The following is a 142,925-nucleotide window of genomic DNA, read 5'->3' as shown; positions in this document are numbered from 1 at the left end:
GTTTACCACTGTGTGGCATCACCTCTTCTTTTTATAACAGTCTGCAAACGTCTGGTGACTGAGGAGACAAGTTGCTCAAGTTTAGGAATAGGAATGTTGTCCCATTCTTGTCTAATACAGGCTTCTAGTTGCTCAACTGTCTTAGGTCTTCTTTGTTGCATCTTCCTCTTTATGATGCGCCAAATGTTTTCTATGGGTGAAAGATGTGGACTGCAGGCTGGCCATTTCAGTACCCGGATCCTTCTTCTACGCAGCCATGATGTTGTAATATGTGGTCTGGCATTGTCATGTTGGAAAATGCAAGGTCTTCCCTAAAAGAGACGACATCTGGATGGGAGCATATGTTGTTCTAGAACTTGAATATACCTTTCAGCATTGATGGTGCCTTTCCAGATGTGTAAGCTGCCCATGCCACACGCACTCATGCAACCCCATACCATCAGAGATGCAGGCTTCTGAACTGAGCACTGATAACAACTTGGGTTGTCCTTGTCCTCTTTAGTCCGGATGACATGGCGTCCCAGTTTTCCAAAAAGAACTTCAAATTTTGATTTGTCTGACCACAGAACAGTTTTCCACTTTGCCACAATCCATTTTAAATGAGCCTTGGCCCAGAGAAAACGCCTGTGCTTCTGAATCATGTTTAGATATGGCTTCTTTTTTGACCTATAGAGTTTTAGCCAGCAACAGCGAATGGCACGGTGGATTGTGTTCACCGACAATGTTTTCTGGAAGTATTCCTGAGCCCAGGTTGTGATTTCCATTACAGTAGCATTCCTGTATGTGATGCAGTGCCATCTAAGGGCCCGAAGATCACGGGCATCTAGTATGGTTTTCCGACCTTGACCCTTACGCACAGAGATTATTCCAGATTCTCTGAATCATTGGATGATATTATGCACTATAGATGATGATAACTTCAAACTCTTTGCAATTTTTCTCTGAGAAAACTCCTTTCTGATATTGCTGCACTATTTTTCGCCACAGCATTGGGGGAATTGGTGATCATCTGCCCATCTTGACTTCTGAGAGACACTGCCACTCTGAGAGGCTCTTTTTATACCCAATCATGTTTATACCCAACTAACCTAATAAGTTGTAAATTGGTCCTCCAGCTGTTCCTTATATGTACATTTAACTTTTCCGGCCTCTTATTGCTACCTGTCCCAACTTTTTTTGGAATGTGTAGCTCTTCAAAATGTCTCACTTTCAATATTTTATATGTTATCTATATTCTATTGTGAATAAAATATAAGTTTATGATATTTGTAAATTATTGCATTCCTTTTTTATTCACAATTTGTACAGTGTCCCAACTTTTTTGGAATCGGGTTTGTAGTTCATACAGGGAGTGCAGAATTATTAGGCAAGTTGATTTTCTGATCATATTTTTTTTTCCAAGCACATTTTACCAATTCCAATCCACATCAATCTTAATAACTACTATTAATATTGTTTTTAATCATTTATAAGTGATATTTAATTGTTCATGAAGGCTGGAAATGAAGAATGCCCTATATTCAGGTGTGCAGAATTATTAGGCAGGTTTTCTTTTACAGATAAAATGAGCCAAAAAAGAGATTTAACTCAGACTGAAAAGTCAAAAATTATTAAATACTCATGAGAAGGACGCAATACTAATGTAATACTAGAAATTGCAAAGTTAAAGCATGACCATTGGACAGTGAAATGCTCATTGGGTCAGCGGGGTCATACAAAAACAGCTGGAGAAGAAAAGACACGTTAACTGCAAAATAATTAAGAATTAAGGTAAAGAATTAAGTGTGAAACCATCAGGAACCCTTTAGTCTCCAGCGCCACCATTTCCCAGTACTGAAACCTACCTGGAGTCTTCAGAAGTGTGAGGTGTCAGGATCTCAGAGACTTAGGTTAGGTGAAGAATCCTAAAAAGCGACCTGCTCTTAATAAGAATCACAAGCTGAAGTGTTATAAAGTACATGAAGACTGGGTTTTTATAGGCCTTATAGACAGACAGCTTGAGAGTGACTCTTGAAGGACCAGCACCACATCCTCTTGTACCACTGTTTGAAGAATTTATCTTCCAGAATCTGGCAGTAAGGTGTGGGAGTTCACTTTTAGTCCATCTCTTATCCTGAAATGTCCATCTTGCAGAGATGGACTAAATGATCTTCCAAAACTCACTGCTAGATTCTGGAAGATAAATTCTTCAAACAGTGGTACAAGAGGATGTGGTGCTGGTCCTTCAGGAGTCACTCTCAAGCTGTCTGTCTATAAGGCCTATAAAAACCCAGTCTTCATGTATTTTATAACACTTCAGCTTGTGATTCTTATTAAGAGCGGTTCATTTTTTAGGATTCTTCACCTAACCTAAGTCTCTGAGATCCTGACACCTCACACTTCTGAAGACTCCAGGTAGGTTTCAGTACTGGGAAATGGTGGCGCTGGAGACTAAAGGGTTCCTGATGGTTTCACACTTAATTCTTCACCTTAATTCTTAATTATTTTGCAGTTAACGTGTCTTTTCTTCTCCAGCTGTTTTTGTATGACCCAGCTGACCCAATGAGCATTTCACTGTCCAATGGTCATGCTTTAACTTTGCAATTTCTAGTATTACATTAGTATTGCGTCCTTCTCATGAGTATTTAATAATTTTTTACTTTTATGTCTGAGTTAAATCTCTTTTTTGGCTCATTTTATCTGTAAAAGAAAACCTGCCTAATAATTCTGCACACCTGAATATAGGGCATTCTTCATTTCCAGCCTTCATGAACAATTATATATCACTTATAAATGATTAAAAACAATATTAATAGTAGTTATTAAGATTGATGTGGATTGGAATTGGTAAAATGTGCTTGGAAAAAAAATATGATCAGAAAATCAACTTGCCTAATAATTCTGCACTCCCTGTATATATATACCTATTATTGATTGATATCAGGATGAGAAGAGAGTACTAATATAACAAAAAGTGTTTATGAAAAACATTGCCTACCATACCATTAATTTCATTTAGATAAAAAATAAATAAATAAAATAAATAATATTCCAAGCTTGTTTTCAATTCAATTCAATTAAATTCACATTTATTTGTATAGCACTTTTCACGATACATATCGTTTCACAGCAGCTTTACAGAGAATGCATGTCAACATTACAATTTAAAGAATGCAGTTAGCAAATAATGTAATAATTTAGGCAATTAATTTACAATCACTGTTAGCAGTTTAACTGAAGGTAGAAGCAATGAGCTCCTGGAAAAATGAATGACATATTAACAATAATTAGGATACATTGAAATTTGGGAATGTGCATGTTGATGATTGCGTCTTCTTAAGTCCTCGCAGGAGTTGGCTCCGTCTCTTCATAGGTGTTGGTCATTTGAGGTCTTCTTAAGAGGCTGGATCCAAACTGAAGCTGATGTCCTCTCTAGTCACCTCGGGATGGGTGTCCCGAGGTAAAACAGAAAAGCAAATGGAGAATAATTAGCGTAGCTGCTGTTTATAACATTAAGCAAAGATAGTCATGTGCAATTGATCTGATATGAGATGCATTATGTGAATGCATGGCTAAAGAGATGTGTCTTTAATCTAGATTAAAACTGGGTGAGCGAGTCTGAGCCCCGAACATTATCAGGAAGGCTATTCCAGAGTTTCGGAGCCAAATGTGAAAACGCTCTCCCTCCTTTAGTAGACTTAGCTATCCTAGGTACAACCAGGAGTCCAGAGTTCCCTTTCGATACTTCACTCGTACTGCGTATGGGGAAAAGTCTCCCTTTTTCCCCGTCACTGAAGCCTTTTTTAATAACGCAGTAAAGGGCTATAGAAGTAGGCGTTTCGCCATAGGATTCAGTTCTTTCTCCTTCAGCGACAACTTCTACTTCTCCTCGCTGATCTCCGCCTGAAGCCGAAGAAGCTTGCCGCCTTGAAGCTCTCGCCGCCGTCTGAACAGGCTCCTGCAGCGGACTCAGCTGGACTCACCGGTCTGAGACAGCGCCGACACCCTCGCTGACTGCACGCCATCTTCGAGTCGCCGCCTCCCGCGTCCCGCTCCGGCCGTTTCACAGCGTGTCTCCTGCCGCCATCCGGCGCACTTTCTGAAGGGCTTCTCCGCGGCTTATTGCCACTCTAAAAGAGCACAACAGCCGTTTTCACCGCTCCTGGAGCTTCCGCGGCCCTCACCGCTCTTAAAGAGCCCCCCAATCACCGTTATCACTGCGGCGGCGTTTGTACAAATGCCGCGCCACTCACGTCCTCTGCACGACGACGACGGACACAGCGAGTGCAGATTTGCCCCGAGGACTGGTTCTGCTCGCTGAACCTGAAGGATGCGTATTTTCACATCCGGATAGCCTCCCATCACAGACGATTCTTGAGATTCGCATTCGAGGGGGTGGTGTACCAATATACGGTCCTGCACTTCGGGCTGTCTCTAGCTCCTTGCACTTTCACCAAGTGCATGAACGCGGCGTTTTCCTCTCTGAGACAAATGGGAATCCGGGTTCTAAATTATCTCGACGACTGGCTCATTCTAGCCCGTTCGCGAGCCGAGCTGGAACACCACAGATCCGTGCTCCTCAGCCATTTACAATGTCTGGGTCTCAGGGTCAACTTAGCCAAGAGCTTGCTGTGCCCCAGCCAAAAAATCTAGTTTCTGGGAGCAGTGTTCGACTCAGTCCGTATGACGGCAGTAGTCTCGCCGGAACGCGCTCTGGCGATTCAGCAGCTTGCGGCCTCAGTCAAGAACAAAGCCTATCTCCCTCTGAAGCTTTTCCAGAGGTTATTAGGGTTGATGGCTTCTGCCTCCCCGGTGCTGCAGCTCGGCCTTCTTCGAATGCGGCCTCTTCAGTACTGGTTGAAGTTCCGGGTTCCTCCAGGCGCCTGGCGGCACTGCCGCTTTTGTCTCAAGGTCAATCAGGCCTGTCTTCTGGCCCTGAAAACTTGGTTGAACCCTGCTTGGTTCGGTCTTGGAGTACCCCTGCAGGCAGTCTCACGATGGACGGTGCTCTCAACGGATGCCTCCAACTCGGGTTGGGGCGCTGTGTGCGAAGGCAGACCGGCCTTCGGCTCGTGGACTCACGAGGAGAGCCGTCTACACATCAACTGCCTCGAGATGCTAGCAGTGATGAAAGCCCTTCTATCCTTTCAGGCCCACTTGACAGGACGCCATGTCTTAGTCCAATCAGACAGCATGACAGTGGTGTCATACATTAACCACCAGGGCAGTCTTTCGTCCAGCCGCTTATGCGCTCTGGCAAAACACCTTCTGGAATGGGCTCTGCCGAGACTTCAGTCGCTCAGAGCGACTCATATTCCTGGCAAGACCAATCTGGGTGCAGACATGTTGTCGCGGAGCAACATCCCCTCAGACGAGTGGATGCTCCACCCCCAGACAGTTCTCATGATTTGGGAGCTCTTCGGGAGGGCATACCATATCTCAAGCGAGAGCCCCGTCCACGAGACGCCTCTATGCCCAGAAATGGTCAGTCTTTGTTGATTGGTGCTCTTCGCGCAACATAGACCCTGTGGAGAGTGACGTATCTTCCATACTGTCTTTCCTCCAAGAGCGTTTAGATATGGGACGTACCCCTTCTACGCTTAAAGTGTATGTAGCAGCCATCGCAGCGTTTCATGCTCCTGTTGCTGGCCAATCAGTGGGTCGAAACGGCCTTGTGGTCCATTTCTTGAGGGGTTCTAGGCGATTAAATCCACCTTGTCCCCTCATTGTTCCCACCTGGGACCTTTCTCTGGTCCTTAGGGCCCTAAAGGGTAACCCCTTTGAGCCGCTGCGTTCAGCCGACCTCGGGCCCCTAACGCTGAAGACCACTCTGCTTCTTGCTTTAGCATCGGTCAAGCGTGTTGGCAATTTGCACGCTCTCTCTGTGAGCCCTGCATGCCTCGAATTCGGGCCTTATGATTCTAAGGTCATTCTGAAACCCAGGCATGGCTACGTTCCCAAAGTGCTCCCCACCCCCCCCCTTAAAGCACAGGTCATCTCGCTTTCTGCTCTTCCTCCTTCTACGGATGATCGAGAGCTGGAGTTAATCTGCCCTGTAAGGGCATTGAGGACCTATGTGGAGCGATCACAGCCTTTCAGGCAGTCAGATCAGCTCTTTGTTTGTTTTGGCGGCCGCACCAAAGGGTCTCCAGTCTCAAAACAGCGTCTCTCACGTTGGATAGTCGACGCCATTAACCTATGTTACTCCTCTCTGGGCGTTGAATGCCCCATAGGAGTCAGAGCCCATTCCACTAGAGGAATGGCTTCCTCATGGGCTTGGTCCAACGGAGTTTCCATTAAGGACACCTGTAAGGCGGCCGGCTGGTCTTCGCCGTCCACTTTTGTTAGGTTTTATCATCTTGATGTCCCGACCTTGCAAGCTCGGGTTCTTTCAGTGTGATGGGCGGCCTCTCACGAATTCCGCCTCACGCTATTACAGGAATTAATTCCGTTGTAGTGTAACAGGGGATACGGCGGCTTTGCCTTCTTACTTGTTTCCTTGGTCCCCTTCCGGTGTCCAGAACAAGCCATGTCGTTCCCTGCCGTGGCACGGCGTGGTTGAATTCGTTCCCCATACGCAGTACGAGTGAAGTATCGAAAGGGAACGTACTCGGTTACTAACGTAACCTCGGTTCCCTGAGATACGGAACGTTTTTGTGATCGTAAAGAGCATGAAGGATTGTAAGGCGATAGAAGATCGGTTAAGTACACAGGAGCTAAACCATTTAGAGTCTTATAGGTCATTAGCAATACTTTATAATCGATACGGAACTTAATGGGTAACCAGTGTAGATATAATAAAATTGGTGTTATATGATCATATTTTCTTGACCTGGTAAGAATTCTAGCAGCTGCATTTTTTAGGCTACTAATTGTAGCTTATTTATTGAGGAAGCAGGACAACCAGCTAATAATGCATTACAGTAATCTAGTCAAGACGTCATGAAAGCATGAACTAACTTTTCTGCATCAGAAATAGATAACATATTCTGTATCTTAACAATGTTTCTGAGGTGGTAGAAAGCTGTTTTTGTGACATATGAAATTTGATTTTCAAAGGACAAATTGCCATCTAATAAAACACCCAGGTCTTTAACTGTTGAGGATGGAATAACAGTACATCCTTCTAAATGTAGATTGTAGTCTGAAAGATTTTGTGTACAGGTTTTTGGCCCAATAAGTAATACTTCAGTCTTATCTGAATTTAATAGAAGAAAATTACTAGTCATCCAATGTTTTACTTCTTTAACACACTCTGTCAGATTGGACCATTTAGAGATTTCATCTGGTTGTGTTGAAATATATAACTGAGTATCATCGGCATAGCAGTGGAAACTAATTCCATGTTTTCTTATAATATTGCCAAGTGGCAGCATGTATACTAAAAATAGCAGAGGGCCTAACACAGATCCTTGCAGCACTCCATAGTTTACTATCGTTATCTTAGATTTTTCCCCGTTTAAATAAACAAAATTGTGACCGTCTGATAGGTACGACCTAAACCATCGTAATGCCTGGCCCTGAATACCAGTGTAATTCTGTAGTCGATCTAGGAGTATTTGATCTATAGTGTCGAACGCAGCACTGAGATCAAGTAACACTAGTATTGAGGTACAGCTTTGGTCAGAAGCTAGAAGTAAGTCTAATGAGCGCAGTTTCTGTGCTATGATGAAATCTGAATCCTGACTGAAATTTTTCATAGATAGCGTTTTTTTGCAAAAAGGAGCGCAATTGGACCGACACCACTTTTTCTAGTATTTTAGACATAAATGGAAGATTTGAAATGGGTCTGTAATTTGCTAATACATTTGGATCTAATTGTGGTTTCTTAATGAGAGGCTTAATAACTGCTATAGCTTGAACGGTCTTGGGACATGACCTAGAGATAAAGACGAGTTGATAATATTGAGAAGAGGCTCTTCTGCTACAGGTAACAATTCTTTCAGTAGTTTAGTGGGAATTGGATCTAATAAACATGTTGTTGGTTTAGACACAGTGATAAGTTTATTTAACTCTTCCTGTCGTAAAGCAATGCAACTATACTTGAGGGGTGATAACTGAAGCTGAATCATAAAACTGTTGAAGGTTGTAGGCCTACATTTACAATTGTATTTCTGATACTATCGACTTTCTCAGTAAAAAATTTCATAAAGTCATCACTACTAAACTGTAATGAAATGTTTTGTTCTGGTGATGTCTGTTTATTTGTTAATCTAGCCACTGTACTAAACAAGAACCTTGGATTGTTTTGGTTATTTTCTATGAGTTTGCGGAGATGATCGGCCCTGGCTGCTTTTAGAGTCTTTCTATAACGGGACAGTCTTATAGCTGTCTTTCCACAATATTCTGAAGACCTCTAAACGAGTTTGTCTCCATTTGCATTCTAGATTACGAGTTTCTCTTTTGATAGCGCAAGTAATACTGTTGTACCAAGGTACAGTATTTGCGTATATGCAGTACGCAAGTTACAAGGTAGAAATCAGTGACAACATCACTTTGCGGTAGAATTTCTATATTAGTAAATCTGTAAAAGCAGCCCCTAACGCATCATTTGTATTGTCTACATGAATGTTAAAATCTCCAACAATCAGCGCTTTATCAACGTTGACCAATAGGTCTGAGAGAAAGTCTGCAAACCCTGCTGGAAAATCCAGCTAAAACCAGCCTAAGCTGGTTGACTGGTCTTAGCTGGTTTAAGATGGAAGTAACTGGTTTTAGCTTGTCTCCCAGCCTGGTTTAGCTGGTCAATCTGGTCTCCCAGCCTGGGTTAGCAGGTGTTCAGCTGGCTTAAGCTGGTCAAAAGTCAAAACCCCTCTAAAACCAGCTATGACCAAGCTGGGAGACCAACTAAAACCAGCTTAGGCTGGTTTTAGCTGGATTTTTCAGGAGGGAACTTTTTTAGAAAATCAGCATAAGGCCCTGGAGGTCTATAAACGGTACCTAAAGCAAGAGATAGTAGCGACTTTTTACTTATATCTGAGAGTGTAACATTTAGCATAAGAATTTCAAATGAATTAAACCTGTAGTTTGTTTTCTGAGTAATGTTAAGAATATCTGTATAGATTGTTGCTACACCACCACCACGGCCAATCGGACAACATTTATTTTTATAACAGTAGCCAGGTGGACAAGAATCATTAAGACCGCAATAATAATTTGGTTTAAGCCATGTTTCAGTAAGGCAAATTACATCAAGACTATTGTCTGTGATCATTTCATTTATAATAACCGCCTTAAGTGTCAGCGATGTAATGTTTAGTAGCCCTAGCTTTAGATATAGTTTTTGTTCAGTAATTTTGCGAATTTCTGGTTTGGTCACGATCAGATTTTCTCTAGATTCTATATTTTTATTGTTAAACCTCACTAATCAGGGAATAGACAGTTTCTATAGGATGTACTACACTCACATTTCTATCAATTAAGTGGGCAGAACACAGACTGTGATTTGAGGTTTGACTTACTAGTCACTTTTCACAATGGAAAAAAAAAAATGAAAAGGGTAATTGCGACTTTTTCCTCAGAATTACGAGTTTATATCTCGCAATTCTGATTTTATCACAATTGCTAGAAAAAAAGTTTATAGGCTATCTCACAAACGCAGAGAGCATATTGTATGGTTTGATTGACTGCTCCTCGTCAAACATTTCAAAAACATTCTTGCTCCTCTGAAAGATTTGAACACGTCTCTGTCCCCTCGGTGCCATCACAAGTCTCTACTGGCAATTCCTAACCACCTCTTGAGCTGTCTTAAAGGGTTAGTTAACCCAAAAATTAAAATTATGTCATTAATGACTCACCCTCATGTCGTTCCAAACCCGTAAGACCTCCGTTCATCTTTGGAACACTGTTTAAAGGGTCATGAAACCCTAAACCAAAATTTCTGAGATTTTAACAGAGGTATGTGTGTTGAACACCATTGAAGACAATGTTAGCATCTGTTAGATTTAATAGTGGGGGGGAAATGGTTAAATTTTAGTTTTTATACGCTATTTTCGTCTTCCGGGTTTAAAATCTTCATCCTGTCCACGTCACAGGCTGTGACGTGGCAGAGCACGATAGTGCTTTGATGACTCATCGGTGTTTCATAATTATTAACGAGACTGAGTTTTTTATCCAATGAGAAGACACTCTCTTAATTATTCATGACACCACGTGGATCTTTCCAATGACGAGGACGGTTAACGGCACTAAACAGTGAGAGAGACTGACTGACTGACGGTGCGTGTCCGTTGGCGCGGAGCGAGCGGGTAAGCGCGAGTGTTTTCGGTTCATTCCTATGGAAGTTGAGCCGCGCGTAAGTTAAATGTGACTGGTCGCTTGCTCTGCTCCAGTCGACACGCAGCCTGACTGACTGAGCGTGTTGCAGGTTCGGCACGTAGATCTATGCTATGTACGCAAGGTTTTTTTTAAGCGTTTTTTTTTTTTTTTTCAAATATATGCATGTATAGTGTGTATATAAACAACTATATATTTTATAATGACTGTTACACATGTACATTAATATGTTTTAAATAGAATTACGATTACTGTAGGATATATGTAGCAGGGCATTCAGTAACTCTTGAAAAGACAAAAATAAAGTGTCAGTGTATTTCATTAGATTTTAACTTTTTTTTTTTTTTTAAATGTAGTATTTCCTCATGTTTTACCACTGATTTTTAGTGACAGTCGATATGCATGGGCTACTGGCGATGAGAGTTTCCCCCCTCTCCTCTCCTCTCCCCTCCCCTCTTCTCACAGCCACCACGCCCATTTAAGTTGCATTTTTCAAAAAGATTGTGAGCTAGACTTGAGCGGAAAGAGGGGGGTTTCATGACCCTTTAAGATATTTTAGATTTAGTCCGAGAGCTTTCTGTCCCTCCATTGAAAATGTAGGTACGGTATACTGTCCATGACCAGAAAGGTAATAAAATCATCATCAAAGTAGTCCATGTGACATCAGTGGGTTAGTTAGAAGTTTTTGAAGTATTGAAAATACATTTTGGTCCAAAAATAACAAAAACTACGACAGAATTATTCAGCATTGTCTTCTCTTCCAGGTCTATTGTATATTTTTGCTTTCACAGTGATGCTGCTTCTTCTTCTTCTTTCCTGTTTTACGGCGGTTGGCATCCAGCTTATTGGTGCATTACCGCCCCCTTCTGCTCCAGACAGTGATGCTGATGACGTGTTATCCGGTGCGCCCGAGCTTCGTTTACAGTCTGAGGGAGACGCATGCTGTATTCAAGCTATTCTACATTGTTTGTATTTTGGTATTGCTATATTTTTTTTTAAATGGTGCGTAGGTGTGCATGCCGCAGATGTCCTAATCGCATCACTGTCCGGAGCAGAAGGGGGTGGTAATACACCAATAAGATGGATGCCAACCGCCGTAAAACAGGAAAGAAGAAGAAGCAGTGTCACTGTGGAGTGAAAGCATTTTTATTGAAAGCAATGTTTTTATTACCTTTCTGGACATGGACAGTATACCGTACATATATTTTCAATGGAGGAACAGAAAGCTCTCGGACAAAATCTAAAGTATCTTAAACTGTGTTCCGAAGATGAACGGAGGTCTTACGGGTTTGGAACAACACGAGGGTGAGTCATTAATGACATAATTTTCATTTTTGGGTGAACTAACCCTTTAAATAACTGGGAGAGTAAGAGTAATTCTTGGCTTTAAGAAATTTGATAACTTGCTTTTATACTAGTTTAAAAGTAGGAGTAAATTTCATGAATTCTCATCACTTAAGACTAAAATGGCACTTTGAGATACTTGATAAATATGGGCCCTGAGATATAGTACTCATAAGAATTACTAGGGGTACTATTAATAGGGTACTATTAATTTTGTACAATGTGTATTAGAGAAAAACATTTATTTCATAATGAAATTTACCCCCCATTTTAAATTCTTATACTACAATGAAAATAAAAGATCTAAAAGATTAATGATGTACATTTATTTTCACAGGCTTTTTTATTCATATTTACCAAGGGTACCAACAATTTTGTCCACGTCTGTACTTCAGTATTTAATTAGTGGAAAATGGTTTGTAGTAATTAGTAGTTATACTGGATAAAAACTCATTGTGTGAAAGCTCAAAAATTCTATGTTGAAGCAATAATTATTTGTCTCATTTGAGGAGATTGCTGTATATGAAAATAAATGTAATAAACATTACAACAGCAACAACAGAAAAAAAACAGTAAGTTGTAAAGAAGAAGTTGATGAATACGTTTTATTGAGCAATTGCACATTTTAAGAAACAAATGGGAGCTGGTGTCAGTGTATGTGAAGGTTTTCACTCTGCTGCCTCTTTGCTCTGAAAATAAAAGTACACAAATAAAAAATCTGTATGAATATAATATGGAGCAATTTATGATAAAAAACGAGCTTTAAAGTTTGAATACGTGTGAAAATTCATTTGAGAAAAATAACCTTTCCAGCATCACGACTCTTGGCTCTGAGCTTGTTGACTTGAGACTCAGCAATGTCAGCACGCTCCTCAGCTTCTTCCAGCTCATGCTGCACCTTCCTCAATTTAGACAGGTGAGTGTTTGCTTGTTCCTCCTGCAAAGTCACATACGATTATATTAGGAACTTAATATAATTGTTCACAAGGTGTTTATAGTTCTCAAATGAGGTACTCACAGCTTCTTCAGCCTGTCTCTTGTAAGCCTTGACCTTCAGCTGAAGCTTGTCAACCAGATCCTGCAGTCTGTTGAGGTTCTTCTTATCCTCCTCAGTCTGCAGATAATGAACATGGATCAGACTTGAACAAAATCTGATTAATGGGACCAGAATTTTACTAGACATTTTTTACCTGGTAGGTGAGCTCCTTGACTCTCCTCTCATATTTGCGGACACCTTTAACAGCATCAGCTCCACGTCTCTGCTCTGCCTCAACTTCAGCCTCAAGCTCACGGACCTACAGTAAGTGGGAGATATTATTAAACTAATTTTACTCCAATAAAATGTTTAAAGATGTTTAGACACTTTGTACCATCCCCATCAAGACTATGAACATCAAAATTAAGGCGAGCATCAGAATAAAGGCAGTCTTACTCTTGACTCCAACTTCTGGAGTTGTTTCTTTCCTCCCTTCATGGCCAGATTCTCAGCCTCATCCAGACGGTGCTGCAGATCCTTCACTGTCACCTCCAGATTCTTCTTCATCCTCTCAAGGTGAGCACTGGTGTCCTGCTCCTTCTTCAGCTCTTCTGCCATCATTGCAGCCTTTCGCATGAACACAGAAATTGATTGGATAACATTTTTCAAGTACTCAAGCATCTTTTGAAACATTTGTCAGCTACTGTTGCTCACATCAGTGATGGCCTTCTTGGCCTTCTCCTCTGCATTTCTGGCTTCCTGTACAGTGTCATCAACTTCACTCTGGATCTGAACAAGGTCAGCCTCAAGCTTCTTCTTGGTGTTCAGGAGACTTGTGTTCTACAAAATGGAAAGCAACATTTTGAACATTTTAAATGATTAAAATTTCCTTAATTTTATTATAAAAACAAAGTACCCTTACCTGAGAGTGCAGCAGCCCAACACGCTCACTGGCGTCCACCAGCTCTTGTTCAGCCACTTTGCGGCTTCTCTCTGTCTGCTCTAGAGCAGCTCTCAACTCCTCAATCTCAGACTGCATCAGAGCGTTTCTTCGCTCCACCATGGCCACCTGCTCCTTCATGTCTTCCTGTCCTCTCACAGCATCATCAAGGTGCAGCTGTGCATCCTGCACATAATAAATTACTTTACAATAAGCTTTTGATGTGTTTTCTGTTGGGCTTTACTTAACATAGGTTAGATTACACAAACATATTAATACATCCCAAAATTGAACAGAAGTCACATACCTTGAGTTGTCCCTGAACATTCCTGAGCTGTTTCTGGGCCTCAGCAGCCTGGCGATTGGCATGGCTTAGCTGAACCTCCATCTCATTAAGGTCTCCCTCCATCTTCTTCTTGATTCTCAGAGCATCATTCCTGCTCCTAACTTCAGAGTCCAGAGTGCCCTGCATGGATTCAATGACTCTCTGGCTGTTCCTCTTGATCTGCTCCATCTCCTCATCCTTCTCTGCAAGCTTCCTGTCAATCTCTCCCTTGACCTGGTTTAGCTCAAGCTGGACACGAAGAATCTTGGACTCCTCATGCTCCAGGGTGCCCTATGAAAAATAAAACAACTTTTAATATCATAATGGAAATATGCATTAACAACACAGTGGAATGGTTCTAGCAAGAATTCCAAACTGATCTTCAGATACTCACTTCAGCCTCCTCTAGGGCGGTCTGAATCTCTGCCTTCTCAGTTTCCACTGTCTTCTTGGCCTTTTCCAGCTCATGGATGCTCTTACCAGTCTCACCTAACTGCTCTGTCAGATCTGAAATCTCCTCTATAGAAAGAAAGAAATATAATCTGTAATCATAATCATATGAGTTTACTTTTTAATTCTCAAATAAAAAAATAAAAAAACTGTTCTAATTATAACGGTTTCTTTCTTACGCTGAAGATTCTTGTTCTCTCTCTTGAGGGTCTCCAGCTGGTCCAGACTCTCCTCATAGGAGTTCTTCATCTTGAACAGTTCAGTACTGAGTGAACGAGCCTCTTTCTGGGCACCTTCCAGCTCTGCCTGACCTTCCTCATATTTCTGCTTCCATTCTGCCAGGACCTTTGGTGGAGATATTTCAGGATCGATTTGTTTATAACATGTTTAACAAAGCCCATTCTAGCTATACTTTACAAAGAGAATGTCATATAATGTCTCAAAATTGTTTACCTTGTCAAAGTTCCTCTGCTTCTTGTCAAGGTTAGCAGCCAAACCATTGGCTCTCTCCACATCAATCATGAGGTCCTCCACCTCAGCCTGGAGTCTCTGTTTGGTCTTCTCAAGAGATGCACATTTGGAGTTCACTGCCTCAATTTGTTCCTCTGCCTCTTGCAGACGTTGAGCCAGCTTCTTCCTGTTAAGTAATACACATAATTTTGAATTCTAATCTATAAAATAGAGTTTTGGGAATATTATGCAATAATATACATACTTGGACTCTTCAAGCTCCTCAGTACGCTGGATGGCATCAGTTTCATATTTGGTTCTCCATTGAGCAACCTCGCTGTTGGCCTTTGACATTCCCCGCTGCAGCTCAGCCTTTGCCTCCTGCTCTTCCTCAAACTGCTCACGGAGCAGGTCACAGTCATGGCGGGCTGATTGTACAGCATGGGCCAGTGCGTTCTTAGCCTTGAAAACAAAGTCACATAATATTAGCTATCTCTGCATTATCGTAATGTAGAAGTATATGTATGTATTGATTATGCTGTATTACCTTAACCTCCTCTTCAATATGCCTCTTAAGCTCCTCAATTTGCTGAGTGAAAGCTTGTTTGCCTCTGGTGAGCTGAGAAACTAGAGCTTCCTTCTCCTCCAGCTGACGGCCAAATTCACCTGTTCAAATGTTCAAATGTCAGTTCAGTTCAAAATAAACCATTTAATAATATGAGAAAAGCATTTGCTACAAATTCGGCTGGAGAAATAGTTTACATCATCATACATTTTATGAATACATAATAAATGAACATTGAGAATGAGGTCAAAGGATCATGTGAATAATTTACTCATACTTATATATCTGCACTTGTTAGAGGATGAAATAAAATGCTGTTTCATTTTGTTTGATATTTTTGAGATATTTTGCCATCATTTACCATTTTCAGTTTGAAGTCTTGCTCTTTGAGCGCTGAGGTCATTCATCTGGCGAATGTTCTCATCATTCTTGGACTTAATTTCACTAAGTTGGTCCTCAAGTGTGCGGCACATCTTCTCAAGATTAGCCTGTAAACAAAAATATCATTGGATTCTGAAGAATCTTAACAACATTTGTTATATTTCCTTTTTGAACAATTTTTGAAACAATTCCCAACCTTTGCTTTGGCAACTGCTTCCATGTTGCTGGAAAGATCATCAATCTCCATTTTGTATTCACTCTTCTCCTTCTCAAGCTTCTGCTTGACACGCTGCAGGTTGTCGATTTGCTCTCCCAGCTCGGCCACACTGTCTGCCTGCTTCTTGCGTAGGGCAGCAGCTGTAGCTTCATGCTGGAGGGTGGACTCTTCAAGATCACGACGCAGCTTCTGGAATTCAGCTTCACGCTTCTTATTCATCTCGATCTGAGCAGCAGTGGCTCCTCCAGCCTCCTCAAGCCTCTCACTGATCTCCTCAAGTTCCCTGGAGAGATCAGCTCTCTGCTTCTCAACCTTGGCACGAGCAGCACGCTCAGCCTCGATCTCTTCCTCCAGTTCCTCAATGCGAGCCTGTGGTGGAAAGTAGTTCATTACATTTTTAGTGATCTGTATTTGATTATTAATGATCATAATGTTTGAAAAAAAAGTCTCAAAATACCTGAAGCTCCTTGATCTTCTTTTGGAGTTGAGCACCCAGAGATTGTTCATCTTCTATCTTGCTGAGCAGCTGGCTTGTTTCAAAGTCTTTCCTGTGGGTGTTCAACAAGAAGTAGTTTGTAAAAAAAAAAAAATAAAAAAAATAACACATCAATAAAAGTTTCCAATGTTTTCAAAGATTTCATGTTTTAATTACTTTTTTATTTTCTCCTCAGATTGCTGCTTGTCATTCTCCAGGTCCATGATGGACTCTTGGGCTAATTTCAGGTCTCCTTCAAGCTTTCTCTTGGCTCTCTCCAGGTCCATGCGGAGCTTCTTCTCTTGTTCAAGGGAACCCTCAAGCTACAAGACAATGATGTATAAAATATGTTCACAGCAAAATCATAGTTAATTTGATGAATAAACATTATTACATAATCAACTTACATCATCAACTTGCTGCTCAAGTTTTGTCTTGGATTTGGTCAGGGTGTTGACTTTGTCTTCCTCGGCCTGGAGATCATCCAGTGTCTGCTGATGTGCCTCTTGGAGGGCTTTCTTCTCCTTCGTAAGCTTGGCAATACTCTCATCCTGAGCTGCCATTTCCTCAGTCAAGTTCTTGACCTGTGTCATTTTATTGTTTCAAGTGAGCTTATCTTTAACTATTCATATCATCACTTAATATAATTACATAAGACAGAGATTAAGTTTAATATTAAACCAACTTAATCTCTAACCTTATTCTCAGTGGCATGTTTCTCCTTCTCCACTTTAGCCAAGGTAAGCTCCAGGTCATCAATGTCTTTCTTCAGCTCAGAGCACTCATCCTCCAGTTTCCTCTTCTTGGCTGTCAGTTCAGCATTGATTTCTTCCTCATCCTCCAGCCTCTCAGTTGTCTCTTTGAGTTTAGCTTCAAGCTGGATTTTGCTCTTGATCAGACCCTCACACCTCTCCTCAGCATCTGAGAGATTCTCAGATTCCTGTTAAGAAAATAGATTGCTATTTCATTGGAAACCACATTGCCCATATGCAGCCAAACTTCAGTTAATTCAAGTAAAAATACTCACAGATGCTACTTGCAGCTGCAGATCATTTTTCTCTTGCAGCAGTGCTACCATCTTCTCTTCAAGCTCCTTCTTTTTGGCTTCAGACTTGGCAAGATCTTCTTTGCATTTCGCAAAGTCCTCTTTCATGGTTGCCAGCTCCTTCTCAGTCTCAGCACTCTTCAGCAGAGGCTTAATCTTGTAATAAACCTTCATCCATGGCCAGTGTTTGACATTCATGAATGAGCGGATGTTGTATTGGATGGTGTAAATGGACTCCCTGTGAATAATTCATCATTAAATGCCATAAACATCATTATTTACCATATGCTCAGTTATTGTTGATGTCACCTTCATTCATGACAATACTCACCTCCTTTCCATCATCTTCACAAACTCCCTCCTCATCAGATATCCACGGCAGAGAGCCTGAGTCATTGTGACCAGAGCAGCCAGTTTCTCATCACGCATCTCCTCAAGAGTACCCAGAAGGCCAGCTTTGAAGAACACCTGAATTAATGTAAAAGAGTTAATAAAAAGATATAGACTAACCTGTATGGAATGATCATGCTGAATCTTTGAAAGTTGCAAAGCTGAATGTGAACCTTTGTGTGTCCAAATCTGTACTGGTCATGATCAATGTCGATGGATCCCAGGAGTTTCTCACAGGCCTTCTTGTTATCAATAAACTGTCCCTCTGGGATAACACTGGCATTCAGCACCTTGTATCTGTGGAGGATTTGAAGATTTAACAAAATGCTTCATATCTTCTAATAAAGACCATTAGTGTGGTCCCATTTACCTCTGCTTGAAGTCACCATAGAGGATTCTGCTGGGGAAGCCCTTTCTGCAGATTCTGATACCCTCCAGTACACCGTTACACCTCAGCTGGTGGATAACCAGGAAGTTCTCCATGAGACCTATAATGATTAGTTTACATCATGAGCTTGGTAAATTAATATTTTCATTATTATATACATTAAATAATGTATTAATATGAGAATATCTGTGAGCCCATTATAACATTACCTGGAGTCTTGGACTCATTGGGAATCAGACAGCGCACAAAGTGAGGGTGAGTACTCCTCAAGTTGGTCATGAGCTTGCCCAAGTTTTCCTGTTTTATCATGAAAAGGTTCACCTTTCTTAGTTACATTCTTTCAGTTGTTGATGTATTATTTTTCTGACATAGAGTCAAGCAAGCTCATGTCAGTCACTGCTTAAGTCCTTTCAATTGCAACATTATTCATATTTGGTGTATAACAAAGACATACTCTGAACTGAGAAGACACAGTCTGCATGGAGCCACCCTTCTTCTTGCCTCCCTTCTTTCCGCCACCACTCTCTATTCAGATAAAAAGATAAAAGAACACATATAATGTAATAACAAGAAAAGAGTGCAAAACTGAATCAAAGTTTGGTTAAAATGATGTAAATAATCATGTTAACACTTCTGTTTTTGTTTGTTTGTTTGTTTTTTGTTTTGTATTTTTACCCTCAACAACAGGTGGGTAGAGAGTAGCCAGCAGTTTGACAGAAGACTTCTGGTACAGCTGCAGAACAGATTCATTCAGTGGATCCTTGTTCTTGTCCAACCAGCCAGCAATGTTGTAGTCCACAGTTCCGGCATAGTGAACCAGGGAGAAGTGAGCTTCAGCCTTGCCTTTGGCAGGCTTTGGTTTCTGGAAAGCATTGCACTTGCCAAGATGTTGATCATACAGCTTGTTCTTGAAGGAAGTGTCTGTAGCCTTCGGGAACATGCACTCCTCTTCAAGGATGGAGAAGATACCCATGGGCTGTTTATAAAAGAATGTTGTTTATTACCAAAAACATAAGATTTTGAGAATAGATATTGAAAATAAATAAATTCATAAACCACTAAAAACCTTCTCAATGAGCTCAATGCAAGCAGCCAAGTCCATGCCGAAGTCAATGAACTCCCAGATAATGCCCTCCTTCTTGTACTCCTCTTGTTCCAGCACAAACATGTGGTGGTTGAAAAACTGTTGCAGTTTCTCATTGGTGAAGTTGATGCACAGCTGCTCCATGCTGTTGAACTGGAGGAAAAATAACAGAAACATTTACTGGCTTCTGAATATGATTCAGTTTGCCATAAAAATAGATAAAGAATCATTCTTACATCAAAGATCTCAAAGCCAGCAATATCCAGCACACCAATGAAGAAATTTCTTTGCTGTTTTGTGTCCAGCATCTGGTTGATACGAATGACCATCCACAAGAACATCCTCTCATAGATAGATTTGGCCAAGGCACTAACAGAGTTGTACACCTGTAGAATAGAGTGGATATTTTATTAAAAACTTCAGCTTTTTTGCTTTTGCAATAATTAGTCAGATTCACTCCTGAAGTTTTAGATTGAAGAAATACTACATACCTGTGGCACGGTCTGGCCTTTGGTCACAAACTCATTTCCGACCTTGACTCTGGGGTAGCACAAAGCTTTCAGCATATCAGCAGAGTTCAGACCCAGAAGGTAGGCAACTTTGTCAGCCTCTGCAAATAAAAAAATCCATCCATTTTCTTGGATTACTACAACCACCATCTTTGTGAAAATAGAAATAAGAGATCTCTCAGATGGCACAGCATGTTATGACACACATTAGTACTATTTAGTCTCACCCTCTGTGCCGTCAGGCTCAGCCTGCTCCTCACGCTGCTTCTGCTTGAACTTCATGTTACCATGATGAAGCACAGCTCCAGTGAACTTGTAGATGCCCATTTTCTCCTCACCACTGAAGCCCAGAATGTCAATAGCAGTCTGAAAATTACAGAAAAGAATGAGCTCTAGGATATATTCTGCTATATTTAAATATAATATGCAAATATTCAAAAAGTAATGACTCACATCAGTAGCAACCAGCTCCTCTTTATCATCAATGCTGGCCACTGTGATCTGACCCTGACTGCACATGGGGAAGTCATAGGGGTTGGTGGTGATGAGCGTCATTTCTGTAAAATTCACAGATTTTTTTTTTTTTTTTTTTTTTGAAAGAGTATCATACAATATTATCTGGTGTTTAACACTGAATGGAATATGTGCACCTACCAATCAGCTCAGGCTTATGGTTGGTCATCATCTGGTAGAAGATGTGGTAGCCTCTCTCATCTGGAAGCTGGAATGTCACTCTAGACTTCTCCAGCAGATCTGTTGAGAGAATGTACTTGAGTCACAATCATCTGAAGAGTGACAAAGACAAATGTACAGGATGGATCAATGAAATCATGTCTACCTACATGTCTCAATGTCAGCACTAGACAGTTTTCCAGATGTGCCGAAGTGAATTCTGATAAATTTACCCTGTTTAAACAAAATAGCATCATACATAAATAATCTCTTTGTAAAAACTTTGTATAGAAAAATCAAACACAACTGACCAAATTTACTGTAAATAAAAAGTGGTTAACTTACAAAACGAGAGGAGTTGTCATTTCTCACAGTCTTGGCATTACCATAAGCCTCAAGCAGAGGGTTGGCAGCAATGATCTGGTCCTCAAGAGAGCCCTGTGATGTTTGAAGGGTTTTCAGTAATTGTATATTTCATGTCTAAATACTGTTTGCAGGCATTTCACAAATTCACATATCATATCGCTTGTGAGACAAGTGTACTTCATCTTTCAAAATAATATATATGACATCCCATACAGTACCTTCATTTTGCTGGAGCTCTCTTTCTTCTTGTCACCACCACCTGATACTGCAACTGTGGCAAAGTACTGGATGACACGTTTGGTGTTCACAGTCTTTCCAGCACCAGATTCTCCACTGGTTTATGAGATATTAGAAAACATACGATTAAAAGACATGTAGACTTTTCAAAGTAAGTTTAGAAGTTCATTCTTAAACTTTATTTTGTAAACATCTCCATATAGATTCGCTATATTATACTTTCAATTTTTGTCATGGTCTGAGATTAAATGAAAATACTTACGTAATCAGGACAGACTGGTTTTCTCTATCTGTTGATTGTAATGTGTAAAATATCCAGTAAATACTTATTATATTAACAGCATCATCTAATTCACCTTCATGAATTCTATAGAATTCAATGCCATAATGTCTTACCAGTCAGCATGAACTGATAGGCGTTGTCAGAGACAGAGAAGATGTGGGGTGGGGCCTCCATACGCTTTTTGCCTCTGTAAGCAGTCACCACTTCTGCATCATACACTGGGAGCCACTTGTAGGGGTTCACAGTCGCACAGAAGAGTCCAGAGTAGGTCTGAAAGAGCAATGGTCAGATTGCAACAACAGACAATATTAAATTAAATGCATTTCTATGTTGTTTCAGAACCTACGTAGATCATCCATGCAGCATAACGCTCTTTGAGGTTATACAGCACAGAGGCTTCATTGAGATGGGTCATCATGGCCATGTCCTCAATCTTGTCAAACTTGGGAGGATTCATTGGGTGGACATCTTCCTCCTTAGCAACTCTCTCCTAGAAATTTGATAAATTAGATATAAAAGAAAACAATGTAATAATTTATTTAATGAGCATCTACATTAAATAGAAATTAAAACTCACCTCCTTAGTGTCAAGCAATTCAACTGTGACTTTGCCACCATCTTTGCTCTTGATTGTTGCCTTGAGGTACAACTCTTTGGCATCAGCCACATAGCAGGCAGTCTTGGCATCAAATGGTTTGCTCTGAGCCTCGATTCTCTCCTTCTCAGGCTTACGAAGGTAAATGGCAGCCTTGCCATAAATGGCCATCTCCGCGTCCGTACTCATGGTGGCGGCTCACTTCTGGAATTTAAAGATGAGGAGAATGATGATGAGAATAATGATTTCTGAACTTCTGAACTATTTTTGAATGTTATTCTATACAGCTATAGTCTTGTATTTACAGACATTAACATCAATCACCTTTCCAATCTCCCACAAGTACTGATGAATTCTCTGCACCCTGTAATATGAAGAAATTGAAAATAATTAATTGTGAATAAAGATTTAGTATAAACTATTAGCAACATACAGTATGTCTTAAAGATGAACATGAATTGCATTGGATATTTACATTTTAAATATGTAAATCTTGAAATCTAAATTCCACATAGTTTGTTTGTCTGAACAGTTTTCTGTGTAAAATGTCTACAGAAATATTCTGTAAAAAGTCATGCTATGGTTCGCTCTATTAAACTAATATAATCACTGCGTACTCCCTGCAAAGAAATGAATGCCCTCACCACAAGCGTTGGCTGGTCTTCTGAATGCAAAGGTCTCCCCTCCTGCCCCTGGTTTTTATACTGCATTTGCTTTGCTAGCAATGCAAAAGTTAAATATGGCAAACACCAAATATGGCTATTTGAGTCAGTGTAAGTTAAGGAATCGATCAGATAAACCATTTGGTGTTTGCCAAAATGGAAACAGCAAAGTTGTAAATAAATAATTACCTCTTTAAAGTATTGTGATAATTTGATCTTAGAATTCTTTAAAGAAAAAAACACCACTAACCTCTAGCAGAATATTTACCAACAGTTGTTGTGTACAATTGTACAAGTTTACAAGTTTTTAACTTCAAGTAAAACAATTGATGAGGCAATGCATACATATTGGATTCAGAAATTGTGCAATGAAGGCTTAAAAATCTTTTTTTCTTTCTGTTTTTTAATAGAACATGTTGACACATAAAACAGAAGTAACATGTCTAGTCTTTTTTTAGGCTTGCTGGATCATAAATTTCTTGTCATGTATTATAGTTATATGTTGCTTCATCGATACTGGTCTATGTGTAAAGTTCCTTATGTAAAATACTTTTTATTTTATTATTCAAAGATTATTAATGGCTGCACATTATTTTTCAACTATTTCTAAACAGTTAAATAAATTATTAGCATATGGAATGAAAATAAATATAAGGTTATTAAATCACTATTGTATTTCTAGCTATTAGTTTTAAATATTATTATATGAAATCATTTGCAATATTAATTTATACCAATTATGGTACATGTAATAATTTGATGTACTAAATGGTTTATTTTTTTATTTTATTTTTTTATTTATTTATTTAAACATTTGTTTCTTAGAATATTCACATACTGACTTTGAGGGGCACACTTTCTATTTTTGTATATTTTTATATGTATATTTTATTGCTTTGTTTGGATGGTTTGCATTCCATTGAAAAGAGCATTCATGGATCAGCTTTCCTGGTCTGACTCATATATAAAAAGAATCTTCAAGTTATATAGCTAGTTACACAGTCATTTGCACAGGTATAACTGTATGATTGTTTTTGACACTAATATTCCTATAGATTTAAAAATGGTTTAATAGTTTAATATTCATAACGAAAAGGTATTCAATATAAGAATGTTTGCATGCACAATATTACACCAGACATGCAAAACCCCACCCATCCCTATTGGATGACATTTTTTGGTAAGATAGATAGATAGATAGATAGATAGATAGATAGATAGATAGATAGATAGATAGATAGATAGATAGATAGATAGATAGATAGATAGATAGATAGATAGATAGATAGATAGATAGATAGATAGATAGAGACCTATTATTGATTGCTATCAGGATGAGAAGAGAGTTTAAACTAGTATAACAAAAAGTGTTTATGAAAAACATTTCCTACCCTACCTTTAATTTGATTTAGATAAAAAAATAAGCTCTTATTTTTATTTTTATTTTATTTTTTTTTCTACGTTTCAATAGTACAGCTTACTATGGAAGCTTGTTTTCGCAATGGAAAAAAGAAATGAAAAAGGTAATTGCAATTTCTCTTTCAAGGGAACTCGCGCTGCGTAAAAACGCTATGGGAACGCCTCTGCGTGATGTCGTCTGAAGCACGTATGCAATCTGTCCAATCAGGAGACGGAACGTCATAGGCGGGTGACGTCACTGACCAGGAACCATAAAGCCGGCCCGTAAACACTGTCATTCAGTTTCTGTGTCTTCAGCAAGCGCTAAGTGTGATTGTCCTATCTATTTATTGTTGTCTGTTTATGGCGAGCGAACAACATTTTCATCCCTCCCGCGTTTATCCCGGGATATGATACACATGGAATGTGTGTTGTTTGTTTGGGAGTGCAGCATGCCCAAGCAGCTCTCGAGGGGGCTGCCTATGTGCACTGCGAGCAGCGCTGTGCTCCTGCCGAGCTCTCTTTGAGGAGGGCGGCTCGGCTCGCGTTTCTCAGGGCTTGGGTCCCGTTTTTGCCGAGGCAGTTCGGTGCCTTAGGTCTTGAAATTCGCATATGGATATAGCAGAGGGGTTTAAGACGGGCCATGCCCTATCTTTGCCTTCACCTGCTGCATCTAAAAAAAATTTAAAAAAATAAAAATAAAAAAGTATCTATTTCGGAGGCAGGAAGCACGCATTGCGGTTTCTTCCTCTCCGGTGGATACAGTCACATTAATGGCGTCTAGTTCTGAGGAGCTGGATGTTGTTAGCGTGGCTATGGGAGATTCTGAAGACTCGCCACTTCAATCTCCCGCGAGAAGTTTTACAGTTTTTTCCGACCTCCACACTGAGGTGTCGGGGTTGTGGAATAAACTTTTTCTCATACTATATATTTTACATCAAAATGTGTGGTTATGAGAAAGCACGGTTATATGGCTGCTGGCGGGAAGCAGCTGTGACCAGGTTGAACCTCTCGCGCAGACAACACCAGACAGAGCGTTGCTATCCGTATTTCTCCTCCGAGGAGTTGGAAAGCGGGGCAACGCTCGCTGGCGAAATTCTTTTAAGCAAGACGGGTCTGAGGACCGTCATTGCTGTTAGAACTTCGCCAGAACCAAAGCCTGACAGTGTTCACCTCATCATACGGTGCCTGTCTGTCCTTTGGTGCCCCCGCGGGGCATTGTGCTGATTACACAAAACTCACCAGGACCCAACCTTGAGAGGCTGGTTCTTTATGTAGTTTCCCTCCAGAGCCAGACGGCGTTTACCTCTTTATACGGTACCCGTCTGCCTTTGATACCCTCAAGGGGGCGCTCTGCTGACCCGCCGCAACGCCGGGGCGCAGTAGTTCCCCGCGAGTCACCCAAGGATGACTCGCGTTCCTCTTGGTAGCCCAGTCAATTGTTCCCTGCCTGTGCGTCGATTCAGGGCATTGTGCTGGCTGCTTAAGAACATATCAGGAGCCAGTCTTGAGAGGCTGGTTCCCGAAAAAGAAAAAAGAAAAATTCTGAGGGTGGTCCCTTCCGGAGACAGACAGTGTTCACCTAATTTTACGTTGCCTGTGAGTCTTCGGTGCCCTCAGGAGGGCGCTCTGCCAACCCCGCCGCAATGCCGGGGCGCAGTAGTTCCCTGCGTGTCACCCGAGGGTGGCGCGCTTCAGTAGTTCATGCCAGTTGTTCCCTGCCGGTCCACCGCTTCAGGGCACTGTGCTGGCTGCTTATGTCACACCAGAGGCCAGTCTCGAGAGACTGGTACCCCTAGTAGATTTTTTGTCACAATGAAAATCTGTCAAAAGTATCTCAGTGGATCCTGCGAACTATAGAAAAGGGGTATGCGATTCAGTTCGAAACACGCCCGAGCAGGCTCTGGTATTGGTACAAGAAGTGCAGACACTCTTGCGAAAGGAGGCTATAGAAAGGGTCCCTCCTCCCAGCAGGGAGTCAGGCTTTTACAGCCACTACTTCATTGTGCCAAGGAAAGACAGAGGATACGTCCGATTTTAGATCTGCGACAATTATATTGAACAGTAGCAAGGCTCAAGTTCAAAATGCCATGTCGTGTCACAAATCAGATCCGAGGATTGGTTTGTGACGATAGATCTAAAAGACGAGTATTTCAATGTGTCAATCCTTCCATATCACAGAGAATTCCTGAGGTTTGCTTTCGGGGGCGAAGCACACCAATATCGGGTTCTCCCCTTCGGCCTAAGCATTGTCACCCTGAACTTTTACCAAATGTGTAGATGCGGCGCTGGCGCCCTTGCGCATGCAGGGCATCCGCATTCTCAACTACATAGACGATTGGTTGATTCTCGCTCAATCTGAGCAGATGGCGGTTCAACATTGAGGTGTTGTTCTCGCTCATATGGAAAAGTTGGGGTTGAGACTAAACGCAAAGAAAAGTGTGCTTTCTCCTGCACAGAGAACCACTTATCTGGGCGTGGTATGGGACTCGGTGATTATGAGAGCCCGTTTATCTCCGGCTCGAATAACATCAATCCTCAATACTGTCTGGGACATAAGGCAAGGCCAGTCACTCACTGTAAAACAGTTCCAGAGACTGCTGGGTCTGATGGCAGCAGCGTCCAGCGTTATACCTTGCGGCCTGCTGTACGTGAGACCGCTGCAGTGGTGGCTCAAAACCAAGGGGTTCTCACCAAGGGGGAATCCATTTCGTATGATCAGAGTCACGTGGCGATGCTTACGTGCTCTAGACATATGGAAGCAACCTTGGTTTCTATCCCAGGGACCTGTGCTGGGGGCTCTCAGTCGTCACATCACGCTAACGACAGATGCATCCCTCACGGGCTGGGGGGCGATCGTGAGTGGTCGCTCAACACGGGGTCTGTGGCAGGACCATCATCTCACATGGCATAAATTGTCTAGAAATGATGGCGGTATTTCTAGCATTGAGATACTTCCTTCCAGACCTCAGAGACAAACATGTGTTAACAGACAACACATCAGTAGTCTTGTATATAATCACCAGGGGGGTCTGAGATCACGCCCGCTTTACAAGCTGGCGAATCAGATTCTCCTGTGGTCCCAAGGGAAACTGCTATCCCTTAGAGCAGTTTACATCCCAGGGTACCTGAATATGGGAGCAGACATCCTGTCGAGGCAGGGGCCGAGGCCCGGGGAATGGAGACTTCATCCGGAGGTGGTGAAGCTCCTTTGGGAGAACTATGGCTAAGCCAGAGTGGATCTGTTTGCGTCTCGAGGGACGACTCACTGTCCACTGTGGTTCTCCATGTCAAACCCAGCACCTTTTGGGCTGGTTTCTATGGTACAGCCGTGGCCGAGGCTACCGCTGTACGCTTTTTCCCCGATCGCTCTGCTCCCGGGAGCTCTCACAAGCGGGCGGTCTGATACTGCACCCCCGCCCGGAGTTATGGAAGTTGTGGGCGTGGCCTCTGAGGGGGCACGTCTCATAGATTCCGGTCTCTCAACTGAGGTTGTTGAGACCATACTCCAATCCAGAGCTCCCTCCACAAGGAAACTATATGCTCTGAAGCGGAGATTATTCACTTCTTGGTGTGAGAATCATCAGTGGGATCCAGTTAACTGCCCGGTTAGCGCAGTGCTGGACTTCCTGCAGGAGAGATTTTCCACAGGGCTATCCCCCTCCACACTAAAGGTGTACGTGGCAGCCTTAGCTGCTTACCACGCTCCTTTCAGTGAAGTCTCTTGGGGAGACACCCGCATATAACATGTTTCCTTCGTGGCACTATGAGGATAAGACCTGCAGTTCACGAGAGTACCGACAAGGGATTTGGCCACTGTGTTACAGGGCCTACAGGGCTCCCTTCGAACCCATCGAAGAGGTTGCAGAAAAGTTTCTACACTAAAAACAGTGTTTCTCATCACTATCTCGTCTCTCAAGAGACTTGGAGACATTCAAGCCCTGTCGATTGCTCCATCGTGTCTTGAATTTGCGCCTGGTAAATGTAAGGCATTTCCACATCCCAATCCGGGATATATTCCTAAGGTTCTCACTAATACTGCGAGACCTATCATGCTGCAGGCCTTCTGTCCTCCTCCGTTTAAGTCTTCGGACCAGGAAAAGCTAATCTGCTATGTACAGTACGGGCATTGGATGCGTATGTTGATGAACACCTGTTCATATGTTTTGGTGCACCAAGAAAAGGTCTACCAGCATCTAAGCAGACAATAAGCAAGTGAGTGGTCGAGGCTATCTCACTTGCTTATGAGGCGGTCGGGTAGCCTTCACCATTGGCTGTCCGAGCGTACTCTACAAGGAGTATGGCTGCCTCCAAGGCTTTTATTTCTGACATTTGTGATGCGGCAGGCTGGTCCTCACCGTACACATTTGTGAGATTCTACGAGCTAGATCTCGGCTCCGCTCCAGGGGCACAGGTGTTACTGTGAGTTGTGCGCTTCGGCTTCACACGATCGGTCACTTGTTACTATGGCGACGTTGGTATGGCGTTCCCATAGCGTTTTTACGCAGCGCGAGTTCCCTTGAAAGGGAACGTCTCGGTTATGTATATAACCTTAGTTCCCTGATAGGGAACGAGACGCTGCGTAACTCTGCCATACTCCCTGCATGCCCGAAAGCGACTTGCTTCAGACTTTGAGAAGCTGAATGACAGTGTTTACGGGCCGGCTTTATGGTTCCTGGTCAGTGACGTCACCCGCCTATGACGTTCCGTCTCCTGATTGGACAGATTGCATACGCGCTTCAGACGACATCACGCAGAGGCGTTCCCATAGCGTTTTTACGCAGCGTCTCATTCCCTATCAGGGAACTAAGGTTATATACATAACCGAGACGTTTTTAACTTACAATTCTGACTTTTTTCCTCAGAATTACGAGTTTATATCTTGCAATTCTGATTTTATCACAATTGCTAGGAAAAAAGTTGTTATCTCACAAATGCAGAGAACAGATGCATTAGCATAATGTTTTCCTTCCATCTCATATTCTTTTCATCAAATTGTCCCTTTGGGGCTTTGTAATTTTCCCTCACTTCATTTTTTTTTCCATTAACCCCTTAAGTCCTTTATACAACATCTCAGAAGAAAATAATGTTGGGGGATACATTTTCTGGTGATAGCATAAAGTAATCAAATGTTTGAGCATTTGGAACCAAGGTAGGCGTTTTGCTTAGCCCTTGACGTCCCCTAATGGGCATTTTTAAAATCGTTCCTTCACGAGGAATATCTCGTGATTGAGCCGAAGGATCAACAACTATGGACATTACATGCAGAAAATAAACAGTAGGCTAAATCGTGCACATAATTTATTAATTTGTTCCCTCGATTTACTAAAACGTGTGCATGATTTATATTTCGTTCCCTCAATTTACTAAAGCATGCTCATGATTTACTATTTCGTTCCCTCGATTTACTAAAACGTGTGCACGATTTACTATTTCGTTCCCTCGATTTATAAATCATGCACATGATTTAGAAATTGAGGGAACTAAATATAAAATCGTGTGCACATTTTAGTACAAACCTGATTCCAAAAAAGTTGGGACACTGTACAAATTGTGAATAAAAAAGTAATGCAATAATTTACAAATCACATAAACTTATATTTTATTCACAATAGAATCTACATAACATATCAAATTTTGAAAGTGAGACATTTTGAAATGTCATGCCAAATATTGGCTCATTTTGGATTTCATGAGAGCTACACATTCCAAAAAAGTTGGGACAGGTAGCAATAAGAGGCCGGAAAAGTTAAATGTACATATAAGGAACAGCTGGAGGACCGATTTGCAACTTATTAGGTCAATTGGCAACATGATCGGGTATAAAAAGAGCCTCTCAGAGTGGCAGTGTCTCTCAGAAGTCAAGATGGGCAGCGGATCACCAATTCCCCCAATGCTGCGGCGAAAAATAGTGGAGCAATATCAGAAAGGAGTTTCTCAGAGAAAAACTGCAAAGAGTTTGAAATTATCATCATCTACAGTGCATAATATCATCCAAAGATTCAGAGAATCTGAAACAAGTGTCAAGGCCGGAAAACCAAAAAAACTGGATGCCTGTGATCTTCGGGCCCTTAGACAGCACTGCATCACATACAGGAATGCTACTGTAATGGAAATCACAACATGGGCTTAGGAATACTTCCAGAAAACATTGTCGGTGAACACAATCCACCATGCCATTTGCTGTTGCCGGCTAAAACTCTATACGTCAAAAAAAGAAGCCATATCTAAACATGATCCAGAAGTGCAGGCATTTTCTCTGGGCCAAGGCTCATTTAAAATGGACTGTGGCAAAGTGGAAAACTGTTCTGTGGTCAGACAAATCAAAATTTGAAGTTTTTTTTGGAAAACTGGAATGCCATGTCATCTGGACTAAAGAGGACAAGGACAACCCAAGTTGTTACCAGCACTCAGTTCAGAAGCCTGCATCTCTGATGGTATGGGGTTGCATGAGTACGTGTGGCATGGGCAGCTTACACATCTGGAAAGGCACCATCAATGCTGAAAGGTATATTCAAGTTCTCGAACAACATGCTCCCATCCAGACATCGTCTCTTTCAGGGAAGACCTTGCATTTTCCAACATGACAATGCCAGACCACATATTGCATCAATTACAACATCATGGCTGCGTAGAAGAAGGATCCGGGTACTGAAATGGCCAGCCTGCAGTCCACATCTTTCACCCATAGAAAACATTTGGCGCATCATAAAGAGGAAGATGCAACAAAGAAGACCTAAGACAGTTGAGCAACTAGAAGCCTGTATTAGACAAGAATGGGACAACATTCCTATTCCTAAACTTGAGCAACTTGTTTCCTCAGTCCCCAGATGTTTGCAGACTGTTATAAAAAGAAGAGGGGATGCCACACAGTGGTAAACAGGGCTTTGTCCCAACTTTTTTGAGATGTGTTGATGCCATGAAATTTAAAATCAACGTATTTTTCCCTTAAAATGATAAATTTTCTCAGTTTAAACATTTGATATGTCATCTATGTTGTATTCTGAATAAAATATTGAAATTTGAAACTTCCACATCATTGCATTCTGTTTTTATTCACAATTTGTACAATGTCCCAACTTTTTTGGAATCGGTTTGTAAGTCGTGCGCGCGATTTAGTAAATCGAGGCAACTAAATAGTAAATCGTGTGCACAATTTAATTTTTTTTTCTTGCATGTCATATGCGGGGCTCCGTAAGAAACATTCAGAAACATAAAAGCAAGCACAGTGCTGTGTGCACGATTTAGCATGGCAGAATGCATGCAACAAGTGCTTCATTTATAATCACTAAAAAGATGCCAGTTTGTCGCGATCTCAAAGCGCTTCAATGAGCGCACAATGACAATAATGTATACACTTTGTTTTAATAATGCAAGCATTCGGGGCTGAACAAAAACTCCAGTGTTTTGAGCGGATTACGTTCCAGAAATCAACAGATTTTTCTGTGATTGGCTACATTGCTCAACACTGCAAAAACTCATTATTAGAAACTCTGCCTATGCCCGTTAAGCACGTAAAGCGATTTTATTTGATCTTAGTTGTTCTTGCATTTGTCGTTGCATACCATCAGCAGCCCCACTTCCCACACCCCTACGCCTGTGGGGTTTTATGTGTCGTAATTCCGTGAGGAATATCTCAGATTTATTGGATTATGTTGTTGTGATGAGCAAAAACGTGACATAAATGCCGCATTGGTATATTATTTGCATATAGGTCTTGCAGGGCTTCATATACAAAAACTATGTTTTTTGTATATTTTTGTTGTATTCTACTCTGTGAGACATTTCAAATAACATGGCACATGATATATCTGAACTGAATGATGTTTTTGACACATTGCAGTACTACAAAACAAAAATATTTCATAAATTATGAAAATACATATTTTTTTTCAGCAAATAACTCAGCACTACTTAGGAGTAATTCAAATTGCCTAAATTCATTGTAAATTCATCGGTGATCAGCGTGAGATGCATTCCGTTTATAAACATGTCCAAGTTTGGTCCCACTTTCACTGATGCTGACTGACTTCAGCCAAATAGCTACTGTCTTGTTGTGCCAGATGGCGCAGTCAGGCGCAGTTGCTCTCCCATGACTTAAGGTCCTGACTAAATGTAGCCTATATGGGAAAGGACTTACTGACGACACAGCTTGGTTCAAGCAACCGTAATGTTTTGTTCTTTTCTAAAATGTTAGTTATTTAAGAAGTTTTCCCCTAAAAACTCTGATATCGTGTTTTCATGTGTTATTGTGTGAATATTCTTAAACACTGACAGTGCAATCTCTGTATGAGATTATTGACATCTTAAAGGATAATTAAATAAAAAAATTGATGGAAAACATGTCTTTGCAGTCGTTGTATTTACAACAGTGTGATTCACTGAAGGAACCTGTAGGGGGAGCTTCGCAAATCTTACTGAGTTCTGCTTTAAATCAGTTCCTGTAAGTACAGTGGTTCAATATTAATATTATAAAGTGACAAGAATATTTTTGGTGCACCAAAAAAAAACAAAATAACGAGCTGATTCGACACACTGATTCATTATGCTCCGAAGCTTCCTGAAGCTGATTTCAACAAAAAATTTCTTAATTTGTGTTCCAAAGATTAACAAAGGTCTTACGGTGTGGAACGACATGAGGGTGAGTAAGTAATGACAGAATTTTCATTTTTGGGTGAACTAACCCTTTAACTGCATACATTTCTTAACTGTTGCCACCTACTCGTTTGTTTTGTTTCATTCAGTTTACATCCAATGTATGGTCATTTATTGCCTGTTACAGAATCCAACATCAATGGTTATGCCATAATATTAAACTTGCCAGTTCATTAAGCTACAATATCATTTTGTGCTTGGGTTTATCTAGTCTAGCCTCCATTATATTCAGCTGAAAACACTTCTCACTCACTTGAGACTGACACATCCATATACAGTAAAAGAGCTTGTGCTGACATCAACAGATTCCTTTGGTGCTTGTTCCTAAGGAGCTATTCAAGGCACCATTGAAGTTCACTGTCTGGCTACTTTAGGGGATCTCACATGACTGCAACTAATTTTTATATGTTAAGTATTTTGATGATACCAAAAATAATGTAGCCTATTAATTTGTGTACATTTCTTACATCAATGTCTATAATCTAATTGAATGTTTTTCTCTGTTGACATATCTATTTAAAATTGAACATCACAATATATTATGATTTGACCTAGAATGTTATACTTTTTCACAGATGGGTAGAAACTATAAACCAGGAGAGCAAGAAGAGCTTCATATCAGTCCAAATTTGAGCACTTACAAAATTTAAAACTCTTACACAGCTGCTCCTTTACTGTTTCACTCACATTTATTTATTGATTTATTCAGTGTATAATTAGGCTAATCATAAATGTGAGATTTTTGGGGGTGGGGTGGGGGGTACCAGAAAAAAATGTGCTTTACATATGATTGCAGCAAAAAATATATAGACATGTTTTTATTGAACACTGATTGAAATTTTTTTTAAAAAGTTAAGATTCTGAAAGCACCGAATGAGATTCCATAATAATTTGATATAGCTTTACAGTAGTAACAATAAATATATTTTATTTTATGATATGATATGATTAATATATATTTTTTTAAATATGATGATTTCAAGTTGGACACCCAACTTAATATATGATATTTACTATCTGAATCTAACCATGTTATGTCAACAAATGATCAGCTATTTATTATCATGTTAATTATTGTGCCTTTTGCTCCAATAGCAGGGGTGCATTTTACCCCAAATACTATACTTTTACATATTTTTCCATTATTGAAAAACTGTTGCTTTAATTACCTTTAACAAAACTGTAAAACATTAACAAGACCTTTGTCTCAAAATATACTCAATAATTTTAGTGATTCTCATTTGCTATAAATCTACAACATTTACAAAAAACATTAAATATTAGATCAAATTAGCACAAGAATCAAATGCATTGCTGTCCACGATCTCGTCAAGGAACAGACACATTTCCATGTCCATCCATCGTCAATTGCGGTTGTTAAGAAAAATTTTTGTGCCATTTTGTGGTTTAAAGAGAATACAGTGATATGCGCCTTTTACCCCGCTGCGTCTTTAGCCCGTTTTACTAATTAAAATGCAAAGAAGGATGTCCATCATCTGTGGACAGCAAAATATCCATCCAAAACATAGACCTATATAAACCGAATCAATAATAAACCTTCAACCTCCAGGTACGAGGCCTCGGCGGCAAGCACTCGGGGCAATCTGGGGTTTACAATGAAAGAGCTGCCGCTGTCCCCACGCCCCTCTCATTCCTCAGCACACTCATTCCCCCCGTCAAGTTTCTGATTTTGTTTGGCGGCTTAACCACGGGCGAGTTCGCCTGCCCGTTTAGTCTTAATGAGTAATGGTAAACAAACTTAGCATGCTGTCCTCGAAGGAGGCTCGAACCCGAGGCTCGGCTCGAGCTCTTAGCTAAACCCCCCCTATAGCAGTACTGCACAGAGGGAGAATAAGAGAATTAGAGAAGGAGATGGGGAGGAGGATGCTGGAAGAATTGTCGGTGGGATGACACAGTGACTGCTGCTTATATATGCTCTAAATGATGATTGACAATACTAAATATTTAGGCTCCTCCTGAACCAACGTTTGGAGCTACATTTGGGGCTCGTGAGGAAGTTATCACTCGCAGCATTTGAGGGCAGGCATCTCAAGTGTGACAGCACAATCTGAGGCTGACGCAGAGTTGGCAGCTGTGCTTTCCTGGGTGGCCACAAGCATCAGGTTTGAGTGGTCTCCTGTGCCCTGTCCCAAATGCTTGCAGTTGGACGATTGGTTCCTGGGGTGGGAGCGCGACGCACAACCACACTCCTCCCGTGTTACATTCTTCCCGGAGATCCACAAGGAAACAAGTCATGGAAGGCACCTTTTTCTGACAGAACACACTTTGCTGGTTACTCCGTCCTCACTAACCTCAATGGTGATGCATTGCAGGGCTACTTGGACGTTCCCCAGGTGGAGCGTGCGATTGCGGTGCATTTATGCAGTTTGCACAGCAGAAGGAGGCTATGAAGCACATCTTGCAATCACGGGTCTTTTTCTAGACCCCAGAGAGCCCAAGCATTGCCTGCTCGTCACCGAGGGCTACCTGCAAGGCTGTGCTGGCCCCACAAAAGCCCAGACTGGCAGCCAGACCCTAGTGGTAGTAGTCACAGGAAGGTAGCACAGCAGACCGCTAAGAGATCTCATAAGGCTTCGAAGCAGCCCTGAGACTTGGCACATTGTTTGCCACGAGTAACAAGGGATGCAGAGCCTCCCGCCATGGTTTACCTACTCCACTGTTCCTCCTGCTCCCAACTCTACTGTTCTCCAGGTGGAGATCACTGTCCTCCTGGCAAAGGACGTGATAGAGCCTGTCCCTCTGGCTGAGATGAAGAAGGGGTTTTACAGCCCTTACTTCATCATACCGAAGAAGGGAGGTGGGTTGAGACCAATCTTAGATCTGCGAGTTCTGAATTGGGCTCTGTACTGGCTCCCATTCAAGATGCTTAAACAGAAGCACATTCATTCATGTGTTCAACACAGAGATTGGTTTGCAGCAATAGACCTGAAGGACATGCACTTTCATGTTTCAATGGCAATGGCAATTTATACAGCACAATTAAATACAACCTACATTGTTCAATGTGCTTTACAGTAACTAAAAACACAGAAAACAAAAAAAGTAAAAAACTATAAAACAATAAAACGCATACACAAAGAATTGTAGAAAAATACCATAAAATAAAATAAAATAAAATAAGTGCTTCAGCGTTATAAAATAACAATAAAATACAATCCTTCCTCAGCATAGGCCATTTATATGGTTCACCTTTGAAGGTCAAGCATATCAGTACAAGGTCCTCCCTTTCGTGCTGTGCCTGTCTCCTCACGTCTCCACGAAGGTCACAGAGGCTGCTTTTGCCCCGCTAAGGGTGGCTGGGATTTGCATGCTCAACTACCTCAATGACTGGCTAAACCTAGCCCACTTGTGAGAGTTGTTGTGTGCACACAGGGACCTGGTCCTCAAGCACCTCGATTGGGACTTCAGGTGTACTGGGAAAAGAGCAGCTGGACTCAATTGCCATGACAGCACATCTTTCCCAAGACTGTACACAATCAGTGCTGAACTGCTTGAGACTGTTCAAGCACAAAACTGCGGTACCGCTAAAGTATTTTCAGAGGCTCCTGGGGCATATGGCTTTCTTCACCACGGTGACGTCGCTGGGGTTGATGCATATGAGAGCACTTCAGCATTGGATTTAGGCTCGAGTCCCAAAATGGGCATGGTGCCACGGCACACGTTGCATTGCTGTCACGCCGATCTGTCGCCATTTATTCAGCCCTTTGTTAGACCATGCATTTCTAAGGGCAGGAGTTCCCCTATAACAGAGGTTCCCAAACTGGGGTACACGTACCCCTGGGATACGTGATGTGACAGAGGGTGTACACGAACAAAATTCTCAGTTTTTTCGTTCATTTAATTCTTCTGCATCTTAAAATAACCTTAAAACTGAGCATGTATTTCATGGCACAGTGCCGAAAATAATAGAAAGTGCATATAGAGATCCATTTAAGATTTTAACTCTTGATACAAAACATAGGCTACCTTTTGTGAGTTCTTGTTTTTAGTGAAGTTCCTAAACGTAATTTAGGGAGGAGCGAGCCCATCTAATCTTCCAATCAACAGCCAGAGTATATAAGCAGCTGCTTACCTCTCTTCAGTCTTAGCTGTTTCAGCATCCCTCCACCTCCCCAAACTCCACCTTCATTTCAGGTACCTTGCCCTATGTAATCACATCCTATATTTATTTACTGGGGGGTATATCAGAGCTCGAGTTGAAGATGCTTCATCGAGCCCCTTCTCAGTGGACAGCAAGCCAAATTAGCTAACCTCATACCTTAAAGATTATATGGGCAAACAAACTCGTTAAATGTTGATAATATTATACGAACAAGAATGCAAATCCAATCCACACGTTTGCAAATCTGATATTGATTTTATAGTTAACAGTTCAACAAACAAACTGGTAATATTAAGTGATGTTCTTCATAGTATTGTCAGTATTTCCTCTATTTTGCAATGAAATAATAGTTCCAACGAAAGCCACAGCAGAACTACAACAGACACAGCGGTGTTTCGTGAACGAATATTATTTAGCATTGGCTAAAAGGTTTGTTCCTGAGATTTACTACAATGACAATGGCGGAAGGATATAAAACTCAGACAGCACTGTTAAAAACTGCCGCATTTTGAAATATTATACTTTAGACGCGGGCTCATTTGTTTGTGAGATACAATCATATTTACAACATAAACTGCTCAGGTTGCATAATTTCTTGAAGAACAATGATGGAGAGCAGATTATTCAGAAGAAATTTGATGCAAACAATGGATAATATATCAATATTTCATGGATTTTGTGGACAAAAAGTACTGTTTTTTGTTTTTCAATGGACACTCATAGACATTTTACCCAAGTGCCACGGATTGGATTCATCTCGCGATTGCTATTTCATTATATAGGTATGAAGTCCTGTTTGAGTTTTCATGTTGTTATTTGCTCCACTCCTCTCGCTCCACGCCAGATCGGACAGTCTAATGTTGCTATAGTGACGAGCAATTTGTTGTTTGTGTTGTGGATTTTTAAGAAAAAAAGCTTGCTTTGCTTCGTATATACAGTTTAATTTCTGACGCTTAAATTGTGTTTTAAATTATGAATTGGTAAAACGCCTTTGCAAAATGGTCTGAATCCACTTGCATTTGTTTGGACGGCTCTCTCACTGAATCACCTGAAGCGATTTCTCAGTAAAACAGACAAGCAGCCGTTTTCCTCTGTGAACAGCCCTTATGGTTCTGTCATTAATTAATGAATTAATATAATTAGCCTTTTGCTTGACTACGTTATCAAACAGCTAATAATGTGTTACTAATGTTACACACACCGTTCCTGTTCTTTATCTCAGAGTCAGACTGCTGCCTTCTAACAATCAGTATCCTTACAAATGCTTTGGACCCACTTTATATTAAGTGGCCTTAATTACTGTCTACTTACATTTAAATTAATCATTTGATACAATGCACTTATTGTGTACATACATGTTTTTACATTGTACTTATATTTTAAAAACACCCGCATGTAATTACATCTGTAATTAATTTCTGTAATTACATTTATAATTACACTGTTGACCCATCCCTTAACCCTTACCCCTACCCTTAAACCTACCCATACCACCAAAGCTTTCCCTAACCTTACCCGTATCCCACCTCAATAGCGGCAATATTGTTTTGCAATTCAATATAAACCCAATAAGTACATTGTACTTGTTTTTTGATGTAAGTACATAGTAGTTAAGGCCACTTAATATAAAGTGGGACCAATGCTTTAAACAACTTAGAACGTCTGTGGAGAAAGGCTCATAGTACATCATAACATCGTAATAGACTCGCTATATTGATAAATCTACATAATTTTTCATATCAACAGAAAATTTACCAGGAAAACCTGGCTTCTCTCGAGACTTTCCTGCTTCAGAGCAGTCATAGTTTGCCGGCACGTTGTTGTGATTGGTTACAAGGTAGTCTGTTACGTCACAAACACCCACGATTTCAAACCAGGGGTTTGAGACTGTTTTTTGTTTACTGCAGTTTCAAACATAAAATACTCAGCAATGGTGCAGACTTATGAATTTGCTCATGGTTTGTCTTAAAGCATATTAAAAACACTACATAGACATATAAACAACATCAAAAACTTGATTTTCACCACAGGGGGTCTTTAATGATCATTTTAAGGCATCGTAAACATTGTAAACGGTTGTAACAACATATTTTTTAATCTTCCTCATCTGAACTTGAATGAACAGCAAAAGTAAACCACAGACATTTCAAAATAAGTGTTCTGCTGTATTTCGGCCTGTTCATTAATCAAAATCAAGTTTTATGTCAATTTCCCCCGTTTGTTATTTGGTTACACAAACCAAATTTAATATATTTATATATTTATTTACATAGTTATATTTATTTTCATTTGATTCAAAGTAGCTAATGTGTTGTAGCTTCAGGAAGGAAAGACTAAGAACATTATTTGACACATATTATTCAACATAAAGATTTTACTAGCATCGGGTTATAGTTAACAGAAACCATTAAAAAACATTTTTCATTGCTTCAAATAAATGTTAATACTGAATAAAATACAAACTAACTGATATGTTTAAAAACAAGTAAAACTAAAAAAAAAAAATATATATATATATATATATATATATATATATATATATATATATATATATATATATATATATATATTGTCACAGACACGTCAGGTTCCTACGTCACCCAACCACAACGCTCACAGTCTCCTGAGTACTAATCACCGCCACCTGCACCTCATCACCTCACTCATCAACAGCACTACAAAGCACACACGCACACAGCACTCTATGTCTGGTCTCGTTCGCATATACTCCATGTGATGCTTACCTTAAGGACTCCTCTTCGTATACTCACCTGTCTCCAGCGTCTCTCCTTCCCTTCGTGTGCCTCATCTGCTGTGTGGGTGTGTGTCAGCCAGCTCCAGATAACTCCAGCAATCTCTAAGCCCCAACGTATCTCAACCTGCAAAAGAAAGGACAGTAACTATTCCTCATATCATCTGCTTCTATCCATATATCATCAGTTCACTCACCTGTCTGTTTGTTGTAAGCTCTACTGTGGTCAATAAAACTACCAATACCTGTTACTACTGTGTTCGTCTCCTGTATCCCGTAACAGAAGACCGGACCAACACCGTGACCCAGTATGAGCCAACCGGACCCATTCCAGGAACTGGTGGATGCGTTGCGACGCACACTTACCATCAATCCACCACCGCCAGCTCCAGTTACTGTCCCCTCACCTGCACCAGCTAACTCCAACACCGATGTCAACAGTTTTCCTTCACTACCGCCGTACGCCAGTCCCATGGCCAAACCGGCGCCCTTTCAGGATCGGCGGAGGATTGCAGCGGATTCCTGCTGCAATGCACACTGGTCCTGGAGATGCAGCCGCACCTGTACCCAAGTGATACTTCCAAGATTGCTTTCATCATTTCTCAGCTCAGCGGCAAAGCATTGAAGTGGGCCGATTCCATCTGGTCCCAGCGGGGCGCTGTAACCCAATCCTACTCGGGGTTTATTTCCCACTTCCGGGAAGTGTTCGGGAAACCGATCACGGATTCTTCAGCTGGTGAGAAACTCTATCATTTGAAACAAGGATCAATGTCTATTTACGACTATGCACTTCAGAACGCTTGCAGCACTCAGCAGATGGAATGAACAAGCACTTATAACCACCTATCGTCAAGGACTAGAACCTCGGGTACGGCTGCATCTCGCTGTATGCGAGGACTCCTTCGGCCTCGAGAAATTCATCCAGCTCTCCGTTCGCTGCGCCACTCGCATGCAGGCTTTCATTCAAGAGCACCAGGACCAGGTACTTCCCAACACGCTCCTCTGTCGATCCAAACCCGTCAGCACTCCAGAACCAACCCAAGAGCCCATGGAAATAAAAAATTCACGTCTTTCCTCCGAAGAACGCTGCTGTCGACTGACCCTGCATCTCTGCCTGTATTGTGGAAACCCCAGGCATGTGATAGCAGCATGCCCCACACGACCACCGCGACCCCTGGTGAGTGTTATAATTCCTGCTACTCATAAAATGAAACCACTCACTACTGTCGTCAATCTTACTGCCGCTACTGTCTCCCTTTCAGTGGTCGCGCTTCTCGACTCAGGGTCAGCCGGCAACTTCGTCTCTGGGGCCATCTGTCGTCAGCTACGTATCAAGACCACACCGTCTCCGACCATCTACAAGATCAACTCAATAACCGGCAAACCCCTGAGTCGTAAGCGCGTCCGCACAGTGGCTGGACCTGTTACACTCCGTGTGGGTCTCTTGCATCAAGAGGAAATCCATCTGCTGGTTCTGGAGGATTCCACCGCTGACGTGGTTCTAGGGCGCCCCTGGTTGGAGCAGCACAACCCTACCATCTCCTGGAAGACGGGCGAAATCCTGAAGTGGGGCGACACTTCCTTCTCTCGCTGTCTGACTGCACTTCCGGTTCCACCGTCTCCTTCGCCTGACCTCTCTCTCAACGCCATTTCCATTGAAAGCCCAGTGGAACAACGCTCCATCGATATCCCCAAGTGTTACGCCCCCTTCAGCGACGTCTTCTGCCCGCAACAGGCTTCCAAGCTGCCTCCACACCGGCCATAGGACTGCGCCATCGACCTGCTTCCGGGTGAACCAGTGCCAAAGGGTAAGATATACCCACTTTCCATCCCGGAGGAGAAGGCCATGGAGGATTACATCAAGGAAGCCCTCGCCCAAGGTTAAATCAGGCCGTCTACTTCCCCTGCTGCTTCCAGTTTCTTCTTTGTGGCAAAAAAGGACGGAGGTTTGCTGCCATGCATTGACTATCGCTCACTTAATAAAATTACTGTCAAGTTCCGATATCCCCTTCCTCTCGTCCCAGTGGCCCTGGAACATCTCCGTGGTGCCACTGTGTTTACGAAGCTGGACCTCCGCAACGCGTACAACCTCATCCGGATACGTGAGGGGGACGAGTGGAAGACCGCCTTTATCACCCCTACTGGCCACTATGAATATCTTGTTATGCCGTATGGTCTGGTCAACGCCCCACCGTATTCCAGGATTTCATCCATGAGGTGCTCCGTGAGTTTCTCCATCGCTTCGTTCTGGTGTACATCGACGATATACTCATCGACTCCCGGAGCCAGGCCGAACATCGCCGACACGTTGCGGAGGTCCTCACCCGACTTCATCAGCACAACCTGTTCCTCAAAGCAGAGAAGTGTTCTTTCCATCAACCTTCTGTCTCGTTCCTGGGTTACAACATCGACCACAGTGGCATCCGGATGGACGAGAGGAAGGTGGAATCCATCTCCAGCTGGCCAGAACCCACCACCATCAAGGAACTACAGCGCTTTCTCAGATTCTCCAACTTCTACAGAAGGTTCATCAAGGATTACAGTTCTATTGCCCATCCACTCACCAGCCTGCTCCGTCTAAAAGAAGCTTTCACCACCGCTCCCTTACTCGTCCATCCAGACCCCGAGAAACAGTTCATCGTCGAAGTGGACGCCTCGACTACAGGAGTGGGAGCGGTGTTGTCACAGCAGCAGGGGACGCCAAGTAGACTCCATCCATGCGCCTTCTTCTCCCGCAAGCTCAACCCGGCGGAAGTCAACTACTCCATCGGTGACAGGGAACTTCTAGCAGTTAAGCTTGCCTTGGAAGAGTGGAGGCATTGGCTGGAGGGAGCCAAACATGCGTTCCTGGTGCTGACAGATCATAAAAACCTTGAATATCTTCGGTCTGCTAAAAGGTTAAACCCAAGACAAGCTCGTTGGGCCATGTTCTTCTCCCAATTTAATTACACCATCTCCTATCGCCCAGGCACAAAGAACGTCAAAGCAGACGCCCTCTCCCGTCTTCATGCTCCAGACGAAAAGACCGAAGAACCCGAACCCATCATTCCTAGCTCTCTCATCGTGAGTCCTATTACCTGGTCCCCTCCTCCAATGCCTCCAGAGTGTGGAAATCGTTCTACTCCCTCCTAGGTGTGGCCGTCAGCCTGACTTCCGGATACCACCCGCAGTCGAACGGGCAGACGGAAAGGAAGGTACAGGAAATTGGCCGCTTCCTCCGTACCTTCTGTCATGACCACCAGGACTCTTGGAACCAGTTCCTGGGTTGGGCTGAGTACGCCCAAAACTCTCTCCGTCAGTCAACTACTGGGCTCACGCCGTTCCAATGCGTACTCGGCTACCAACCCCCACTGTTCCCCTGGGATGGGGAACCCTCCAACGTACCAGCAGTGGATTACTGGTTCAGAGAGAGCGAGAGGGTCTGGGACTCAGCACACCATCAACTGCAACGAGCCCTGTGCAGACGCAGGATGACAGCCGACCTCCGACGCTCCAACACTCCCGTCTTCCAGCCTGGTCAGTTGGTTTGGCTGTCCACTCGGGATATCAGACTGCGTCTGCCCTGCAGAAAGCTGAGTCCCAGGTTCATTGGCCCATTCCCCATCACCAAGCAGGTCAACCCTGTCACCTATCAACCCCGACTTCCACAAGGGTATCGTATACACCCCACTTTCCACGTGTCACTACTGAAAGCTCACCACCCTTCTGTTCTTCCCATAGGACCTGACGTGGCTCCCGCCGAGGTGTGTGTCAGCCAGCTCCAGATAACTCCAGCGATCTTTAAGCCCCAACGTATCTCAACCTGCAAAAGAAAGGACAGTAACTATTCCTCATATCATCTGCTTCTATCCATATATCATCAGTTCACTCACCTGTCTGTTGTTGCAAGCTCTACTGTGGTCAATAAAACTACCAATACCTGTTACTACTGTGTTCGTCTCCTGTATCCCGTAACATATATATATATATATATTAAAACACAAAAATCTAATCGGATTCAAAATATTAACAAAAGCTATAATAGTACTATTAAGTGAAAATAGTGACATTCATTTGCCAGAAAAATCACAAGATGAAAATTCTGAAACTGTAAAGGGGAGATATAAACATGACAGGGTGACTAAAAGTAAGTAATTTAAAAATGTAACCCTCTACCGCACGCATTATGATAAATCTATAAAAAAAAATATTTGACTCTTTTTCTTTTCTTAGAATGGCTTAACTTAAAGTGCTGTAAAAAAATTTTTGGAAAAAAATATTATTTTAAGGTACTTTATGATATGTTGCCATATGGCAACAACGTACAATAGTGGAAAAACGTCTTGGTTACGTATGTAACCCTCGTTCCCTGAAGGAGGGAACGGAGACGTACGTCAGTAGTGACCGACGAATTGGGATATCGCTTAGAGAGCTCTATCATCTTCGTGTAAACTAAAACAAGCCAATGGAATTGGCGTGCGATATTTGCATAATGCGCACCGCCCCCGACAGGTGTATATAAATAGGAAGCAGATGCAATCGCACTCTGTTTTTCGCTGAGGAGACAACTGGTGTCCGCACTACAGCGAGGGTACAGAAACTGTGGCGACGGGACGTACGTCTCCGTTCCCTCCTTCAGGGAACGAGGGTTACATACGTAACCGAGATGTTCCCTTTCAGTCGGTCACGTTCGACGTACGTCAGTAGTGACCGACGAATTGGGATCCCAAATAAAGCGCCACAGTTACGAAACCCCTTCCAGTGCCCAGCGCAAGCTCAGCCGCCCATAGCACCGGCTGGCGGTGAAGGGGGCGAGCTTACACCGAGAGAGTCTTCTGCTGTCTAACCACTACCCACTAAGTAAACTAGACTACACTGGGGAAGCGAACCCGTAAGGGACGCTGCGGAGACCACTACCTACCCAATGGGGGAGGAGTTTACATGAGAATACACATATGGACTGGCCCGGGGGGCAGTACGCATATGGAGTCCCTGGGATGGCTCCACCTGGTAGGGGGAGACTCATCTGACAGGTGACAGCAGAGCTGGCTCTGCTAAGGGAAAGACACAGACTCGGCCCGTAGGGAGTTTTAAACCGTGGATAATTACACATATGGGACCGCTCACGTAGAGGGGTCACGACATATGGGCCCCAGCCAACAGACAGCGTCAGCGACGGATGTAGGCCTGGCATCAGACACTCCGCAATGTCCGAGCCGAAGGGGGAGGCGGAGGAACTCGACAGGGTTCGCCAGGAGTGGAGTGAAAGTATGCACGTATCCGGCCAGTGGCGGGAATGGCATTGCAAGCCGACACTTAGAGTGGGTACAACATGTCTACCGACTGGTGGATGCGAGTACACGTGAGGATACCGGCTCTACACGTAGGCTATAAAACCTAGCGAACGTGTTTGGTGTCGCCCAGCCCACAGCTCTACAGATATCTGTCAGCGAGGCGCCATGAGCCAGCGCCCAGGAAGAGGCCACCCCTCTGGTGGAGTGGGCTCTCAACCCGAGCGGGCAAGGCACGCCCTGGGATTTGTACGCCAAGGCGATGGCATCCACTATCCAGTGGGCCATCCTCTGCTTGGAGACAGCTGTAGGGACCCATTCGACAGACGTTACCAAATGGCTTTATCAGCCAGAGGCATGATTGAACAAAGCTTCATTTGGTCCAAAAGATCCATTTCCTGACAGGAAAAACCTAGCTTTTACAGAAGTGATGACGTGACTTCTTTTAACAAAGGACTCTGTCTAAAGGACTTCTTTGCTCATCAGCAATAAACTAATCAGAACCCATCACGTGGGTCTGATCACATTAAATCTATTGATTCTCTCACAAAACCCTCTTGTATTATCGGACAGAACAGGAAAACACCCATCAACGGATTTAAAGACAAATCTGTCCTATCAATACCTCCCTTGTGTGACTGTCCATCGTGACCCGGTCACCCATGACTCCGGTCAGAGTTTAAACTATGCTTAAGGACTCAATCTTGAATCTCAAAAGGGACAATTGTCGATTACTTAAAGTATTAACTATATCCAGAATAACATTTGCTATGATGTGATTGCTAATATGTTGGAGTCAATGCTTGATATGTTTGTAGTCCTGTATGCATCTTCTTTCTCTTATAATCATTGTTTTAATTAGGTCAGTCTAGTAATATGTGTGTAAGAAGTGTGTCATGTTTGAGCTCTAAATGCAGAATTTATAATTCTCTGTAATTCTGTGTGAATGAAACATTGAAATTCAGTATCAGGAAATATTAAGAAACTTTATAAAGTTGTTAATAAAACAGGAAAATGTTCTGCAGATATCACGCGATGTGATCAATAGACAATAGACGAGGCGTGTCTAATTTCCGTAGCAACGTCTCATTGGAGTATCGCATCTGAAGGAGGGAGCCAGAATTGCTCCTTTAAAACTATGCTGTCCGAACAAGCTAAAGTCAGTTGAGAAATATGAAATAAGGTCAGAGTCAGAAGCTGGAAGTCAGAAGTCGGTCAGAAATACTTTGACCACGGCTGAAAAGTTGCTTGGGTCATGCTGAACAGAAGAAGTTGAGAAGATCCTTTATCGGGGCTGATTTTCCATCTAACAGCCGCCGATTTCAACTACGAGCCACGCCGCTGATCAACAGCCGTCACATTCAGACTCCACAACCCTCGGTGAAATATCTGACCAAAGTCTCCCAAGAAGAGAGCCGCTCAAGCCAGACGCTCAGATCAGAACAGCTTCACGAGCCAGCAGCATCCTTCAAAGCTTCCGCGCAACCCACAGGGCTTTCCCGAGAAGACGTCACCTGAAAGACAGCCAATCCAGAACGGGATTCCGCTGTACACGAGTCACGGAACAACCCGACTACCTCAGCTGTCAGAGCAAACGCAGGTACAAGCAAACTTCTCTCTCTCTTGCTGGAAACTGGTGAAACTCCTTTAAACCTAAAGAATCAAGCCAAAGTATGTGTATGTGTGTATGTGTGTGTGTGTTTAGCCTTAGTTTCCTGTAATCATTAAAAGTAGTCAATAAATCTTGTTTTGATTTTCACATATTCGAGTTTCTTGTGTTGTGTCAAATTACTGCCTTAAACTTAAGATCAAGTTACCTCTTGCTTATAATGATATAATAATTATAATAACAATAATCATAATAAAAATATTGTTACTGTTGACCACAGAATAATATTTTATCCAGAATTGGTAAAATACTCTAACCTCAATTTTCGCTGGACGAATAATTGATGAAGTGTTAAATATTAATTCTGAATCCTTTACAGTGAATCATTTACAGTTCACTCATTCAATTCTTATGCCCTTTAACAATTAAATTGAGCTAATAAATGACGTAAGGCTAAGGTACATTACACAGCCTTTCCCTTCTGCTGGCCTCCGTAACAGATGAAGAGCTGATCTGAGGTCCTGAAGCTTCGCGTTCTATCCACGTAAACGCGCAGAGCGCGGACGGGACAGAGCAAAGCTAGGGCTGGGTCTGCCTCCTCCGAGGGCAGCGCTTGCAGGTTCACTACCTGATCTCTGAAGGGAGTGGTAGGAACCTTGGGCACGTATCCAGGCCGGGGTCTCAGGATGACGTGAGAATCACCGGGCCCGAATTCTAGGCACGTTTCGTCGACCGAAAATGCATGCAGATCCCCTACCCTCTTCAGGGAAGCCAATGCAACCAGAAAAACCGTCTTCAGAGACATTAGTTTCAGGTCGACTGATTGCAAAGGCTCAAAGGGATGACCCGGAGAGCTGTGAGAACCAGGGTCAGATCCCAACAGGGTACGGAGGAAGGGCGAGGAGGATTCAGTCTCCTGGCCCCCCTCAGGAATCTGACGATCAGATCGTGTTTCCCCAGGGACTTACCCTCAACTGTGTGGTGATGTGCAGCGATAGCCGCGACATACACCTTCAGGGTGGAGGGAGACAGCCTTCGCTCCAACCCTTCTTGCAGGAAGGAAAGCACGGATCCGACCGAACATGATCGGGGGTCCTCTCGGCGAGAGGCGCACCATTCGACGAACAGGTTCCACTTCAACGCGTAGAGACTCCTAGTGGAAGGAGCTCTAGCGGAAGTGATGGTGTCTACGACCGCTTGCGGGAGATCACTCAGAACCTCCGCATCCCGTCCAGGGACCACACGTGGAGGTTCCATAGACTGGGACGCGGGTGCCACAGGGTGCCCCGTCTCTGAGTCAGGAGGTCCTTCCTCAGAGGAATCGGCCAGGGAGGGGCTGACGCGAGGAGAATGAGGTCTGAGAACCAGGTCCGAGTGGGCCAGTACGGAGCCACTAACAGAACCTGCTCCCCGTCCTCCCTGACCTTGCACAGGAGTTGTGCGAGAAGGCTCACTGGGGGACCCGGGGGCCAGCTGTGTGCCAGGGCATCCGTGCCGAGCGTGCCGCCGGTCAGGGAATAAAACCACTGGCAGTGGGCAGTTTCCGGGGAGGCAAACAGGTCTACCTGGGCCTCGCCGAAATGCTGCCAAATCAGCTGGACCGCCTGGGGGTGGAGCCGCCACTCGCCCGCAAGTGGAGGCTGCCGTGACAGCTCGTCGGCTGCACGGTTGAGCACAACTGGGACATGAGTGGCCCGAAGGGACCTCAGATACCTCTGACTCCACAACAAGAGATGGCGGGCGAGTTGCGACATGGGACGGGAGCGTAGACCACCTTGACGGTTGATGTACGCAACGGCCACAGTGCTGTCTGAGCGGACTAGAACGTGCTTGCCTGACAGCAGCTTCTTGAAGCGGGCCAGCGCAAGACGTACCGCTAGCAACTCGAGGCAATTGATATGCCAATGCAGCTGAGGCCCCGTCCAAAGACCTGCCACTGCATGCCCGTTGTACGTGGCCCCCCATCCCGTGGCAGAGGCATCTGTGGAGACCACAGCGTGCCTGGACACTTGTTCGAGGGGTACTCCGGCCCACAGGAACGAAGGGTCCGACCACCGGACAAGGGTGCGACGGCAGCTCGGTATCACGGGGACACGGAGCGTGCCGCACTGCCACGCCCATCTCGGGACCCGGCCGCGGAGCCAGTGTTGAAGCGGTCTCATATGAAGCAATCCGAGCGGCGTGACCGTGGCTGCAGATGCCATATGCCCCAGGAGCCTCTGAAAATCTTTCAGTGGAGCCGCTGTCCTGCGCTTGAGTGAACTCAGGCAGTTCAACACCGTCTGGACGCGCGCCTCGGTGAGACGCGCAGTCCGTGCAACCGAGTCTAGCTCGAGACCGAGATAAGAGATCCTCTGCCCGGGGGCGAGTTTGCTCTTGTCCCAGTTGACCCGAAGACCCAACCGGCTGAGGTGAGCTAAAACCATGTCCCTGTGTTCGCACAACTGCTCTCGCGAGCTGGCCAGGATCAGCCAGTCGTCGAGATAGTTGAGAATACGAACGCCCTGTTCCTTGAGGGGAACAATGGCCGCCTCCGCAACCTTCGTAAAGACGCAGGGTGACAGGGCCAGCCCGAAGGGTAGGACTTTGTACTGATATGCCCGACCCTCGAACGCAAACCGGAGGAAGGGTCTGTGTCGAGGCAGAATCGAGACATGAAAGTACGCGTCCTTCAGGTCTATTGCTGCAAACCAATCCCAGGGACGGACGCATTCGAAAATGCGCTTCTGTGTGAGCATCTTGAACGGCATCCTGTGAAGATACCGATTCAGGACGCGCAGATCCAGGATTGGCCGTAGCCCACCGCCCTTTTTCGGTACAATGAAGTAGGGGCTGTAAAACCCCGACTTCATATCGGCTGGAGGGACCAGCTCGATTGCATCCTTCGCCAGGAGGACAGCAATCTCCGCCCGGAGAACAGGTGCACTGTCCAACGACACCTGAGTGAAGTGGACACCCCTGAAAACCGGGGGACGCCGGGCGAACTGAATCGCATAGCCGAGTCTGATAGTGCGAATGAGCCAGCGGGACGGGCTGGGAAGCGTGATCCACGCCTCCAGACTCCGAGCCAGCGGGACCAAAGGCACCACAGACGCACCGGGGGTGGGGCAGCAAGGCAGAGAGGGACCCGACTCGGGCGGCTTGGGAGCGGCCCGGAGTGGGGTCGGACTCTGCGAGGCAGCAGTGCCGCCTGCTGGCGAATGGGGAGGGAGCTGCCAGCGGCGAGGCGGGGCCTGGCACACTGGCAGACACACCTTGTTGTGACCTTGAGTTTGAGGAAACTGCTCTTTTTGTGAAAAAGTGGGTACCGCTGGACTCCGGAGAGCCAGCGGCGGTGGACAGACAAACACAAATTCCCCCCGGCCCTCCTCCGGGGGTGGGAGAGATGGTGGAAAACTCTCCCGAAGAGCAAGATTCTTCCCCTCCAGGTTGCCCGTCTCAGGGCCGTGACTTCTTTTTACGCTTGCCACCTGGCTTAGCTGAGACGGGCTGGGCACCACGCCCGCGACCGGCACCCTGCTGTCTGGCTGGTGTAGGCTGCTGCTTTGCCGTCTTAGCAGGGGCGGAGGACGATGCAGGCGGGCGCCCTCGGCGACGAGCAGGCTGAGGTTGGGCCACAGGCGGCTGGGTGGAGGCAGCAGCAGTCCGCCGTGGCATGACATGACTGATGGCCTCAGCCTGCTTCTGTGCAGCAGAGAACTGTTGGGCGAAGCTCTCCACCGCGTCGCCGAATAGGCCGACCGGGGACACGGGGGAATTTAGGAACCTTTGCTTATCGGCATCCCGCATGTCCGCCAAGGTCAGCCAGAGATGGCGTTGCTGGACTACCAAGGTAGACATCGCATGACCAACAGCGCGTGCTGTTACCTTCGTCGCCCGGAGGGCGAGGTCGGTGGCAGCGCAGCTCCCCCAGCAGCTGTTGGTCAGGACCTTCCTGGGGCATTTCTGACAGCGCTTTTGCCTGGTAGACCTGCAAAAGCGCCATGGAATGCAGGGCAGAGGCAGCCTGCCCACAGGAACTGTAAGCTTTCTCAGTCAGACCGGCTGAGAATTTACAGGCCCGGGACGGAAGACGCGGCTCACCACGCCAGCCAGTGGCCGTTGGACACAGCTGCATCGCAACAGACCGCTCGACTGGCGGGATCCTCGCGTACCCCCTGGCTGCCCCGCCGTCCAGGGAGGTGAAGGCGGACGCGGGGCCAGGCCTCGAACGAACTATACGGTGTTTGCCAAGACCTGGTCACCTCGTCATGCACTTCCGGGAAGAAAGGCATTGGGGCGGGACGCTGGGTTTGGCCAGCGCGACCCCCCCCCAAGTACCAATCATCCAACCGAGATGGGCCGGGACAGGGTGGAGGGTTCCACTCAAGCCCGACGCACAAGGCGGCCCGGGAGAGCACAGCCGTCAACTCAGGATCCGACTCGGGCCACGCTACCGTCCCGGAGGGCGGCAGCGCGTCCGGGTCTTCCCCCGAGGACTCTGGCTCACCTTCCGATGCTGTGATCGACATCCGATCCGCTGCCGGCGCACCAAAGGTAACGGCTGGACAGTCCGAAGAGGGCCCAGCGGAAACCAACGGCGGCAAGATGGGTTGCGGTGCTGCTGAGGCGGCAGGGACCCGAGGAGCGTTTCCGCTCAGCGGGGAAGCCCTGACCGTTATCCTCATACAGACCCCTTCCTATACAGCGCCGTACCGTCATTCCGGTTCCCGGGGCCGGAAAAAGCGGTCGTACGCGGCATAGGAGAGGGGACCCCCTCTTCCTGAGACTTCAGGAAGGAGAGCCTCGACCTCAGCACCGCGATGGTCATGTTCCCGCAATGGGAACATGAACCATCCACAAAAGCTGCTTCAGCGTGCTGAACGCCCAAACACGAGATGCAGCGATTGTGCCCATCAGCAGGGACCAGGGAACGACCGCACCCAGTAACGCACAGACGAAATGACATACTGTCAGGGTTCGTCTGTAAAGCTCTTTTAGAAGGGGAAGTCAACTCACTCGTGCTGAAGCACCCAGGGAGCGACGCGATGTGTCAGGTACACCACTCCCTGACACACCAAGGAACCGGCCCAAATCGCTACACACACACACTCTTTGTGTTGCTGTGAAAACAGCAGTTTTAGAGCTTATAGCTCAGCTCCTCGGACACTCGTGACCTCGCTGAACGTGCCTTCTTCACCAGCACTGATAGCTCGCTGCAAATCCTCTTCTGAGGCAATGTTTTAGAACAAAACAAAACGAAGAAAGGAGTCTTCTGAACAGGACACCAGTGAATGGCTCCGAAGCGAAAGACAGAGTGTGATTGCATCTGCTTCCTATTTATATACACCTGTCGGGGGCGGTGCGCATTATGCAAATATTGCACGCCAATTCCATTGGCTTGTTTTAGTTTACACGAAGATGATAGGGCTCTCTAAGCGATATCCCAATTCATCGGTCACTACTGACGTACGTCGAACGTGACCGACTGAAAGGGAACTTAAAATAAGTGTAAGTGTATATAGTTCATATTTTTCCTCAGAAATGTTATTTGTATTGAATCAATTAGTGCTATTATAAGTTTTAGCAGTAATTATAAACAATACCTTATACTTATTTTCCAACATCTTGTGTTTTTCCATTCTCTTTTGCTGAATAATGCTTTATATTCTTTAAATTTCACCTTTTTTCTGTATGAAACTTCAAAAAGCATTTTTTTTTTCCAAAGGTGAGACACATGTAGACATCACATTTGGTGCTCTTCACACTTATAATACACTTACAGCCACTTGCACCTGCCTTTTTGAGACACCATGGTAGGACAGTGGTTGGTCTGGGCCAGTATACATGGCTGTGATGGCAGATCTCTGATGTTGATTTAATCCATAATACAAATGCCACAGCAGTCCTTAACATACGACTAATCAACATTATATCACTAGCATTAATGTTTTTATTGTTATAGCTTAACAGACTGCAGCTGATCTTTGCTAGCTATCTAACCTATTATAATAATGTCATTCCATTATTGCGCAGTGTTGCCATATGGCAACACAGACATTTTCTCGATTTACCAAAAACTAATTTCATAAAAACATTTTTGAGTGGTGAATATGTCATCATACCTTACCTGAGATGATGTTAACCTTTTTTTTGTGAATGTGACATGGGCAGGTCCTTGTTTGTTACTGACGTTTTAATTTGCTTTCAGCAACTACCGACAAGAGATGGCAGTCTGTCAGATATCGCGTCACAGAAAAAAAATGCATGTCATGTGACTTAACCAAAGCACATCATTGGCTAAATTAAGGTCTTCTCTTACCAATAAAAAAAAACTAGAATGTTCTCTTAAAGAGACGGTGGCAAGGAAATGAACATAAAGAGTATGTTGCCATATGGTAACACTATGCGGTAGAGGGTTAAGTTCATTGTTGTGTGGCTCTTTAATAAATTATTTGGTGCCTGTTTTTTTCCCCCATAGGAGCCAATGGCTCCTTAATAAAAAATTTGGTCTGGAGCTGTGTCAGTGCAAGGTACTTTCAGTTAAAACAGCTCAAACATTTTAGTCTAGGACTAGCTTAAACCTTGTCTGTGAAACCAGGGTTCAAATCTTTAGTTTAAATGTGCTCCTTTATGTGCTCCTTTATTTCGTTCTGTTCGTTCTGAGAATAGAGGTGACTTTCTTTTCTTCATTGGAATTCCTCCACAAATTATAATATTCTAAAACAACATATGTTGAATGATAAATGTTGAATTTGTTGAAAAGGCAAGATAGCACTCTATGTGTCTATTGTGTACTTAAAGCCTGTCAACTTTAGAGCACCATCCTCAGGCTAAATAATGCAATCTCTGCCGAAGGTGTTCTGCATGTGTTCAGCGATTAGAATATAAAGCTTACAAAATGTTTATCATAAACTGGTGCTAAGACCCAGAATCTGCCCTATCTAATTTGAACTTGGTAAGAAGTAATTCAAGTTGTATTTAATTGCATGCTTATTTAATTTCTAATGTTTATCCATAATTTTCTAATTTTATTAGTGGAAGATGATTTGTAGTAATTAGTAGTTATGCTAGTTAAAAGCTCATTGTTATTTTAATATTTTTTTGTTGAAGCTATAATTATTTTTCTCATTTGATGAGATAGTATATAAAGTATATACAAAAACGTAATAAACATGAGAAAATTCATCAGGAATACTGTATATAGAAGAAAATGACAAAAAAAATAAGTTGATAAATGTTTTATTGAGCAATTGCACATTTTCAGAGACAAATGGGAGCTGGTGTCAGCGTATGTGAAGGTTTTCACTCAGCTGCCTCTTTGCTCTGAAAAAAGTATGCAAACAAAAAATTGTATGAATATACAATGAAACAATTTAAGGTAAAATAAAAGCTTTAAAATTGAAGCATGTTTAAAAAATTTCATTTGAGAAAAATTACCTTTCCAGCGTCACGGCTCTTGGCTCTGAGCTTGTTGACCTGAGACTCAGAAATGTCAGCACGCTCCTCAGCCTCTTCCAGCTCATGCTGCACCTTCCTCAACTTGGACAGGTGAGTGTTTGCTTGTTCCTCCTGCAAAGTCACATACAATTATATCAGGAACTTAATATAATTGTTCACAAGGTGTTTATAGTTCTCAAATGAGGTACTCACAGCTTCTTCAGCCTGTCTCTTGTAAGCCTTGACCTTCAGCTGAAGCTTGTCAACCAGATCCTGCAGTCTGTTGAGGTTCTTCTTATCCTCCTCAGTCTGCAGATAATGAACATGGGTCAGACTAGAACAAAATCTGATTAATGGGACCAGAATTTTACTAGACATGTTTTACCTGGTAGGTGAGCTCCTTGACTCTCCTCTCATATTTGCGGACACCTTTAACAGCATCAGCTCCACGTCTCTGCTCTGCCTCGACTTCAGTCTCAAGCTCACGGACCTACAGTAAGTGGGAGATATTATCAAACTCATTTCACTCCAATACAATGTTTAGAGATGTTTAGACACTTCTTACTGTCCACATGAAGACTATGAACATCAGAATACGGGTGAGCATCAGAATAAAGGCAGTCTTACTCTAGACTCCAGTTTCTGGAGTTGTTTCTTTCCTCCCTTCATGGCCAGATTCTCAGCCTCATCCAGACGGTGCTGCAGATCCTTCACTGTGACCTCCAGATTCTTCTTCATCCTCTCAAGGTGAGAACTGGTGTCCTGCTCCTTCTTCAGCTCTTCTGCCATCATTGCAGCCTTTTGCATGAACACAGAATTTGATTGGATCACATTTTTCAAGTACTCAAGCATCTTTTGAAACATTTGTCAGCTACTGTTTCTCACATCAGTGATGGCCTTCTTGGCCTTCTCCTCTGCATTTCTGGCTTCCTGTACAGTGTCATCAACTTCACTCTGGATCTGAACAAGGTCAGCCTCAAGCTTCTTCTTGGTGTTCAGGAGACTTGTGTTCTACAAAATGGAAAGCAACATTTTGAACATTTTAAATGATTTTCTTAATTTCCTTAATTTCATTATAAAACAAAGTACCCTTACCTGAGAGTGCAGCAGCCCAACACGCTCACTGGCGTCCACCAGCTCTTGTTCAGCCACTTTGCGGCTTCTCTCTGTCTGCTCCAGAGCAGCTCTCAGCTCCTCAACCTCAGACTGCATCAGAGCGTTTCTGCGCTCCACCATGGCCACCTGCTCCTTCATGTCTTCCTGTCCTCTCACAGCATCATCAAGGTGCAGTTGGGCATCCTGCACATTAACAATAACTTTACAATAAGCTTTCAGTCTGCTTTCCGGTGACCATAACCTAACAAAAGTTAGATTATACAAACATACTAATGCACCCCAAAGCCAAAGAGAAGTCACATACCTTGAGTTGTCCCTGAACGTTCCTGAGCTGTTTCTGGGCCTCAGCAGCCTGGCGATTGGCATGGCTCAGCTGAACCTCCATCTCATTAAGGTCTCCCTCCATCTTCTTCTTGATTCTCAGAGCATCATTCCTGCTCCTAACTTCAGAGTCCAGAGTGCCCTGCATGGATTCAATGACTCTCTGGCTGTTCCTCTTGATCTGCTCCATCTCCTCATCCTTCTCTGCAAGCTTCCTGTCAATCTCTCCCTTGACCTGGTTTAGCTCAAGCTGGACACGAAGAATCTTGGACTCCTCATGCTCCAGGGTGCCCTATGAAAAATAAAACAACTTTTAATATCATAATGGAAATATGCATTAACAACACAGTAAAATGGTTCTAGCAAGAATTCCAAACTGATCTTCAGATACTCACTTCAGCCTCCTCCAGGGCGGTCTGAATCTCTGCCTTCTCAGTCTCCACTGCCTTTTTGGCCTTTTCCAGCTCATGGATGCTCTTACCAGTCTCACCTAACTGCTCTGTCAGATCTGAAATCTCCTCTATAAAAAAAAAAATTTTGAACTATAATCACAATCACGTGTTTACTTTTTAATTATCATTTAGAATTAGGACTTTGAAGTTTTTGTCTAACATAACGGTTTCATTCTTACGCTGCAGATTCTTGTTCTCTCTCTTGAGGGTCTCCAGCTGGTCCAGACTCTCCTCATAGGAGTTCTTCATCTTGAACAGTTCAGTGCTGAGTGAACGAGCCTCTTTCAGGGCACCTTCCAGCTCTGCCTGACCTTCCTCATATTTCTGCTTCCATTCTGCCAGGACCTTTGGTGGAGATATTTCAGGATTGATTTGTTTATAACATGTTTAACAAAGCCCATTCTAGCTATACTTTACAAAGAGAATGTCATATAATGACTCAAATTGTTTACCTTGTCAAAGTTCCTCTGCTTCTTGTCAAGGTTAGCAGCCAAACCATTGGCTCTCTCCACATCAATCATGAGGTCCTCCACCTCAGCCTGGAGTCTCTGTTTGGTCTTCTCCAGAGATGCACATTTGGAGTTCACTGCCTCAATTTGTTCCTCTGCCTCTTGCAGACGCTGAGCCAGCTTCTTCCTGTTAAGTAATACACATAATTTTGAATTCTAATCTATAAAATAGCTGTGAGTTTTGGGAATATTATGCAATAATATACATACTTGGACTCTTCAAGCTCCTCAGTACGCTGGATGGCATCAGTTTCATATTTGGTTCTCCATTGAGCAACCTCGCTGTTGGCCTTTGACATTCCCCGCTGCAGCTCAGCCTTTGCCTCCTGCTCTTCCTCAAATTGCTCACGGAGCAGGTCACAGTCATGACGAGCTGACTGTACAGCATGGGCCAGTGCGTTCTTAGCCTAGGAGACAAAGTCACATAATATTAGCTAGTCTCTGCACTATAGTAATTGACAAGTATGTGTATTTTTTGATTATGCTGTATTACCTTAACCTCTTCTTCAATCTGCCTCTTAAGCTCCTCAATTTGCTGAGTGAAAGCTTGTTTGCCTCTGGTGAGCTGAGAAACTAGAGCTTCCTTCTCCTCCAGCTGACGGCCAAATTCACCTGTTCAAATTTTCACCATGTCAGTTCAGTTCAAAATAAACCATTTAATAATATGAGAAAAGCATTTGCTACAAATTTGGCTGGGGAAATAGATTACATCATCATATATTTTATGAATACATAATAAATGAGCATTGAGAATGAGGTCAAAGGATCATATGAATATGTGACATGGATGGTGATTTACTCATAATTGTATATCTGCATTTGTTAGTGGAGGAAATAAAATGCTGTATCATTTTGTTTGATATTTTTGAGATATTGTGCTATTATTTACCATTTTCAGTTTGAAGTCTTGCTCTTTGAGCGCTGAGGTCATTTATCTGGCGACTGTTCTCATCATTCTTGGACTTAATTTCACTAAGTTGGTCCTCAAGTGTGCGGCACATCTTCTCAAGATTAGCCTGTAAACACAAATATCATTGGATTCTTAAGAATCTTAACCACATTTGTTATATTTACTTTTTGAACAATTTTTGAAACAATTCCCAACCTTTGCTTTGGCAACTGCTTCCATGTTGCTGGAAAGATCATCAATCTCCATTTTGAATTCACTCTTCTCCTTCTCAAGCTTCTGCTTGACACGCTGCAGGTTGTCGATTTGCTCTCCCAGCTCGGCCACACTGTCTGCCTGCTTCTTGCGTAGGGCAGCAGCTGTAGCTTCATGCTGGAGGGTGGACTCTTCAAGGTCACGACGCAGCTTCTGGAATTCAGCTTCACGCTTCTTATTCATCTCGATCTGAGCAGCAGTGGCTCCTCCAGCCTCCTCAAGCCTCTCACTGATCTCCTCAAGTTCCCTGGAGAGATCAGCTCTCTGCTTCTCAACCTTGGCACGAGCAGCACGCTCAGCCTCGATCTCTTCCTCCAGTTCCTCAATACGAGCCTGTGGTGGAAAGTAGTTCATTACATTTTTAGTGATCTGTATTTTATGATAATGATCCTAATGTTTGAAAAAAAAGTCTCAAAATACCTGAAGCTCCTTGATCTTCTTTTGGAGTTGAGCACCCAGAGATTGTTCATCTTCTATCTTGCTGAGCAACTGGCTTGTTTCAAAGTCTTTCCTGTGGGTGTTCAACAAGAAGTAGTTTGAAAAAAAAAAACAATAACACATCAAAATTGTCCAATGTTTTCAAAGATTTCATGCTTTAATTACTTTTTTATTTTCTCCTCAGATTGCTGCTTGTCATTCTCCAGGTCCATGATGGACTCTTGGGCTAATTTCAGGTCTCCTTCAAGCTTTCTCTTGGCTCTCTCCAGGTCCATGCGGAGCTTCTTCTCTTGTTCAAGGGAACCCTCAAGCTACAGGACAATGGTAAATAAAATATGTTCACAGCAAAATCATAGTTAATTTGATGAATAAACATTATTACATAATCAACTTACATCATCAACTTGCTGCTCAAGTTTTGTCTTGGATTTGGTCAGGGTGTTGACTTTGTCCTCCTCGGCCTGGAGATCATCCAGTGTCTGCTGATGTGCCTCTTGGAGGGCTTTCTTCTCTTTTGTAAGCTTGGCAATACTCTCATCCTGAGCTGCCATTTCCTCAGTCAAGTTCTTGACCTGTAAGATTTTTTGTTTCAAATAACCTTATTTTTTACTAATCATATTTTTTTTATATCAACATATAAGACAGAGATGAAATCTAATCTTAAAGCAACTCAGTCTCCAACCTTATTCTCAGTGGCATGTTTCTCCTTCTCCACTTTAGCCAAGGTGAGCTCCAGGTCATCAATGTCTTTCTTCAGCTCAGAGCACTCATCCTCCAGTTTCCTCTTCTTGGCTGTCAGTTCAGCATTGATTTCTTCCTCATCCTCCAGCCTCTCAGTTGTCTCTTTGAGTTTAGCTTCAAGCTGGATTTTGCTCTTGATCAGACCCTCACACCTCTCCTCAGCATCTGAGAGATTCTCAGATTCCTGTTAAGAAAATAGGTTGCCATATCACTGGAAACCACATTGCTCATTTAATGGAGCCACGGATCAGTTAATTCAAGTAAAAATACTCACAGATGCTACTTGCAGCTGCAGATCATTTTTCTCTTGCAGCAGTGATACCATCTTCTCTTCAAGCTCCTTCTTTTTGGCTTCAGCCTTGGCAAGATCTTCTTTGCATTTTGCAAAGTCCTCTTTCATGGTTGCCAGCTCCTTCTCAGTCTCGGCACTCTTCAGCAGAGGCTTAATCTTGTAGTAAACTTTCATCCATGGCCAGTGTTTGACATTCATGAATGAGCGGACGTTGTATTGGATGGTGTAAATTGCATCCCTGATGAAACAATTTGGATGATTAAATGTGGAAATTACTGGTAAATGCACTTATTTTTAAACTGGTCTACAAAATATTTCCTTCACTTTATGGGTCAAACATATTTGAATACAGTTTTTTTAAACACCTTTAAAAGCCAAATTGACAAGAAGATGTGCTTGCCATTGATACAAAATATTTTTACTGATAACCCCATTAACACTGTGAATTAATGTGGGTTATGAATCACTGTTTTCAAATTTGAAATAGTTAAATCAGAGAGTTTTGTTCATTCCATGATGTTCCTCACCTCCTCTCCGTCATTTTCACAAACTCCCTCCTCATCAGGAATCCACGGCAGGCAGCCTGAGTCATTGTGACCAGAGCAGCCAGTTTCTCATCACGCATCTCCTCAAGAGTACCCAGAAGACCAGCTTTGAAGAACACCTGAATTTATGTAAAACAGTAAAAAAAAAAAAAAAAAGATATTGATTTACCTCTATAAGCTAAATGATCATGATCACTGAATCAGTGAAAGTTGTAAAGCTGAATATGAACCTTTGTGTGTCCAAATCTGTACTGGTCATGATCAATGTCGATGGATCCCAGGAGTTTCTCACAGGCCTTCTTATTATCAATAAATTGTCCCTCTGGGATAACACTGGCATTCAGCACCTTGTATCTGTGGAGAATTGGAAGATTTAACAAAATGCTTCATATCTTCTAATAAAGAGCCTCAAGAAATGGAATTTTCATGTAGTCCCATTTACCTCTGCTTGAAGTCACCATAGAGGATTCTGCTGGGGAAGCCCTTTCTGCAGATTCTGATACCCTCCAGTACACCGTTACACCTCAGCTGGTGGATAACCAGGAAGTTCTCCATGAGACCTATAATAACAGTTTACATCATGAGCTTGGTAGATTTACATTTTCCTTATTATATACATTAACATAAAATAATTAATATGTTAATATGAGAATATATGTGAGCCCTTTATTACTTTACCTGGAGTCTTGGACTCATTGGGAATCAGACAACGCACAAAGTGAGGGTGAGTGCTCCTCAAGTTGGTCATGAGCTTGCCCAAGTTTTCCTGTTCAATCATAAAAAGATTCAGCATTCTTACTCACATTCTCTCAGTTGTTGATGTTTTATTTTTTATGAATTATTATTTTTTATATTACTTTCTGACCTAGAGTCAAGCAAGCTTGTGTATAGTACAGTACTTCTTAAGTCCTTTCAGTTGCATTATTATTCACATTTTGTCTAACAAAGACATACTCTGAACTGAGAAGACACAGTCTGCATGGAGCCACCCTTCTTCTTGCCTCCCTTCTTGCCGCCGCCACCACTCTCTATTCAGATAAAAAGATAAATGAACACACATATGTATAATGTAATAACAAGAAAAGAGTGCAAAACTGAATCAGATTTGGGTTAAAATGATGTACATAATCATGTAATCACTAGTGTTTTTTTTTACCCTCAACAACAGGTGGGTAGAGAGTAGCCAGCAGTTTGACAGAAGACTTCTGGTACAGCTGCAGAACAGATTCATTCAGTGGATCCTTGTTCTTGTCCAACCAGCCAGCAATGTTGTAGTCCACAGTTCCGGCATAGTGAACCAGGGAGAAGTGAGCTTCAGCCTTGCCTTTGGCAGGCTTTGGTTTCTGGAAAGCATTGTTTTTGCCAAGATGCTGATCATACAGCTTGTTCTTGAAGGAAGTGTCTGTAGCCTTCGGGAACATGCACTCCTCTTCAAGGATGGAGAAGATACCCATGGGCTGTTTATAAAAGAATGTTGTTTATTACCAAAAATTATAAGATTTTGAGAATAGATATTGAAAATAAACAAATTCATAAACCATTAAAAACCTTCTCAATGAGCTCAATGCAAGCAGCCAAGTCCATGCCGAAGTCAATGAACTCCCAAACAATGCCCTCCTTCTTGTACTCCTCTTGTTCCAGCACAAACATGTGGTGGTTGAAAAACTGTTGCAGTTTCTCATTGGTGAAGTTGATGCACAGCTGCTCCATGCTGTTGAACTGGAGGAAGAAACAACCATTTACTACTGAATATCACTCAATGTGCCATCAAAAAGGAGATACAATTCTTACATCAAAGATCTCAAAGCCAGCAATATCCAGCACACCAATGAAGAAATTTCTTTGTTGTTTTGTGTCCAACATCTGGTTGATACGAATGACCATCCACAAGAACATCCTCTCATAGACAGATTTGGCCAAGGCGTTAACAGAGTTGTACACCTGTAAGTTGAATAGAGTTTATATTTAATTCTGCTTCTGAAATAATTAGCCAGATTTTAAGGTTGTACTATTTTACTGTACCTGTGGCACGGTCTGGCCTTTGGTCACAAACTCATTTCCGACTTTGACTCTGGGGTAGCACAAAGCCTTCAGCATATCAGCAGAGTTCAAACCCAGAAGGTAGGCAACTTTGTCAGCCTCTAAAATGAAATATTAAAAAAAAAAAAAACATCCCTTTTCTTCTTTTGAAAACTAAAACCATCCTTTCATTAGCAAAAATAGAAACAAGGATATGTCAATTCAAAGCATGTTTTGACACACATTAGTACTATTTAGTCTCACCCTCTGTGCCGTCAGGCTCAGCCTGCTCCTCACGCTGCTTCTGCTTGAACTTCATGTTACCATGATGAAGCACAGCTCCAGTGAACTTGTAGATGCTCATCTTCTCCTCATTACTAAAGCCCAGAATGTCAATAGCAGACTGAAAATTACAGAAAAGAATGAGCTCTAGGATATATTCTGCTATAGTTAAATATAATATGCAAATATTCAAACAGGAATGACTCACATCAGTAGCAACCAGCTCCTCTTTATCATCAATGCTGGCCACTGTGATCTGACCCTGACTGCACATGGGGAAGTCATAGGGGTTGGTGGTGATGAGCGTCATCTCTGTAAAATAAACAGCATTTATGAAAGAGCGTTTTACAATATTATCTGAAACACTGAATGTAAAATGTGCACCTACCAATCAGCTCAGGCTTATGGTTGGTCATCATCTGGTAGAAGATGTGGTAGCCTCTCTCATCTGGAAGCTGGAATGACACTCTAGACTTCTCCAGCAGATCTGTTAAGAGAATGTACTTGAGTCACAATCATCTGAAGAGTGACAGACAAAGACAAATGTGCAGGATTTATCAATGAAATCGTGTCCACCTACATGTCTCAATGTCAGCACTAGCCAGTTTTCCAGATGTACCGAAGTGAATTCTGATAAATTTACCCTGTTTAAAACCAAATAGAATGATACATAAATAATGTCTTTATAAACAATTCTGTATAAATGTATAAATATATATATATATATACTTACAAAACGAGAGGAGTTGTCATTTCTCACAGTCTTGGCATTACCATAAGCCTCAAGCAGAGGGTTGGCAGCAATGATCTGGTCCTCAAGAGAGCCCTGTGATGTTTGAAGGGTTTTCAGTTATTTTGTTTAATGTCTAAACACTTTTTTCAGGCATTAAACAAATTCACATATCATTTATTGTGGGAGATGATTGTTATGAATTTGAACTATATATTTCATAATAATATATTTGACGTTTTTATATCTCATATACCTGCATTTTGCCGGGAGTCTGCTCTTTCTTTTTTTCACCACCTCCCACTGCAATTGTGGCAAAGTACTGGATGACACGTTTGGTGTTCACAGTCTTTCCAGCACCAGATTCTCCACTGGTTTATGAGAGATTAGAAAACAGAAGATTTAAAAGACATGAGGAAGTTACATAAGAGAAAAATATAACTGTTCTCAACAACTCCAATAGTAAGCTTGATACATACGTAATCAGGACAGACTGGTTCTCTCTGTCTGTTAATTCAAAGATAATAATGTTTTAGCAATTGTTTTATAAAAAACTATCCTCGGTTTCATAGACAGTTTAGCTAGTCCTAGACTAAAATACATGTTTGAGCTGTTATAACTGAAAGCAACTTGTATGGGCATATCTTAAAATATTTCATTGCCATTGTTTTGTCTAAAGATACACACCAATAATGTTTTTTTTTTTTTTTTTTCTTAGATTATAAAAGCTACTTAAATGCCCTTATTGAACTACATGCCCTATATTAAATGCCTAATCCTGGCTTAGGCTAAGCCCTGTTTATGAAACCAGGCCTAAGAATGTGAATTTCAACATATATAATTCATATCTCAGAAATAATGTCTTACCAGTCAGCATGAACTGATAGGCGTTGTCAGAGACTGAAAAGATGTGGGGTGGGGCCTCCATACGCTTTTTGCCTCTGTAAGCAGACACCACTTCTGCATCATACACTGGGAGCCACTTGTAGGGGTTCACAGTCGCACAGAAGAGTCCAGAGTAGGTCTGAAAGAGCAATGGTCAGATTGCTACAACAGACAATATTAACTTAATTGCATTTTTATGTTGTTTCAGAACCTACGTAGATCATCCATGCAGCATAACGCTCTTTGAGGTTATACAGCACAGAGGCTTCATTGAGATGGGTCATCATGGCCATGTCCTCAATCTTGTCAAACTTGGGAGGATTCATTGGGTAGACATCTTGTTCCTTAGCCACTCTCTCCTAGAAATAAATTAGATATTAGATATAAAAGAAAACATTGTAATAATTAATTTAATGAGCATCTACATGAAATGGAAATTAAAACTCACCTCCTTAGTGTCAAGCAATTCAACTGTGACTTTGCCACCATCTTTGCTCTTGATTGTTCCCTTGAGGTACAACTCTTTGTCATCAGCCACATAGCAGGCAGTCTTGGCATCAAATGGTTTGTTCTGAGCCTCAATTCTCTCCTTCTCAGGCTTACGAAGGTAAATGGCAGCCTTGCCATAAACGGCCATCTCCGCGTCCGTACTCATGGTGGCGGCTTACTTCTGGAATTTAAAGATTGTCATAACCGTAGGTAAACAGGGAAAACTGACAGGCATTTGATCACTATTTTTCTACTATAAGTAAAATAAGGGACTATAAGTAAAACAAGGGATATAGTAAAGCAGGGTTTCCTCAAATCCAGCCCTGGAGGGCCATGCCCTGCAGAGTTTAGCTCCAAAACAAATCAAAGACACCTGAGCAAGGTAATCAAAGTCTTCAGAGTAGAGAATTAATGGTAGGTCTGATCAGAGTTTGAAGTAAACAGGGCAAGTTTTGAGGAGTCCTGTAGTAAAACATGTATATTAATTATATAAAATGTGTGTGTATTTCTACACATGGCTAGAACACTAATGCATTTTTCAGTATGCTTGTTTTTCTCTTAAAATGTCTTTAGTTTAATTTAGCATGTTTAACTTACCACACTGCCACAAGTTCTGATGAATGTCTGAAACACTGTAATAAACAGTAAGATATTATACATTAAAACCGTGCTTTTTCGTTTTTAAAAACTACATTATAAAAATATTAGCAACTATGTCTTTAAAAGACGAATACACAAACTGAATTACAAACCATTGATAGAGGTTATCAAATAAGATGGCAGCATTTTTTAAAACTGTGTACATCTTGAAAAAGAAATGAAAGTTTTGTCTCACCGCAAGCAATCTTGGCTGGTCTTCCGAACGCAAAGGTCTCCAGTTGTCCCCTTGCTCTTATACTGTACTTGCTTTGCAAGCAATGCAGAAGTTAAATATGGCTAAGACCAAATATGGCTAAAATTTGAGTAAAGAAACTGGACCGTTTGGTTGCATCCATAGTTGGGAATAGAATAAAATAACTGGAAATAACTAACACTTTAGGATAGCTTGTTAAAAAGAGTTTAACCTCAGTAGTTTGCTTAAATATGCAAGATACAAAATTAATGAAATTCACTTTTGAAATTGAAAGGGTGAACAGATTTAATATTACATTTAACGTGACATGTGAAACAGAGGCAACACTTGGAATAATTTGTAATGCCTCCATGTATCTCAGTGTGTATTGTTTGACAAGACTTATTGACATAAGATAAGATTCTCTATAATAAAAATAAATTCAAAATACTAGTCATATAGACCATTACTGCTAACCAACCTCAATGATTTCAGCTAATGGGTTATAGCAGGTCAGTGAATAAAAAGATTTTGGTAACCTACATATATTGGTTAGTTAAATCCCTATAAATTGAACTATTATAATGAGATTATTGGCTGGTCTTTTTATTAAACTGTTATTGGCATTAACAAATCAGTGTGACTGGATTTATATATTTATCATATATATTTTCTATTGACTTATTCAGTGTCATGCTGTAATCTGATACATATACAGTGCCATATGTATATATTTATGATATTTTATTGCTTTGCTTGATGAGTTTGCATTCCATGGACAGGCACTCTCAATTATCAGATTTATTGCAGTGCCTTATAAGTTAAAAAAAAAAAACTGTGTAGGACTGCAATATTAGGACAATGACTGTTCTGTTGGCTCCAGAATAATTGCATGGCTGTCTTATTTTGTTTTTAGTTTCAATTCAAAATAATTATATACATATAACCTTATAAGATTGTAAGATATAAAGGTTTAACAATGGACAAGATTGATCAAATCTTATATGCTCTTGTCCTGACAGTGACAGATGTCTGTAATGCTTGCAAATCTCTTCTGATTTCAAGTGACATTGCTGTGACAGAATTCTGTTCTCTTAGTCTTGCCCCCGACTTTTCTTTTCTATTTTCTTTTTAACCTTAGCTGTATATTTGAACAACACATACAGTATGTCTGCTGCTAATTGAGGTCGGTTTGACTTTTGGATGCTGATTTATTTGTTCAACCAAAACATGACTGCATTTTTACACTAACCCTGTTTTATTAAACTCATGAGTCTTCATGTCATATTCCAAAAGCTTATGCTGCATCATCAAATAAAGTGTTAGCTTATATATTTCATTGGACCAGTTTGGCATCGATTGGTGAATCCATGTGACCAACAAGGCAATTCATTTCTTTCAGACTATTAGAATAATATGTATCACTGACAGATTACATTAGGACGTAATGTTCATGTCATCATTATCACCAAATAATGACCTTCATCGTCCTTATCATCATCCCGTAATTTGAACCCCTCTCACACATACTATGAATCATGGTTCATGTTTTATTCTCACACCTAATACACATACTTTCTTAGTTTATTGCATATTCTTTCTTTCAAAAGCATTGTCATCCTTACTCAGAGGTATTTTGTATTATCTCATGCATTTGGAAATATGGACAACATCAGGTTAGGTTTAAAGTATAGTACATCAAGTATTAGGCAGATATTCATTTAATTCTTTACAATTGCAAATGCTCAGAAATGTTTTCAATACAAACACAATTTTGCCATGTGTGCTGATCTGTATTGTGGTGCAATTTAAACACACATATGTATGCAAAGATTAAAAAACAAAAAATAACACTGTACATAGAACATACCCAAGTGGATGGTCTGGTCTGGTCTGGGGTTTCATAATTAAAATTAGTTTAGATTTTATGATAGAATATATATAGGTTTTAATATATAGTTTATATATTAGATCTTTAATCTCTAGTTAACATATCCCAGTGCCTTTGAAAACCCTATATCAGACTGATATGTTAAAATTCACAGTAAGTTGATCAGGGGAATTCTGTTCACAATAGCTAACAAATTTGTAAAAGTTGAAGTTTTGATTTTGACTTCTTTGACACATTTTAATGCTAATGTAGATATAAAGAAAAATATAAGCCCAAATCAAGTTCTGACTATTGAGCCTATTTCATAATCTAGTTGTTAAGCCATATACATATCTATCAAGTGTTATAGATTATCAGGAAGCATTCTATGGTAAGAGCACAACAAACAATAGTGAGAAAAAAAATAAATCAAGAAAAATGACAACAAAAGAAAACTGCTGAATTTCAAGGTTTATTTCAGTTTCAGAGATGTATGTGGTATGTTAAGTTTTTCACTCAGCTGCCTCTTTGCCCTTGAAAAAAAAAAGAGTGAAAAAATACACAATTAGTACATACAATAAAACATTAAATTTCAAAATACATGCATCAGAAAAAGAAATTACCTTTCCAGCATCACGGCTCTTGGCTCTGAGCTTGTTGACCTGAGACTCAGAAATGTCAGCACGCTCCTCAGCCTCTTCCAGCTCATGCTGTACCTTCCTCAACTTGGACAGGTGAGTGTTTGCTTGTTCCTCCTGCAAAGTCACATACAATTATATCAGGAACTTAATATAATTGTTCACAAGGTGTTTATAGTTCTCAAATGAAGTACTCACAGCTTCTTCAGCCTGTCTCTTGTAAGCCTTGACCTTCAGCTGAAGCTTGTCAACCAGATCCTGCAGTCTGTTGAGGTTCTTCTTATCCTCCTCAGTCTGCAGATAATGAACATGGATCAGACTTGAACAAAATCTGATTAATGGGACCAGAATTTTACTAGACATTTTTTACCTGGTAGGTGAGCTCCTTGACTCTCCTCTCATATTTGCGGACACCTTTAACAGCATCAGCTCCACGTCTCTGCTCTGCCTCAACTTCAGTCTCAAGCTCACGGACCTACAGTAAGTGGGAGATATTATCAAACTCAGTTCACTCCAATACAATGTTTAGAGATGTTTAGACACTTCTTACTGTCCACATGAAGACTATGAACATCAGAATACGGGTGAGCATCAGAATAAAGGCAGTCTTACTCTAGACTCCAGTTTCTGGAGTTGTTTCTTTCCTCCCTTCATGGCCAGATTCTCAGCCTCATCCAGACGGTGCTGCAGGTCCTTCACTGTGACCTCCAGATTCTTCTTCATCCTCTCAAGGTGAGAACTGGTGTCCTGCTCTTTCTTCAGCTCTTCTGCCATCATTGCAGCCTTTTGCATGAACACAGAATTTGATTGGATCACATTTTTCAAGTATTCAAGCATCTTTTGAAACATTTGTCAGCTACTGTTGCTCACATCAGTGATGGCCTTCTTGGCCTTCTCCTCTGCATTTCTGGCTTCCTGTACAGTGTCATCAACTTCACTCTGGATCTGAACAAGGTCAGCCTCAAGCTTCTTCTTGGTGTTCAGGAGACTTGTGTTCTACAAAATGGAAAACAACATTTTGAACATTTTAAATGATTTTCTTAATTTCCTTAATTTCATTATAAAAACAAAGTGCCCTTACCTGAGAGTGCAGCAGCCCAACACGCTCACTGGCGTCCACCAGCTCTTGTTCAGCCACTTTGCGGCTTCTCTCTGTCTGCTCCAGAGCAGCTCTCAACTCCTCAATCTCAGACTGCATCAGAGCGTTTCTGCGCTCCACCATGGCCACCTGCTCCTTCATGTCTTCCTGTCCTCTCACAGCATCATCAAGGTGCAGTTGGGCATCCTGAACATAAACAATAACTTTACAATAAGCTTTCAGTGTGCTTTCCGGTGACCATAACCTAACAAAAGTTAGATTATACAAACATACTAATGCACCCCAAAGCCAAAGAGAAGTCACATACCTTGAGTTGTCCCTGAACGTTCCTGAGCTGTTTCTGGGCCTCAGCAGCCTGGCGATTGGCATGGCTCAGCTGAACCTCCATCTCATTAAGGTCTCCCTCCATCTTCTTCTTGATTCTCAGAGCATCATTCCTGCTCCTAACTTCAGAGTCCAGAGTGCCCTGCATGGATTCAATGACTCTCTGGCTGTTCCTCTTGATCTGCTCCATCTCCTCATCCTTCTCTGCAAGCTTCCTGTCAATCTCTCCCTTGACCTGGTTTAGCTCAAGCTGGACACGAAGAATCTTGGACTCCTCATGTTCCAGGGTGCCCTATGAAAAATAAAACAACTTTTAATATCATAATGGAAATATGCATTAACAACACAGTAAAATGGTTCTAGCAAGAATTCCAAACTGATCTTCAGATACTCACTTCAGCCTCCTCCAGGGCGGTCTGAATCTCTGCCTTCTCAGTCTCCACTGCCTTCTTGGACTTTTCCAGCTCATGGATGCTCTTACCAGTCTCACCTAACTGCTCTGTCAGATCTGAAATCTCCTCTATAAAAAAAAAAATTTTGAACTATAATCATAATCACGTGTTTACTTTTTAATTATCATTTAGAATTAGGACTTTGAAGTTTTTGTCTAACATAACGGTTTCATTCTTACGCTGCAGATTCTTGTTCTCTCTCTTGAGGGTCTCCAGCTGGTCCAGACTCTCCTCATAGGAGTTCTTCATCTTGAACAGCTCAGTACTGAGTGAACGAGCCTCTTTCTGGGCACCTTCCAGCTCTGCCTGACCTTCCTCATATTTCTGCTTCCATTCTGCCAGGACCTTTGGTGGAGATATTTCAGGATTGATTTGTTTATAACATGTTTAACAAAGCCCATTCTAGCTATACTTTACAAAGAGAATGTCATATAATGACTCAAATTGTTTACCTTGTCAAAGTTCCTCTGCTTCTTGTCAAGGTTAGCAGCCAAACCATTGGCTCTCTCCACATCAATCATGAGGTCCTCCACCTCAGCCTGGAGTCTCTGTTTGGTCTTCTCCAGAGATGCACATTTGGAGTTCACTGCCTCAATTTGTTCCTCTGCCTCTTGCAGACGCTGAGCCAGCTTCTTCCTGTTAAGTAATACACATAATTTTGAATTCTAATCTATAAAATAGCTGTGAGTTTTGGGAATATTATGCAATAATATACATACTTGGACTCTTCAAGCTCCTCAGTACGCTGGATGGCATCAGTTTCATATTTGGTTCTCCATTGAGCAACCTCGCTGTTGGCCTTTGACATTCCCCGCTGCAGCTCAGCCTTTGCCTCCTGCTCTTCCTCAAATTGCTCACGGAGCAGGTCACAGTCATGACGAGCTGACTGTACAGCATGGGCCAGTGCGTTCTTAGCCTAGGAGACAAAGTCACATAATATTAGCTAGTCTCTGCACTATAGTAATTGACAAGTATGTGTATTTTTTGATTATGCTGTATTACCTTAACCTCTTCTTCAATCTGCCTCTTAAGCTCCTCAATTTGCTGAGTGAAAGCTTGTTTGCCTCTGGTGAGCTGAGAAACTAGAGCTTCCTTCTCCTCCAGCTGACGGCCAAATTCACCTGTTCAAATTTTCACCATGTCAGTTCAGTTCAAAATAAACCATTTAATAATATGAGAAAAGCATTTGCTACAAATTTGGCTGGGGAAATAGATTACATCATCATATATTTTATGAATACATAATAAATGAGCATTGAGAATGAGGTCAAAGGATCATATGAATATGTGACATGGATGGTGATTTACTCATAATTGTATATCTGCATTTGTTAGTGGAGGAAATAAAATGCTGTATCATTTTGTTTGATATTTTTGAGATATTGTGCTATTATTTACCATTTTCAGTTTGAAGTCTTGCTCTTTGAGCGCTGAGGTCATTTATCTGGCGACTGTTCTCATCATTCTTGGACTTAATTTCACTAAGTTGGTCCTCAAGTGTGCGGCACATCTTCTCAAGATTAGCCTGTAAACACAAATATCATTGGATTCTTAAGAATCTTAACCACATTTGTTATATTTACTTTTTGAACAATTTTTGAAACAATTCCCAACCTTTGCTTTGGCAACTGCTTCCATGTTGCTGGAAAGATCATCAATCTCCATTTTGAATTCACTCTTCTCCTTCTCAAGCTTCTGCTTGACACGCTGCAGGTTGTCGATTTGCTCTCCCAGCTCGGCCACACTGTCTGCCTGCTTCTTGCGTAGGGCAGCAGCTGTAGCTTCATGCTGGAGGGTGGACTCTTCAAGGTCACGACGCAGCTTCTGGAATTCAGCTTCACGCTTCTTATTCATCTCGATCTGAGCAGCAGTGGCTCCTCCAGCCTCCTCAAGCCTCTCACTGATCTCCTCAAGTTCCCTGGAGAGATCAGCTCTCTGCTTCTCAACCTTGGCACGAGCAGCACGCTCAGCCTCGATCTCTTCCTCCAGTTCCTCAATACGAGCCTGTGGTGGAAAGTAGTTCATTACATTTTTAGTGATCTGTATTTTATGATAATGATCGTAATGTTTGAAAAAAAAGTCTCAAAATACCTGAAGCTCCTTGATCTTCTTTTGGAGTTGAGCACCCAGAGATTGTTCATCTTCTATCTTGCTGAGCAACTGGCTTGTTTCAAAGTCTTTCCTGTGGGTGTTCAACAAGAAGTAGTTTGAAAAAAAAAACAATAACACATCAAAAGTGTCCAATGTTTTCAAAGATTTCATGCTTTAATTACTTTTTTATTTTCTCTTCAGATTGCTGCTTGTCATTCTCCAGGTCCATGATGGACTCTTGGGCTAATTTCAGGTCTCCTTCAAGCTTTCTCTTGGCTCTCTCCAGGTCCATGCGGAGCTTCTTCTCTTGTTCAAGGGAACCCTCAAGCTACAGGACAATGGTATATAAAATATGTTCACAGCAAAATCATAGTTAATTTGATGAATAAACATTATTACATAATCAACTTACATCATCAACTTGCTGCTCAAGTTTTGTCTTGGATTTGGTCAGGGTGTTGACTTTGTCCTCCTCAGCCTGGAGATCATCCAGTGTCTGCTGATGTGCCTCTTGGAGGGCTTTCTTCTCTTTTGTAAGCTTGGCAATACTCTCATCCTGAGCTGCCATTTCCTCAGTCAAGTTCTTGACCTGTAAGATTTTTTGTTTCAAATAACCTTATTTTTTACTAATCATATTTTTTTTATATCAACATATAAGACAGAGATGAAATCTAATCTTAAAGCAACTCAGTCTCCAACCTTATTCTCAGTGGCATGTTTCTCCTTCTCCACTTTAGCCAAGGTGAGCTCCAGGTCATCAATGTCTTTCTTCAGCTCAGAGCACTCATCCTCCAGTTTCCTCTTTTTGGCTGTCAGTTCAGCATTGATTTCTTCCTCATCCTCCAGCCTCTCAGTTGTCTCTTTGAGTTTAGCTTCAAGCTGGATTTTGCTCTTGATCAGACCCTCACACCTCTCCTCAGCATCTGAGAGATTCTCAGATTCCTGTTAAGAAAATAGGTTGCCATATCACTGGAAACCACATTGCTCATTTAATGGAGCCACGGATCAGTTAATTCAAGTAAAAATACTCACAGATGCTACTTGCAACTGCAGATCATTTTTCTCTTGCAGCAGTGATACCATCTTCTCTTCAAGCTCCTTCTTTTTGGCTTCAGCCTTGGCAAGATCTTCTTTGCATTTTGCAAAGTCCTCTTTCATGGTTGCCAGCTCCTTCTCAGTCTCGGCACTCTTCAGCAGAGGCTTAATCTTGTAGTAAACTTTCATCCATGGCCAGTGTTTGACATTCATAAATGAGCGGACGTTGTATTGGATGGTGTAAATTGCATCCCTGATGAAACAATTTGGATGATTAAATGTGGAAATTACTGGTAAATGCACTTATTTTTAAACTGGTCTACAAAATATTTTCTTTACTTTATGGGTCAAACATATTTGAATACAGTTTTTTTAAACACCTTTAAAAGCCAAATTGACAAGAAGATGTGCTTGCCATTGATACAAAATATTTTTACTAATAACCCCATTAACACTGTGAATTAATGTGGGTTATGAATCACTGTTTTCAAATTTGAAATAGTTAAATCAGAGAGTTTTGTTCATTCCATGATGTCCCTCACCTCCTCTCCGTCATTTTCACAAACTCCCTCCTCATCAGGAATCCACGGCAGGCAGCCTGAGTCATTGTGACCAGAGCAGCCAGTTTCTCATCACGCATCTCCTCAAGAGTACCCAGAAGACCAGCTTTGAAGAACACCTGAATTTATGTAAAACAGTAAAAAAAAAGATATTGATTTACCTCTAAAAGTTAAATGATCATGATCACTGAATCAGTGAAAGTTGTAAAGCTGAATATGAACCTTTGTGTGTCCAAATCTGTACTGGTCATGATCAATGTCGATGGATCCCAGGAGTTTCTCACAGGCCTTCTTATTATCAATAAACTGTCCCTCTGGGATAACACTGGCATTCAGCACCTTGTATCTGTGGAGAATTGGAAGATTTAACAAAATGCTTCATATCTTCTAATAAAGAGCCTCAGGAAATGGAATTTTCATGTAGTCCCATTTACCTCTGCTTGAAGTCACCATAGAGGATTCTGCTGGGGAAGCCCTTTCTGCAGATTCTGATACCCTCCAGTACACCGTTACACCTCAGCTGGTGGATAACCAGGAAGTTCTCCATGAGACCTATAATAACAGTTTACATCATGAGCTTGATAGATTTACATTTTCCTTATTATATACATTAACATAAAATAATTAATATGTTAATATGAGAATATATGTGAGCCCTTTATTACTTTACCTGGAGTCTTGGACTCATTGGGAATCAGACAACGCACAAAGTGAGGGTGAGTGCTCCTCAAGTTGGTCATGAGCTTGCCCAAGTTTTCCTGTTCAATCATAAAAAGATTCAGCATTCTTACTCACATTCTCTCAGTTGTTGATGTTTTATTTTTTATGAATTATTATTTTTTATATTACTTTCTGACCTAGAGTCAAGCAAGCTCGTGTATAGTACAGTACTTCTTAAGTCCTTTCAGTTGCATTATTATTCACATTTTGTCTAACAAAGACATACTCTGAACTGAGAAGACACAGTCTGCATGGAGCCACCCTTCTTCTTGCCTCCCTTCTTGCCGCCGCCACCACTCTCTATTCAGATAAAAAGATAAATGAACACACATATGTATAATGTAATAACAAGAAAAGAGTGCAAAACTGAATCAGATTTGGGTTAAAATGATGTACATAATCATGTTAACACTAGTGTTTTTTTTTACCCTCAACAACAGGTGGGTAGAGAGTAGCCAGCAGTTTGACAGAAGACTTCTGGTACAGCTGCAGAACAGATTCATTCAGTGGATCCTTGTTCTTGTCCAACCAGCCAGCAATGTTGTAGTCCACAGTTCCGGCATAGTGAACCAGGGAGAAGTGAGCTTCAGCCTTGCCTTTGGCAGGCTTTGGTTTCTGGAAAGCATTGTTTTTGCCAAGATGCTGATCATACAGCTTGTTCTTGAAGGAAGTGTCTGTAGCCTTCGGGAACATGCACTCCTCTTCAAGGATGGAGAAGATACCCATGGGCTGTTTATAAAAGAATGTTGTTTATTACCAAAAATTATCAGATTTTGAGAATAGATATTGAAAATAAACAAATTCATAAACCATTAAAAACCTTCTCAATGAGCTCAATGCAAGCAGCCAAGTCCATGCCGAAGTCAATGAACTCCCAAACAATGCCCTCCTTCTTGTATTCCTCTTGTTCCAGCACAAACATGTGGTGGTTGAAAAACTGTTGCAGTTTCTCATTGGTGAAGTTGATGCACAGCTGCTCCATGCTGTTGAACTGGAGGAAGAAACAACCATTTACTACTGAATATCACTCAATGTGCCATCAAAAAGGAGATACAATTCTTACATCAAAGATCTCAAAGCCAGCAATATCCAGCACACCAATGAAGAAATTTCTTTGTTGTTTTGTGTCCAACATCTGGTTGATACGAATGACCATCCACAAGAACATCCTCTCATAGACAGATTTGGCCAAGGCGTTAACAGAGTTGTACACCTGTAAGTTGAATAGAGTTTATATTTAATTCTGCTTCTGAAATAATTAGCCAGATTTTAAGGTTGTACTATTTTACTGTACCTGTGGCACGGTCTGGCCTTTGGTCACAAACTCATTTCCGACTTTGACTCTGGGGTAGCACAAAGCCTTCAGCATATCAGCAGAGTTCAGACCCAGAAGGTAGGCAACTTTGTCAGCCTCTAAAATGAAATATTAAAAAAAAAAAAAAAAAACATCCCTTTTCTTCTTTTGAAAACTAAAACCATCCTTTCATTTGTAAAAATAGAAACAAGGATATGTCAATTCAAAGCATGTTTTGACACACATTAGTACTATTTAGTCTCACCCTCTGTGCCGTCAGGCTCAGCCTGCTCCTCACGCTGCTTCTGCTTGAACTTCATGTTACCATGATGAAGCACAGCTCCAGTGAACTTGTAGATGCTCATCTTCTCCTCATTACTAAAGCCCAGAATGTCAATAGCAGACTGAAAATTACAGAAAAGAATTAGCTCTAGGATATATTCTGCTATAGTTAAATAGAATATGCAAATATTCAAACAGGAATGACTCACATCAGTAGCAACCAGCTCCTCTTTATCATCAATGCTGGCCACTGTGATCTGACCCTGACTGCACATGGGGAAGTCATAGGGGTTGGTGGTGATGAGCGTCATTTCTGTAAAATAAACAGCATTTATGAAAGAGCGTTTTACAATATTATCTGAAACACTGAATGTAAAATGTGCACCTACCAATCAGCTCAGGCTTATGGTTGGTCATCATCTGGTAGAAGATGTGGTAGCCTCTCTCATCTGGAAGCTGGAATGACACTCTAGACTTCTCCAGCAGATCTGTTGAGAGAATGTACTTGAGTCACAATCATCTGAAGAGTGACAGACAAAGACAAATGTGCAGGATTTATCAATGAAATCGTGTCCACCTACATGTCTCAATGTCAGCACTAGCCAGTTTTCCAGATGTACCGAAGTGAATTCTGATGAATTTACCCTGTTTAAACAAAATAGAATGATACATAAATAATGTCTTTATAAACAATTCTGTATAAATGTATAAATATAAATATATATATATACTTACAAAACGAGAGGAGTTGTCATTTCTCACAGTCTTGGCATTACCATAAGCCTCAAGCAGAGGGTTGGCAGCAATGATCTGGTCCTCAAGAGAGCCCTGTGATGTTTGAAGGGTTTTCAGTTATTTTGTTTAATGTCTAAACACTGTTTTCAGGCATTTCACAAATTCACATATCATATATTGTGGGAGATGATTGTTATGAATTTGAACTATATATTTCATAATAATATATTTGACGTTTTTATATCTCATATACCTGCATTTTGCCGGGAGTCTGCTCTTTCTTCTTTTCACCACCTCCCACTGCAATTGTGGCAAAGTACTGGATGACACGTTTGGTGTTCACAGTCTTTCCAGCACCGGATTCTCCACTGGTTTATGAGAGATTAGAAAACAGAAGATTTAAAAGACATGAGGAAGTTACATAAGAGAAAAATATAACTGTTCTCAACAACTCCAATAGTAAGCTTGATACATACGTAATCAGGACAGACTGGTTCTCTCTGTCTGTTAATTCAAAGATAATAATGTTTTAGCAATTGTTTTATAAAAAACTATCCTCTGGTTTCACAGACAGCTTAAGCTAGTCCTAGACTAAAATGCATGTTTGAACTGTTATAACTGAAAGCAACTTGTACGGACATATCTTAAAATATTTCAGTACCATTGTTTTGTCTAAAGATGCACACCAATAATGTTTTTTTTTTCTTTTTCTTTTTTTTTTTCTTAGATTATAAAAGCTACTTAAATGCCCTTATTGAACTACATGCCCTATATTAAATGCCTAATCCTGGCTTAGGCTAAGCCCTGTCTGTGAAACCAGGCCTAAGAATGTGAATTTCAACATATATAATTCATATCTCAGAAATAATGTCTTACCAGTCAACATGAACTGATAGGCGTTGTCAGAGACTGAAAAGATGTGGGGTGGGGCCTCCATACGCTTTTTGCCTCTGTAAGCAGACACCACTTCTGCATCATACACTGGGAGCCACTTGTAGGGGTTCACAGTCGCACAGAAGAGTCCAGAGTAGGTCTGAAAGAGCAATGGTCAGATTGCTACAACAGACAATATTAACTTAATTGCATTTTTATGTTGTTTCAGAACCTACGTAGATCATCCATGCAGCATAACGCTCTTTGAGGTTATACAGCACAGAGGCTTCATTGAGATGGGTCATCATGGCCATGTCCTCAATCTTGTCAAACTTGGGAGGATTCATTGGGTAGACATCTTGTTCCTTAGCAACTCTCTCCTAGAAATAAATTAGATATTAGATATAAAAGAAAACATTGTAATAATTAATTTAATGAGCATCTACATGAAATGGAAATTAAAACTCACCTCCTTAGTGTCAAGCAATTCAACTGTGACTTTGCCACCATCTTTGCTCTTGATTGTTCCCTTGAGGTACAACTCTTTGTCATCAGCCACATAGCAGGCAGTCTTGGCATCAAATGGTTTGTTCTGAGCCTCAATTCTCTCCTTCTCAGGCTTACGAAGGTAAATGGCAGCCTTGCCATAAACGGCCATCTCCGCGTCCGTACTCATGGTGGCGGCTTACTTCTGGAATTTAAAGATTGTCATAACCGTAGGTAAACAGGGAAAACTGACAGGCATTTGATCACTATTTTTCTACTATAAGTAAAATAAGGGACTATAAGTAAAACAAGGGATATAGTAAAGCAGGGTTTCCTCAAATCCAGCCCTGGAGGGCCATGCCCTGCAGAGTTTAGCTCCAAAACAAATCAAAGACACCTGAGCAAGGTAATCAAAGTCTTCAGAGTAGAGAATTAATGGTAGGTCTGATCAGAGTTTGAAGTAAACAGGGCAAGTTTTGAGGAGTCCTGTAGTAAAACATGTATATTAATTATATAAAATGTGTGTGTATTTCTACACATGGCTAGAACACTAATGCATTTTTCAGTATGCTTGTTTTTCTCTTAAAATGTCTTTAGTTTAATTTAGCATGTTTAACTTACCACACTGCCACAAGTTCTGATGAATGTCTGAAACACTGTAATAAACAGTAAGATATTATACATTAAAACCGTGCTTTTTCATTTTTAAAAACTACATTATAAAAATATTAGCAACTTATGTCTTTAAAAGACGAATACACAAACTGAATTACAAACCATTGATAGAGGTTATCAAATAAGATGGCAGCATTTTTTTAAACTGTGTACATCTTGAAAAAGAAATGAAAGTTTTGTCTCACCACAAGCAATCTTGGCTGGTCTTCCGAACGCAAAGGTCTCCAGTTGTCCCCTTGCTCTTATACTGTACTTGCTTTGCAAGCAATGCAGAAGTTAAATATGGCTAAGACCAAATATGGCTAAAATTTGAGTAAAGAAACTGGACCGTTTGGTTGCATCCATAGTTGGGAATAGAATAAAATAACTGGAAATAACTAACACTTTAGGATAGCTTGTTAAAAAGAGTTTAACCTCAGTAGTTTGCTTAAATATGCAAGATACAAAATTAATGAAATTCACTTTTGAAATTGAAAGGGTGAACAGATTTAATATTACATTTAACGTGACATGTGAAACAGAGGCAACACTTGGAATAATTTGTAATGCCTCCTTGTATCTCAGTGTGTATTGTTTGACAAGACTTATTGACATAAGATAAGATTCTCTATAATAAAAATAAATTCAAAATACTAGTCATATAGACCATTACTGCTAACCAACCTCAATGATTTCAGCTAATGGGTTATAGCAGGTCAGTGAATAAAAAGATTTTGGTAACCTACATATATTGGTTAGTTAAATCCCTATAAATTGAACTATTATAATGAGATTATTGGCTGGTCTTTTTATTAAACTGTTATTGGCATTAACAAATCAGTGTGACTGGATTTATATATTTATCATATATATTTTCTATTGACTTATTCAGTGTCATGCTGTAATCTGATTTACAGTGCCATATGTATATATTTATGATATTTTATTGCTTTGCTTGATGAGTTTGCATTCCATGGACAGGCACTCTCAATTATCAGATTTATTGCAGTGCCTTATAGGTTAAAAAAAAAAACTGTGTAGGACTGCAATATTAGGACAATGACTGTTCTGTTGGCTCCAGAATAATTGCATGGCTGTCTTATTTTGTTTTTAGTTTCAATTCAAAATAATTATATACATATAACCTTATAAGATTGTAAGATATAAAGGTTTAACAATGGACAAGATTGATCAAATCTTATATGCTCTTGTCCTGACAGTGACAGATGTCTGTAATGCTTGCAAATCTCTTCTGATTTCAAGTGACATTGCTGTGACAGAATTCTGTTCTCTTAGTCTTGCCCCCGACTTTTCTTTTCTATTTTCTTTTTAACCTTAGCTGTATATTTGAACAACACATACAGTATGTCTGCTGCTAATTGAGGTCGGTTTGACTTTTGGATGCTGATTTATTTGTTCAACCAAAACATGACTGCATTTTTACACTAACCCTGTTTTATTAAACTCATGAGTCTTCATGTCATATTCCAAAAGCTTATGCTGCATCATCAAATAAAGTGTTAGCTTATATATTTCATTGGACCAGTTTGGCATCGATTGGTGAATCCATGTGACCAACAAGGCAATTCATTTCTTTCAGACTATTAGAATAATATGTATCACTGACAGATTACATTAGGACGTAATGTTCATGTCATCATTATCACCAAATAATGACCTTCATCGTCCTTATCATCATCCCGTAATTTGAACCCCTCTCACACATACTATGAATCATGGTTCATGTTTTATTCTCACACCTAATACACATACTTTCTTAGTTTATTGCATATTCTTTCTTTCAAAAGCATTGTCATCCTTACTCAGAGGTATTTTGTATTATCTCATGCATTTGGAAATATGGACAACATCAGGTTAGGTTTAAAGTATAGTACATCAAGTATTAGGCAGATATTCATTTAATTCTTTACAATTGCAAATGCTCAGAAATGTTTTCAATACAAACACAATTTTGCCATGTGTGCTGATCTGTATTGTGGTGCAATTTAAACACACATATGTATGCAAAGATTAAAAAACAAAAAATAACACTGTACATAGAACATACCCAAGTGGATGGTCTGGTCTGGTCTGGGGTTTCATAATTAAAATTAGTTTAGATTTTATGATAGAATATATATAGGTTTTAATATATAGTTTATATATTAGATCTTTAATCTCTAGTTAACATATCCCAGTGCCTTTGAAAACCCTATATCAGACTGATATGTTAAAATTCACAGTAAGTTGATCAGGGGAATTCTGTTCACAATAGCTAACAAATTTGTAAAAGTTGAAGTTTTGATTTTGACTTCTTTGACACATTTTAATGCTAATGTAGATATAAAGAAAAATATAAGCCCAAATCAAGTTCTGACTATTGAGCCTATTTCATAATCTAGTTGTTAAGCCATATACATATCTATCAAGTGTTATAGATTATCAGGAAGCATTCTATGGTAAGAGCACAACAAACAATAGTGAGAAAAAAAATAAATCAAGAAAAATGACAACAAAAGAAAACTGCTGAATTTCAAGGTTTATTTCAGTTTCAGAGATGTATGTGGTATGTTAAGTTTTTCACTCAGCTGCCTCTTTGCCCTTGAAAAAAAAAAGAGTGAAAAAATACACAATTAGTACATACAATAAAACATTAAATTTCAAAATACATGCATCAGAAAAAGAAATTACCTTTCCAGCATCACGACTCTTGGCTCTGAGCTTGTTGACCTGAGACTCAGCAATGTCAGCACGCTCCTCAGCCTCTTCCAGCTCATGCTGTACCTTCCTCAACTTGGACAGGTGAGTGTTTGCTTGTTCCTCCTGCAAAGTCACATACAATTATATCAGGAACTTAATATAATTGTTCACAAGGTGTTTATAGTTCTCAAATGAAGTACTCACAGCTTCTTCAGCCTGTCTCTTGTAAGCCTTGACCTTCAGCTGAAGCTTGTCAACCAGATCCTGCAGTCTGTTGAGGTTCTTCTTATCCTCCTCAGTCTGCAGATAATGAACATGGATCAGACTTGAACAAAATCTGATTAATGGGACCAGAATTTTACTAGACATTTTTTACCTGGTAGGTGAGCTCCTTGACTCTCCTCTCATATTTGCGGACACCTTTAACAGCATCAGCTCCACGTCTCTGCTCTGCCTCAACTTCAGTCTCAAGCTCACGGACCTACAGTAAGTGGGAGATATTATCAAACTCATTTCACTCCAATAAAATGTTTAGAGATGTTTAGACACTTCTTACTGTCCACATCAAGACTATGAACATCAGAATACGGGTGAGCATCAGAATAAAGGCAGTCTTACTCTAGACTCCAGTTTCTGGAGTTGTTTCTTTCCTCCCTTCATGGCCAGATTCTCAGCCTCATCCAGACGGTGCTGCAGGTCCTTCACTGTGACCTCCAGATTCTTCTTCATCCTCTCAAGGTGAGAACTGGTGTCCTGCTCTTTCTTCAGCTCTTCTGCCATCATTGCAGCCTTTTGCATGAACACAAACATTCATTAGATCCACATTTTTCAAGTATTCAAGCATCTTTTGAAACATTTGTCAGCTACTGTTGCTCACATCAGTGATGGCCTTCTTGGCCTTCTCCTCTGCATTTCTGGCTTCCTGTACAGTGTCATCAACTTCACTCTGGATCTGAACAAGGTCAGCCTCAAGCTTCTTCTTGGTGTTCAGGAGACTTGTGTTCTACAAAATGGAAAGCAACATTTTGAACATTTTAAATGATTGTCTTAATTTCCTTAATTTCATTATAAAAACAAAGTACCCTTACCTGAGAGTGCAGCAGCCCAACACGCTCACTGGCGTCCACCAGCTCTTGTTCAGCCACTTTGCGGCTTCTCTCTGTCTGCTCCAGAGCAGCTCTCAACTCCTCAATCTCAGATTGCATCAGAGCGTTTCTGCGCTCCACCATGGCCACCTGCTCCTTCATGTCTTCCTGTCCTCTCACAGCATCATCAAGGTGCAGTTGGGCATCCTGAACATAAACAATAACTTTAGAATAAGCTTTCAGTGTGCATTCCGGTGACCATAACCTAAAAAAAGTTAGATTATACAAACATACTAATGCACCCCAAAGCCAATGTGAAGTCACATACCTTGAGTTGTCCCTGAACGTTCCTGAGCTGTTTCTGGGCCTCAGCAGCCTGGCGATTGGCATGGCTCAGCTGAATCTCCATCTCATTAAGGTCTCCCTCCATCTTCTTCTTGATTCTCAGAGCATCATTCCTGCTCCTAACTTCAGAGTCCAGAGTGCCCTGCATGGATTCAATGACTCTCTGGCTGTTCCTCTTGATCTGCTCCATCTCCTCATCCTTCTCTGCAAGCTTCCTGTCAATCTCTCCCTTGACCTGGTTTAGCTCAAGCTGGACACGAAGAATCTTGGACTCCTCATGCTCCAGGGTGCCCTATGAAAAATAAAACAACTTTTAATATCATAATGGAAATATATATTAACAACACAGTAAAATGGTTCTAGCAAGAATTCCAAACTGATCTTCAGATACTCACTTCAGCCTCCTCCAGGGCGGTCTGAATCTCTGCCTTCTCAGTCTCCACTGCCTTCTTGGACTTTTCCAATTCATGGATGCTCTTACCAGTCTCACCTAACTGCTCTGTCAGATCTGAAATCTCCTCTGTAAGAAAAAAAATTAAACTGTAATCATAATCACGTGTTTACTTTTTAACTATCATTTAGAATTAAGAAGTTTTTGTCGAACATAACGGTTTCATTCTTACGCTGCAGATTCTTGTTCTCTCTCTTGAGGGTCTCCAGCTGGTCCAGACTCTCCTCATAGGAGTTCTTCATCTTGAACAGCTCAGTACTGAGTGAACGAGCCTCTTTCTGGGCACCTTCCAGCTCTGCCTGACCTTCCTCATATTTCTGCTTCCATTCTGCCAGGACCTTTGGTGGAGATATTTCAGGTTCGATTTGTTTATAACATGTTTAACAAAGCCCATTCTAGCTATACTTTACAAAGAGAATGTCATATAATGACTCAAATTGTTTACCTTGTCAAAGTTCCTCTGCTTCTTGTCAAGGTTAGCAGCCAAACCATTGGCTCTCTCCACATCAATCATGAGGTCCTCCACCTCAGCCTGGAGTCTCTGTTTGGTCTTCTCCAGAGATGCACATTTGGAGTTCACTGCCTCAATTTGTTCCTCTGCCTCTTGCAGACGCTGAGCCAGCTTCTTCCTGTTAAGTAATACACATAATTTTGAATTCTAATCTATAAAATAGCTGTGAGTTTTGGGAATATTATGCAATAATATACATACTTGGACTCTTCAAGCTCCTCAGTGCGTTGAATGGCATCAGTTTCATATTTGGTTCTCCATTGAGCAACCTCGCTGTTGGCCTTTGACATTCCCCGCTGCAGCTCAGCCTTTGCCTCCTGCTCTTCCTCAAATTGCTCACGGAGCAGGTCACAGTCATGGCGGGCTGATTGTACAGCATGGGCCAGTGCGTTCTTAGCCTAGGAGACAAAGTCACATAATATTAGCTATCTCTGCATTATAGTAATGTACAAGTATATGTATGTATTGATTATGCTGTATTACCTTAACCTCTTCTTCAATCTGCCTCTTAAGCTCCTCAATCTGCTGAGTGAAAGCTTGTTTGCCTCTGGTGAGCTGAGAAACTAGAGCTTCCTTCTCCTCCAGCTGACGGCCAAATTCACCTTTTGAGATTTGCATTTACAAAAACTTTTGTAAGGCATAATGATGGTGAGGAAAATGGTTTAAATTTATATTAATGCAGGAAGAAGCATAGTTTTTATGACAGTAGCATTACATCTTTACAATGGAGAGGGTTTTAGTTCACCGCTATCAGTCTAGTATCTGTTTGACTGTATCACACTTAACCACAAGGCTTAATATCCTCTCAGAAAAGCTGCATTTCCAACATATCTCTTTAAACAATTTTGCCACTATAGGTTAGTGTTTACATCAGTCATTTGTTAGTGGAGGAAATAAAAAGATATTTATGTTTTTGAGAAACTGTGTCACTTGTTACCATTTTCAGTTTGAAGTCTTGCTCTTTGAGCGCTAAGGTCATTTATCTGGCGAAGGTTCTCATCATTCTTGGACTTAATTTCACTAAGTTGGTCCTCAAGTGTGCGGCACATCTTCTCAAGATTAGCCTGTAAACACAATTATCATTGGATTCTTAAGAATCTTAACAACATTTATTATATTTCCTTTTTGAACAATTTTTGAAACAATTCCCAACCTTTGCTTTGGCAACTGCTTCCATGTTGCTGGAAAGATCATCAATCTCCATTTTGTATTCACTCTTCTCCTTCTCAAGCTTCTGCTTGACACGCTGCAGGTTGTCGATTTGCTCTCCCAGCTCGGCCACACTGTCTGCCTGCTTCTTGCGTAGGGCAGCAGCTGTAGCTTCATGCTGGAGGGTGGACTCTTCAAGATCACGACGCAGCTTCTGGAATTCAGCTTCACGCTTCTTATTCATCTCGATCTGAGCAGCAGTGGCTCCTCCAGCCTCCTCAAGCCTCTCACTGATCTCCTCAAGTTCCCTGGAGAGATCAGCTCTCTGCTTCTCAACCTTGGCACGAGCAGCACGCTCAGCCTCGATCTCTTCCTCCAGTTCCTCAATACGAGCCTGTGGTGGAAAGTAGTTCATTCGATCCGTTTTAGTGATCTGTATTTTATGATTATGATTGTAATGTTTGAAAAAAAATTCTAAATACCTGAAGCTCCTTGATCTTCTTTTGGAGTTGAGCACCCAGAGATTGTTCATCTTCTATCTTGCTGAGCAGCTGGCTTGTTTCAAAGTCTTTCCTGTGGGTGTTCAGCAACAACAGGTAGTTTGTTAAAAAAAAAAAACACACAAAAAAAAACAATAACACATCAAAAGTGTCCAATGTTTTCAAAGATTTCATGCTTTAATTACTTTTTTATTTTCTCCTCAGATTGCTGCTTGTCATTCTCCAGGTCCATGATGGACTCTTGGGCTAATTTCAGGTCTCCTTCAAGCTTTCTCTTGGCTCTCTCAAGATCCATGCGGAGCTTCTTCTCTTGTTCAAGGGAACCTTCCAGCTAAACAGTTTCATGTTGATATTAATTTTTACCCAAAAGTTAATTAGATATAATCATTATTATATGATTCAGTTAACATACTAGCAATACACCCAATGTATTTATATTTACTTCTACTGGTATGAAAAATACAACATAATATATAAAAGTATAACCTAATTATCACAACTCACATCATCAACTTGCTGCTCAAGCTTTGTCTTGGATTTGGTCAGGGTGTTGACTTTGTCCTCCTCGGCCTGGAGATCATCCAGTGTCTGCTGATGTGCCTCTTGGAGGGCTTTCTTCTCTTTTGTAAGCTTGGCAATACTCTCATCCTGAGCTGCCATTTCCTCAGTCAAGTTCTTGACCTGTAAAATTTTTTGTTCCAAATAACCTTATTTTTTATTATTCATAGTTTTTTTATATCAAAATATAAGACAGAGATTAAGTTTAATATTAAACCAACTTAATCTCTAACCTTATTCTCAGTGGCATGTTTCTCCTTCTCCACTTTAGCCAAGGTGAGCTCCAGGTCATCAATGTCTTTCTTCAGCTCAGAGCACTCATCCTCCAGTTTCCTCTTCTTGGCTGTCAGTTCAGCATTGATTTCTTCCTCATCCTCCAGCCTCTCAGTTGTCTCTTTGAGTTTAGCTTCAAGCTGGATTTTGCTCTTGATCAGACCCTCACACCTCTCCTCAGCATCTGAGAGATTTTCAGCTTCCTGTTAAGAAAACAGGTTGCCATATTACTGGAAACCACATTGCTCATTAAATGAAGCCTCTGTTCAGTTAATTCAAGTAAAAATACTCACAGATGCTACTTGCAGCTGCAGATCATTTTTCTCTTGCAGCAGTGATACCATCTTCTCTTCAAGCTCCTTCTTTTTGGCTTCAGACTTGGCAAGATCTTCTTTGCATTTTGCAAAGTCCTCTTTCATGGTTGCCAGCTCCTTCTCAGTCTCTGCGCTCTTCAGCAGAGGCTTAATCTTGTAGTAAACTTTCATCCATGGCCAGTGTTTGACATTCATGAATGAGCGGACGTTGTATTGGATGGTGTAAATTGCATCCCTGATGAAACAATTTGGATGATTAAATGTGAAAATTACTGGTAAATGCACTTATTTTTAAACTGGTCAACAAAATTGTGGCGACCAGGGCGGGCGAGAGCCGTGAGGGAACGGCGCGAGGCCGGTGGCACGAGTGTTAATGAGCTTCACCTGGGAGGCGCACCGGCCTCAAGTCTCTCACGGAGGAGCTCTGGGAGCATAAAAGGAGGAGCGACTACAGTGAAGGATGAGAGAGGACCAGGCCTGGACTTTATTTTATGGTTTATTATGTTTGTGTGGCCGGCAGACGTCCGCGAGGGTCTGCCGGCATTACTTTCGTTTTGTTCTTTGTTTATTTTGGTATTAAAGTTTTGTTGAACGTTCGCCGGTTCCCGCCTCCTTCTTCCCACATCTACTAACCGTGTTACAAAAATATACCCTTCACTTTATGGGTCAAACATATTTGAATACAATTTTTTAAAATACCTTTAAAAGCCAAATTGACAAGAAGATGGGCTTGCCATTGATAGAAAATATTTTTACTGATAACCCCATTAACACTGTGAATTAATGTGGGTTATGAATCACTGTTTTCAAATTTGAAATAGTTAAATCAGAGAGTTTTGTTCATTCCATGATGTTCCTCACCTCCTCTCCATCATTTTCACAAACTCCCTCCTCATCAGGAATCCACGGCAGGCAGCCTGAGTCATTGTGACCAGAGCAGCCAGTTTCTCATCACGCATCTCCTCAAGAGTACCCAGAAGACCAGCTTTGAAGAACACCTGAATTTATGTAAAACAGTAAATAAGAAGATATTGATTTACCTCTAAAAGTTAAATGATCATGATCACTGAATCAGTGAAAGTTGTAAAGCTGAATATGAACCTTTGTGTGTCCAAATCTGTACTGGTCATGATCAATGTCGATGGATCCCAGGAGTTTCTCACAGGCCTTCTTGTTATCAATAAACTGTCCCTCTGGGATAACACTGGCATTCAGCACCTTGTATCTGTGGAGGATTTGAAGGTTTAACAAAATGCTTCATATCTTCTAATAAAGACCATTAGTGTGGTATAATTTACCTCTGCTTGAAGTCACCATAGAGGATTCTGCTGGGGAAGCCCTTTCTGCAGATTCTGATACCCTCCAGTACACCGTTACACCTCAGCTGGTGGATAACCAGGAAGTTCTCCATGAGACCTATAACGAACAGTTTACATCATGAGCTTGGTAGATTATCATTTTCCTTATTATATACATTAACATAAAATAATTAATATGTTAATATGAGAATAACTGTGACCCCTTTATTACATTACCTGGAGTCTTGGACTCATTGGGAATCAGACAACGCACAAAGTGAGGGTGAGTGCTCCTCAAGTTGGTCATGAGCTTGCCCAAGTTCTCCTGTTCAATCATAAAAAGATTCAGCATTCTTACTCACATTCTCTCAGTTGTTGATGTATTATTTTTTATGAATTATTATTTTTTATATTACTTTCTGACCTAGAGTCAAGCAAGCTCGTGTATAGTACAGTACTTCTTAAGTCCTTTCAGTTGCATTATTATTCACATTTTGTCTAACAAAGACATACTCTGAACTGAGAAGACACAGTCTGCATGGAGCCACCCTTCTTCTTGCCTCCCTTCTTGCCGCCACCACTCTCTATTCAGATAAAAAAATAAAAGAACACATACATATTTTGTAATAACAAGAAAAGAGTGCAAAACTGAATCAGATTTTGGTTAAAATGATGTACATAATCATGTTAACACTTCAGTTTTTGTTTTACCCTCAACAACAGGTGGGTAGAGAGTAGCCAGCAGTTTGACAGAAGACTTCTGGTACAGCTGCACAACAGACTCATTCAGTGGATCCTTGTTCTTGTCCAACCAGCCAGCAATGTTGTAGTCCACAGTTCCGGCATAGTGAACCAGGGAGAAGTGAGCTTCAGCCTTGCCTTTGGCAGGCTTTGGTTTCTGGAAAGCATTGTTTTTGCCAAGATGCTGATCATACAGCTTGTTCTTGAAGGAAGTGTCTGTAGCCTTGGGGAACATGCACTCCTCTTCAAGGATGGAGAAGATACCCATGGGCTGTTTATAAAAGAATGTTGTTTATTACCAAAAATTATCAGATTTTGAGAATAGATATTGAAAATAAACAAATTCATAAACCATTAAAAACCTTCTCAATGAGCTCAATGCAAGCAGCCAAGTCCATGCCGAAGTCAATGAACTCCCAAACAATGCCCTCCTTCTTGTATTCCTCTTGTTCCAGCACAAACATGTGGTGGTTGAAAAACTGTTGCAGTTTCTCATTGGTGAAGTTGATGCACAGCTGCTCCATGCTGTTGAACTGGAGGAAAAATAACGGAAATATTTACTGACTTTTGAATATGATTCAGTTTGCCATAAAATTAGATTTAATAATCATTCTTACATCAAAGATCTCAAAGCCAGCAATATCCAGCACACCAATAAAGAAATTTCTTTGTTGTTTTGTGTCCAACATCTGGTTGATACGAACGACCATCCACAAGAACATCCTCTCATAGACAGATTTGGCCAAGGCGCTAACAGAGTTGTACACCTGTAAGTTGAATAGAGTTTATATTTAATTCTGCTTCTGCAATGATTAGCCAGATTTTAAGGTTGTACTATTTTACTGTACCTGTGGCACGGTCTGGCCTTTGGTCACAAACTCATTTCCGACTTTGACTCTGGGGTAGCACAAAGCCTTCAGCATATCAGCAGAGTTCAGACCCAGAAGGTAGGCAACTTTGTCAGCCTCTAAAATGAAATATTAAAAAAAAAAAACATCCCTTTTCTTCTTTTGAAAACTAAAACCATCCTTTCATTAGCAAAAATAGAAACAAGGATATGTCAATTCAAAGCATGTTTTGACACACATTAGTACTATTTAGTCTCACCCTCTGTGCCGTCAGGCTCAGCCTGCTCCTCACGCTGCTTCTGCTTGAACTTCATGTTACCATGATGAAGCACAGCTCCAGTGAACTTGTAGATGCTCATCTTCTCCTCATTACTAAAGCCCAGAATGTCAATGGCAGTCTGAAAATTACAAAGAAGAATTAGCTCTAGGATATATTCTGCTATAGTTAAATATAATATGCAAATATTCAAACAGGAATGACTCACATCAGTAGCAACCAGCTCCTCTTTATCATCAATGCTGGCCACTGTGATCTGACCCTGACTGCACATGGGGAAGTCATAGGGGTTGGTGGTGATGAGCGTCATCTCTGTAAAATACACAGATTTTTTGAAAGAGTACAATATTATCTGGCATTGAAACATTGAATGAAATATGTGCACCTACCAATCAGCTCAGGCTTATGGTTGGTCATCATCTGGTAGAAGATGTGGTAGCCTCTCTCATCTGGAAGCTGGAATGTCACTCTAGACTTCTCCAGCAGATCTGTTAAGAGAATGTACTTGAGTCACAATCATCTGAAGAGTGACAAAGACAAATGTGCAGGATGGATCAATGAAATCGTGTCCACCTACATGTCTCAATGTCAGCACTAGACAGTTTTCCAGTTGTACCGAAGTGAATTCTGATGAATTTACCCTGTTTAAACAAAATAGAATGATACATAAATAATGTCTTTATAAACAATTCTGTATAAATGTATAAATATAAATATATATATACTTACAAAACGAGAGGAGTTGTCATTTCTCACAGTCTTGGCATTACCATAAGCCTCAAGCAGAGGGTTGGCAGCAATGATCTGGTCCTCAAGAGAGCCCTGTGATGTTTGAAGGGTTTTCAGTTATTTTGTTTAATGTCTAAACACTGTTTTCAGGCATTTCACAAATTCACTTATCATATATTGTGGGAGATGATTGTTATGAATTTGAACTATATCTTTCATAATAATATATTTGACGTTTTTATATCTCATATACCTGCATTTTGCCGGGAGTCTGCTCTTTCTTCTTTTCACCACCTCCCACTGCAATTGTGGCAAAGTACTGGATGACACGTTTGGTGTTCACAGTCTTTCCAGCACCAGATTCTCCACTGGTTTATGAGAGATTAGAAAACAGAAGATTTAAAAGACATGAGGAAGTTACATAAGAGAAAAATATAACTGTTCTCAACAACTCCAATAGTAAGCTTGATACATACGTAATCAGGACAGACTGGTTCTCTCTGTCTGTTAATTCAAAGATAATAATGTTTTAGCAATTGTTTATAAAAAACTATCCTCTGGTTTCACAGACAGCTTAAGCTAGTCCTAGACTAAAATGCATGTTTGAGCTGTTATAACTGAAAGCAACTTTTATGGGCATATCTTAAAATATTTCATTGCAATTGTTTTGTCTAAAGATACACACCAATAATGTTTTTTGTTTTTTTCTAGTGAAAGATTATAAAAGCTACTTAAATGCCCTTATTGAACTAAATGCCCTATATTAAATGCCTAATCCTGGCTTAGGCTAAGCCCTGTCTGTGAAACCAGGCCTAAGAACGTGAATTTCAACATATATAATTCAGATCTCAGAAATAATGTCTTACCAGTCAACATGAACTGAAAGGCGTTGTCAGAGACTGAAAAGATGTGGGGTGGGGCCTCCATACGCTTTTTGCCTCTGTAGGCAGCCACCACTTCTGCATCATACACTGGGAGCCACTTGTAGGGGTTCACAGTTGCGCAGAAGAGCCCAGAGTAGGTCTAAAAAGAAGCCGAGAAGTGGTTAGATTTCAACACCACAGACAAAATGAATTTCAATGCTGTTTTAAGTTGTTTCAGAACCTACGTAGATCATCCATGCAGCATAACGCTCTTTGAGGTTATACAGCACAGAGGCTTCATTGAGATGGGTCATCATGGCCATGTCCTCAATCTTGTCAAACTTGGGAGGATTCATTGGGTGGACATCTTCCTCCTTAGCAACTCTCTCCTAGAAATTTGATAAATTAGATATAAAAGAAAACATTGTAATAAGCAATTTAATGAGCATCTACATGAAATGGAAATTAAAACTCACCTCCTTAGTGTCAAGCAATTCAACTGTGACTTTGCCACCATCTTTGCTCTTGATTGTTGCCTTGAGGTACAACTCTTTGGCATCAGCCACATAGCAGGCAGTCTTGGCATCAAATGGTTTGTTCTGAGCCTCAATTCTCTCCTTCTCAGGCTTACGAAGGTAAATGGCAGCCTTGCCATAAACGGCCATCTCCGCGTCCGTACTCATGGTGGCGGCTTACTGTAGTAAACAGAGGGTAACTATTTTATTTACAAGAAAATCTATATCTATCATCTATAACTAAATCAGAAAAACACTATACACCATTCACTTTGGTTAGTTTAAATTACACAATTGTCATTATCCATACACTAAGTGTAATGTTAATATTGAAAAGATCAATTGCACTACCAAATTAATTAATTAATTTCTTAAAAATTAAAAAATTGCTGTTTATTCATTACCAACATAAATATGGATGAACTTTACCTGTTTTCCTTCCCACTAGTGATGTAATTCCAGCAGCCCTGTAATAGATTTAAAATTCAAATAACTTTTCTATTCTACATTTTCCTACTTCCTATACTTTCCTTCATCAAAATATTCTTATACCATATATTTATGTGATATCTCTTTTCACGTCTCACATTTAGTAATACTGAAAAAACTTGAATGAAAATATCTAGAATATAAGTAACCTTTTTCTCTATATTGTCTAATAATCATCTATTGTAAGTGTATTTGTAACAAATTTCAAACAGTAATGCTTTGAAGAAATTAGAGTTCTCACCACAATCACGAACTCTGCTGCCTCCTCAACAGTCTTCAGGGCTGGTCCATACCACTTTATATTGGATTTGTTTTGCTAGCCAAGCAGAAGTTAAATATGGCTAACTAATGCCTAATGGAGTCAAGGAATTGATCAAGTGAAACACTTGGCACTGACAATCATTCTGAAGATGGAAATAACTGTACCGCTTGGGTTGTTTTTCTTCCAGAATGTAAATAATGCATTTGATTTTTTGAAAAGTGAAGTTTAGATGATACTTTTGTTTGATACATCAATTGCATTGACATAACGGATTAGTTATGACATTCAACACTACCTTGAAGATGCATGTAATGTCAACATATGTTTTATGACACATCAGTGACTCTGAAACCAAGACTAGATTAGTCACACATGGATTAGTTTGTAATGTACCTGTTAATGTCGAGGAGAAAAATGTAGAACTGCTGTCATGCTGGAGTGCTGTACCAGATTACTATGCAGCAGCATCACAACTGGATAATGGATTTGTCTGAATTCAAGATAAGTATTTGTAATTAGAAAACCTCTAAAGTAAAATGTCATTATAGAAATAGGTATGGGCATTTTTTATTGAGAACTAGTCTCAATATTAATTATGTTGTAATCTTTTTAAATGAGAGAGAAAGAGGGACGTAAAGATGTTGACAGTTCTATGGCAATTGGTAGTGTCAAATGTAGGCTTCTGGGTTTTGTTACCTGGAAAAAATGTTGGAAAATGTTAGACTTGAAATTTTAGACAGAAGCCTCTGTTACAACCATCAGTATAACTGTTCAAATTACATTGCGTTCAACATACAGTGGCCCCAAAAGGCATTTTGAGTTAGGGGATATGAAAGTCACACTTGTATATGACTTTTATTGCGTTAACAATTTCAAACCAAGCGGAATCTGCAAACATATCTGTCTTCATTTCTCAGACCTAACTTCACTATTCTGAGCCATTTTTTGCAATGAATTTTAACCAAATTGTCTCAAGTGGATCAAGTTCATCCAGGTCTCTTTTACAGACTGACTACAGGTGCAGTTCAATCACATATTTCACTAACATTTGACAATCATAAAATGTACAAATACCTAATTTTGAACAGCATATCTATTGTTTAATCATGTTAAACCATTTTTGTTTTGTGAAATGAATTGCTTAAAATGTTTAAGCAATATTTTATTGGAAAAATACATCAAGTTTGACTAGTGTCGACAATCATGAGAATATTGCAGTACCACCTCATATATCCCCCTGAAGCATATTTTTGACTTTTTTATGGCCTCATTCACTCAAAAACAGATGTCAACACTAGCATAACATTTGCCTGATTTTTTACAGCAGGGCAAATGAGTGTAGCACTGAGCCTTCACATTCTTAGCATGCATGGCTTTTAGTAGGTTAGGGCTGTAGGAATTGAGGAGTATAAGAGACACAAGCCAAGATAGAAAATCAAATGGCAACCAAAATTAAAGTTTTTAGCATTATATCGCACATGCTGTCAAGGAAAACTGTATTATTTAATTTCAAGGGAGGCGATCATGAAAAATTTATCTTTTTGCAATTATTTCTGCCTGAAACCATCAGTCTCCACATACTTGATAAAGTTACTAAAACTGGCAGGAAAGATCTTTAGATCAACTTTCAAGATTTTTTTTTTTTTTAATCTAGATTAATACCAGGTTCTTCAATACATCAGAAAAACCTATATGTGAACAACAGATGTATTCCTGGGCAGAACTGTTCATTTATGTTCACACATTTATGTTGTGCATGTAACAGTGAAATGTGAAGATGTTGACAAATTAAACATTTATTGAGCCGTAAATCTTCATTCGTTCATTATGCTTGTTCATACCACTGACATTGGAGAGTGGTCACTGTGGAGCTTGTTGGCATTCTCACTATTTCAACACCCTGCTTCCTCCCTAATAGCTTACGACGTGTAATGTAACTGGAGACTCCCTGTGGTGTATTTTTGTCATGTCCTCCATGTGTGCTCTCAGTAAGTTAAATGATGGTGCCAACTGGCAGTTCTACATACCGCAGTGTTAGATGTTGTAGATTTACAGGCTTAGTTCCAACCCTCAGTTTAATCTGGCATGTAACAGCAGTCATCATAAGCATTTTAATAGGCTTAGACTCTGTATAAACAACTGATGATGCATCCATTGGTCTTAATTGACTCATTGATACAATAAATAAATAAATACTGTCAGGTTTTAATAGCCGTTTATACTATTATTGATTGTAACATTGATATTTGATTGTGTAAAATCGCTATGCACACACACACTTAACCGATTCCTTGAAACTTTGTAGGAATTACTTAGAGGAAGCTGTTTGTGTCCTAAGCAACAAATTAAATTCTGACAGATATGGATAGAGAGAGTCTAATACAACCTTATGGACACTGAAGTCTTTAGTTAACTCTTTGGATTCATTTCAAAATAAAATTCAAAGTCAGAAATCAAGAAACCCGTAAACGGTAAACATTAGATGGCCACAAGAGTGTATTTCCCCTGGAGATTTAAAGCATGGGGTAGATGCTCGATTGTCTGTCAGGAACATGCATCTTGCTGTTTTAAAGTATTCGGTCATTTTATGGATGCTGAACTGGCACTCCATTATATGAGTAACAAAGGATACTTCCTCTAGCCAACTCATATTAGGGAAGAGATATACTTGAATCATATAACAGAACAAAATACTGACCATTCAGAAACATGTAGCTATTTTTACTATGCATAGTGAGTGTAACTGAGACATTTGAGTCATTTGATCACTGCTACTGAGCAATGTGACGAAAGCTGTGGAACACATCCAAAAATAGTGAAGGTACAACTGTGGAAGTAAGGAGAAACCTGCCTCCGTACTTCTGATCACCCCAAGAAGGAAACCAAAGAAGGACGGTTTTGGATTTCATAACTGTCATGACCTGCCACTCAAGCAGTGTAGCTCTGTGAAGTTCAGAGCACGAATCTGTGTGAACTCTATGACTTTAAATACCAGCACCATCTAGAGCAGCGGTTCCCAAACTTTTTTTCCTGCGCACCCCCTTCTATGTCCCAACCGGGTTGGCGCACCCCCAATTCACACTTCAAAAAAAAAAAAAAAAAAAAAAAAACGCAACAAAGCTTTGTTTTATCGCCAAATAAAGACATGTTTAATCATGCGCAAATAACCATGACAATAACGCATGACAATAACATCAAAAAAGTTTCAATATAATGCAACAAAGCTACGCACAAGCTTCCACTAGTAAGAGGACGAGTGACAGACACAGGCTCAGTAACAGAAAGCACGGTTATTTTCAGCCGCGTAAAAGAAACATTGCAGCAATAGACCCCTTAAAAGTTTGTTAACATTGCAACATTTCCTGGTGGGCGGGGCTTAGCTGGAGGCAAAAAGAGACGCTGGACTCAATGTTGACAAGCGTAAGCTAGCATGTTTCAGGAGGGATTTATTAAACATAGAAGCAGAAGAAGGTTCAGAACTGTCCGAATATGTACAGTCACTGACTATGCGGGACCGTGACAGTTATTTTTGTAAATTAACTTAAGTTTTGGATATTTCATAGACAACATATGAATTACTTTCGGGTGGTTCGGGGAATTTTGTCAAGGCTTATTGTCTAATGTAACCTAACGCTGGGCTAACTATGATTATGGCTAGCAATGTGGATTATTTTAAGAAACCATTCATTGATGGCACACACATCTATCGCTGTATGTTTGTTTAACATTTAAGCTAGCTAGTGCGCTGAAAGTTGGCGACTTTTCACCTATAAAACAGAAACTTGCTGATTTGTACTAGATAAAACCAACACACCATTACATATGCATTGATTATTTTACCTGATATGAAGTGTGCACTGCAAACACGAGCATTATTTATGATCATCTCCGTCCAGTCTGTATGCCGTATTGCATTCAACCACAATTAGGCTATCTTTTTGATTTCTGTGAAGGAATGTCTGCTGGGATCTGGTAAAACTTTAGTTTTGAACCAAAAGTGCTGTTCCTTTTATTCTGGCAGCCAAAAAACAACAACAAGACGACATTTTAAAGTCAAAACCTCAAACTTTTAGCGCGACCGCTATTAGTTCTTATTCATGTTTTGCCTCCAGCTAGAGCGGCGACGTCACAGTGACGTAGGCGAGCCTGCAGTGCATAAAAGAAGAGCAGTGCGTAGAACAGTGGTTCTCAAACTTTTTTCCCAGTGGGGAAATCAGATTTAATGTTATGGTATTAGCAGATAATACTATTATTATACCTAGATGTTGCACACAATAAATAACAAATAAAAACTAACTTACTGACATTAGCTTTACAATAAAAATCAGATAGTATTGCTCAATGAACACACAAACAATCACTTTAAGTTGCTATTTAATTCTGTATGACTCTCTTCAAAAGCATCGCAATAGTCACCAAACAATCACATAAACGCCTTAATAAGAAAATGTTACTCAGCTCTTTTTACAAACAACATTGAGCGCCCTGTAATTACAATCTCTGACGATATCAAGCATTCTGTCACGTCGCAATCCCTCGCGCAGCATCGGATCCGCGAGCGCGCGGCCGAGTTGGGCTCATCCAGCCGCGGTGCGCTGATGCGGTTATTTTTACTGATTTAAAATACATCAAACACACACATCGAATTCACAGTTCAGTCTTTTGAAATTGTAGGTTTTGCTTGTCAAGTTAGTACTTTACTACAGAGCAAACCCAGCAAGCAATTTTATGTCTATTAGACGTCTAATAGCCGTCAAAATATAGCCTGGCCGTCTAGGATAAATTAAGGCAAAATTTGGGCTGTCAGTGAAAATTTAATAGTCGTCTAACCATAACCAAAAAATAGACTAGTCATCAATTAGACGATTATTAGACGACTACATATATATGTCTAATAGACGGTGAATATGGATCTAGGCTAAAATAAGGCTGAATTTGGGCTGTCAGTGAAAAACTAATAGACGTATAACCATAACCTAAAAATAGACTAGTCATCAATTACACTACTAATGAATGATTACATCTATACATGCAATAGACAACAAAATAATGGCTAAAGGATTATTTTCACTTAAATATAACAGGTTCTCATAAATGACAATCCGTCCAAACAAATTAAATATAAAAGGTTTTATTTAGAAAACGAACTTGTAATGCACAATGATAAAAAAAATTATAAATTAAATTTTACAAAATAAACAAAAGAAAATTACAACGTGTAACATAATAAAAATATAAAACATTGACAAAAAAAAGTTAAATAAAAAAATGTTAACAATATTTTTTGGTTTATAAAACAACTTGATTAATTTTCAGTTCCATAAATTCCATGTTTTATGTAAAGCACTTTGAATGACCTTGAACATTGTTGTTGAAATGTGCTATACAAAATAAACTTGCCTTGCCAAATCAAAAACTCATATTTTTCTTTCATAATGATCAAAAGATTAAAAGATATACAAGGCTTCCATAACAAATAATAGTAGGGTGCACAGGTTTCATGTTTACCCCCTTGTATTTAGATAATTACAGAGTTTTAGGGCACAAGGAAACACTTCAGTACATGTGCATGTATGTTAATCTAACCACGTTTTACTCTGAGTCTGTACTGTTACCCGCTAAAATGTCACGGTTCCTACACATAATGTAGCCTACATAATAATAAACACATGTCAAAATGAAAAACACAGATACTTACAAGACCAAAAGCAGGAAAGAATTTGCTTTAACATTTGCTGTTGCTTGCTCTCCGTCTCCAACAGTTGTAAAATGCGGAAATGTTTATCGCGAGATCTGGCAACAGTGATCGAGAGCTAACGTTCAAGTCTCGCGTTGCCAGTGGTCATGTAGAGCCACAGTTGCCATCTAGCGGTTGAGAATTGTACATTTTAACTTAAAATTAAATACGGTCATATATGTGTGTGGTATATAATTATAATTAATATATGGCTTGGCTATACCCTGATATATATAATATATTATATATATATATATATATATATATATATATATATATATATATATATATATATATATATATATATATATATTATATTATATTATATGATATCGTAGAATGTAGGATTGTGTGACAGCAAAAATATGCTGTTTCGAATGTATACTTGCATATAAATGTATAAATGCAATGCAAGTATATCAAGAATCCCACAAGCTTTGTGGTCAAAAAATGACTTAACACTATTTTGGTTACACTCATTGCTGGTCTGAATCAGGGCTATAGCCAAGCCGTAAAAACTAGACTATAAATTGCCTCGATTTCGCCAAGTGGACTAAAAGCAGACTACACATAGCCTATCCAATTCAGAGCTAAATCGCGACTACATATAGACCATGTCATGAAATGCCACTTAAATCTTGTAGAAATCGTTGACATTGCGAACATGATGAGATATCAACCATCTCAAGCACTTCCTGTCCAAAAACTACAATAAATCAGGATTGACTATAGGTGGGCTACAAATAGCCGGTCTGACTACGAGCTAAATTGTGGCTACGCACAGCCTACACAATATAACATGTCAAAGATGTGAAACCAAACACCTTGTAATCACTGTTGACTTCACTTACATGATGCAATATCATACAACTCACAAGTTATTTTGGCAAAAACGACATGTAGGGTAGACCAGGTGGAGTTGGTACACTTTTTCCTTTCACTGTTAACACACCAAAATTATGGGACTGAAAAGAAGTGAAACGAAGTGATTTTTCATATGACATTTCTTTTACTTGTCTACTAAAATATTATTAATTATTAACATCCATAAATAGGTCATATTTTTCACACTTAGCTCATAAACACAAGAAGCTTTTTTGTTCCAACTGTACCCATGTCGAAAACAGTCAGGTACAGTTGAAACAGTACCAGTTGAGACACCCATCCGGAATGCTGTAAAGCTGCCTAACCAATTCACTACAAATGTAAAATACCTTTAAAAATGAGAATTTAACAGTTTTTATTTCCATTTAGTATTTTATTTTATTATTTTGTTTAGTTAAAAGTAGTCCATTTGTAAAACATTGTGCAGTAATGGCAAACAGTGATACAATATTTAATTTTAGGCCATAAATTTAATATTAACAGTTGAAAAGTTGAGTAACAGTAAAAAACATTGAACAACTGCAAACAGCAATAATAAAACAGATGAAATCTATTAATTTTAATAGATTAATAGATCTTAATAGAACTTACATCGTGCAACTAAACTGCATGGGTCGCAATAGGATTCTATGGTGTGGGTATGTGTCTCAACTGTACCCCGCTGACCACCTCGAACATTTCTCTAGATTTTACGATGACCTTGTATGACACAAAATCATGCAATATGTCAGTGTTTAGAGCACAAAATAAGGTTTACGAAAATGTAAGTTAACTTGAACAGTAAGGATGAGAAGCTATTCAATGTGGAAGTGACGTGGTGAAGTGAAAATATTACCTTAGAAAAAAAACTTTGGCCGATATCTTCGGACTGGAGAAGCGCATGTACTTCAAACTTCACACGACTGAAGAGGGCGCTAATATGCATGTGCTAAGAAAATTTCACAGATCAGACTTGTTGCGAACGCAAGTTATTTAAGGTGTTTCAACTGTACCCTATAACCAACTGTACCTGGTCTACCCTAACCAAAGGAAAGATTATTTTGGCTAAAAGTGGGTTACACATAGCCGGACTATATCGGGTCTATAGTTAACCGAGACGGTGAAATGACGGCTATTGCTTGCTGGGAACAGGAAGGCTGCCCATTCTTCTTGCCTTTACTGCTGATGCTGCGACTCTTCTTGTTTGCATGTGCTCCTTCTTTGTATGTTCCACATTTAGTTTTTCTCATCTAATAACAAATTTGAGCATTTTGAGGCTTAAATTTACAAAAAAATAAAATAAGGGCAACTGTTTGAATTCTTCCAAAGCGCGCACTTGTAAGTGTTCGTTTCGTTAACTGAGTGATTTCGTCATTGCCTGATGTCTGAAAATAATAAATGCTCACCAAAATAATTTTATATGACAAATAAAGCATTATAGCTCATTTATATTTATTTAGCCTAACTCACTTCAATTTAAATTTAAAAACAAAAATAAATTGTAATGCTATAATTTAGTTTTTTTAATTGTGGTCGGCATATGCTATCGCGAGCCGCATTTACATTTGTGATGGACCGCAGGTTGAGAACCACTGGCGTAGAAGAAGACAGCAGCTGTCTTCTTCTACGTTTCTATCAAAAACTAATAAATTATAGTTTTTTATTTAAAATAAAAGCGATTACAAAGGAAATGTTTACTGTTCATGTATTTTTATTGTATGGAAAAATCCCACTTAAAGTACACATGAAATCAAAATTGACCTTATTTATTTTTGTTAGCCTAAATTGCTAGTTTTGGGGTGAACAATTCATCCGTGCAAGTCAATCCACACATAAAAATCGTTTGGCTTCGTAATATTTAATCAAAATCTGAAAATGATCCTCCCCTCTGCAACGGTGCCCCTTCTCTGATGACGCCAGTTTGAAGGCTTAGGTTGCGGCTTAAAAAAGACCGCCATTACATTTTTCCTCTCGCGCACCCCCTGGCGGCGGCTCGCGAATCCCTGATCTAGAGGATGTGACATGAAGCTCAACTCGGCTACGTGATGCTGAGAGTTAGTTATTTGCTTAGCTACCTATTTATTGAGAATTTCAGTGTCCTCTTGTTAAATACATTCACATGATTGTACTGTTTTATTGTTACACATTTATTAAAACTGTCTCTCTTGGCATGACACCAGCCCCAGTATGAAAGCCTTCCCGAACATTTTTATTCTATCCTGAAAAGAGTTAACTGGAAAATCTGATCTCTCTTTAGTCCGTCAGTACTGGTTTCATAGGATTGATCATCTTAGAAGAATTCTTGGTAGCACTTTATTTTACAGTCATGTTCCCCATGCACTAGTAATACAATAACTGGGTAATTACTAGGTACTAACCCTGAACCTACCCCCTGATAAAATAACCTTAAACCATGTAGTTACCTTATATTAACCTGTACTTTCTTAGGTAAGTACACTGTAAGTACATGTAAGTGCACATACTCTAAAGTGCAACCGAATTATTAAACATATAAAGCACAAATTATGTATTACATAAAGGCATCATTTAAACCAAAGTAACAGCAGAGCTTAACTATTTAGCATATTACTGTCTGAACAGTAACATTTGTCATTTAGTAATGCTTCAAAATATGTATTAATAAATATTCTCTTGCATTCTCTTCTATACGTTACTTTGCAGGGAACTGTTTGTCCATCATGTGAACAGGGATGACAATCTCTCCAGGGAGACTGATATTAGAGCCAGGTAATGGGACCTCAACTGAGAGAATACCATCTGGAGACAGCATGGAGCGGATTAGTTTTAGGTCTAAGTCAGCTGGAAGCCTAATGAATTACACAAGAAAAATGAAACCAGCCATGAGTAATGATGGAGTAACACCCTACATTGTGTACAGCTGTAATAATGAGATTCAAATGTATGCAAAAAATACAGTATTAAAAACTGCATCTTTACTGTTAGGTTCCGTTTGGAGAATTAATAACTGTTTTTCTTGTGTTATTCTTTTCATTTTTAAATACAGTAGATCAAATGAATAAAACAAATCAATAAAAGCTCTCTTACTTGTATTTTCTTGTAAAGCTTCTTGAGATCAATCTGTGATTTTCCTGCCTTTCCTCATGATTGCCTAGAAAAGAAAACATACATTAAAGAACGTGATATTGCCATCTGAATGAAATGTGATTTACAGTATGTAATGTCATTGTTTTATTAACATAAATATGCAGTCCATTATAAATTGACCAAAGCCAGACACATCAAGGTCAACATACCTGTTATCTCCAAATACCCCTCCTTGGTTTTGATGCTTATCTCCTTTGGAGAAAATGGACTGACATCTAGACAGACTTTCCAGTTTTGCGGTCCTTTCATTTGTTCACACACAGATTCAGAAACCCATCCTTCAGGTCCAATACATGATTTAGGAGGAATCTCCATGCACAAAGAGCTGAAGAGAGGTAAACGCACAGATCCTGGCCAGGTTGATGTCCCTAATCTTTTCCTGGCTGAATCTATCCAGCTAACCTCATCAGGTTCAAGGAAACAGGGGAGGTCAGTGTTTTGGTTGAAAAGGTTTCTCTCCTGAAGAGGGTCCCAGGAACCATTTCGGTAAAACAACGGACGAGGCATCTTAAACTTAACTTCAAAACTGAAAAAACTTTGTTTTGGAGCTTTGAATATCTGATTCTGATATAGCAACAGTAAATCTGATTGCAGACTTGCAAAAAGCTACAGAAAGTCGCCACACACTTCTTTTATAAGGTTCTTGTCTATTAAACCTTCATCCCAAATTATCCAGTTATCCAGTCCCAAACATCAACAAAGAGGCTTGGCAAAACTTTCACCCCGGTGTAACAATCTGACATACACAGAATGATGCCATCCTGTCTGCTAATAGAACTGAAGGGGTAATGGCAAATTCTTGGCGCATGACAATAGGCACACTGGCAATGGTGTTGTTTCATTAATGGCCTCTGTAGTCTGGTCACATCTTGGTGCCCTTTCTTTTACCATGGTAACAAACGTTGTTGAACCACAGAATGTACTTACACAGTCTTTATCGAAGCTCTAGAGAATTCCTTAGTCCTGTAAACAACATTTGGCCAGATATACTAAGATACATTAAATAACATTGCTCAGATCGTATGTACCTGATGCCAAAATATAAGCAAGCTGCTAAAATATTACTTTGGTAACACTTTAACTAATGTTAACAAATGAACTTTTTGTAATGTATTAACTAACATGAACTAACCATGAGCAATACATTTGTTACTGTATTTGTTCATTTTTGTTAACGTTAGTTAATAAAAAAAATAAAATACATCAGTTCATTGTGTTCATGTTCGTTCACATTGCATTAACTAATGTTAACAAATACAACTCTTGATTTTAATAATGTATTAGCAAATGTTGAAATTGAAATTAACCAAGATTAATAAATGTTGTAGAAGTGCAATTCATTATTAGTTCATGTCAACTAATGAACCTTTTTGTAAAGTATTACCTTTATTTTATTACCATTAACATGAGAAAAAAAAACAAAAAAAAAAACAAAGTCAGAAATAATTCACTTTCTTTAATGATAAATCATTAGGATTAAGTATATTTACTTCATCATACATGCTTAGGATAACTGCATAGAGAAAAATCATTTACACAAACATGATCATTATCTTTTATTCTTTCTCCTCTTTTACACTCTACAGAAGAACCCTACTTCAACTACTTCACTGTGCATCTTATTTCATGAGTGACTTGGGATTGAAATGGGTTGATCTGAAAGGGATGGAAGAGAAGAACTGATCTATGATCAGTTAGAAAGGCACAGAAAGTGAGGCTACAACAGATATAAAATGGAAATGCAAATAGTGGAGCACAGAATACCATAAAAAGGTTATGAGCACATTGCTTTTCAATGTAGTAGAATGCTGAGAGCTACTCTACGGTGCCTGTGTGGTTCTCTGGCTCAGCAGCACTGGATCAGTGGGAGTGTGCTGAAATAAATATGAACAGGGTTTTTTTTAGTGCATTTATGTTAATATAACCAAGTCTATGTATTGACATAAAAGTGTAGATCACATTTCTTACAGATTACAAATGGCATGTTATGTATAGCCAAACATTTAAAGAAATATTTATAGCTCGTACCAGCAGTGCTAAAGTTTCTCAGGCAAAAGGATTTCCCCCAAACGGGTCTCCGAAAGCATCTGCAAGGGCAGCAGTCTGAGAGGCTGGAGTGCTCTGTGATAAATAAAAAAAAAATTATTAATTATTATTAATTATTAATTATTATTTATTATTATTATTCAAAAGAACAAATTTTCAATTCCAAAAACAGTAAAAACACAAGGTCACAGTGTCAAACAGTGAATACACTATAAACTAAATTCAAAAAAAAAAAAAAAAATTATATATATATATATAAATAAAGTAAAAGTATAAGTAAAAAAGTAAAAATGCACATACTGCATTCATGGGTGGTGCTCCAAAAGGGTTAGTTCCAAAAGTGTCATCAAAAAGGTTTGAGCTTGCTACAGGATTCTGGTTTGAGGGTGCAGGGACTAGATTAGGTGTGAAGGCAGCATCCAAAAGCCCTGGGGTCAGACCTGCTCCGTGAGGTACTGCAACACTCGCAGGGGACTGCTGAGGAGCAAGTTTTGAAGTCCCTGGACACAAGATGGGGAACAGTAATGATCAAACAATCAAAATTGTTATGCTGCATGTCTCAAATCATAAGTTACAGCTGATAATTAAATGTGTACCATTTGAGTTAGCTGAGATTTGGTTTATGTCAAAGTCATCATGATCTGCCACCTCCTGAGCCAGGCCAACCTTACTGGAAAAGTACTGGTCAAATGAGCCATTGGTGTTTGTTCCAGGTCCTTGTTCTGCTTTCTGGGGCTTAGCCATCTGGAAATTTTTGAACATGTCTTTTCCGGTCTTCTTCTCCTTCTCCCCAAGGGGGTCCAAAGCTGTAAATGCGCTTTTGACCACTGGGGGTTCTTCTCTCACCGGAGGACGGGGTGGAGGCCGAGGAGGAACCACTGCACCCTGCTGCATACCCATCATTGCATTAGGAGGCATCATGGGAGCAAACTGGTTTGGTTGGAAAGGACTGGCCACAGGACCAGTGGTGGGCCAGGGCCCAACAGGTGCTGCGGTTCCCGGTTGACCCCAGGCTTGTGTGGCAGCTGGTGGACCAAAAGGCAAAGCTCCTTGCTGCCCCCATGCAGGTGCAGGCAGGCCTCCAAAGGCAGATGGTTGAGGAAAAGTTTTTGGTTGTCCTGGAACCGTTACTTGAGGAACACCACCCTGAGGAGGAAACATTGTTGGTGTTTGACCCCATGGAGATGGAGCGGTCCCAAGAGTGACAGAAGTAGGGCCCAGAGACAATGAACCTACAGAACAAAATTACTCAACATCAAAAAAAAAAAAAAAAAAAAAAGGAAAAATCGAGATCACAATGCTCATAATAGCATGCAAAAGAAAAAAAAGAAAAAACAGGTTTTAAACAGTCAGCAGACCCAAGTGGGTGCTAATTCACACTATAAATGCAGATTTATGCAGATAACGCTTGCTAGTTTTCCCCTCACACAGTATAAATAGGCCTTTATACGAAAAAAAAAAAAAAAAAAAAAAAGGAGTTTATTTATTTTTTTTCAAAATATGAGATGAGCCAATTCAGTTCCACAAATGTACCAAGAACATGCATTATACCAAGAGCATTGATGGTGGAAGAAGGTGTGGGGTTGAACAGGTCTGCTGGAATAGAGGAGTCCTGATTTGAGGGCTGAGACTCCTTCTGGGTCGGTGGAGCAAAGAGTTCAGCTCCGAACATGTCATTTCCAGGTGACTATGGAGGCACAATGTTGTTTAAAATCATTTTTAGTACTGAAACAATTAAAAAAGACACATATATAGACAGAGTATAAAATATAACAATGCTGCCACTGAGAAAGAGCCCAATTTTACCAAAGTAGAGAACAAGGTCTAATAGCATAAAACTTCATAGCTTTCTTAATCAGCAAAAAGTAGATATCAACTTAAGACACAAACAGTGGACAACAATGCAATGTCCCTCAACACAAGTTAATAACGTGACAGTTTCCATCCAATTTTTCCAATGTGCAAAAAAAGAAAACCTCCCCAAAACCATAAAACCAACTATTGGTGTTCTGAGACAGACTACAAGAACTTTTAAAAATCATAATCATTAAACTATCCATTCTTTCTCTGCATTTAGACAATGTGAGAACATCTTTACATTTAAGTACAAGATGTGTACTGTTCTTTTTAAAATCATTTTTAAAATATTGATTAAAATGATTGGCGCTTATGTAGCACAGCACAGTCCTTATAGTCTCTCTCATACTTTGTATGTGAATTAATACAGACTGAGAACTCTGTAAGGAGTTTCTTGCCAAATGTTCACCTTCCCTCTCTTCCGCATGCATCCAGACTTTGAACTTTGAGGTGGGGGGCAAAGGACCATTAAGCCTCCATTTTGAACAGAAGGTGGCGGGGTTCGAAACAATGCCACTGATTTACTTGATCCATTACACAAGAGAGGAGTTTCGAGGACAGGAGGACCTGATTTGGCTAACCCGTTTAAGATAGGTGGGTTGTTCATCGAGATGCTCAAAAAAGGATTCTGGCTAAAGAGGGAATTGCGGTCACCATTCAGATTGCTTAAAGGAAGCTGGTTTACTTGTTTATTTAGACTTTCATTAGACAACTGGGCACCAGACAGTCCATTAAACAGCTGACTGTTTGGAGAGGAGTATTCACTCAGGCTTTGCTGCAAGTCTGGCCAATTCAAGAGGAAACTAGAAAGATCTGACTTGTTATTGGAAGAAAGCATGGAATCTGATTGATCATTTAAGGGAGAAAAGGGATCATCACTGAAGGGATCGGAACTAGGAGTTGGGAAAAGATCTGATGTGAATGAAACAGTTTTGTCATCTGATTTATTGCAGAGAGGAGATGGGCAGCAGATGAAAGGATTTCCTTGATTGCCATTTATCACAACAGCAAAGTCAAGCAGCAAAACACTCTCAGGCTGGTTTTAGGAGAAAAAGGAAAAGAAAAAAAAGGTGAGGTAGATTCTTTGAAACATACTGAAACAAAATTAGTTAGGTAGTTAGAGCATCATATAACATGAAAATTTCCATAGGAAGTGTCCACACCAGTAATTGGGATGTACAATCATGTGAAAAGTTAGGACATCCTACTGAAAAAAAAAAAAATCCATTGTTTTCTGCATCAGGGCATAAAAAAAAAAATCATCTGGTCCTTGGCAAGTCTTAAAATTTGGAAAATAAAACCTTAGATGAATAACAAAACATCACACAGTGTCATCATTTATTCAACAAAAATAAAGCCAAGATGGAAACAACATGGGTGACAAAGTTAGGACACCCTATGATTCAACTGCTTGTGGATCCACTTTTGTCAAAAATAAATTTGAAGTAATCATTTTCTATATGTCTTTATCAGTCTCTCACATCATTCTGGAGGAATCTGGCATTTGTTTTGAGCATTTGTTAATGCACAGCTCTCGCCACAGCATTTCAGTCAGGATGAGCTCTGGACTTCGACTGGGCCATTGCAACACCTTGTTTTTTTCTTTTTCAGCCATTCTGTTGTAGATGTGCTGGTGATCTTTAGATCATTGTCCAGTTGCATGACCCAATTTTGGCCAAGCTTTAGCTGTCGGACAGATGGCCTCACATTTGACTCTAGAAAACTTTGGTATACAGAGGAGTTCATGGTCATTGGCCAGGACTTCAGCTTTTATAGAGTTGATCACACTTGCTGATGATCAGTTAATCAAAGGCATTTGTTTTGCAGTGCCTGATCATTACTTGCCTCCTTAATTCCTATGTTAACAGTAAGGGTGTCCTAACTTTGTCACCCATGGGTTTTCAATTTTGGCCAAGCTTTTGTTAAATAAATAATGACACAGTGTGATGTGTCATGTGTTGGTATTCATCTGAGGTTTTATTTTCCAAATTTTAAGACCTGCCATGGACCAGATGATTTTTTATTACACCCTGATACAGAAAACCATGGAATTCAACAGGATGTCCTAACTTTTTCACATGACTGTAATCGAAGTGCTCTTTTCCCATTTTTGGGGTTTGGGTGCCATCTACAGGCCATTGGGACTTTTTCCACTGCTAATAATACTTCTGGGAGAGTATCTGGTTTGGCCAATGCAAATGCTTGAGATCCTTAAATGAAAAATGAGGGCTGATGGATGGCTTTGGTAGATGTTAACAGATAATACTGGCAAAGCGTTTAGTATGTTAAGAATTCAAAGCACAGTAAAAAAAATATATATATATATATTCTAGGGAAGAAATATAAGACGAGAAATCTTTGCTCATTCTAAAGTCTGGGTATATTTCTAAAAGAAATTACTTCAGCTGCTTAAAGCATGTCAACAGCAGATTCACTGCAAAAATGTATTCTGCAGGGCAGAGGTTTCCAAACTTTTTTTAAAGGGGGCCAGATTTGATGTTACAGGTTTTGTCTCTTGGAAAAGCTTGAGTTGACAGCAGTAACATCTGTAAAATGTTAACCTCATTTTAAAAGGATAAAATGTAAATATTCTTACCGAGTTATAACTCATACAATAAAACATTTTTGTTTGTATTAGATACCTCTGCGCAAAACTCGAATGCTTCTCACAGCGTGGTTTAATGGTCGCAAGTAAAAGCATTTGTTCTGAGTGCTGCGGCGTCTTTTGTGCTGAGCTAATGAATCCGTGGTTCAAATGACTTAAGTAGCGCCGTTTCTCTCAGTTTACTGCAACACCTGGCCTAAAATCTAGTGTTGTCAACTTGTGTTGACAGTGTGAAACTGCATGATTTGTAAATTATGTGTAGCGGTAAAGTATTTTGAAGTCAAGCTGCGGGCTGTTTGAAATTCATCCCAGTGCCGGACTTTGGACACCCCTGCTGTAGGGTCCTTACCGTAGGAGAATGAATGTCAGGTGGAGTGGACATGTCGCCAAACAGGTCCATCTGCTCTATGGTCTGAGAATAACACAAAACATAGCACCTCTAGGTTATTTTTCAACAATCTTAATTTGTATGAAATTGTCATTTTGTATGAAGTTGCAAGTACTTACTTTTACAGCATTTTCTTGTCCATCCAAGGTGAGTAAAGCATCACCACCATTCTGATGAACAATAAAATAAATGAATGAAAGATTACATTAAAATAAAACTGAAATATTGCTCAAAAACGGTTTATACTCACCCCAATCACAGTGCCATTTCCTTCACCCTGCAAAGTAGTAAAGGTTTCAGTTAATAAAATGAATCAAACATAATAGGAAAAAGGGTTCAAATCATTTATGAAAAGCTACAGTTTATGAAAATCTGCATATTCAATTGGAAAAGCAGTCAACTATTGAGAGCTGTTATCTTTGGAAAAAAAATGTCTTGAGCACTCAAAATAGCTTAGCTTGCCAACAGACAAGCCTATAATCTTCCTGCATGAAATATGTAGTACCAAATTCGTTCCTCAATTTTAGACAACAGTAATTAAAAAAAGTAAAAAAAAAAAACAAACAAAAAAAAAAAAAAAAAAAAAACTCTAAAATGTAAATGTTTTTTATATAAAGTATTAAAATTATACAAACACACACACACACACACACACACACACACAACCTTCTGTGCAGCTTCCTGCTCTTTCTTCTTCATATTGAAGATTAGTTGAAACAGATCCTTCAAATCAATGACCAGGGGCTCAGCCTGTAGGAGAGGAATTGACAACAGAAGAGTACACTTTGGATTACATATTCCATCAACATTTAAAATTGTATTTATTATATTATATTATATTATATTATATTATATTATATTATATTATATTATATTATATTATATTATATTATATTATATTATATTATATTATATTATATTATATTATATTATATTATATTATATTGCAATTTCTGTAAGTGGCACCAAATAGAAAATAGAATAGTCTTGTTGTGCCAAGATTTGATATATATCACAAATTTTGTATTTTGTGTTTGATGAACACCTTGAGGTGCCATCCTAAAGATCCACAAAATTACTTTCAAACCTTTACCTTGACAGGTTCATGCTGGTGGAATGACCATGATGATTTTCAAGAAACAGCTGACGACAAACTGATATTTTTCATCAACACTCGATTGACATTAATACTGACACTTACTAATCTGTATATCCATTTAAAACAAAAAAAAAAACAACACTTTGCTATGTGTACTGTGATAGACTAACTGGGACTAGTCACAGCACAGCACATAGTGTAGCCCTATTGTTGGTTTGATTGGTTCTATTGTTCTCCTCATTTGTAAGTCGCTTTGGATAAAAGCATCTGCTAAATGATTAAATATAAATGTAATTGACCTGCTGAGCTGTCTTAACAGCAAAGAACTGGTGCTGCCCCTCTGCTCCGCAAACATATCCAAAGGCCCGGTTATCAGTGACATCACGAGCAATAAAAGAGATCTTATTCACCACATGTTCATGTTCAATCACCTGAGAGAGAGAGAGAAGGAGAGAGACTTAGGCAAGATATGACAGAGAGCATGCTATAAAGTCAATACACATTTTTATGACATGTAAAGGCCAGTAATCAACTTCACAAATCATTTTTTTAATTATCCACAAAACTACTCACCCCAGTTTTCTCATCAACAATTTTGATTCCTGTTAGAGAGATGTTTACCCATATTCTTTGCTTGTGCTTGCCTTGAGAACGAGCAGCTATTGCCATGCCCTGTACACAAATAAAAGCTAAATAGTTTCTTCTAACAATAACTGTAGCATTAACGGAATACAACACCACACCACACCACACCACACCACACAACACCACACAACACCACACAACACCACACCACACAACACCACACAACACCACACAACACCACACAACACCACACAACACCACACAACACCACACCACACCACACAACACCACACAACACCACACAACACCACACAACACCACACAACACCACACAACACCACACAACACCACACAACACCACACAACACCACACAACACCACACAACACCACACAACACCACACAACACCACACAACACCACACAACACTAACATAAATGAAAGCCATCTTGAATCTGCACCTTTAGTTTCATCATGGAATCCTGGCACATTTTATCTCCTCTTGCTTCTGGGACATCATCCACACCAATAAGCTTGGCTTTATATCTCACTCCATCACCCTGAAACCTGGCCAGCAGGAACTCATCTGTCTTCTCTGGGACTGTGGAGGAACAAGACTATATCATTAAAAAAATAAATTAATAAAAATTGCATGTTTGCTGTAGGCAAAATCAACCCCATACATAGATAGACAGAATGATAGAACGATAGATAGAGGTGGCCAGACTGTACTTTTTCTCCTTTCCCTCCAGAATGAAGTTCTAGTCACGGATGCAGTGGGTGTTGTGGCAGATGCTGGTTCAGTGGTTGATGCTGGTTCTGCTGGTACCACAGTAACAGGCTCGGCTTCGGGTGGTTGTGACATGGTGGGTGCTTAGTTACAAGACAATGAAAGCAAAAGTGGGGGCAAAACCCAGCCAAGAGGCAAAAAAACAAAAACAAAAAAAAACAGGGGACAGACGCAGGTAGGATATTCAACAAGCACACATTCTCAGCACTGCGCCTGGACAGAGAAAAAAAAAATAATAATAATAAAGATAAATTACAAATGAAAAGGATATGACAAATGAAATTGAAATTGATAGCTGAGAATGTTGAAATGTGACCAGTATCTCTTTTATTCATGGCATTCAGTAACAGGAACAAGCAGTAGTTTGTTTATAACCAGTTTTTCATATTTAACAAGAATCTTGTGTCTAACATACAAAGAACGCAATCATTTTAATTCAGAAGGCATCACATACACATCAAGAAACGTAAAACTCTGAGAACTAATTTAACTTGGGCTATAGATTCTTTTAGTGACAGAAAGGCAGAGGAAGGAGAGGAAACGGCATAAGCAAAAAAAAACACTTCCTGCTTAGTAGGCAAAAAAAAAAAAAAAAGTGCCAAATAAGTTTTCCATTCCTGAAATACAGGATTTATAGGAAAATGGCATTTAAGGGGGGAAAAAATCCTCACAAAGTCATGAAGTAATCCCTCATTTAATTTCTTTTGTCTAATCTCTAAAATTTTAGCTCAAATTCCTCAATTTAAACATGGGATCGGTACTTTCAATCAACAAACCAAAATGTGTAACCTTTAGAAACAAAACGCTGCAAAATGGATAAAGCATGAAGTAATCCCCATGAACTAATTTCAGAGACTAAAGGAAAGGCTGTTCATCTCAACCAAAAGATTCAGAGCCACACCACTCATACAATATCCCCCAACAGATGGATAAACATCTCCACAAATATCAATCAGTTAAACTCAAACAGTGCCTCATTCAACAGAGAAAAGATCATTTGGCAAAGATAAAAGAATTTTAAGTGGTCCGAAAGACATACCTTATGAGCAGCCAATAATGTTTAGCTGTGTATTTCTCAGCAGAGAGAGGAACAAGAGAGTAAGAGAGCAAAGGTGGGCAGATCAAAGGTTGAGCAATTAAAACCTGTTAATCCTTTTCCAGCAGCTCATCAGCCCTAAAAACACATCTCCAATCCCATGATCCTCAAGATTACCCAAATGTTCTCATTTCAGCACTGGTCTTGGAACAGAATTACTTTTCCCGGTTTACATCTGGGAAGAAAATCCATGTACTCAGATTATCTGTTCCTTATTTTACATGAATTTGTCGTGACCAATATTTAGACAAGCTTATGAGTTTACATAATCATAATGCAGCAGGAGACAATCTAGAGCTGAAATTATATCAGGGTCCATTCCAATAATGGCCACACAGAGATGAAACAACTGCCAGAATTGCAATCATGACAGCATTAAATTTTTATAACTAACCCAAAGTTCTATTAGATCAAAAAACACTTTTTTTTTTTCGGCAAAAAACAAAACACTATGATGATATCATTCACATACATACACGCCATAAATTAGAAATTCATTTCAAAAGTAATATGACAAAACTCTCAATTGGTAGAAGAGTAATGTTTTATGACACTCAACAGCTGACAGGGGCAGAGATATGAATGGTTTATCAGCTAGTTGTGATCATCAAGAGCGGAAAACAGTGGCAGAATGGCTGTAAGATCATTTTCATTACTGCCTATCCAGGGTCATACGGTGTAAAATAACCTGTAATGCAGCAACCATTAAACAAGAGTGATAAGCAAAATGAGGATCCTTGTGCAAGACACAATCATGAGTTTTTTCTACTTTACAAGCACCCAAGCAGGTAATCTGCATGCTGTCACACACAAGCACATAATAAAAATGGTGATATAAAAAAAAAAAAAGTTCATTTTTTTTGGTGTGAAGTGCAGGTATAGAAGTTACTTTTAAACATGAAGGGCGACAGAATTCTGTCCCCTCTCGTTATTCATACCAATCACAATGCACATCCAGCATAAGCAACAATCAATTCAACAGTCTGATATCTTACATATCTTACAGCTGATCAGATAAGAAAAGGAAATTGGGCCTAGATTAAAACACAATTTGCCAATTTGTAGATTTTGCCTAATATCTCAAAGTCAAAGTACATTAGAAATGTCATTAATAAATCAAAATAATTTGGATGCTTGTTTCCATCTGAATGCCCAGATGCTTCAGGAATTATAGAACACATTTTGTGATAACCTGAACTACTAAGAATATTCACATACACATACATAAAGAATGTCTTATGACTATCTACACATTAACCCAGATAAATAAAACAAGATGGAGGACCACACAAGCTCAGAAGATGAAGTCTCTGAATTCTAAATCTTTTTTATTTTTATTTATTTTTTTAGAATTTTGAATCTTCTCCCTGAATGTTTTGAGAACTTCTGAGGTCCATATGTCTGACACTGGGATCTTCTGTGTAAAACTGAAAACTTTTCAGTGAAATACATAATATAATGGCTTGTTTATACTCAGATGAGGAACTGGTCTCATGGCCCTGGCTATTCAGTAACTTAAATGAACCCAAAAGTCATAACAGTTAAGTTTCATTAAAACAGAGGATTCAGCAACAGTTGAGGGTGTTCATAAACCGAGGCACAATTCCACATCAGCAGTATTACAAGCATGCAAGTTACACATTAGCTATGCACAACATGTCCAATACAGTAATAATGATTAGCATGGAATAAAAAAATTAAATAAAAAAAAAAATGCATAAGCAAATGGCACCTATGAACTTGATTATATGATCATTTTTAATAGTTCTGATATTCTGTAATTAAAGAGTTTTCACCACTTGAAATGTATGGTAGGCTACACTATTATTTTTTAATAATAATAATAATAATAATAATAATAATAATAATAATAATAAATAATAATAATAGTTCACATACTAGACTACTAAAATGTAGCACATAATTATGTGCATTGTATTCTTTTTTTTTTTTGTTTGTTTTGTTTTTTTAAACAATAAATTTGCTAAAAATATAAAGAGTTGACGCTAAATTAAATGGCACGTGGTCAAATTCAAAATCATCACAACACCTGTAGACATTTCACCAAGCCATTTCATTTTTACATTAAATAAAACTTTCATTGAAACGTTTCTTTTATAATCCCATCAAGTCAAAAACCAACACATGCCAAACTGACAGAAAGTAACAAAACACCACAGGTAACACTTGAGGATGCCGCACCAGAGCCTCCGTTACTTACCGCAACTATGCATTTTTGAACTCCACACCTGAAAAACTGATGTCAAAATAGTGCTGATGAGGGCCGTGGACAGTTTGAATGAGTGTGAGACCCAAACCACTCTTACTCCAGACACAGTCCTCCTCCTCAAACTGCTCTCTACCGAGTGCCAAACTGACGGAGACTCGAGCGCCTCCCACAGGTACCGCGAAACTTATCTCGACCTTTATAACAATACCACTGATTGATATAACCTTCAACTGAACACAAAAAGCATCACTTGATGATAATATTGCACACATATATTGTGAAGCAATGTCTCTTGAACGATTTAATAAAATGACAGCTTACATAGGTCAGCGTTTACTAAAAAATCGTTCGATGTGCAGATTTCCTTTTCATTAAACCATGGGACATTCATTCTGAAAGCCAGTAAAGAAATTCAGCTCTCTGTTCATCCTTCCTTCCTCACTACCCTTCCTCTGCTGACATGGCTGACATATGAGAGGGGGAACGGGTAAAGAAAATGCTTGCCAAAACTAAAGATGGAGAAAGGGTTTAAACGAGATGAGAAAAGGTCAGTGTAGTCTTATATATATATATGGAACCCAGGAATAGACTTTTGTCCTCCTCTGTAGTGGACCTTATATTTTAGTGATTTTCTCTGACATCATAGCCTACATGTCACAGTTTTAAGTCTGGATGTCCTGTAAAGAGCACATTCAGGGCTTTTCAGCGATACCAAATGTTCGGAGGCTTCACCATGACCACTCCCTCTCCTTGGTCTTTAAATATGACTGACGTTGATTTATTGATCAAATGTAACACTCTTATGGAAATATGACAATATTTTGTTATTATCATTTACATCTGAATCATTTGCAAATTGTTTGTCATAAATCAACATCTCAGGAAAAAGTTATGGGGTTTCTAATCAAAATATGATTTTCTGTTACAAAACAGAACATCGATTTCATACATGTCCACTGTAGATAAAATAAATCATGTTTATCAGGCATTTTGGGAGACACAACAAGTTAATAGCGAAATAAATTATGTATCAATATTCCTATTATTAGATATTATGAAAATGTTGCCAATTATTACTCCCATTATTAGACTTCTTTCTTCATCACATGTTGCCCCAAGAACATATTAATGTGCAAATTAGATACAGTGTATAGATGCATTGCATTGAATGGAAAAACCCATGTATGGCTATTTTACCCATATATTGCAGTAAAGTAAAATGGTATATCATTTAATTCCATTATATCTTTCATAACATAGTTGAGAATAATCTTTAAACAAAGTTTGGTTAAAAACAATCATGAAGCCTAAAAATTGATTGGTGAATTAAAAAAAAAAGAAATCCCATTGTTTTTGCCTATACATGTCATTTCATGTCATTTTATTTTTTTAAACAACTTAGTCATGGTGTCCACTACAGAGGACATACCATAACATATGAATAAAATACAATTTTTCAAAAAAAAATTTTTTCATTTGTTTCACAATAGTTAAAAAAAAATAATAATAATAATTCTGGGTCCCAGGAGGATAAATACACACACACACACACACACACACACACACACACACACAAATTTATTTTTCTGTTTTTATTACTGTTCTGGAATTTTTTAAAAAGGGAATAATTATATTTAGGGCATATCACACATTTGAGCACTTGCAATGTGGCTGATGTCATCAATCAGGAATCATTGGCATGTTTGATTTGACTCTTGTTAATTTTGTTCTCTTTAGTCAAGTCAAGTCAGCTTTATTTATATAGCGCTTTTTACAATGCAGATTGTATCAAAGCAGCTTTACATTGATAACTGGTACATAATTTTGGCTGCACGGCAGCTTTTCAAGAATAGTGTCAATGCAGGCAGATCAAAGCACTGTTGAATAAATGTCAAGAATACTGTTGAATATCAAATGTCAAGTGTCCCCAACTAAGCAAGCCAAAGGCGATGGCGGCAAGGAACCCAAACTCCATCAGGTGACATCAGGTGGCAAAACAAACAAGTGGCAAATAGGTGTTAAAATGGAGAAAAAAACCTTGGGAGAAACCAGGCTTAGTTGGGGGGCAAGTTCTCCTCTGGCGAACAGTGCTTTGTTACAATCAGGTTGCTATCATAAATCTGATAGTATTGCAACAATCAAATTATTTATTTCAGTTCCATCCAGTTGAGGATCGTATTCATCACGCCGGTATGGACGGTTTATTGAGGAACTGTGCTACTGGCTGTCATGTCGATGAGGCCTTCACAATGGATAATCTAGTCAACTTGATCTCTGCTGATACTTCAGGGCTGCGTTGTGGTCGTGTCAAGGCGCAGGTCCTTGGTCTCAGCTGGATACGGCCCGGATCCGGTTGACTACGGTAAACCTCGGGATAAACAGAAAGACTAGTATTAGCATAGATGCCATTCTTTTTCTGATGTAACGAGTACATCTAGTGTTATAGGAAGTGTTCCCGGTCCCGGCTGACCTAATTTATGCAGCCTAATAATCCTTTAACGGATTTGAAAATATAAATTGATAATGTGTTATGTGTATGCCAGGTTAAAGAGATGCGTTTTTAGTCTAGATTTAAACTGACAGAGTGTGTCTGCATCCCGAACAATGCTAGGAAGATTGTTCCAGAGTTTAGCTGCCAAATAGGAGAAGGATCTACCGCATGCGGTTGATTTTGATATTCCAGGTATTATCAGCTGGCCTGAATTCTGAGATCGCAATAGACGTGAAGGACTATAATGCTTTAAGAGCTCGCTCAGGTACTGGGGAGCTAAACCATTTAGTGCTTTGTAAGTAATTAGCAAGATTTTATTAAATTCTTAATTAAATCTATACGATGTTTAACAGGAAGCCAATGCAGTGATGACAGAACTGGGCTAATATGTTCATACTTCCTAGTTCTAGTAAGAACTCTAGCTGCTGCGTTTTGTACAAGCTGAAGTTTATTTATCAAGCGGGAGGAACAACCACCCAGGAAAGCGTTACAGTAATCTAGCCTTGAGGTCATGAACGCATGAACTGTTCTGCATTTGTCATTGAGAGCATATGTCGTAGTTTAGATATATTTTTAAGATGGAAGAATGCAGTTTTACAGATGCTAATATGGCCTTCAAATGAAAGATTGGTATCAAAGAGCACACCCAGGTTCCTAGCTGACGACGAAGACTTAACAGAGCAGCCATCAAGTGTTAGACAGTATTCTAGATTATTACGTGAAGAAGTTTTTGGTCCAAAAATTAGAATCTGTTTTTTCTGAATTTAGTAGTAGGAAATTACTAGTCATCCAATTTTTTATATCAGCTATGCATTCCGTTAATTTTGTGAATTGGTAAGTTTCGTCAGGGCGTGAAGAAATATAGAGCTGAGTATCATCAGCGTAACAGTGAAAACTAACGCCATGCTTCTTAATGATATCTCCCAAGGGTAGCATGTACAGAGTGAAAAGCAACGGTCCTAGTACTGAGCCTTGCGGTACTCCATATTTAACTTGTGATTGATATGACATCTCATCGTTTACTACTACAAATTGATAACGGTCAGATAAGTATGATTTGAACCATGACAATGCAATTCCACTAATGCCAACATAATTTCCGAGGCTATTTAGAAGAATATTGTAATCAATAGTGTCAAATGCAGAACTAAGATCCAGCAACACTAATAGAGAGATAAAACCACGATCTGATGATAAGGGCAAATCATTAGTAACTCTAATGAGCAGTCTCAGTACTATGGTATGGTCTAAATCCTGACTGGAAATCCTCACAGATATTATTTCTATGGAAGTAAATTAATGCCAAATGTTTTTGAAATAAAAAGCTTGTTGAATTGCTCTAACTGAAAAAAAAAAATGCATTACATTAGCTGTACTTGCATTTAGATGCACTGTATTTTTAAGGCTTGCATTTTTATGGGATGAAATTCAACACAGTCGTATATTTAAGCTGTGAATATTTCAATTAAAAATATTTCACACACATTTTCATTATTAAAAATTAAATAATTCATATTCACATTTCAAATTTCACTTCCAAGATATTTATTCTGTTTAAAAATACAACCTATAAAATTCGACTAGCAATTTTCAGTCCATTTTATTTCACTTTACAAATTCGCTTCCACAAATTCAGTGGCTCAAATTCGGCAGAAAATTCAACATTTCACATCCGGGAACTGCAGGAAGAGCAGTAGAGTGCCGATGCATCATCTCTATCTGCTGTTAGTCTTCTTCACCAGCAGGTGCCGCTAGCGGCTGTTTAGGAAGACCAAAGCAACGCTAGTAAGTCATTCATTCATAAAAACGGATTTACAGAATTAGAGCAAGCGGTAAGTGAATGTGTGATGATTATCAGGGCCAGTATAAATGCAGAAAAGCTGATAAAGACACAAAAGCTGCATTTATGTTTAATTCAGTGTATTTACGCTTACTTTCCCTGTGTAGCTACAGCTTTCTCTACAGTGAACAAGATAACGTTATTGCCCGATGCTGGTGTATAGATCAAACGTTAAATCTGAGAAAGACATATATTTCTCTCTGTTGTTTAGTTTCCTTTACTTTGTATCGCAGCGCTGGGTTGTAATACTAGGGCTTCCCTCATCCGTCATAGGATTGCCCTGCCATCAGGACATATAAACTCTTAACACAGCTTAATGGACTCGTACAGTGATATAAAAGACCAAACTCGCACCTCATTTGTGATGTAGGTTAGACTATATAGGCTCCAAGAAAGCAGATACTGGCATAAAGTTGATTTGACGCTGAACGTTTGATTATGATATTCGCAAATTTAGGGACCGTCTCTAAAGTTACGACATTCTGTATTCACGTTTCTACCTTCTACCAAACTCTTGTAGACACACATGCACATATACATATTCAAACACACCTCACTCAAAGTACATGCATATATTCTATTTTTTTTTTTTTTTTTTTTTACACGTTCATCACACAATTTTTTTTTTACTTTGTTCATTTTTTATTTTACCTGATCATAGATTATCCTGCTTATACAAATTTTAAATTAAATTTAGAAATAAAATTAACTAAGTAGAACTAATTGTGTGATGAATGTGTAAAAAAAAGAAAAAGTATATGTGCATGTACTTTGAGTTGAGTGTGTTTGAATATGTGTGTGTGTGTGTGTGTGTGTGTGTGTGTGTGTGTGTGTGTGTGTGTGTGTGTGTGTGTGTGAGAGAGAGAGAGAGAGAGAGAGAGAGAGAGAAGGGTGCATCACTCTTCGACCTGGCACCTATAGATGAACACTTCACAGGTAGTTTTGGTGATTGTAAATCATTCTCATCAAATGCTATTGAGCTTTAAATTATGGCATTTTTTTGTATGATCCAATACAGTAGTGAAATACATAGCAATCTTTACATATTACTTGACAGATTATTTGGAAACACTTTACAGTAAGGTTCATAATGTATTAACTAATGTGAACTATCCATGAGCAACACATTTGTTGTTGTATTTGTTAATCTTTGTTAACCTTAATAAAAATACAGCAGTTCATTGTTCATGTTACTTCACTGTGCATTAACTAAAGTTGACAAATACAACTCTTGATTTTAATAATGTATTAGTAAATGCTGGAATTAACATTAACAAAGATTAGTAAGTGCTGTAGAAGTGCAGTTCATTGTTCGTTCATATCAACTATTTAATATAAAGTGTTACTTTTTATTTTAATAAACATCAAAAATCTAAAAGGTTTGCATTATACCTGACACCTAGATGAACAATTTACAGTTGGTTTTGTGACTAAGTCATTCTCTTTAAATGCTATTGAAGGTAGAAACGTGAATATATAATGTTGTAACTTTAGAGACAGTCCCTAAATTTGCGAATATCATAATCAAACGTTCAGCGTCAAATCAACTTAATGCCAGTATCTGCTTTCTTGGAGCCTATATAGTCTAACCTACATCACAAATGAGGTGCGAGTTTGGTCTTTTATATCACTGTACGAGTCCATTAAGCTGTGTTAAGAGTTTATATGTCCTGATGGCAGCTATGACGGATGAGGGAAGCCCTAGTATTACAACACAGCGCTGCGATACAAAGTTAAGGAAACTAAACAACAGAGAAAAATATATGTCTATCTCAGATTTAACGTTTGATCTATACACCAGCATCGGGCAATAACGTTATCTTGTTCACTGGAGAGAAAGCTGTAGCTACACTGGGAAAGTAAGCGTAAATACACTGAATTAAACATAAATGCAGCTTTTGTGTCTTTATCAGCTTTTCTGCATTTATACTGGCCCTTATAATCATCACACATTCACTTACCGCTTGCTCCATTTCTGTAAATCTGTTTTTATGAATGAATGATGACTTACTAGCCGTGATCTCGTCTTAAACAGCCGCTAGCGGCACCTGCTGGTGAAGAAGACTAACAGCAGATAGAGATGATGCATCGGCACTCTACTGCTCTTCCTGCAGTTCCCGGATGTGAAATGTTGAATTTTCTGCCGAATTTGAGCCACTGAATTTGTGGAAGCGAATTTGTAAAGCGAAATAAAATGGACTGAAAATTGCTAGTTGAATTTTATAGGTTGTATTTTTAAACAGAATGAATATTTTGGAAGTGAAATCTAAAAGGTGAATATGAATTATTGAATTTTTAATAATGAAAATGTGTGTGAAATATTTTTAATTGAAATATTCACAGCCTAAATATACGACCATGTTGAATTTCAGCCCATAAAAATGCAAGCCTTAAAAATACAGTGCATCTAAATGCAAGTACAGCTAATGTAATGCATATTTTTTTCAAATAGTGCAATTCAACAAGCTTTTTATTTCAAAAACATTTGGCATTATTTTACTTCCATATATTTCTTTCTAAAAAAGGAACATAGGTGTGATGAAACTGCCTTTTCTAGTATTTTTGACAGAAAAGTGAGATTTGAAATCGGCATGTAATTGACTAATTCTCTAGGATCAAGTTGTGGGTTTTTTAATAAGAGGTTTACTAACAGCCAGCTTAAACGTTTTTGGTACGTATCCTAGTGATAAAGATGAATTAACAATATTAAGAAATTTATTTTTTATTATTATTTTATAATATCTTTAAAATTTATTTGGCCGGCAATATCAGTTTCAAGAGTTGTACTCAGCTTCCTTCATGCACGAACAGAAGGCTGCTTTTTTACCTATACAGATTTTAGTTTTTGCATTGTGTGGAGCTAAGAACTGAGAAATTTCCAAAAATCCATTTACTAAATTCTGATATCTGAGTGTAAAGTTTGCCTCAGAAATGAACTAAGTGCCATGCTTTCCTACAAGCTATTTGCATATGAAGAGTCTTAATCTAAAATGATAATTCTGATCATTTAAAATAATTATAATAAATATATATATATTTGTTTATAGATTGCTTTTTAGCTCAGGATTGAATAATAATTTTGAAAAAAGAATATATTTTAATTTTAGATTATCTGACAAAGTATTATAGTCTCTATAGATCTAGATGTTTTGTAGTTTTTAAGGTGTCAAACACAGCCTTTTACCAATAACCCCCCCTCCCCCTGATGTGCAGAAGAACTGAGTAAAGTCTGAAGTTTTTGTAATGCTGTTGGACTAATCTATAGTACAACTCTCCCAGTAATAGTGCCCCAAAAACAGGAAAAGGGGGATGAGCGCAGTTCATGTCCCCTCCACCTTCCTGAGTGAGCCGAGGGGAAGTGTCTGAAACATTAAAAAATGGTGTTCTCAGCACATAGTTGTGGTGTACAGGACAGGATCTATGTTCACTTTGACTGGCCAATGTTCCTCTGACCCTGCACAAAGACAAAATCAGAGCTGTATTGTTTTGTGACATGGTTGAATTTGATGAGTGGAGAAGGCAGCTGACTTGGCACAGATGAAGTGCATGTTGCTGATAGGTCACTTTGAAAATAAGAATCTACACTTATAATTACACATCTGTTTATTACACCCTGTGCACCATCAAATAATTCACACACACACACACACACACACATCCACCAAACAAACAGACCCATTCTGAAACCTGTAATGAGTAAAAACATTTGGACTTCTGATATGTCAATAGTATTTGTTTGAGATTTCATCATGTTTGTGAAATCAAGGACAGAAATAAGACTGTTTTGTGCATGGACTTAGTCTAAACTAAAGTGAGAAAACATAGGAATCACTTATTTATTTGTTTTACGTTTTAAAGAATTTGTTGTATTTTTTCAAAAATTAATTAATTAATTAATACATACAATATAAAATATATCAAATTAATAATTTAAACAGAATGTAATCCCCAGGACTCGGTATCATTAAAGTATTTTATTTGGAAATGTATTTGCCAGCTCCTCATCTGTAAAACTACTATATAAAAATACTTGACTTGAGTATACTATAGAGAATGCTAAAAGCATTATAAAACAAGAAATATTCCATAAGAACATATAGATTCTGTGATATGTACAAAAATTCAGGTAAAACCAGGCAAAAACAGCTTGAAATACATTAGTCGGATAGTTGAACATTAAACAGTTACAGTAAATGCTGTGGCGTCATATCATGATTTAACACATCTGGGAAAACACAGCGATACACACAAACTTTTGGAGACACATTCCCAAATCTCTGGTCAACTCTAAAAAGTTTCATGTTAATTATTAACACTGAATCAATGCTTAAATACAAGTGTGCACGTTTCAACATACATTCAAAGGACTGTCCAAAGCTTCACCATGAAGGCATTAGCTGCTTTATGTGTAACAATATGCATTTTTTATCAGGCTAACGGAAAGAGCATAACTGACCACATGTGAGTATGCATAATTTCATAAAAATTGGAATGTATGCTACACTGTTAGATGTGGAAAAATGTTAAACCAAAGTTATGTGCTAGAATGGAGTTGGAATTGTAAGTTACTATAATAAAGCTGATCATTATTTGTCTTTCTCAAAGGCAAGGGTTGAGACGGGATGTGCGGCAAATTAATGACCCTGCATCAATCGACTGCAAAATGAGCGCCTGGTCCGAGTGGACATCCTGTGACCCGTGCACTAATACCACGGTACTGGAATATCTCTCCTTCTCTGTCACTTTCTTTATGTATGATGTATTGTCATCTTTTATCATCTGAAATTATTCTGATTTAATAATATTTGAAAAAATGTGTAGCCTTCACCTGTGCTTGTGTAACACAGCATCGCTCTAGAGGGATTGAGGTCTTTGGGCAGTTTAAAGGCTCTAGGTGCATATACCCAATTGGAGAGCGGAGATCCTGCAAACCTTCTACCAAATGCCAGATGGATCCTCCGCCCGTCTGCAAAAGCTCTCAATGGCAGTGCGCTTCAGGTCAGTATTTTTTGTCTGTGCAAATAAGGTTGGTAGGTGTTTAGTTGTAGGGTAAATTGCCAAGCAATATTCATCATAAAGTATATTACTCTACCCTCAGGAATATGCATAAACAAACACCTAAAGTGTAATGGGGATCATGACTGTGGAGAGTCAGATACGTCTGATGAAGACGACTGTGACGTCATCAGGTCACCTTGCGGCAAGACAGCTGTATTTGAGTCTGACATAGCCACCCAAGCTGGATACGGGTCAGAGACTTTTTTAACTTATACAAATGTTAAGCAAGAATGCATTAAATTGATCAAAAATGACAGTAAAGACATTTATTTCGGTTTCACAGACAAGGCTTAAGCTAGTCTTAGATGTTTGAGCTGTTTTAACTGAAAGCAACTTGTACTGACAGATCTTAAAATATGTCAGTGCCATTGTTTTGTCTCAAGATGCACAGCAGTTATGTTTATTTCTACTGTATGTTTATTGAAGTTACTTAAATATCCTAAATGAACTAAGGCCTAATCCTGGCTTAGGCTAAGCCCTCTCTGTGAAACCGGGCTAAAATGTTGTACTTCATCAAAGTATCCTGAAAAAATGATAATAATACAAAATGTTTCTTGAGCACCAAATCGGCATATTAGAATCATTTCTGGAGGATCATGTTACCCTGAAGTCTGCTTAAAATTCTGCTTTATCATCACAGGAATATGTATATGTATGTATTAGTCATAGGGTGCAGGCTGACAGGTCCTTTACATTAAAGGATTAGTTCATTTTAAATTAAAAATTACCCCATGAATTTCCTCACCCTCAAGCCATCCTAGGTGTATATGACTTTCTTCTTTCAGAGGAATACAATTATATTAATAATCACCCTGATGCTCCCAAGCTTTATAATGGCAGTACACGGAAACCACCTGTTAGAAGCTCAAAAAAGTGCATCCATCCATCATGAACGTACTCCCACTGGGGGTTAATAAAGGCCTTCTGAATTGAAGTGATGCATTTGTGTAAGAAAAATATCCATATTTAACATGTTATAAAGTAAAATAACTTGCTTCTGCCTTCCGTATTCAACTTGCGAAACAAGCGTAACTGACGCGACGTCAGTTTTTCGTAGTTGAAATCGGAAGGCGATCTGGCGGAAGCTAGTTATTTTACTTTATAACATGTTAAATATGGATATTTTTCTTACACAAACGCATTTATTCACTTCAGAAGGCCTTTAATAAACCGCCGGAGCCGTGTGAAGTATGTTTATGATGGATGGATGGATGGATGGAAGGATGGATGAGCATCAGGGTGATTATTAATATAACTCTGATTGTATTCGTCTGAAAGAAAAAAGTCATATACACCTAGAACGGTTTGAAAGTGAGTAAATCATGAAGTAATTTTCATTTTAAAGTGACCTAATCCTTTATATCTGCAAGCAATCATATCACTACTGCATGGCACAAACTGTTTGGCCTCTGCTGATCCGGCACCCAATGAGTTTGCTTGCTTAAAATGTATGTCTGGTTCAGTGTTTGCTGTAGGGTAGTCCTGTAGCACGCTGTCAGAGTTCCTCTGAAACCCTCCACCTCCCCCAGCTCCACCTGTCTAGATCTATGGCAGAGGTGTTTAACTCTACTCCTGGGCACCCACTGTCCTGCAAAGTTTACTTCCAACCTGCTTCAACACACCTGCATGTGAAGAGCTCAATTTCCTGCTTCAGGTGTGTTGGATTACCTTTGGAGCTAATCTCTGCAGGACAATGGGTCCCGAGCAGGGTTGAAGACCTCTGTGCTACAGGAATTATGCTGCATTCAAGCCACGTCACAATTAACGTAATTTCGAGATGATAACATGTGATGTTCTACCCTGAGCTGTTCAACACATAAATCTGTCTGCAGTGGTCAGTAGGGCTGTAACGATATGCGATATGAAACCGAAATCGCGATACGCAGGTCCACGAACCTGTATCGCGATGTGAGAAGGCAGAATCGCGACACACCCCTTCCAACTCGCAGAGTTATCCTTCCTGTCCAGATCCAATGCTACCACATTTTTAAATTACTATAAGTATTAGGGGTGTAACGATTTATCGTAGATGGTGTGTCTCAATCAGCTCTCTAGTTCAGTAAGTGTTTCGGGCACACATTGAATCTTGCAAGCAGGTTTAAACGTTTCTCATGTCAGTCTCTTGCATGGTCGCGTGAGAAAAATCGTGGCTTTCTTTCACCGCAGTGCACAGCAACAGCTGTGCTCACAGAAAAGCAAAAGACGCTTGCGATGCTTTGCTTTAAGAAGTTCTGTGGGGCCATTCACATATTGCGTCTTTTCGGCGTGCAAGTCAGTTATTATTTTCAAATGTAGCCGCGCGGCAGGCGCGCTCATAATGGGATCAACGCGCATGCAATTCTCAAATGCCGCAAGCGCACAGCAGGTCGTGTGACAAGAATCAACCGATCAGTTATGGCCTTTCCGTAACAAAACATCAAAAGCTCAGCCGAACAGCTGATCATAGCTGTACATGGTGGTTTTTATATCTTATCTCCATCAATATATCTCGTAGTAAAACTAATGCAAGGGCTAGAAATCATTTATCCTTTGAAGAAACATCCTGATCCTCTTGGAGAGCTCGGTTCATGGTTGCATAGCAACGACCGACGCCACGGGAGCGCAAGCGCTTTGGAAAGAAGGAGAAGCGGTGCGGCCGCGCCTTCCACGCGTTTTTAGACGGGATATGTGAACGGCCCCTATTCATAATTCTAAGTTCATGTTAAATTAAAAAAAAATGTTTCAGTGACAGATAGCCCTATTCAACTGTTAATTTGAATACAGAAGGTTTTTATTAAAATTTTATATTTATTTATTTTGTTGAAATGTGATCTTGTATGTACAACAAGGGAAATTATTGAAATTTGTTAATGTTTTTTTAATAAATCTTGTTTGAATTTCAGTTTCATTTTGTTCAAAATATCGTGATACGTATCGTATCGTGAACTCCGTATCGAGATACGTATCGTATCGTGACTTGAGCGTATCGTTACACCCCTAGTGGTCAGGTGGTACAGCAGTCACGAGGTACATAGGAGCTAACAAATTGAAATTACAAGCTCTACGAGGGCGTAAATGCTTTTTACAAGTTGAAATCTTGTAATTACAGGAATTACTACATGGCATAAATGCACCTTTATGTACATCCTATTAATGTAGCAGCAACACATGCATGATCACAGCAGAGTGTCAGAGTGTCTATTAGCAGTAGAAAGTCCATTCTGCAGCAGCGTAGCAGATCTAGTCCACCAAGACCAAATTCATTAACATTGTCATATCCATTACCATGCTAAAACTATTTTGAGAGTTGTCATGATTGAAAATTTATTTTAAAATAGGAAACAATTATTTTAAATTGTAATTATATTTTACAATATTAATATTTTTACTGTATTTTTCATAAGAGACCAACCCCAAACTTTTAAGCAGTAGTTTACAGTATGTAATGATCAATACCAAGATTAATGTATGCTGTTAACGTACATTGTGCTATTTCATGTTTTGGGTTTTGCATTAACTAATGTCAACCCTATCAACTTCTGTACATATTCTAAAGAAGTCTAATTCTTGTCTCAACAGAATAAATATTCTGGGATCTGGACCTCGAATTAATCCCTTTAATAACAGATTGTATAATGGCCAATGTAACCGAATCAGAGATCCAACTACATTGGATTATAACAGACTACCCTGGAACATTGGGGTTCTCAACTATGAGGTGGGTCTCTCAGTTTACTGATGTCAACTTTTGTTTTACAAACTGAAAAAAGAAACAAACTGAAAATCTTCTAAAAATGACTGCGAGAACAAACCGGCAAGAAAAAGCACTTAAATTCTGACAAAGACAAACATCCTAAAAACACTATTTATAGTCTTCACCCATGCCTCTTTATCTTCAGACAAAAGTGGAAGAGAGCAGCTCCAAGGAGATGTATGAGGACATTCACTCTTTAATAAAAGAGATAACTACTGAATCCACCAACACTTATGAAGTAGGCTTAAGCTTTAAGTTTTCACCTACTGAGCCCTCCAGTGCTGGTGCAAGTAGTGATGCTGGCAGTGCTGGAGATGCTGGCAGTGCTTCAGATTTTGCCAGCCCCAGTGAGGGTGGTGAAGCTGCTAGTCCCAGTGAGAACGGTGAAGCCAAAGGTCCTGATGTGGCCGGCGAAGCCGAAGATTCTAGTGGGGTCCAAAATTCTGGTCATGACCTAGGTATTAGTGCATCAGCAGGAATTGACACTAAGACTGAAAAAACCAATATCATCAAACAGCTGTCAGAAATCACGACAACCAAGGTGAGTGAGATTCAGGGGTATTTGTTTTATTGCTTTCTTGGGCAACTATTTCTTACCTGTTTGCACTTTATTTATTGTAATTCACATCTTCAGGCCCATAAACCACCATGTGCATGGAACAGACTGAAATTCAAATACTGAAGAAAGAGAAAGAAATATTCACAATAAATAGATGCTGTTTGTTTATGTAGGGTATTAAAAGAAATAATAAAGACTACCTTTCTCAAATCTGCAACGTCTGTGTTGCTTCTACTACTAGCACGTGTTCTCTTTCAGAGAAAGACCTTCATGAGAGTGAAAGGCAGAGTGGAGCTGGCCACCTACAGGATGAGGCAGCGAGGGCTGGAGGTATCCTCAACATTCTTGGATGATGTGGATGCCCTCCCACTTACATATGAGAAGGGACAGTATTTTGCTTTCTTGGAGGACTATGGAACACACTTCACCAAGAACGGAAAGTCCGGTGGAGAATATGAGCTTATTTACATAATGAATGAGGATATCCTCAAACTAAAAAGTAAGTTTGATACCACATTTCAAGTTTCTTTTGTAAGTCCTGGATAACTTGGGGCAACGTCACAAAATGTTATAGCAATTCCAAAAGATATACATGATTCAAAGATACTGTGACATTTAAATGATACTCAATGTAAAAGCATTAATGGGAAGGATACTTTTTCAGGCTGAAAACCTCACTAAAGGATTATTACGACTTTATTTAATGGTTCAAATTTATCTAACTGTTGCAGAGGTCACTGAATCCACGGTCAAGGACTGTGTCGAGGTTGGACTTAGAGGCAATATACAGTTTTCCAAATTATCAAACGGAGAAGGACACGTTAAACCAGTGGGCAAGTGTGATACTATAACAGACAAACCCACAGGTGTGTATGTGTATACAATTTTTTTAATAGTAAGATATTAAAGGGATAGTTCACTCAAAATGAACACAAAAAAGAAGATATTTTGAGAGAGAGAAAAACTCTGTTCTTCAAAATATCTTATTTGTGTCACATGAAAGAAAAGACATATGGTGAACTATTCCTTCAAATTCAACAGACACATGCCTTCTGACAAAAACATTGTTCACCAGATGACAAGAGCACAAGGGGGGTTATTGATAAGGTGCTGATCGCAGTGAGAGGAGGCAGTCCAGCCACAGCAGTAGCCATGAAGTCTCAGCTCACTAAAGATGGCATTCTAGACTATACTCAATATGTGGAATGGGCAAAGACCGTCTCTGCTCTACCTGCTCTCATTCACAGTGATGTAAGACACCTTCACTTTACATGCCAGTGAATGTGTGGTAACTGCTGTAATGGAACACAGTTTGTTTTCATTACGCTGGCAGCCTGAACCCATCTACAATGCGATACCTTTGGACTTTCCTGATGCTCAGCCGAGGCGGGACAATCTCAGAAGAGCCCTCGATGACTATGTGGCCGAGTACAGCGTGTGCAAGTGCCAGCCGTGCCAGAACGGTGGCACTGTGATCCAGATAGACGGGGAGTGTAAATGCATGTGCTCACCAGGGACTGAAGGTGTCGCGTGTCAGATCGTTGACATGGAAATGATGAAAGGTGTGTGTTTCTGTGCCTGTAAAACTTCCATACCTCTCATTTCTATAGCTTTGGGTTGAGCGTTCCGTCTGTCTCTGTTCACGCATTTCTAGGTAAGTCTTTTGAACAGCTGGGGAACTGGGGCTGCTGGACTCCCTGGTCCCCCTGCTCCGGACGGCGTCGCAGACGGACGCGTACCTGCAATACTCGAGGTGTACCAAACGGAATCTGCAAAGGAGATACAACCAGTGAAGACTACTGCTAAGAAGAGTCACGGAGTCATAAATAATCATGGATAATTAAAAGTGCTGTGTACAAAATAAGAAATAAACAGGTTAAATTACATGTACTTTCAAATATTACTCTCATAAAGAGCGTTTTTGTTATTGTAACACGCATTTTGACAACACCGCCATCTTGTGGTAGAAAATAGGCAGTACGCCCCAAATAGTTAGCATTGGCTACATTAACAGCAAGCTTTTCCCATATTAACGTTACCCGACTTTGTCCTATCACAGCGGTACAGTGATGGTATTACAAACTGATCCCATAGTACTTTAAAATATAGGCTACTATAGTAATTTACCAAGGTATAGTTCAAAAATACCATTTGGATTTAGAAAAATATAAACCATTGTTTTTTCTCTCTCTCTCTCTCCCACATATCATAGGCTACTCATAACATTTAGGTGATATGAGTGAAATCACTTTTAGACGGAAAAACTAGTTTAAATATGCTGTATATCAGTAAAGCCACAAGATTCACTCACACAAAGAGGAATTAACCCAGGGTACATTTCTATGAACACGACTCATACACCCTTGCTCACCTTGTTTACATTGTGTAGAATGTGACCAACCAGACATTAAAGGATTAGTTCACTTTTAAATAAAATTTTCCTGATAATTTACTCACCCCTATGTCATCCAAGATCTCCATGTCCTTCTTTCTTCAGTCAAAAAGAAATTAAAGTTTTTGATGAAAACATTCCAGGATTTTTTTCCATATACTGGACTTCAATGGACACCAAATAGTTGAAGGTCAAAATTACAGTTTCATTGCAGCTTCAAAGCGTTATACACAATCTCAGACGAGAAATAAGGGTCTTATCTAGAGAAACCATCACTCATCTTCTAAAAAAAATAAATAAATTACAATTGTATACATTTTTACCATAAATGCTCATCTTGAACTAGCTCTCTTCTTCTCTATTTGAATTCCGACAGTGTAGACATTGCTAAGCGTATTACTGCCCTCCACAGGTCAAAGTTTGAACTAATTGTTATATACTATTGAACTAGCACAGAGTTTGGTCCTAGAGAGCCGCTGTCCTGCAGAGTTTAGCTCCAACCCTGAAAAAAAACCTTCAGCTGCCTATAGCCTTAGTAATCCTGAAGAGCTTGATTAGCTTGTTCAGGTGTGTTTGATTAAGGTTGGAGCTAAACTCAGCAGGACAGCGGCTCTCTAGGACTGAACTTGCCTACCCCTGAACTAGCATATTGTATATGACAATTTAGTTGAGGAGGGCAGACAATTTACCTGAGGAGGGCAGTAATACATTTAGCAGTGTCTACACTGCTGGAATTCAAATAGAGAAGAAGAAGAAGAGAGCTAGTTCACGATGAGCATGTATGGTTAAAATGTATAAAATTTAAAAAAAAAAAATTTAGAAAATGAGTGATGGTTTCTCTAGATAAGACCCTTATTTCTCGTCTGTATAATGCTTTGAAGCTGCAATGAAACTAATTTTGACCTTCAACTGTTTGGTGTCCATTGAAGTCCACTATATGGAAAAAAAATTTTCATCAAAAACCTTCATTTCTTTTCGACTGAAGAAAGAAAGACATGGACATCTTGGATGACATGGGGGTGAGTAAATTATCAGGAAAAGTTTATTTAAAAGTGAACTAATCCTTTAATCTGATTTCACTAGAATCCACTTACATATACACTTTTTTTTTTTATTAATTACCATCCTCATTTCCTTTTTTCTCTTTTATTTGTGATTTGCCTACATTGTATTTTAGTTTAATGTCAGTATAATCAGGCTGGATCAGAAACAAAAATAGATCAAAAACACGAGAACTAGTGTTTGGACTACACAAAGAAGGCATGAATGTATGAGGAATAGATGTGATGTTGAGGTAGATGGCTCACTTTCCACTCTTCTTGGGCCTCTAGAGGTCAGGTTAATAGAGTAGCTCTCTTAACTCCCTATTGAGCCTCTGAGAAGCTCCTTTCAGCTTCAATACCCTTCAAGAGTCAACTTGTGGCAGCAATGGCTTTGGGCTGAGACCCCATCTAGAAAAGAAGGGGGGGGGAAATTGGAGTGCACACAGGGGCAGTTAGAGAGAGAAAAAAGCAATTAAATGTACATTCACAATTGTTCATCAAAATATGGTGAATTGTTCAATAGTAAAATAACTTGACTCATTTTTTTTAGTATTCTAATATAATGAATAATATTGAGCAGTTTTTCTTTTCTTAGAGAAAAGGAAAATATCAAAGCAATGAGCTAAAAGGTGCACCTCCTTCTCCACTCCCAAAGAGGAAAAAAAAAAAAATCAAATGACCCAGTGCAGTCAGATTCTGACTTCCCTGAGGTCATGGCATCCATTGAAGTTTCTAAGAGCCGTCACGCCACATTACCTTTCCCATCTGTCTCAGCACCGTGGAAATTAAGTTATGCCCCATGTCAGCACAGTTTTGTTTCTCTTCTCTCACTCTTTTCACTGCTCCCCTCTTTTTCTTCATCCCCTTGGTGGAAGAAAAAATGGACATAGAAGCACAATCAAGTCATATGCACTCATGCAGTCCAGCTCACTATTGCACACTAAAGTATGCTGATGGTGTGGAGGGGTCCTCTGTTTGTCCATGAAGGGTCATTCAGAAAAGGTCCTTCACTGCCTGCCCTTCCCCCAAATTCCTTCTTTTAAAAACCCCTTAAAAACCAACCCCCTCTTCCCATCCACTGACAACTGAACCTCACCCCTCTCCCGCATTCCCCACTCAAACTGTTTTCATGTTTGGCATATGTCCCGGTCAACAGATAAAATGTGCTATGGAAAAAACTTCCACAAAGAGAAACTGCTCCTTGTTTCATTGCTTACGTAAAACCATGATGTAGATTAACTGTTTTCTGTCGAAAGGAGGGTTGTGAAGTTTTATCACATGCTGAATCTCAAAGCAAACTCCAGCTATACAGCATGCTGACACAAGATCTTTTAAGAATTTGAAAGAAATAGGTAACGTTTTCTTTCACTTCTCTTACACTCAAATCAGTGGACAGAACTGGATTAACAGCAGTGTTGTCAGTTTTAAAGGGGCCTGTTCTCAAGAAAAACTGAATGTGACAGGTTCAACACAGCATGTCTGATCTGAGAAATGGCTCCCCTTTTACTAAGTCCCAGTGGGGCCCTTCACCTGACGAGGATGAATAGTCAGTTTACCTCATCTTGTTACTTCTAACTGACAGAAAACAAGCACAAAAGTTCAGTTAGTAGTCAGTATGCAGTCTTTGGAAATACTTTCTCAACATGAAACCTGAAGAAAAGAATTGCCAAATATCTAAAAAAAAAACAATACTAAAAGGGGAAATTAAATGTTACACCTAAAATATTTAAAAGTATTACATATTTCGTATACATACGCCATTGTTGATTAAAATATGAAAAAAAAAAAAAAAAAAAATGAAATCCAAAATTTTCTGACAAAACAAAAATATTAAATTTCTTAGAAAAATACAGCTTATTTATGCAAAATATTTACTCTCCCCAAAATATTATATTTTTACCTCTTTTTTTTAAGAACAATTAATTGCTAACATTTATAAATACAAATAAAAGGTAGAAAAATATAAAATAATATAATGTGTGTTCCAATTAGCGTACTTGTGCACTGAAAATTACATATAGAAAAATTGCACTTTAAATACCTGGTTGATGCTCTTAATTAACTGAAAAAAAAAAAAAAAAGAGTGGAATGTTTGACGCTTCATGTATTCAACTTTCATAGCTTTAATTACGTAGCGGAGCAGGAGGGGCTATTGGACTCCAATGTTGAATGACAAAATAACAGTATAAAATTCACACACTAATGTTAAGTACATGCACAAGTATAGTGTATAAGTGTACAGTGTCTCATTTGGGACACAACTATAGTTTTTGAAAAGTGACCTCCTCCACTTCTTCATTTGAACCAGACTAACATAATTTACATTGCATCTCCTTCTTCTGCTCTCTCAAGAATGTTCAGTCTGCTCTTTCTAGAGGTGTCAGCTAGAAGACAGAATGAAGTGCCAGATCATTGTGTGCTGCCTCTATTGTGTGTTTAGTATTAGCATGACAGAAGTGCCACTCGACTTCTCCTTCATTCATTAAGACTGAGGATCCTTGTCCCGCATCTGCCTCGAAACGAACCATCACAGCTACCATCTTGGATCTCAAGAAGTCTTGTAACATAAGCATTAAAATTCACTATTTTCCCAATGATTCATTTCAGTGAGAGTCTGATATTTTTAAGGTGTTGGGGGAAGGGCAAATTCTATTTTATTTTATGGGATAATACCTTTCTGCTCTTTTGTATTTGGAATGCTAACTAGGTATCAAGCCTTATTGTTATATTAAACTTCACAGAACAAAGAGGCATATGGAATCCAAGAGAACATTTGTACTACCCAAGTGCTACTCACACTGAGAAGCAAACTCTTTTAAACAATGACAAGCCCACTTAAACATACACACACACACACACACACACACAGTAGCAGACTGAGTGTGTTTGTGATGGCTACTTGAGGCTTCATTCACGCGAACACCACTTTTTCCCTTGTCAGCCTGAGTGAAGACTTTAAATAAACACTCAAGCTTTGAACAAATAAGCCAGTTGAGGCCTTACTTGGCTCATGCTCAACTCTGATCCCATTTAAAGACAACCTCATTTGTTTCTTTAGATGTTGAGAGTCTCTGGGAACTTAGACTAACTCCCTCTGTAAACATTTATGTTTACAAGGTCAAGTGCAGGAACAGAGCCAAAATGTTTGACTAGCAGCTTACTTTGGTTGGCCTATAAACTACAGTGGGTGTCAGGTGGAACTTGAAGTTTTTTTGATGACAGCCCAAGAACATTACGGAATAAATTAATTACTTAATATTAATTCAAGACTTGTGATATTTAATGCTTATTTTATAGTGTATTAGTATATATTCCAAATTTAAGTTAAAATTTCATCTGCTCTCCAGTGTACAGTAGAAAGTAACATACTTAGTTGACACTAGATCTGCATGATGGGCATGAAGACTGACAGAAGAGAGTTGCTCAACTGATAAAGTCATTACAATCTAGTTGCAGATGGATATAGTCTAATAACATTTCCCAAGTTAAATCATGTGCAATTATGTTAAAGAAATTTAAGCTGTTTTCACAAAAATGCACAGCACTTGTTTATATAGTGAAATAACCAGACACAAAAAGGTAAAATAGTTTTGTAATAATCTGGAGCCAATCTTTATGAACATTATAAACAGTATTACATGGAATGGTTTATCAACATTATTCACACAATTATATGATACACAAACATACACATTTACAATAATTATGTAGTTCATATACAATTTACACTAACCAATCTTTCATACAAAAATAAACATCCAGTAGGCTTTTTTTTTTTTTTTCTTTATCTCTTTGAATAGAAGTTTCCACAATAGTTCATAATAACTTAATATAGTGGATATAATATATTTCCAATATATTTTCCTGACATCAAAAACAACTGACTCCTTTTCATGGTGTGCAGATTTTGGCAGCTCAACTAGGTTTTGAAAAAAAAAAAAAAAAAAACAATTCTGATTTTCTTCTTCCGCCATTTTCTTCCTTTTAACCATTGGTCTATCTCTCGTGTACCTGTACAATATAAGCACCTAAGGAAATGCAAATATAAATACAAAGTGCGAATGATTCGAACACTTTCATGAGAGCTACTTTTCTGTCAGTAACAGTTTTCTATATGGAGATTCGTCTTGTGCAATGCAAATGTCTCACAAAATATATTTTAAACACATCTGAAACAAAACACAGCTGGTCTTGTCATATTTTTGTGTGTAAACTAACAATAAAGTGATAACGTGTAACGTTTTAACCGAGAGGAACCCCCTTGGATTTCCACGAAGATTCAAGTTCTAATTTAGGGGGGTCTCATTATTTCCACCAGGCCAAATATGCAGCTAACCACTGAACTCTGAAAACATGATTTAGCCTATCTTAATATAACAAAAGCGAGAAATGTGAAAATGGTGGACATCACAATCGAACACTTTTGTGCTCTTAAATCCCGGGCATCGTTCTCTTCTTCCTCATAATCCGTCTCGTAGTCTTCCTCCAAGTCGTCCTCGGTATCTGAAAAGCCACTACCGACATATCTGTCGTTAAAGCATAAGTTTTTCATGCTGACTTTGACATATTCGCATATGGTCCTCTCTGTGCCGTCGCACACGCAAGTGTCCAGAAGCTGGGCTTTTGGAATGGAGCGCATGTTCGTGATGACCCGCCGGCAGTCGTCCGAACAGCGCTCTCCTCCGAACAGTTTCCTGCAGTGGTACAGATAGTCCCGCATGGCGGTGCTGCACTCGAGATCGTTCTCGCACTGCTTACGAGCTTCGGTGCAGCCCATGTGGCTGGTTCTGGGCATACAGGGTTCGATAGCTCGCTTGGTCATCTTACATAAAGTGTCCGAGGCGCACTCGCAGTCCTCCAGTGCCGGGCCGTTCACAGTCAGGTTAAGCTGAATGATGGAAGAAATGCAGTGGCTAGGACATTTCTTCCTATTGCCGTTTATTACCGGACCGCAAGCGTGTAGATACTGAGTATACGCGTAGTGACACTCCGGTTCTCCTTGGCACTTCATGATGGCCTGCCAGCATATCAAACGCTGGTTGTGTGCCGGTGATGCGGTGGATAAATATATCAACGCACAGCCGATGGACAATATCAATATCTGCAGCCGTAGAGTGACTGCAGGGTTGCCAGAGCGTGCCATTCCTTGATGTGCCCACATGCAACAGCTTAAAAGTTAACTTATTGGGTCAAATGTTTCCATTTGTTGGTCCATAATCCATAATGTTTCTCTGTTCTTACCAGAGACTGAAACAAACAACTCCTCTTGTCCCATACCCGCCGTCGTCTAGCCGCGTTTTATCGACCACTTTAGTTAGCCTAAGTGTGCTCATATTTGTTCCTTCACTATGCACAGAAACATGCATTGAAAAGAATCCAAGGACAAAACTCCAAATGGTTGGAATGAATCCCATTTGCTCACTGCCGCGAAAGCAAAACGTGCAGCAACATCTTGATGCGCGTCGACTCTTTTTCTCGCTGCTCTTGATTGCAGTAATCCACCAATAAATCTACGCTTTAACAATTACATCAAAACATCCCCAAAAGCGATCTCACTCTGCATATTGTTCAAATAACAAAGCTGGAAAAAGTACAACTCACTCTGACTCCTCTTCGGGACGTCTTGGTGTATCTGTTCAGCTACCCAGACCCCCAAAGTATGCATGCAGCACACTATTGGTCCGATCAGTTGTTGTGATTTCTGACGTCATTCGAGGGTGGAGGTCAGAACTTGATGAAGGTCGAGAATGTGGAGAGGGTGCGGGCCTTAATTTGACTTGATAAAGCATCAGTTCCCGCCTACAGCTAGAATATTTTGGCTGTCAAAGTGCATTGCATATCCTATGTCTCTGCCCAACAGTCAGCACCCAAAAAGCTCTCAGTTCTAATTGTAGGTAATTATTATTTTAACTTGTAGCCACTTATTTTGCTCGACAGACCTCAGCATGTCCTAAGAAGTTTTTTAACCCTTTGATGCACAAGCTATGAAAACCCCTTCTAATGCGCAACGTGGGTCAAAAATGACCCATATTCATTTCCTATGTAATTTCAATCATGGTTGAGTGTTTCTTTGCTGAATCTTTGAAAGAAATGTATTTTATCATTAATTTATTCCAGGTATTCCTTAAATATCTTGTTTTTGATTGACAAAAATCATTATGTTCATTTTTTCTTTCTTACTTTATAAACAAACAGTTTTTGTCTGTCTACATCAATTTTACACACATGGGTCAAAAATGACCCGTATTCATTTCCTATGTAATTTCAGTCATGACTGAGTGTTTCTTCGCTGAATATTTGAAAGAAATTTATTTTATCATTTATTTATTTCAGGTATTACTTAATTATTTGTAGAAAATCAAAAACAAGATATTTATGTTTATTTTTCTTTCTTACTTTATAAACACAGTTTCTACATCAATTTTACACACATGGGTCAAAAATGACCCGTATTCATTTTCTATGTAATTTCAGTCATGACTGAGTGTTTCTTCGCTGAATCTTTGAAAGAAATGTATTTTGTCATTTATTTATTCCAGGTATTCCTTAAATATCTTTTTTGATTTTAACAAATCATTGTGTTTATTTTTTCTTTTTTTCATAAACAAACACAGGTTTTGTATTTCTACATCAATTTTACACACATGGGTCAAAAATTACCCATATAGAAACCTTTGCAAATTTTCGCAAGAAGGAACATATTTACTGCAGACAACTGTTCATCCGCCACACATTTCACCTCTCAACATGGCTGCTTTTGTATATTTGATGGATGAAAGACATATTATATTTCATATAATAGGCTGTATATTATATTTCATAATTTGTATTTTTTGTCATAAACCAATGCTACTGGTCACCTTTTACATCTATCAGTGTTCCTGAAAAGTAACAGTTTTGAACAAGGTGGGGCACGTCGTATGTTTGGTCATTTCAGTTCGTGCGCGGGTGAAACAACAAACAGTCACCCACAAATAGTCTATAAACAAAGCATCTGGCTGTTTGAGTTCACAAAAACAACGGTTAAAGTTACTCAGGCTACAGAAGAATACCAAAATTCCTCCGTTAAATTAGGTCTAATACATCGAGAGTCACGCAGACCAATAACAACCCAGCCACAACACATAATTGCGAAGAACATGGCTCACCTTAACACAGGGCTGGGGTCAGCTTCATTTGCTGTTCGATTTAACATGTACAAAACATGAGTGGAATTTGCACCGCAGCGCCCCCACACCTTGATGGTCATGACAAGAATAGCATGTATAGTTATATTTCTTGAAGTGAATTAGGTTTAAATCGCCGTCATGCATGAATGAATGATATTTTTGAAATTTTACACATAATAATCCACGATGATCACATTACACAAAACTGAAATTGCACGTCAAAATAACACAGTCAATATTTTTTGAGACCCCCGAAAATTTCACAAATCACGTTTTCAGGGGAGCCCATGTCTTATTAAAGGGTTAGTTCACCCAAAAATGAAAATTATGTCATTAATGACCTCCGTTCATCTTCGGAACACAGTTTAAGATATTTTAGATTTAGTCCGAGAGCTTTCTGTCCCTGTATACTGTCCATGTCAAGAAAGGTAATAAAAATATCATGTGACATCAGTGGGTTAGTTAGAATTTTTTGAAGCATCGAAAATACATTTTGGTCCAAAAATAACAAAAACTACAACTTTATTCAGCATTGTCTTCTCTTCCGGGTCTGTTGTCAATCCGCGTTCACGACTCCGCAGTGACGCTGCTTGTGACAGCGGTCGCAGCTGTGTACGAGCTTCTTCCATCGCTCTTAGTTCTTCGTCCGTGTATTAGGGTTCAAATAAATATGGCTGAGCAAAATAATTGCAAGTCTTCCTCTTTGTCGAAATCCTTAGACATGTTTGCGAAGGTTTTGTTTACAGCGTGTGTCTCCCTCAGACTGTAAACGAAGCTCGGGCGCACCAGATAACACGTAAGCAGCATCTTACGTCAGCAGCGTCACTGCGGAGTCGTGAACGCGGATCGACAACAGACCCGGAAGAGAAGACAATGCTGAATAAAGTTGTAGTTTTTGTTATTTTTGGACCAAAATGTATTTTCGATGCTTCAGCAAATTCTAACGGACCCTCTGATGTCACATGGACTACTTTGATGATGTTTTTATTACCTTTCTGGACATGGACAGTATACCGTACATACATTTTCAATGGAGGGACAAAAAGCTCTCGGACTAAATCTAAAATATCTTAAACTGTGTTCTGAAGATGAACGAAGGTCTTACGGGTTTGGAACGACATGAGGGTGAGTCATTAATGACATAATTTTCATTTCAACTAACCCTTTAAGGGGAGCTGAGCTCCCCCGTAGTTAACATGAAGAAAAGTGACAGAACTTTTATAGGAAAATATTTGAATAAGGTTTATACCACAAAACACCATTTATCATTTAATTCCATTTAATAAAATATAGCCTATACATGTTATTTTGTTTTATTTAAAATAGAATAACCTCTGGATTCTCAGTGAAAAATCTTGATCCATTGCTTCCATTCCTCACAAATTGACATTATGCAGGGAAAATTATCAAGTCAAGTTTATTTTAAATATCCATCAAACCAAACATTCTAAAGGAACATCACAGACAGGTTTTTGTGTTCTTATACTTTGTATGGTTTCAGTTTACATTGGTTTATGTCTCTCCAAGTTGTTTTATTTTGCTAAGAATTACCATTACAAACACTTGTCATCACAGAAAACACCTTAGTGATGTCTACATGCCCTAAGCATTGCATATGGTCTGCAGTGAGGGTCAGGATTGCATGAACAACCCTTTGATCCTTTCTGGTTGGTTTGATTAACAGGCAAAATAGCAGCTGTTACATGTTATGCGACAGCAGAAGACCCAAAGGCAAAAGGAGCCAATTAACAGAATTTGTTCAGAGTCCCAAACAATATTCATCATAAACAGACTGCCAGGCGTCGTCACACAGTACGCTGCAGCTGGAAAACAGAAGAGATATCAACAGTTTGTTCCCTAAAGGAAGCCCCAGTTCACAAAGGCTCGGTGGTCGATCTGGAAAAGTCTCAGGAGGCTCAAAGTCTGCAGACAGGCCTGGTCTCAGACAGACAGACCATGAGTTCAGGTACTGGAACTGGTTCTGGGACTGGGACTGAGAGACTGATAACACACACACACACACACACACACACACAAGTAGAGTTATAACGGTAGCAGAGAGATACTGCAATAGAACGGCACACTAACCGAGAGATAATTACCTGACACAGACATGAACAATCATCACAGACACAGAACAGGTGCGGAGGTGAAAGCGCGAATACCGGCAGAAATGACGAACAGCTGAAACGAATCAGCAAAGATGAACAGGGAAAGAGAAAAAAACAAAACAAAGAAACAATCAAACCTGGCTCATGACATTACAACCTTCTTTCTTCTGTTCTCACACTTCCCCATCTTCCACAGTATTATACAACTTGTTCATGTTCAACATCCAGATAGTAGCAGGTTTTGAGATGTTTATTAACTATTTGATATGTATATATATCTCAATTCCATGAAACAAATAGCATTGACTTCCTAGCTCGTGTACACATTCTAAATGACGGATTATGATCATCACCTGGCCCAGATCTGCAGAAAGAGAAGGAGCAGTTTTTGGAGAACAGTGCGGACTGTGTTATACATGTTACATTGATCCTATCACACTGCTGCACTCAAACCACAAAGCTCGGGCAGCTGGCCAAAAATGCCCCCTATCCCTACCCCCACCTTTCAACATTTTCTCCTTTTCCCAATTAGAGAGATTAGATGGCCTATTTGGGAGGAAAGGAGCAAACAGTCTCATGCAAATTCTCAGACATTCCACTGTAAAACTGTAATAGCACATCCATTTCTCTTGATGACATGCCGTGAGATTCACAATGTTATTTTGAAAGGGTAATGAGAAAAGTGCCATCTAATGTGATAAAACTCAGTAAGATATATTTTAAATAGATCCATCACACAAAACTATAACGCAACAAACAACGAAACTGCTTGCCCAACACAGTGAGAAAACAGAATATGAGCCCTGTACATTTTGGTTCACACACAGAGAACTCCGAGCAACTCCAGAGTTCAAGGCTTCACTCCTCACAAAGGATGATTTTGTTCAATCTGGTGAGACTATTACTGCAAGATGTTGGCATTTCCTTTTCTTATAGAGAGAACTGCTGTGAAATGTATTCAGAATCTCTCTGAGGAGTCGGTTGTTCCCTCTTGCCAAGCTGTCAGACCTGTTTATCATTATTTGCTGTAAAGTAGCCCAGGCTTTGCGATCAAGGGAAAAACTAAAAAAGAACTTTCAGTGGAAAAACCTGAGATTTGTCTAATTAATTTGAGTTCTAGAACTTTTCCTACACGTATGCTGCTGAAATCCAGTCTGAATCATGTCAGTGTTGGACGCAGACCAGAAATGAAGCGAGCCAAATTTTCTCTGGCTCAGATGAAATCTGAGGCATGAACAGACAGCGCTGTCCTTCTAAACTTTAACCAGTTCCATACTTAATACTTTTACAGATATAAACAACACTGTAAAAAAAAAAAAAAAGATTTTTCGAAGTTTTAAACCAGACAAAGATTATTGGAGTATATTTTACAACAAAACTATTTTGGTTTTTCTACTTTAAAAAAAATCATGTTCATTTCAAAGTGTTACTCTTGTTATTGTGCAGTTTCTTTATAATTAACTGTGTGATTATTATCCTTCATACCTTCCGCCTTCATAATTTATACTGTATCTTACATTTGTTTTAAGCTTGCCTGCGCTACTCTTTGTTTTCAGTTCTGTTGTAATTGTTTTGTTAAAAAAATTCAAAAATAAATAAAAACAACAACATTTCCTTTTCCTATTGAAACTGTTTTGTACTGTTACCCACAGTGATAATAAGTCATAACTTTAGAATAGGAATGCTGGTTTGTTTTTTGTTTTTTTTTTTAGAAAGAAGATACATGGCTTTCTCAGCACTCCAGAAGTCTCAGTCTTCACGTCTCCACCACTGTCACAAATGATTACACACACTCAAGCTTCATTGCCAAAAACATATTCATCAGGACCTCCCTCGTCAAGAAGCTCTCAAAGGCACAGCGATTGCACACTATGATATTAGTGTGTTGCCAAAACGGCCTGGCTCCACCAGTCCGGTCTTTTCATTCTGATTTAATGGAAACAGCTGTTAACTGTCTCTCTGTTACTTTCTCTGGTCAATGTTTGTTTAACTGTCTGCTTTCTTTTTCATAACTTAAGCAAATGTTTCTGAATGACCTGTTGCAGCCATTTCCTGTGTCTTTTTTTATTGGGAAGACCCTCTCTAAAGCATTTTATAAATACCATCTTTTGAACTGAGCACGCATACTCTGTGGAATTTTCCTCTTTTAAAGTCAAGGATTGTAATGTGTCGCTAATGTGTAGTATGTAACATCCATCTTGGCTATCATAATAAACTGTGTGTGTGTGTGTGTGTGGGTGTGTGTGTGTGTGTTTGTGACACATCAGGACACAAATTTGTATAATGGGTATGACATAGGTATTAAAAGGAGAGGGTGACTTATGAGGACATTACCCCATGTCCCCATTTTTCAAAAGGCTTATAAAATCATACAGAATGAGTTTTTTTCTTTTTTTGAGACAGTAAATATGTGCACAGTTTTCTGTAAGGGGTAAGTTT

General features: G+C 39.8%; 9 protein-coding genes across 10 annotated transcripts; 1 reads left to right on the top strand and 8 right to left on the bottom strand.

The window, feature by feature from the left end:
• Positions 1-12,266: 12,266 nt before the first annotated feature.
• On the bottom strand, positions 12,267-22,135 carry LOC137035041 (myosin heavy chain, fast skeletal muscle-like). The gene is made up of 39 exons (XM_067408287.1): positions 21,929-22,135; positions 21,698-21,841; positions 21,465-21,621; positions 21,331-21,358; positions 21,050-21,164; positions 20,811-20,903; positions 20,636-20,699; positions 20,448-20,546; positions 20,247-20,350; positions 20,021-20,159; positions 19,776-19,894; positions 19,521-19,670; positions 19,267-19,437; positions 18,876-19,176; positions 18,655-18,725; positions 18,410-18,497; positions 18,183-18,300; positions 17,986-18,109; positions 17,754-17,890; positions 17,405-17,660; positions 17,075-17,317; positions 16,785-16,961; positions 16,555-16,700; positions 16,360-16,450; positions 15,882-16,271; positions 15,666-15,792; positions 15,287-15,405; positions 15,005-15,201; positions 14,743-14,926; positions 14,469-14,634; positions 14,234-14,358; positions 13,822-14,130; positions 13,497-13,700; positions 13,289-13,414; positions 13,031-13,201; positions 12,789-12,893; positions 12,617-12,712; positions 12,404-12,535; positions 12,267-12,287 (listed from the first exon to the last, which is right to left on the bottom strand). Exons 1-39 carry the CDS (start codon positions 22,133-22,135, stop codon positions 12,267-12,269), a joined length of 5,814 nt encoding a protein of 1,937 aa, XP_067264388.1.
• Positions 22,136-53,699: 31,564 nt separating this feature from the next.
• Positions 53,700-63,992, bottom strand: LOC137035040 (myosin heavy chain, fast skeletal muscle-like). The gene is made up of 39 exons (XM_067408286.1): positions 63,775-63,992; positions 63,542-63,685; positions 63,309-63,465; positions 62,921-62,948; positions 62,698-62,812; positions 62,445-62,537; positions 62,292-62,355; positions 62,100-62,198; positions 61,920-62,023; positions 61,694-61,832; positions 61,433-61,551; positions 61,202-61,351; positions 60,959-61,129; positions 60,567-60,867; positions 60,365-60,438; positions 60,089-60,176; positions 59,853-59,970; positions 59,641-59,764; positions 59,393-59,529; positions 58,848-59,103; positions 58,515-58,757; positions 58,228-58,404; positions 57,998-58,143; positions 57,815-57,905; positions 57,338-57,727; positions 57,122-57,248; positions 56,726-56,844; positions 56,443-56,639; positions 56,176-56,359; positions 55,903-56,068; positions 55,667-55,791; positions 55,255-55,563; positions 54,930-55,133; positions 54,720-54,845; positions 54,462-54,632; positions 54,220-54,324; positions 54,048-54,143; positions 53,835-53,966; positions 53,700-53,720 (listed from the first exon to the last, which is right to left on the bottom strand). Exons 1-39 carry the CDS (start codon positions 63,979-63,981, stop codon positions 53,700-53,702), a joined length of 5,817 nt encoding a protein of 1,938 aa, XP_067264387.1. The 5' UTR covers positions 63,982-63,992.
• A 3,037-nt stretch (positions 63,993-67,029) lies between these two features.
• On the bottom strand, positions 67,030-77,308 carry LOC137035042 (myosin heavy chain, fast skeletal muscle-like). The gene is made up of 39 exons (XM_067408288.1): positions 77,090-77,308; positions 76,857-77,000; positions 76,624-76,780; positions 76,224-76,251; positions 76,001-76,115; positions 75,748-75,840; positions 75,594-75,657; positions 75,402-75,500; positions 75,222-75,325; positions 74,996-75,134; positions 74,731-74,849; positions 74,500-74,649; positions 74,257-74,427; positions 73,865-74,165; positions 73,663-73,736; positions 73,387-73,474; positions 73,151-73,268; positions 72,939-73,062; positions 72,699-72,835; positions 72,154-72,409; positions 71,821-72,063; positions 71,534-71,710; positions 71,304-71,449; positions 71,122-71,212; positions 70,645-71,034; positions 70,429-70,555; positions 70,033-70,151; positions 69,750-69,946; positions 69,483-69,666; positions 69,210-69,375; positions 68,974-69,098; positions 68,562-68,870; positions 68,237-68,440; positions 68,026-68,151; positions 67,768-67,938; positions 67,526-67,630; positions 67,354-67,449; positions 67,141-67,272; positions 67,030-67,050 (listed from the first exon to the last, which is right to left on the bottom strand). The coding sequence occupies exons 1-39, from the start codon at positions 77,294-77,296 to the stop codon at positions 67,030-67,032; spliced, it is 5,817 nt and encodes a 1,938-aa protein (XP_067264389.1). The 5' UTR covers positions 77,297-77,308.
• Positions 77,309-80,340: 3,032 nt separating this feature from the next.
• On the bottom strand, positions 80,341-91,085 carry LOC137035044 (myosin heavy chain, fast skeletal muscle-like). The gene is made up of 39 exons (XM_067408289.1): positions 90,879-91,085; positions 90,648-90,791; positions 90,406-90,562; positions 90,016-90,043; positions 89,793-89,907; positions 89,540-89,632; positions 89,388-89,451; positions 89,200-89,298; positions 89,019-89,122; positions 88,793-88,931; positions 88,534-88,652; positions 88,303-88,452; positions 88,048-88,218; positions 87,656-87,956; positions 87,458-87,528; positions 87,182-87,269; positions 86,945-87,062; positions 86,748-86,871; positions 86,508-86,644; positions 85,626-85,881; positions 85,293-85,535; positions 85,006-85,182; positions 84,687-84,832; positions 84,484-84,574; positions 84,006-84,395; positions 83,790-83,916; positions 83,336-83,454; positions 83,054-83,250; positions 82,787-82,970; positions 82,514-82,679; positions 82,286-82,410; positions 81,874-82,182; positions 81,549-81,752; positions 81,338-81,463; positions 81,079-81,249; positions 80,837-80,941; positions 80,665-80,760; positions 80,452-80,583; positions 80,341-80,361 (listed from the first exon to the last, which is right to left on the bottom strand). The coding sequence occupies exons 1-39, from the start codon at positions 91,083-91,085 to the stop codon at positions 80,341-80,343; spliced, it is 5,814 nt and encodes a 1,937-aa protein (XP_067264390.1).
• A 9,855-nt stretch (positions 91,086-100,940) lies between these two features.
• hspb15 (heat shock protein, alpha-crystallin-related, b15) lies at positions 100,941-101,902 on the bottom strand. The gene is made up of 3 exons (XM_067408210.1): positions 101,545-101,902; positions 101,336-101,399; positions 100,941-101,097 (listed from the first exon to the last, which is right to left on the bottom strand). The coding sequence occupies exons 1-3, from the start codon at positions 101,900-101,902 to the stop codon at positions 100,941-100,943; spliced, it is 579 nt and encodes a 192-aa protein (XP_067264311.1).
• A 936-nt stretch (positions 101,903-102,838) lies between these two features.
• dab2 (DAB adaptor protein 2) lies at positions 102,839-114,476 on the bottom strand. Of its 2 annotated transcripts, none has more exons than XM_067406343.1 (14): positions 114,082-114,476; positions 110,707-110,977; positions 110,436-110,575; positions 109,964-110,062; positions 109,690-109,821; positions 108,958-109,041; positions 108,542-108,568; positions 108,411-108,461; positions 108,253-108,315; positions 104,993-105,128; positions 104,038-104,673; positions 103,742-103,941; positions 103,424-103,516; positions 102,839-103,269 (listed from the first exon to the last, which is right to left on the bottom strand). In XM_067406343.1, the coding sequence occupies exons 2-13, from the start codon at positions 110,837-110,839 to the stop codon at positions 103,442-103,444; spliced, it is 1,776 nt and encodes a 591-aa protein (XP_067262444.1). In that variant the 5' UTR covers positions 110,840-110,977; positions 114,082-114,476; the 3' UTR covers positions 102,839-103,269; positions 103,424-103,441. The 2 variants fall into 2 exon arrangements, with proteins under 2 accessions (XP_067262444.1, XP_067262443.1); XM_067406342.1 differs by lacking the exon at positions 114,082-114,476 and adding an exon at positions 111,804-111,917.
• LOC137034073 (disabled homolog 2-like) lies at positions 105,135-107,437 on the bottom strand. The gene is made up of 2 exons (XM_067406678.1): positions 107,369-107,437; positions 105,135-106,334 (listed from the first exon to the last, which is right to left on the bottom strand). Exons 1-2 carry the CDS (start codon positions 107,435-107,437, stop codon positions 105,660-105,662), a joined length of 744 nt encoding a protein of 247 aa, XP_067262779.1. The 3' UTR covers positions 105,135-105,659.
• An 8,282-nt stretch (positions 114,477-122,758) lies between the features above and the next one.
• Positions 122,759-130,203, top strand: c9 (complement component 9). The gene is made up of 11 exons (XM_067408033.1): positions 122,759-122,882; positions 123,027-123,135; positions 123,269-123,419; positions 123,520-123,670; positions 127,038-127,176; positions 127,358-127,753; positions 128,030-128,270; positions 128,503-128,637; positions 128,847-129,022; positions 129,105-129,333; positions 129,426-130,203. Exons 1-11 carry the CDS (start codon positions 122,806-122,808, stop codon positions 129,575-129,577), a joined length of 1,956 nt encoding a protein of 651 aa, XP_067264134.1. The 5' UTR covers positions 122,759-122,805; the 3' UTR covers positions 129,578-130,203.
• Positions 130,204-135,138: 4,935 nt separating this feature from the next.
• On the bottom strand, positions 135,139-137,739 carry gas1b (growth arrest-specific 1b). Its single transcript, XM_067406873.1, has one exon. The coding sequence runs from the start codon at positions 136,365-136,367 to the stop codon at positions 135,570-135,572; it is 798 nt and encodes a 265-aa protein (XP_067262974.1). The 5' UTR covers positions 136,368-137,739; the 3' UTR covers positions 135,139-135,569.
• Between the last annotated feature and the right edge of the window lie 5,186 nt (positions 137,740-142,925).

Source organism: Chanodichthys erythropterus, chromosome 13 (assembly GCF_024489055.1).
Source record: "Chanodichthys erythropterus isolate Z2021 chromosome 13, ASM2448905v1, whole genome shotgun sequence".
Classification (NCBI taxonomy): domain Eukaryota; kingdom Metazoa; phylum Chordata; class Actinopteri; order Cypriniformes; family Xenocyprididae; genus Chanodichthys; species Chanodichthys erythropterus.
This window is presented reverse-complemented; position numbering and strand designations above follow the sequence as displayed.

Bases quoted from the DNA above. Each gene is read 5' to 3' on its own strand.
- LOC137035041 (XM_067408287.1), bottom strand. From the start codon at position 22,135: ATGAGTACGGACGCGGAGATGGCCATTTATGGCAAGGCTGCCATTTAC. The intron at 18,301-18,409 runs GTAATGTTATAA...TAATCATTATAG, and splicing joins CAATGAGTCCAAGACTCCAG to GTCTCATGGAGAACTTCCTG. The intron at 14,927-15,004 runs GTATGTATATTA...ATTACTTAACAG, and splicing joins GAGGAGCTTGAAGAGTCCAA to GAAGAAGCTGGCTCAACGTC.
- LOC137035040 (XM_067408286.1), bottom strand. From the start codon at position 63,981: ATGAGTACGGACGCGGAGATGGCCGTTTATGGCAAGGCTGCCATTTAC. The intron at 62,356-62,444 runs GTAAGTATATAT...GGTTTTAAACAG, and splicing joins ATGACAACTCCTCTCGTTTT to GGTAAATTTATCAGAATTCA. The intron at 59,971-60,088 runs GTAAAGTAATAA...CTGTTATTATAG, and splicing joins CAATGAGTCCAAGACTCCAG to GTCTCATGGAGAACTTCCTG.
- LOC137035042 (XM_067408288.1), bottom strand. From the start codon at position 77,296: ATGAGTACGGACGCGGAGATGGCCGTTTATGGCAAGGCTGCCATTTAC. The intron at 70,556-70,644 runs GTTGGGAATTGT...TTGTGTTTACAG, and splicing joins AAGCAGTTGCCAAAGCAAAG to GCTAATCTTGAGAAGATGTG. The intron at 69,947-70,032 runs GTAATACAGCAT...TTTGTCTCCTAG, and splicing joins AGATTGAAGAAGAGGTTAAG to GCTAAGAACGCACTGGCCCA.
- LOC137035044 (XM_067408289.1), bottom strand. From the start codon at position 91,085: ATGAGTACGGACGCGGAGATGGCCGTTTATGGCAAGGCTGCCATTTAC. The intron at 85,882-86,507 runs GTGAGGAACATC...TTGTTTCATCAG, and splicing joins GTGAAAATGATGGAGAGGAG to GGATGCAATTTACACCATCC. The intron at 84,396-84,483 runs GTATTTAGAATT...TTTCCACCACAG, and splicing joins AGAAGATCAAGGAGCTTCAG to GCTCGTATTGAGGAACTGGA.
- hspb15 (XM_067408210.1), bottom strand. From the start codon at position 101,902: ATGCCTCGTCCGTTGTTTTACCGAAATGGTTCCTGGGACCCTCTTCAG. The intron at 101,400-101,544 runs GTATGTTGACCT...TTTCTTTTCTAG, and splicing joins GGGGTATTTGGAGATAACAG to GCAATCATGAGGAAAGGCAG. The intron at 101,098-101,335 runs GTAAGAGAGCTT...GTAATTCATTAG, and splicing joins AGCTTTACAAGAAAATACAA to GCTTCCAGCTGACTTAGACC.
- LOC137034073 (XM_067406678.1), bottom strand. From the start codon at position 107,437: ATGGCCTGTAGATGGCACCCAAACCCCAAAAATGGGAAAAGAGCACTT. The intron at 106,335-107,368 runs GTTAGGACATCC...TCCTAAAACCAG, and splicing joins GATTACAGTCATGTGAAAAA to CCTGAGAGTGTTTTGCTGCT.
- dab2 (XM_067406343.1), bottom strand. From the start codon at position 110,839: ATGTCACAACCACCCGAAGCCGAGCCTGTTACTGTGGTACCAGCAGAA. The intron at 109,822-109,963 runs GTGAGTAGTTTT...TCTCTCTCTCAG, and splicing joins TTGTTGATGAGAAAACTGGG to GTGATTGAACATGAACATGT. The intron at 108,316-108,410 runs GTAAGTACTTGC...TGTTATTCTCAG, and splicing joins GACAAGAAAATGCTGTAAAA to ACCATAGAGCAGATGGACCT.
- c9 (XM_067408033.1), top strand. From the start codon at position 122,806: ATGAAGGCATTAGCTGCTTTATGTGTAACAATATGCATTTTTTATCAG. The intron at 122,883-123,026 runs GTGAGTATGCAT...TCTTTCTCAAAG, and splicing joins AAGAGCATAACTGACCACAT to GCAAGGGTTGAGACGGGATG. The intron at 129,334-129,425 runs GTGTGTGTTTCT...ACGCATTTCTAG, and splicing joins TGACATGGAAATGATGAAAG to GTAAGTCTTTTGAACAGCTG.
- gas1b (XM_067406873.1), bottom strand. From the start codon at position 136,367: ATGTGGGCACATCAAGGAATGGCACGCTCTGGCAACCCTGCAGTCACT.